The sequence below is a fragment of the Schistocerca gregaria genome, unplaced genomic scaffold (genome assembly GCF_023897955.1).
Source record: "Schistocerca gregaria isolate iqSchGreg1 unplaced genomic scaffold, iqSchGreg1.2 ptg000333l, whole genome shotgun sequence".
NCBI classification, from domain to species: Eukaryota; Metazoa; Arthropoda; class Insecta; order Orthoptera; family Acrididae; genus Schistocerca; species Schistocerca gregaria.
Genome location: NW_026061799.1, coordinates 5,955,032 through 6,073,371, shown reverse-complemented (window position 1 = coordinate 6,073,371; position 118,340 = coordinate 5,955,032). Strand labels below are relative to the sequence as shown.

Below are 118,340 nucleotides of genomic sequence, written 5' to 3'. Positions count from 1 at the left end.
TATGTAGATTTTTTCTACAAATAGTATTGATACTTTATGATTTATTTATATTTATTTTGAATTTTCTTTTATTGGTTATTTGTGTTTTAATTAGTGTTGCCTTTTTAACTTTATTAGAGCGTAAGGTTTTAGGTTATATTCAGATTCGAAAGGGTCCAAATAAGGTAGGTTTTGTTGGAATTCCTCAGCCATTTAGAGATGCTATTAAGTTAATTTGTAAGGAGCAGCCAATTCCTATTATATCTAATTACCTACTTTATTATTTTTTCCCTGTTTTTAATTTAATGATTTCTTTAGCCGTTTGAGTAATTTTTCCTTATTTAACTTATATGTGTTCTTTTTCTTATGGATTTTTATTTTTTTATGTTGTACTAGATTAGGTGTTTATACTGTTATAATTGCTGGTTGATCTTCTAATTCAAATTATTCATTATTAGGTTCTCTTCGTTCTGTTGCTCAAACAATTTCTTATGAAGTTAGTTTAGCTTTAATTTTATTGTCTTTAATTATTTTAATTGGTAGTTTTAATATGTTTGATTTTATAAACTATCAGCTTTATTGTTGATTTATTATTATTTCTTTTCCTTTAGCTTTAGCTTGTTTTGCTTCTTGCTTAGCTGAAACTAATCGTACTCCTTTTGATTTTGCTGAAGGGGAATCTGAGTTAGTTTCAGGATTTAATATTGAGTATGGTGCGGGTGGTTTTACTTTAATTTTTTTAGCTGAATATACTAGAATTGTCTTCATAAGAATGTTATTGGCTTTAATTTTTTTGGGCGGTGATTTTTATTCTTTTATATTTTTTATTAAGCTTGCTATTATATCTTTTGGTTTTATTTGGGTTCGTGGAACATTACCACGGTTCCGTTATGATAAATTAATGTACTTAGCTTGAAAAAGTTTTTTACCTTTATCTTTGAATTTTTTTATTTTCTTTGTTGGTTTAAAGATTTTATTTATCTCATTTGTTTAGTGAAATTTTTTGAGAAAAGTTAATGGAAGAGTTAAACTTCTAATTTTATGTTTTCAAAACATATGCTTTTCCTAAGCTAATTAACTTTATTCCTTAATTAATTTATCTCATGCGTTTGCGACATGGACATTAATTAAGAAATATGTGAAGTAAATAATTGTTAAGATTTGACCTGTTATAATATAAGGTTCTTCAACAGGTCGTTTACCAATTCACGTTAGTAAGCATACAACAACTACTATAATTCAGAATAAAATTTGATTAATAGGGTAAAATTGAATGCCTCGGAATGGTGTTTTATTATAAAATGGTAAAATTATTAAGATTGTAATTGATAAAAATAATGCAATAACACCTCCTAACTTATTACGGATAGATCGTAGAATTGCATATGCAAATAGGAAATATCATTCTGGTTGAATGTGAACTGGTGTTACTAATGGGTTGGCAGGTACAAAGTTATCTGGATCTCCTAATAGGTAAGGATTAATTAAACATAGTATAATTAATAATGATGTTATTATTACAAATGTAATAGAATCCTTAAAGGTAAAGTATGGATGGAATGGAATTTTTTCAATATCTCCATTTAGTCCAAGAGGATTATTAGATCCTGTTTGGTGAAGAAAAAATAAATGAATTGCTGCTATAGCAGCAATAATAAATGGTAATACAAAATGGAATGTGAAGAATCGATTTAATGTTGCATTATCAACAGCGAATCCTCCTCATACTCATTGGACTAAATCTGTTCCTAAGTATGGGATTGCTGATAATAAATTAGTAATTACTGTTGCACCTCAAAAAGATATTTGGCCTCAGGGTAAGACATATCCTATAAATGCAGTTGCTATAACTAAAAATAAAATCACTGTACCAATTATTCAGGTATGTATATATATATATATATATATAAGATCCATAGTAAATTCCCTGTCCTACATGTAAGTAAATACAAATAAAAAATATAGATGCTCCATTTGCGTGTAAGGTTCGGATAATTCAACCATTATTTACGTCTCGGCAGATGTGTACTACACTACTGAATGCTATTTCAATATTTGATGTATAATGTATAGCTAAAAATATTCCAGTTACGATTTGAATTACCAAACATAACCCTAATAGGGATCCAAAATTTCATCAAAATGAAATATTTGTTGGGGCAGGTAAGTCAATTAAAGAGTTATTAATAATTTTAATTAAAGGATGTCTTAATCGTAAGGGTTTATTCATTAGTAATTATCTTATTTTACGAATAGGTCCCTGATTAATATTGGTGATTTTAACAACTGCTAGTAGTGCTAAAAATAAATAAATTATTATTATTATTGTAATAATGAATGTTAGTCTATTATATAATTTTTCTAAAGATATTGTTATTTCTTGATAATTGATTGAAATATCAATATTTATAGTTTCGGTGTTTTTGAAAAAGTCTATAAATATAGATATATCTAGAATAATTAATATTAATATGATAAATACTCACATTATTAATGTAATAATTATAGTGATTGATTTAGGCTGAAATATTTCGTTTGATGCAATTCTTGTAATGTAAATAAATAATACTAGTATACCACCAAGAAATGTTAAAAATAAAATATATGATAATCAATATCTTTCTATTATTGTTCCTGTTATTAATCCAACTAGGAAGGTTTGAAGGATAATAAAAAGCATTATTGATATTGGGTGTCTTAATTTAATAAAATTAATATTTATTACATTTGATAATGATATAATTATTATTTTGATCATTTCAGGGGTTAGTTTATTTAAAATACCGGTTTTGGGGACCGATGATGGAAGCTTTTCCACCTCTGAAGTTTTAAAAGTGGGGGCTGGACTTATTTCCGGTTTACAAGACCGGCGTTTTTTTTTAAACTATTAACACTAATGTTTGTATTCTCTATTTTTACTTCTTTATTGATTTATTTTGCTGGTGTTTATGTTTTTTCTTCTAAACGTAAACATTTATTAATGGTTCTTTTGAGATTAGAATATATTGTTCTTTCTTTATTTATGTTAGTTATTGTTTTTCTTATTGAGTTTGATTATGATTATTTTTTTCCTGTTATTTTTTTAGTTTTTTCTGTTTGTGAGGGTGCTTTAGGTCTTTCTATTTTAGTTTCAATAATTCGTTCTCATGGTAATGATTTTTTTAATTCTTTTGGTTTATCTTTATGTTAAAGTATTTATTTATAACTATTTTTTGATCCCTCTTTGTTTATTAAATAATTGTTGATGGTTGGTTCATTCTTTAATGTTTCTGTTGGGTTTTGTTTTTATAATTTGTGTTTATTCATATGCTGATTTGAATATAATTAGATATTATTTTGGTATTGATTATTTTTCTTTTAGTTTAATTTTACTTAGTTTTTGGATTTGTTCTTTAATAATCACTGCTAGAGGTTCAGTTTATTTAAGTTCATATCATTCTAATTTTTTTGTTTTTATGGTTTTGATTTTAATAATTATGCTTTATTGTTCATTTGCTAGATTAAGTCTTCTTTCTTTTTATATTTTTTTTGAGGCTAGATTAGTTCCTACTTTACTTTTAATTTTGGGTTGGGGTTATCAACCTGAGCGTTTGCAGGCTGGTGTTTATTTAATTTTTTATACTTTGGTTGCTAGATTACCTTTATTATTAGTTTTATTTAAGGTTTATGATTTTTCTAATACTTTATATTTTCCTTTATTGGTTGATTCTGGTTCTTATTATTTTATGTTTTATGTATTTATAATTTTGGCTTTTTTAGTTAAGATACCTATGTTTTTGGTTCATTTATGACTTCCTAAGGCTCATGTAGAGGCCCCTATTTCAGGTAGAATAATTCTTGCTGGTGTTTTATTAAAGTTAGGTGGTTATGGTATTTTTCGTGTTATAAAGGTTATTTCTTATTTGGGTTTAAGGTTTAATTATTTTTGATTGTCTTTAGGTTTATCTGGGGGTGTTATTGTAAGATTTATTTGTTTTCGTCAGGTTGATTTAAAGTCTTTAATTGCATATTCTTCTGTTGCTCATATAAGAATGGTTATTGGTGGATTGATGACTATGAATTGATGAGGTTGTGTAGGTTCTCTTTCTCTAATGGTTGGTCATGGTTTATGTTCTTCTGGTTTATTTTGTTTATCTAATATTATTTATGAACGTTTAGGTAGACGAAGATTATTAATTAACAAGGGTATAATTAATTTGATGCCAAGAATGGCTTTATGATGATTTCTTTTAAGATCATCAAATATGGCTGCTCCTCCTTCTTTAAATTTGGTAGGTGAAATTAGATTATTAAATAGAATTATATCTTGATCTTCTTTTAGATTCTTTGCTTTGATTTTTTTATCTTTTTCTAGAGCTGTTTATACTTTGTATATATATTCTTATTCTCAGCATGGAAATTATTATTCTGGTGTTTATACTTGTTCTCTTGGTTATTTTCGTGAATATCATCTTTTACTTGTACATTGATTGCCTTTAAATATTCTCTGTTTAAAGGGTGAATATTTCTTTGTTTAGTTTGCTTAAGTATTTTAATTAAAAATATTGTTTTGTGGAATCAATGATATGAAGTTTTTCATCTTAGGCCGTGAATTTATTTTCTATTTGTTCTTTGAGTTTTTTTTCTTTGTTTATTTCGAGAACTATAATTTTTATTTTAGGTATTTATTATTTAATAATTGATTATAGAGTTTTTGTTGAGTGAGAGCTTTTCAATTTAAATGGTTCTATAGTTGTTATAACTTTAATTTTGGATTGAATATCTCTTATTTTTATATCTTTTGTTATATATATTTCTTCTTTGGTTATTTATTATAGAGAGGATTATATATCTGGTGAAAAGAATATAAATCGTTTTATTATTATTGTTTTAATATTTATTCTTTCTATAGGTTTTTTAATTATTAGTCCTAATTTAATTAGAATTTTATTAGGTTGAGATGGTTTAGGTTTAGTTTCTTATTGTTTAGTTATTTATTATCAAAATGTAAAATCTTATAGTGCTGGTATATTAACTGCACTTTCTAATCGTATTGGTGATGTTGCTATTTTAATTTCTATTGCATGAATGTTAAATTTTGGTGGTTGAAATTATATTTATTATTATGATTTTATTTCTAATTCTTTTGAAATAAAGCTCATTACTATATTAATTGTTTTAGCAGCTATATCTAAGAGAGCTCAGATTCCTTTCTCTTCATGACTTCCTGCTGCTATAGCAGCTCCTACTCCTGTTTCTGCTTTAGTTCATTCTTCTACTCTTGTTACTGCTGGTGTTTAATTATTAATTCGTTTTAGACCAATATTGGATACTTATAATTGTGGTTGATTTTTACTTTTAATTGGTTGTATAACTATATTTATGGCTGGATTGGGCGCTAATTTTGAGTTTGATTTAAAGAAGATTATTGCTCTTTCTACTTTAAGACAACTTGGTTTAATAATAAGAATTTTGGCTATAGGTTATCCAAAGCTTGCATTTTTTCATTTATTGGCTCATGCTTTATTTAAGGCATTATTATTTATATGTGCAGGTTCAATAATTCATAATTTGAAGGATTCTCAGGATATTCGTTTTATAGGATCAATTGTTAATTTCATACCTTTAACTTCAGTTTGTTTTAATGTTTCTAGTTTATCTTTGTGTGGAATACCTTTTTTAGCGGGATTTTATTCCAAGGATTTAATTCTTGAGATGGTTTGTTAAGATGAATTAATTGTTTAATTTTTTTCTTTTATTTTTTTTCTACTGGTTTAACTGCTTCTTATTCTTTTCGTTTGTTTTATTATTCAATATCTGGTGATAATAATTTTTATTCTAGATTTTCTTTTGATGATAAGGGTTATTATATTTCATTTGGAATAATTGGTCTATTGTTTGTTGCTGTTTTTGGTGGTAGTCTTTTATCTTGATTAATTTTTCCTATTCCTCATGTGATTGCTTTACCTTATTATTTAAAGTTTTTAACTATTACAGTTGTTATTTTAGGTGCTTATTTAGGTTATCTTATTTCTAATTTTGATTTTTCTCATAATTTATTTTCTGTAAGTATACTTTCTTTTGTTAGATTTGCTGGTTCTATATGATTTATACCTTTTCTTTCAACTAAGTTTATTAGATATATTCCTTTAAAAATAGGTTATTATTCATCTAAGTCATTTGATTATGGTTGAGGTGAATTACTTGGTGGTCAAGGTTTATATAGATTATTTATTTATTTAATTGGTTATATTCAAGGTTGATATGATTCTAATTTCAAGATTTATCTTTTAACTATTATTTTTTGAATATTTATTTTGGTAATATTGTTTTTCGTTTACTTAAATAGCTTATAATTAGAGCGTGACACTGAAGATGTTAAGGAAGTATTTTTACTTTTAAGTATTTATAAATATAGATATATTATTTTTACAGTGAAAATGTAATGTTTTATTTAAACTATATAAATTTTAGAAATGTTAACGGAGTTTAACCGCTAATATAAAAAGTTAGCAGCTTTCATATTGGCTTTACATTTCCTTAATTGGAACTATTATAGGTCAATTATATTATTAACAGTAATACGCCTCTTTTTGGCTTCAATTAATAAGAATAAGGGTAGTACATACCAATCTTCCAGGTTCGAAACTGACTGCAATATTTCGCTTCTTATTCTATTTAAGGTTGATTGATAATATCAATACTTTTTGAATGCAACCCAAATGTTATATTTAACTACAACCCTTTATTCTGCTCATTGTAATGCTCCTTGGTTTCATTCATGGTATAGTCCTCCTAGTAGAACTAGAATAAAAAATATTGTTGATACTGTTCAGATTATAATGTCTGAAGTTTTAAAAATAATTACAATTGGTAGAATTAGTGCAATTTCTACATCAAAAATTAAAAAGATTACTGCGATTAGGAAGAATCGTATTGAGAATGGTATTCGTGCTGATCTTTTTGGATCAAACCCACATTCAAATGGTGATCTTTTTTCTCGATCATTAATTAATTTTTTTGATAGTGTTGTTGCCAGGATTATAACAATTATTGGAATAATAAATCTAATGAAAACTCTTGTTGATAGAATTAGAATTGTTTTTCTTGATTTATATCAAGCTTTCTGATTGGAAGTCAAGTGTACTATTTATACTAGAAAAACAATTATCTACCTCATCAATAAATAGAGATATATAAGAATAATCATACTACATCTACGAAGTGTCAGTATCATGCTGCTGCTTCAAATCCAAAGTGATGTCTTGGTGAAAATTGATTTATTGAGTGTCGAAGTAGACATGTTGATAAAAAGATTGTTCCAATAATTACGTGTAAACCATGGAATCCTGTTGCAACAAAGAATGTTGATCCATAAACTGCATCTGCAATGGTAAAAGGTGCTTATCAATATTCATATGCTTGAAGAATTGTAAAGTATAGTCCTAATAACACTGTGAAGAGTAATCCTTGTAGTGCTTGAGTATGATTAGATTCCATTAAACTATGATGTGCTCATGTTACTGTTACTCCTGATGCTAAAAGAATAGCTGTATTAAGTAATGGAATTTGTATAGGGTTAAAGAGTTGAATTCCTATTGGATATAAATAATTATATTAATTACAATATTTTATATTTAAATTAATAATTTTATTTATTATATCCAATTATAATAATATTAAATATTAAATTACATATTAATATATATATTATATTATAATAACCTATTTTAAGCTAAAAACATAAGTAGCTATAATCCTAGGTAAATAATTGCATTAAAATAATCAATTGATAATGGTAAGATGAACTTATAATACTTTAATTTCAATTAAATGTAATATATTAATATAAATTATTTATTATATATATATATATATATATATATATATATATATATATATATATATATATATATATATATATATATATATATATATAAAAATGAGCATGATAAATTAATCCTAATTAAACAAAATAATACATAAAAGAATTTCAAAAAAAAAACTTTCGATTTATATATTAAATAAATGAAGTGCCTGATTAAAGGGTTACCTTGATAGGGTAAATAAAGTAAATAAAATTACCTTCATTAAAATTACATAAGATAGAATTAAACTACCTCCTTTAGTATCAAAAACTAACGTGCATCATACACCTTAATGTAAAAAGGTAAGCTAAACAAGCTAATGGGTTCATACCCCATTTATAGAGGTATCAATCCTCTCCTTTTTAATGACCAACAACTCTACAAAACTTCTCTTCCTATCAACATTAATGATAGGAACGATCCTGTCCATTTCATCAAATTCCTGATTTGGGGTTTGAATAGGACTTGAGATCAACTTACTTTCATTTATTCCGCTCCTAACAAGAAATAAAAATATAATAATAAATGAATCATCAATTCAATATTTTATTGTCCAAGCAATAGCATCGACAATATTATTATTTTCAATTTTGCTGATTCAAATACAATATCCCATGGGATGGGAAACAGAATTTATCCCATCAATAATAATTAGATCTAGACTATTATTAAAGATTGGAGCTGCACCTTTCCATTTCTGATTTCCAGAAGTTATAGGAGCATCAAGACGAAATAATTGTTTAACATTAATAACATGACAAAAAATCGCCCCAATAATGGTCTTATCTTATTGTATTCAATTAAGAACTTTTATTTGAACAATTATTATCTTAAGAATTATTATTGGGGCAATAGGAGGTTTAAATCAAACATCCTTACGACAACTTTTAGCATATTCATCAATCAGCCATCTAGGTTGAATAATTAGATCATTAACAGTCAGAGAAAACATCTGAGAACTATACTTCATTATTTACTCACTATTAAGATTAATTATAGTTTTATTATTTAAGCAAATAAATTTATTTTTCATAAATCAAATTTATTCAGCCAGAAATATAAAAACCGAAATTAAATTCATAATATTCTTATCTTTATTATCTTTAGGTGGACTACCACCATTCCTTGGATTCTTACCAAAATTAATTGTAATACAATCATTAATAGAAAACAATATAACAACTATTATAACTATTATAGTTGTATTAAGTACAATTACACTCTACTACTATATACGTATTAGATTCTCAGCTCTAATTATATCATACACAGAAAATTTGTGATCTATAAAGATAAAGTCCCAAAAATCAAGAATCATTCTTCCTATAACAGTAATAATTTCAACAATATTATTGATTTCAACATCAACCTTAATTTCATTATACTAAGGACTTAAGTTAATCAAACTAATAACCTTCAAAGTTATAATTAAAAGAATAATCTTTTAGGCCTTAGTAAAATTTTACACCTCTAGAATTGCAGTCTAGAATCATAATTGAATATAAGACCTAAATATGATAAGAGAGAAAACATCTCATAAGTAGATTTACAGTCTACCACCTAAAATTCAGCCATCTTACCGCAAAAATGATTATTCTCAACAAACCATAAGGACATTGGTACTTTATACTTCATATTTGGAGAATGAGCAGGAATAGTAGGAACATCAATAAGAATACTTATTAGTGCTGAACTTGGCCAACCCGGATCTCTAATTGGGGATGACCAGATTTATAATGTTATTATTACAGCTCACGCATTCATAATAATTTTCTTTATAGTAATACCTATTATAATTGGTGGATTTGGTAATTGACTTGTTCCACTAATAATTGGTGCACCAGATATAGCATTTCCACGAATAAATAATATAAGTTTTTGATTACTACCACCTTCACTAACCCTTCTTCTTACATCTTCTATAGTAGATAATGGTGCTGGTACAGGATGAACAGTTTACCCTCCTGTAGCAGGAGCTATTGCACACGGGGGTGCATCTGTAGATCTAGCTATTTTTTCACTGCACTTAGCAGGTGTATCATCTATTCTTGGTGCAGTGAATTTCATTACAACAGCAATTAATATACGATCAGAAAGTATAACTTTAGATCAAACACCTTTATTTGTATGATCTGTAGCTATTACAGCATTACTTCTCCTTCTTTCACTTCCAGTTTTAGCAGGAGCTATTACTATATTATTAACAGATCGAAATTTAAATACATCATTCTTTGACCCTGCAGGAGGGGGTGACCCAATTCTATATCAACATCTATTTTGATTCTTTGGACACCCAGAAGTTTATATTTTAATTCTACCGGGGTTCGGAATTATTTCACATATTGTATGTCAAGAAAGAGGAAAAATTGAATCATTTGGAACATTAGGTATAATTTATGCTATACTATCAATTGGACTAATAGGATTTATTGTATGAGCACATCATATATTTACAGTAGGAATGGATGTTGACACACGAGCATATTTTACATCAGCAACAATAATTATTGCTGTACCTACAGGAATTAAGGTATTTAGATGATTAGCTACATTATATGGAACTAAATTCAAGTTCAATCCACCATTATTATGAGCTCTAGGATTTATTTTCCTATTTACAATTGGTGGATTAACAGGATTAGTATTAGCAAATTCATCACTTGATATTGTATTACATGATACATATTATGTAGTAGCCCACTTTCATTATGTATTATCTATAGGAGCAGTATTTGCAATTATAGGAGGTGTCATTCAATGATATCCACTATTTACAGGATTAACTATAAATAATACATGATTAAAAATCCAATTTACAATTATATTCATTGGAGTAAATTTAACATTCTTTCCTCAACACTTCCTAGGATTAGCAGGAATACCTCGACGATACTCTGACTACCCAGACGCATATACATCATGAAACGTAGTATCAAGAATTGGGTCTACAATTTCTATTGTAGGAATCATTATATTCATTGTAATTATATGAGAAAGAATGATTACAAACCGAGCAATTATATTTAGAGCTAACATAAGAAGATCAACAGAATGACTACAAAATAACCCTCCTGCAGAACATAGTTACTCAGAATTACCATTAATCTCTAGATTCTAATATGGCAGATTAGTGCAGTAGATTTAAGCTCTACAAATAAAGGTTTGACCTTTTATTAGAAAATATTTATTAATGGCAACATGATCAAATTTATCTCTTCAAGATAGAGCTTCACCATTAATGGAGCTATTATCATTCTTTCATGATCATACTATGGTCGTATTATTATTAATTACAGTAATTGTAGGTTATGCCCTAAGTTATATATTATTTATTGCCTATACTAACCGTAATATACTTCATGGACATTTAATTGAAACAATCTGAACAGCTTTACCAGCAATTACATTAATTTTTATTGCCCTTCCATCATTACGACTATTATATTTACTTGATGATTCAGTAGATGCAATAATTACAATTAAAACCATTGGACGACAATGATATTGAAGATATGAATATTCAGACTTCATAGACGTAGAATTTGACACTTACATAACACCAGAACAAGACCTAGAAAATGATGGATTCCGACTACTAGATGTAGATAACCGAACAATCCTACCAATAAATACAGAAGTACGAGTATTAACAAGAGCATCAGATGTTCTACACTCATGAGCAGTTCCTGCATTAGGGGTTAAAATTGATGCAACGCCTGGTCGGTTAAATCAAGGAACATTCACAATAAATCGACCTGGATTATTCTTTGGACAATGCTCAGAAATCTGTGGAGCAAACCACAGATTTATACCAATTGTAATTGAAACAACTTCAGTAAATTTATTTATTAAGTGATTATCTAAGATAATTTAAGGAGTTAGTTAAAATAAATAACATTAGAGTGTCAATCTAAAGTAACTAAAAAAAAATTAGTACACCTTGAAATTTACTATGGATCTTATATATATATACATACCTGATTAATTGGTACAGTGATTTTATTTTTAGTTATAGCAACTGCATTTATAGGATATGTCTTACCCTGAGGCCAAATATCTTTTTGAGGTGCAACAGTAATTACTAATTTATTATCAGCAATCCCATACTTAGGAACAGATTTAGTCCAATGAGTATGAGGAGGATTCGCTGTTGATAATGCAACATTAAATCGATTCTTCACATTCCATTTTGTATTACCATTTATTATTGCTGCTATAGCAGCAATTCATTTATTTTTTCTTCACCAAACAGGATCTAATAATCCTCTTGGACTAAATGGAGATATTGAAAAAATTCCATTCCATCCATACTTTACCTTTAAGGATTCTATTACATTTGTAATAATAACATCATTATTAATTATACTATGTTTAATTAATCCTTACCTATTAGGAGATCCAGATAACTTTGTACCTGCCAACCCATTAGTAACACCAGTTCACATTCAACCAGAATGATATTTCCTATTTGCATATGCAATTCTACGATCTATCCCTAATAAGTTAGGAGGTGTTATTGCATTATTTTTATCAATTAGAATCTTAATAATTTTACCATTTTATAATAAAACACCATTCCGAGGCATTCAATTTTACCCTATTAATCAAATTTTATTCTGAATTATAGTAGTTGTTGTATGCTTACTAACGTGAATTGGTAAACGACCTGTTGAAGAACCTTATATTATAACAGGTCAAATCTTAACAATTATTTACTTCACATATTTCTTAATTAATGTCCATGTCGCAAACGCATGAGATAAATTAATTAAGGAATAAAGTTAATTAGCTTAGGAAAAGCATATGTTTTGAAAACATAAAATTAGAAGTTTAACTCTTCTATTAGCTTTTCTCAAAAAATTTCACTAAACAAATGAGATAAATAAAATCTTTAAACCAACAAAGAAAATAAAAAAATTCAAAGATAAAGGTAAAAAACTTTTTCAAGCTAAGTACATTAATTTATCATAACGGAACCGTGGTAATGTTCCACGAACCCAAATAAAACCAAAAGATATAATAGCAAGCTTAATAAAAAATATAAAAGAATAAAAATCACCGCCCAAAAAAATTAAAGCCAATAACATTCTTATGAAGACAATTCTAGTATATTCAGCTAAAAAAATTAAAGTAAAACCACCCGCACCATACTCAATATTAAATCCTGAAACTAACTCAGATTCCCCTTCAGCAAAATCAAAAGGAGTACGATTAGTTTCAGCTAAGCAAGAAGCAAAACAAGCTAAAGCTAAAGGAAAAGAAATAATAATAAATCAACAATAAAGCTGATAGTTTATAAAATCAAACATATTAAAACTACCAATTAAAATAATTAAAGACAATAAAATTAAAGCTAAACTAACTTCATAAGAAATTGTTTGAGCAACAGAACGAAGAGAACCTAATAATGAATAATTTGAATTAGAAGATCAACCAGCAATTATAACAGTATAAACACCTAATCTAGTACAACATAAAAAAAATAAAAATCCATAAGAAAAAGAACACATATAAGTTAAATAAGGAAAAATTACTCAAACGGCTAAAGAAATCATTAAATTAAAAACTGGGGGAAAATAATAAAGTAGGTAATTAGATATAATAGGAATTGGCTTCTCCTTACAAATTAACTTAATAGCATCTCTAAATGGCTGAGGAATTCCAACAAAACCTACCTTATTTGGACCCTTTCGAATCTGAATATAACCTAAAACCTTACGCTCTAATAAAGTTAAAAAGGCAACACTAATTAAAACACAAATAACCAATAAAAGAAAATTCAAAATAAATATAAATAAATCATAAAGTATCAATACTATTTGTAGAAAAAATCTACATAAATGAATTCTAAATTCAACACATTAATCTGTCAAAATAGTAAATAAATTAATATTAATCAATATAACAAAAAATATTTTAACCATATGGTCCTTTCGTACTAATATGGATTAACAATCTTAGGATAGAAACCGACCTGGCTCACGCCGGTCTGAACTCAGATCATGTAAGAATTTAAAGGTCGAACAGACCTAATCATTGGGCTCCTGCACCCAAAATTTTTCTTAATCCAACATCGAGGTCGCAATCTGCTATGTCGATATGAGCTCTCAAAAACAATTACGCTGTTATCCCTAAGGTAACTTAATCTTATGATCATAAATTATGGATCAAAATAACAAACATAAATAAATGATTTAATAATGAAGAGTTTATCTATTCTTCATGTCACCCCAACAAAACATCATCATTAAATATAGAAAGACAAACAAAAAACTATATAAAAGTAAAATGTCAAGCTCTATAGGGTCTTCTCGTCCTAAAGAAGAATTTAAGCCTTTTGACTCAAAAGTTAAATTCAAAAATTTATTAAGAGACAGTTGATTTCTCGTCAAGCCATTCATTCCAGCCACTAATTAAGAGACTAATGATTATGCTACCTTTGCACGGTCAAAATACCGCGGCTCTTTAAAAATACGCTCAGTGAGCAGGCCAGACCTCAAAATATAAACAAGAGGACATGTTTTTGATAAACAGGCGGAAATCAATTTTGCCTAGTTCCTTATAATAAGTTCACAAGGTAAAAATTTCATACAAATAAATATACTAATTCTGTCATTATTACAAAAATTTTAAAATTAAATTAATAATCTTAATAAAAAACCTAAAATATTTATAAAATCAAAATAAAAAATAATGAACTAAAACGTAATCTTAAAGATAGCTGGTTTAAAGCTTACTATTATATTTCTATAAAATAAATTATAGGTTATTAACTTCAAAGCTTATCCCTTAAAGAATAAATAAGTTAATATTTTTACTTAAAAAATTAAATAAAAACAAATAACTTTAAAAAATTAAATGTTTTCTTAAGAAACTAGATATCTTGGGAAACGATTAACATCTCATTTCTATAAATAATTTAATAATAATTATGATACATTAACTATAAATTATTTATAAATCAACCCAAATCGAGACAAGTAAAATAAATACTAAAATTTTGATAAACCCTGATACAAAAGGTACAATAAATAAAATCTACTTAAAAAAATTTAAAATAATATTTCATAAAACACTTACATTACCAATAAACTATAATTTAAAAAATCAATTCTATAAAATATACTAAGACAAAAATACAATAAAATTATTTATATTAAATAATTAAATAAACAAAAAATAAATATAATAAAATAAATAATCAAGGTATCCTGATTTGCACAGAAAAATTTTCAGTCTAAATGAAACACTTTACTAATAAGTTATATCTTGAAACTCTTCCTAGATACACTTTCCAGTACATCTACTATGTTACGACTTATCTCATCTAAATTGAAGCTACTTTAAAATAAAATAGAATAATCAATAATGAGAGCGACGGGCAATGTGTACACATCTCAGAGCGAATATCAGTTAAATTAAATAAATTAAATTACTATCAAATCCACCTTCATTAACAGTATTTCACTATCAAATCCGTTATAAACAAAAATCTATTGTAACCCACCTCCTCTTAACTATAAGCTGCACCTTGACCTGAAATATTTTATAATTATAAATCTTGAGAATTATAACTCTAAAAAGATTCTCTGATAACGGAGATATACAAACAAATAAATTAAGTAGAGTAAATCATGTATTATCAATCATGGGATAGGTTCCTCTGAATGGAATGAGATACCGCCAAATTCTTTGGGTTTAAAGACCTTAACTAATAGTACCCTGGTAAATATAATTAACATTTAAAATAATAGGGTATCTAATCCTAGTTTATTATTTAAATTTCACAGATTCATAAAAAGGGCCACAAATAAATTTTAACATTTCACCTTACAAATTTATATTTCAACCCTAATAATATAAACAACTGTTTTAACCAATAATATTCACTTGTATCAATCGTATAACCGCGGCTGCTGGCACGAATTATGCCGATACTAAATCAATTGCTAAATCCAAAATCACTTTATAATTAAATCAAATTACTGCAAAAAGAACATTTAGTCTAACAAAACTTACATATAATACAAAGAAAAAGTGAATAACAAGCAAGAATAAAACTTTTAAAAATAAAAAATAAGAAAATTTTAAATCTATTAATTCAGGAAAAAATAAAAGATTCAAATATTTAAAGAAAAAAAAAGAAAAAAACCACAAACATTAACAAAAAAAAAGAAACGCCCCTATGTATGACCACAACAACTTCTCTATTATATATAATTAAAGATTAATATGGAACATGTATAGCAATAAATGTATTATATTCTTTCTTATTTAATCTTTCTTTTCACTAATAAATAAGGAAAGATTAAATAATATAATAAATATATTTTATACAATTATGTAATTTAATATAATATGTTATTAATATGAATTCTTTTTTTTATATTAAGTTAACTTTCATATATATTAGTTAAATAATCTAATTATAGATAATTTACATAATTATATTATTATAATTAATATAATTATTTATATTAATTATAATATTTTATATGTAAATTAATAATTTTATTTATTATATCCAATTATAATAATATTAAATATTAAATTACATATTATTATATATATTATATTATAATAACCTATTTTAAGCTAAAAACATAAGTAGCTATAATCCTAGGTAAATAATTGCATTAAAATAATCAATTGATAATGGTAAGATGAACTTATAATACTTTAATTTCAATTAAATGTAATATATTAATATAAATTATTTATTATATATATATATATATATATAAAATAAAATGAGTAGGATAAATTAATCCTAATTAAACAAAATAATACATAAAAGAATTTTAAAAAAAACTTTCGATTTATATATTAAATAAATGAAGTGCCTGATTAAAGGGTTACCTTGATAGGGTAAATAAAGTAAATAAAATTACCTTCATTATAATTACATAAGATAGAATTAAACTACCTCCTTTAGTATCAAAAACTAACTTGCATCATACACCTTAATGTAAAAAGGTAAGCTAAAGAAGCTAATGGGTTCATACCCCATTTATAGAGGTATCAATCCTCTCCTTTTTAATGACCAACAACTCTACAAAACTTCTCTTCCTATCAACATTAATGATAGGAACGATCCTGTCCATTTCATCAAATTCCTGATTTGGGGTTTGAATAGGACTTGAGATCAACTTACTTTCATTTATTCCGCTCCTAACAAGAAATAAAAATATAATAATAAATGAATCATCAATTAAATATTTTATTGTCCAAGCAATAGCATCGACAATATTATTATTTTCAATTTTGCTGATTCAAATAAAATATCCCATGGGATGGGAAACAGAATTTATCCCATCAATAATAATTAGATCTAGACTATTATTAAAGATTGGAGCTGCACCTTTCCATTTCTGATTTCCAGAAGTTATAGGAGCATCAAGATGAAATAATTGTTTAACATTAATAACATGACAAAAAATCGCCCCAATAATGGTCTTATCTTATTGTATTCAATTAAGAACTTTTATTTGAACAATTATTATCTTAAGAATTATTATTGGGGCAAGAAGAGGTTTAAATCAAACATCCTTACGACAACTTTTAGCATATTCATCAATCAGACATCTAGGTTGAATAATTAGATCATTAACAGTCAGAGAAAACATCTGAGAACTATACTTCATTATTTACTCACTATTAAGATTAATTATAGTTTTATTATTTAAGCAAATAAATTTATTTTTCATAAATCAAATTTATTCAGCCAGAAATATAAAAACCGAAATTAAATTCATAATATTCTTATCTTTATTATCTTTAGGTGGACTACCACCATTCCTTGGATTCTTACCAAAATTAATTGTAATACAATCATTAATAGATAACAATATAACAACTATTATAACTATTATAGTAGTATTTACTACAATTACACTCTACTACTATATACGTATTAGATTCTCAGCTCTAATTATATCATACACAGAAAATTCGTGATCTATAAAGATAAAGTCCCAAAAATCAAGAATCATTCTTCCTATAACAGTAATAATTTCAACAATAGGATTGATTTCAACATCAACCTTAATTTCATTATACTAAGGACTTAAGTTAATCAAACTAATAACCTTCAAAGTTATAATTAAAAGAATAATCTTTTAGGCCTTAGTAAAATTTTACACCTCTAGAAGTGCAGTCTAGAATCATAATTGAATATAAGACCTAAATATGATAAGAGAGAAAACATCTCATAAGTAGATTTACAGTCTACCACCTAAAATTCAGCCATCTTACCGCAAAAATGATTATTCTCAACAAACCATAAGGACATTGGTACTTTATACTTCATATTTGGAGCATGAGCAGGAATAGTAGGAACATCAATAAGAATACTTATTCGTGCTGAACTTGGCCAACCCGGATCTCTAATTGGGGATGACCAGATTTATAATGTTATTATTACAGCTCACGCATTCGTAATAATTTTCTTTATAGTAATACCTATTATAATTGGTGGATTTGGTAATTGACTTGTTCCACTAATAATTGGTGCACCAGATATAGCATTTCCACGAATAAATAATATAAGTTTTTGATTACTACCACCTTCACTAACCCTTCTTCTTACATCTTCTATAGTAGATAATGGTGCTGGTACAGGATGAACAGTTTACCCTCCTGTAGCAGGAGCTATTGCACACGGGGGTGCATCTGTAGATCTAGCTATTTTTTCACTGCACTTAGCAGGTGTATCATCTATTCTTGGTGCAGTGAATTTCATTACAACAGCAATTAATATACGATCAGAAAGTATAACTTTAGATCAAACACCTTTATTTGTATGATCTGTAGCTATTACAGCATTACTTCTCCTTCTTTCACTTCCAGTTTTAGCAGGAGCTATTACTATATTATTAACAGATCGAAATTTAAATACATCATTCTTTGACCCTGCAGGAGGGGGTGACCCAATTCTATATCAACATCTATTTTGATTCTTTGGACACCCAGAAGTTTATATTTTAATTCTACCGGGGTTCGGAATTATTTCACATATTGTATGTCAAGAAAGAGGAAAAATTGAATCATTTGGAACATTAGGTATAATTTATGCTATACTATCAATTGGACTAATAGGATTTATTGTATGAGCACATCATATATTTACAGTAGGAATGGATGTTGACACACGAGCATATTTTACATCAGCAACAATAATTATTGCTGTACCTACAGGAATTAAGGTATTTAGATGATTAGCTACATTATATGGAACTAAATTCAAGTTCAATCCACCATTATTATGAGCTCTAGGATTTATTTTCCTATTTACAATTGGTGGATTAACAGGATTAGTATTAGCAAATTCATCACTTGATATTGTATTACATGATACATATTATGTAGTAGCCCACTTTCATTATGTATTATCTATAGGAGCAGTATTTGCAATTATAGGAGGTGTCATTCAATGATATCCACTATTTACAGGATTAACTATAAATAATACATGATTAAAAATCCAATTTACAATTATATTCATTGGAGTAAATTTAACATTCTTTCCTCAACACTTCCTAGGATTAGCAGGAATACCTCGACGATACTCTGACTACCCAGACGCATATACATCATGAAACGTAGTATCAAGAATTGGGTCTACAATTTCTATTGTAGGAATCATTATATTCATTGTAATTATATGAGAAAGAATGATTACAAACCGAGCAATTATATTTAGAGCTAACATAAGAAGATCAACAGAATGACTACAAAATAACCCTCCTGCAGAACATAGTTACTCAGAATTACCATTAATCTCTAGATTCTAATATGGCAGATTAGTGCAGTAGATTTAAGCTCTACAAATAAAGGTTTGACCTTTTATTAGAAAATATTTATTAATGGCAACATGATCAAATTTATCTCTTCAAGATGGAGCTTCACCATTAATGGAGCAATTATCATTCTTTCATGATCATACTATGGTCGTATTATTATTAATTACAGTAATTGTAGGTTATGCCCTAAGTTATATATTATTTATTGCCTATACTAACCGTAATATACTTCATGGACATTTAATTGAAACAATCTGAACAGCTTTACCAGCAATTACATTAATTTTTATTGCCCTTCCATCATTACGACTATTATATTTACTTGATGATTCAGTAGATGTAATAATTACAATTAAAACCATTGGACGACAATGATATTGAAGATATGAATATTCAGACTTCATAGACGTAGAATTTGACACTTATATAACACCAGAACAAGACCTAGAAAATGATGGATTCCGACTACTAGATGTAGATAACCGAACAATCCTACCAATAAATACAGAAGTACGAGTATTAACAAGAGCATCAGATGTTCTACACTCATGAGCAGTTCCTGCATTAGGGGTTAAAATTGATGCAACGCCAGGTCGGTTAAATCAAGGAACATTCACAATAAATCGACCTGGATTATTCTTTGGACAATGCTCAGAAATCTGTGGAGCAAACCACAGATTTATACCAATTGTAAATGAAAGAACATCAGTAAATTTATTTATTAAGTGATTATCGAAGATAATTTAAGGAGTTAGTTAAAATAAATAACATTAGAGTGTCAATCTAAAGTAACTAAAAAAAAATAGTACACCTTGAAATTCATCAGATGACTGAAAGTAAGTAATGGTCTCTTAAACCAAATAATAGTAAATTAACGACTACTTCTGATGGGGAAATTATATCCAAATCCCTCAAATATCCCCTCTTATATGATTCTCACTATTCATTATATTTTCAGCTACATTAATCTTGTTTAATCAAATAAACTTCTTCTCATTTAAACCTAACCTTATTAAAAGAGCAGAAAAAGGAACAATTGAAATAAAAAACTTAAATTGAAAATGATAACAAATCTATTCTCAACAATTGACCCATCAACTAACATCTTTCATTTATCATTAAATTGAACTAGAACATTTCTAGGACTATTATTAATCCCATCACTATTTTGACTTACACCATCACGAATTAACATTATCTGAAATAAACTAAATTTAACCTTACATAATGAATTTAAAACACTTCTTGGACCAAAATCATTTAATGGAACAACATTCATTTTCATCTCAATTTTTATTATAATATTATTTAACAATTTCATAGGATTATTCCCTTATATTTTTACTAGAACAAGACATTTAGCATTAACATTTGCAATTGCCCTACCTATATGGCTAAGATTTATATTATTTGGATGAATTAACCATACTAATCATATATTTACACACCTTGTACCACAAGGTACACCGCCTGCATTAATATCATTTATAGTACTAATTGAAACAATTAGTAATGTTATTCGACCAGGTACATTAGCAGTACGGTTGGCAGCAAATATAATTGAAGGACACTTATTATTAACCTTATTAGGAAACACAGGACCATCTATAGCAATAAACTTAATCTCATTACTAATTATTGGACAAATACTTCTATTAATTCTAGAATCAGCAGTAGCAATAATTCAAGCCTATGTTTTCTCAATTCTAAGAACTCTATATTCTAGAGAAGTATATTAAACCTATGTTAACAACTCACTCAAACCACCCATTCCACTTAGTAGACTATAGACCTTGACCATTAACAGGAGCAATTGGAGCAATAGTCCTAGTATCAGGACTAGCAAAATGATTCCACCTATTTAATATTAACTTATTCATAATTGGATTTGGAATTACCCTACTAACTATAATTCAATGATGACGAGATGTAGTACGAGAAGGAACATATCAAGGATTACATACAGGATTTGTATCAATTGGATTACGATGAGGAATAATTTTATTTATTGCATCAGAGGTATTATTTTTCGTTTCTTTTTTTTGAGCATTCTTTAGAAGAAGATTAGCACCAACAATTGAACTAGGAATACTATGACCTCCAATAGGAATTCAACCCTTTAACCCTATACATATTCCATTACTTAATACAGCTATTCTTTTAGCATCAGGAGTAACAGTAACATGAGCACATCATAGTTTAATGGAATCTAATCATACTCAAGCACTACAAGGATTATTCTTCACAGTGTTATTAGGACTATACTTTACAATACTTCAAGCATATGAATATTGAGAAGCACCTTTTACCATTGCAGATGCAGTTTATGGATCAACATTCTTTGTTGCAACAGGATTCCATGGTTTACACGTAATTATTGGAACAATCTTTTTATCAACATGTCTACTTCGACACTCAATAAATCAATTTTCACCAAGACATCAATTTGGATTTGAAGCAGCAGCATGATACTGACACTTCGTAGACGTAGTATGATTATTCTTATATATCTCTATTTATTGATGAGGTAGATAATTGTTTTTCTAGTATAAATAGTACATTTGACTTCCAACCAGAAAGCTTGATATAAATCAAGAAAAACAATTCTAATTCTATCAACAAGAGTTTTCATTAGATTTATTATTCCAATAATTGTTATAATCCTGGCAACAACACTATCAAAAAAATTAATTAATGATCGAGAAAAAAGATCACCATTTGAATGTGGGTTTGATCCAAAAAGATCAGCACGAATACCATTCTCAATACGATTCTTCCTAATCGCAGTAATCTTTTTAATTTTTGATGTAGAAATTGCACTAATTCTACCAATTGTAATTATTTTTAAAACTTCAGACATTATAATCTGAACAGTATCAACAATATTTTTTATTCTAGTTCTATTAGGAGGACTATACCATGAATGAAACCAAGGAGCATTACAATGAGCAGAATAAAGGGTTGTAGTTTAATATAACATTTGGGTTGCATTCAAAAAGTATTGATATTATCAATCAACCTTAAATAGAATAAGAAGCGAAATATTGCAGTCAGTTTCGACCTGGAAGATTGGTATGTACTACCCTTATTCTTATTAATTGAAGCCAAAAAGAGGCGTATTACTGTTAATAATATAATTGAACTATAATAGTTCCAATTAAGGAAATGTAAAGCCAGTATGAAAGCTGCTAACTTTTTATATTAGCGGTTAAAATCCGTTAACATTTCTAAAATTTATATAGTTTAAATAAAACATTACATTTTCACTGTAAAAATAATATATCTATATTTATAAATACTTAAAAGTAAAAATACTTCCTTAACATCTTCAGTGTCACGCTCTAATTATAAGCTATTTAAGTAAACGAAAAACAATATTACCAAAATAAATATTCAAAAAATAAAAGTTAAAAGATAAATCTTGAAATGAGAATCATATCAACCTTGAATATAACCAATTAAATAAATAAATAATCTATATAAACCTTGACCACCAAGTAATTCACCTCAACCATAATCAAATGACGTAGATGAATAATAACCTATTTTTAAAGGAATATATCTAATAAACTAAGTTGAAAGAAAAGGTATAAGTCATATAGAACCAGCAAATCTAACAAAAGAAAGTATACTTAAAGAAAATAAATTATGAGAAAAATCAAAATTAGAAATAAGATAACCTAAATAAGCACCTAAAATAACAACTGTAATAGTTAAAAACTTTAAATAATAAGGTAAAGCAATCACATGAGGAATAGGAAAAATTAATCATGATAAAAGACTACCACCAAAAACAGCAACAAACAATAGACCAATTATTCCAAATGAAATATAATAACCCTTATCATCAAAAGAAAATCAAAATAAAAATTATTATCACCAGATATTGAATAATAAAACAAACGAAAAGAATAAGAAGCAGTTAAACCAGTAGAAAAAAAATAAAGAAAAAAAATTAAACAATTAATTCATCTTAAACAAACCATCTCAAGAATTAAATCCTTTGAATAAAATCCCGCTAAAAAAGGTATTCCACACAAAGATAAACTAGAAACATTAAAACAAACTGAAGTTAAAGGTATGAAATTAACAATTGATCCTATAAAACGAATATCCTGAGAATCCTTCAAATTATGAATTATTGAACCTGCACATAAAAATAATAATGCCTTAAATAAAGCATGAGCCAATAAATGAAAAAATGCAAGCTTTGGATAACCTATAGCCAAAATTCTTATTATTAAACCAAGTTGTCTTAAAGTAGAAAGAGCAATAATCTTCTTTAAATCAAACTCAAAATTAGCGCCCAATCCAGCCATAAATATAGTTATACAACCAATTAAAAGTAAAAATCAACCACAATTATAAGTATCCAATATTGGTCTAAAACGAATTAATAAATAAACACCAGCAGTAACAAGAGTAGAAGAATGAACTAAAGCAGAAACAGGAGTAGGAGCTGCTATAGCAGCAGGAAGTCATGAAGAGAAAGGAATCTGAGCTCTCTTAGTTATAGCTGCTAAAACAATTAATATAGTAATGAGCTTTATTTCAAAAGAATTAGAAATAAAATCATTATAATAAATATAATTTCAACCACCAAAATTTAACATTCATGCAATAGAAATTAAAATAGCAACATCACCAATACGATTAGAAAGTGCAGTTAATATACCAGCACTATAAGATTTTACATTTTGATAATAAATAACTTAACAATAAGAAACTAAACCTAAACCATCTCAACCTAATAAAATTCTAATTAAATTAGGACTAATAATTAAAAAACCTATAGAAAGAATAAATATTAAAACAATAATAATAGAACGATTTATATTCTTTTCACCAGATATATAATCCTCTCTATAATAAATAACCAAAGAAGAAATATATATAACAAAAGATATAAAAATAAGAGATATTCAATCCAAAATTAAAGTTATAACAACTATAGAACCATTTAAATTGAAAAGCTCTCACTCAACAAAAACTCTATAATCAATTATTAAATAAGAAATACCTAAAATAAAAATTATAGTTCTCGAAATAAACAAAGAAAAAAAACTCAAAGAACAAATAGAAAATAAATTCACGGCCTAAGATGAAAAACTTCATATCATTGATTCCACAAAACAATATTTTTAATTAAAATACTTAAGCAAACTAAACAAAGAAATATTCACCCTTTAAACAGAGAATATTTAAAGGCAATCAATGTAAAAGTAAAAGATGATATTCACGAAAATAACCAAGAGAACAAGTATAAACACCAGAATAATAATTCCCATGCTGAGAATAAGAATATATATACAAAGTATAAACAGCTCTAAAAAAAGATAAAAAAATCAAAGCAAAGAATCTAAAAGAAGATCAAGATATAATTCTATTTAATAATCTAATTTCACCTACCAAATTTAAAGAAGGAGGAGCAGCCATATTTGATGATCTTAAAAGAAATCATCATAAAGCCATTCTTGGCATCAAATTAATTATACCCTTGTTAATTAATAATCTTCGTCTACCTAAACGTTCATAAATAATATTAGATAAACAAAATAAACCAGAAGAACATAAACCATGACCAACCATTAGAGAAAGAGAACCTACACAACCTCATCAATTCATAGTCATCAATCCACCAATAACCATTCTTATATGAGCAACAGAAGAATATGCAATTAAAGACTTTAAATCAACCTGACGAAAACAAATAAATCTTACAATAACACCCCCAGATAAACCTAAAGACAATCAAAAATAATTAAACTTTAAACCCAAATAAGAAATAACCTGTATAACACGAAAAATACCATAACCACCTAACTTTAATAAAACACCAGCAAGAATTATTCTACCTGAAATAGGGGCCTCTACATGAGCCTTAGGAAGTCATAAATGAACCAAAAACATAGGTATCTTAACTAAAAAAGCCAAAATTATAAATACATAAAACATAAAATAATAAGAACCAAAATCAACCAATAAAGGAAAATATAAAGTATTAGAAAAATCATAAACCTTAAATAAAACTAATAATAAAGGTAATCTAGCAAACAAAGTATAAAAAATTAAATAAACACCAGCCTGCAAACGCTCAGGTTGATAACCCCAACCCAAAATTAAAAGTAAAGTAGGAACTAATCTAGCCTCAAAAAAAATATAAAAAGAAAGAAGACTTAATCTAGCAAATGAACAATAAAGCATAATTATTAAAATCAAAACCATAAACACAAAAAAATTAGAATGATATGAACTTAAATAAACTGAACCTCTAGCAGTGATTATTAAAGAACAAATCCAAAAACTAAGTAAAATTAAACTAAAAGAAAAATAATCAATACGAAAATAATATCTAATTATATTCAAATCAGCATATGAATAAACACAAATTATAAAAACAAAACCCGACAGAAACATTAAAGAATGAACCAACCATCAACAATTATTTAATAAACAAAGAGGGATCAAAAAATAGTTATAAATTAATACTTTAACTTAAAGATAAACCAAAAGAATTAAAAAAATCATTACCATGAGAACGAATTATTGAAACTAAAATAGAAAGACCTAAAGCACCCTCACAAACAGAAAAAACTAAAAAAATAACAGGAAAAAAATAATCATAATCAAACTCAATAAGAAAAACAATAACTAACATAAATAAAGAAAGAACAATATATTCTAATCTCAAAAGAACCATTAATAAATGTTTACGTTTAGAAGAAAAAACATAAACACCAGCAAAATAAATCAATAAAGAAGTAAAAATAGAGAATATAAACATTAGTTTTAATAGTTTAAAAAAAAACGCCGGTCTTGTAAACCGGAAATAAGTCCAGCCCCCACTTTTAAAACTTCAGAGGTGGAAAAGCTTCCATCATCGGTCCCCAAAACCGGTATTTTAAATAAACTAACCCCTGAAATGATCAAAATAATAATTATATCATTATCAAATGTAATAAATATTAATTTTATTAAATTAAGACACCCAATATCAATAATGCTTTTTATTATCCTTCAAACCTTCCTAGTTGGATTAATAACAGGAACAATAATAGAAAGATATTGATTATCATATATTTTATTTTTAACATTTTTTGGTGGTGTACTAGTATTATTTATTTACATTACAAGAATTGCATCAAACGAAATATTTCAGCCTAAATCAATCACTATAATTATTACATTAATAATGTGAGTATTTATCATATTAATATTAATTATTCTAGATATATCTATTTTTATAGACTTTTTCAAAAACACCGAAACTATAAATATTGATAATTCAATCAATTATCAAGAAATAACAATATCTTTAGAAAAATTATATAATAGACCAACATTCATTATTACAATAATAATAATAATTTATTTATTTTTAGCACTACTAGCAGTTGTTAAAATCACCAATATTAATCAGGGCCCTATTCGTAAAATAAGATAATTACTAATGAATAAACCCTTACGATTAAGACATCCTTTAATTAAAATTATTAATAACTCTTTAATTGACTTACCTGCCCAACAAATATTTCATTTTGATGAAATTTTGGATCCCTATTAGGGTTATGTTTGGTAATTCAAATCGTAACTGGACTATTTTTAGCTATACATTATACATCAAATATTGAAATAGCATTCAGTAGTGTAGTACACATCTGCCGAGACGTAAATAATGGTTGAATTATCCGAACCTTACACGCAAATGGAGCATCTATATTTTTTATTTGTATTTACTTACATGTAGGACGGGGAATTTACTATGGATCTTATATATATATACATACCTGAATAATTGGTACAGTGATTTTATTTTTAGTTATAGCAACTGCATGTATAGGATATGTCTTACCCTGAGGCCAAATATCTTTTTGAGGTGCAACAGTAATTACTAATTTATTATCAGCAATCCCATACTTAGGAACAGATTTAGTCCAATGAGTATGAGGAGGATTCGCTGTTGATAATGCAACATTAAATCGATTCTTCACATTCCATTTTGTATTACCATTTATTATTGCTGCTATAGCAGCAATTCATTTATTTTTTCTTCACCAAACAGGATCTATAACCCTCTTGGACTAAATGGAGATATTGAAAAAATTCCATTCCATCCATACTTTACCTTTAAGGATTCTATTACATTTGTAATAATAACATCATTATTAATTATACTATGTTTAATTAATCCTTACCTATTAGGAGATCCAGATAACTTTGTACCTGCCAACCCATTAGTAACACCAGTTCACATTCAACCAGAATGATATTTCCTATTTGCATATGCAATTCTACGATCTATCCCTAATAAGTTAGGAGGTGTTATTGCATTATTTTTATCAATTAGAATCTTAATAATTTTACCATTTTATAATAAAACACCATTCCGAGGCATTCAACTTTACCCTATTAATCAAATTTTATTCTGAATTATAGTAGTTGTTGTATGCTTACTAACGTGAATTGGTAAACGACCGGTTGAAGAACCTTATATTATAACAGGTCAAATCTTAACAATTATTTACTTCACATATTTCTTAATTAATGTCCATGTCGCAAACGCATGAGATAAATTAATTAAGGAATAAAGTTAATTAGCTTAGGAAAAGCATATGTTTTGAAAACATAAAATTAGAAGTTTAACTCTTCTATTAACTTTTCTCAAAAAATTTCACTAAACAACTGAGATAAATAAAATCTTTAAACCAACAAAGAAAATAAAAAAATTCAAAGATAAAGGTAAAAAACTTTTTCAAGCTAAGTACATTAATTTATCATAACGGAACCGTGGTAATGTTCCACGAACCCAAATAAAACCAAAAGATATAATAGCAAGCTTAATAAAAAATATAAAAGAATAAAAATCACCGCCCAAAAAAATTAAAGCCAATAACATTCTTATGAAGACAATTCTAGTATATTCAGCTAAAAAAATTAAAGTAAAACCACCCGCACCATACTCAATATTAAATCCTGAAACTAACTCAGATTCCCCTTCAGCAAAATCAAAAGGAGTACGATTAGTTTCAGCTAAGCAAGAAGCAAAACAAGCTAAAGCTAAAGGAAAAGAAATAATAATAAATCAACAATAAAGCTGATAGTTTATAAAATCAAACATATTAAAACTACCAATTAAAATAATTAAAGACAATAAAATTAAAGCTAAACTAACTTCATAAGAAATTGTTTGAGCAACAGAACGAAGAGAACCTAATAATGAATAATTTGAATTAGAAGATCAACCAGCAATTATAACAGTATAAACACCTAATCTAGTACAACATAAAAAAAATAAAAATCCATAAGAAAAAGAACACATATAAGTTAAATAAGGAAAAATTACTCAAACGGCTAAAGAAATCATTAAATTAAAAACAGGGGAAAAATAATAAAGTAGGTAATTAGATATAATAGGAATTGGCTGCTCCTTACAAATTAACTTGATAGCATCTCTAAATGGCTGAGGAATTCCAACAAAACCTACCTTATTTGGACCCTTTCGAATCTGAATATAACCTAAAACCTTACGCTGTAATTAAGTTAAAAAGGCAACACTAATTAAAACACAAATAACCAATAAAAGAAAATTCAAAATAAATATAAATAAATCATAAAGTATCAATACTATTTGTAGAAAAAATCTACATAAATGAATTCTAAATTCAATACATTAATCTGTCAAAATAGTAAATAAATTAATATTAATCAATATAACAAAAAATATTTTAACCATATGGTCCTTTCGTACTAATATGGATTAACAATCTTAGGATAGAAACCGACCTGGCTCACGCCGGTCTGAACTCAGATCATGTAAGAATTTAAAGGTCGAACAGACCTAATCATTGGGCTCCTGCACCCAAAATTTTTCTTAATCCAACATCGAGGTCGCAATCTGCTTTGTCGATATGAGCTCTCAAAAACAATTACGCTGTTATCCCTAAGGTAACTTAATCTTATGATCATAAATTATGGATCAAAATAACAAACATAAATAAATGATATAATAATGAAGAGTTTATCTATTCTTCATGTCACCCCAACAAAACATCATCATTAAATATAGAAAGACAAGCAAAAAACTATATAAAAGTAAAATGTCAAGCTCTATAGGGCCTTCTCGTCCTAAAGAAGAATTTAAGCCTTTTGACTCAAAAGTTAAATTCAAAAATTTATTAAGAGACAGTTGATTTCTCGTCAAGCCATTCATTCCAGCCACTAATTAAGAGACTAATGATTATGCCACCTTTGCACGGTCAAAATACCGCGGCTCTTTAAAAATACGCTCAGTGAGCAGGCCAGACCTCAATATATAAACAAGAGGACATGTTTTTGATAAACAGGCGGAAATCAATTTTGCCTAGTTCCTTATAATAAGTTCACAAGGTAAAAATTTCATACAAATAAATATACTAATTCTATCATTATTACAAAAATTTTAAAATTAAATTAATAATCTTAATAAAAAACCTAAAATATTTATAAAATCAAAATAAAAAATAATGAACTAAAACGTAATCTTAAAGATAGCTGGTTTAAAGCTTACTATTATATTTCTATAAAATAAATTATAGGTTATTAACTTCAAAGCTTATCCCTTAAAGAATAAATAAGTTAATATTTTTACTTAAAAAATTAAATAAAAACAAATAACTTTAAAAAATTAAATGTTTTCTTAAGAAACTAGATATCTTGGGAAACGATTAACATCTCATTTCTATAAATAATTTAATAATAATTATGATACATTAACTATAAATTATTTATAAATCAACCCAAATCGAGACAAGTAAAATAAATACTAAAATTTTGATAAACCCTGATACAAAAGGTACAATAAATAAAATCTACTTAAAAAAATTTAAAATAATATTTCATAAAACACTTACATTACCAATAAACTATAATTTAAAAAATCAATTCTATAAAATATACTAAGACAAAAATACAATAAAATTATTTATATTAAATAATTAAATAAACAAAAAATAAATATAATAAAATAAATAATCAAGATATCCTGATTTGCACAGAAAAATTTTCAGTGTAAATGAAACACTTTACTAATAAGTTATATCTTGAAACTCTTCCTAGATACACTTTCCAGTACATCTACTATGTTACGACTTATCTCATCTAAATTGAAGCTACTTTAAAATAAAACAGAATAATCAATAATGAGAGCGACGGGCGATGTGTACACATCTCAGAGCCAATATCAGTTAAATTAAATAAATTAAATTACTATCAAATCCACCTTCATTAACAGTATTTCACTATCAAATCCGTTATAAACAAAAATCTATTGTTACCCACCTCCTCTTAACTATAAGCTGCACCTTGACCTGAAATATTTTATAATTATAAATCTTGAGAATTATAACTCTAAAAAGATTCTCTGATAACAGAGATATACAAACAAATAAATTAAGTAGAGTAAATCGTGTATTATCAATCATGGGGTAGGTTCCTCTGAATGGAATGAGATACCGCCAAATTCTTTGGGTTTAAAGACCTTAACTAATAGTACCCTGGTAAATATAATTAACATTTAAAATAATAGGGTATCTAATCCTAGTTTATTATTTAAATTTCACAGATTCATAAAAAGGGCCACAAATAAATTTTAACATTTCACCTTACAAATTTATATTTCAACCCTAATAATATAAACAACTGTTTTAACCAATAATATTCACTTGTATCAATCGTATAACCGCGGCTGCTGGCACGAATTATGCCGATACTAAATCAATTGCTAAATCCAAAATCACTTGATAATTAAATCAAATTACTGCAAAAAGAACATTTAGTCTAACAAAACCTACATATAATACAAAGAAAAAGTGAATAAACAAGCAAGAATAAAACTTTTAAAAATAAAAAATAAGAAAATTTTAAATCTATTAATTCAGGAAAAAATAAAAGATTCAAAAATTTAAAGAAAAAAAAGAAAAAACCACAAACATTAACAAAAAAAAAGAAACGCCCCTATGTATGACCACAACAACTTCTCTATTATATATAATTAATGATTAATATGGAACATGTATAGCAATAAATGTATTATATTCTTTCTTATTTAATCTTTCTTTTCACTAATAAATAATCGTAATCCAATTGATACAAATTATAATTATATACCTATTATATACCTATTATAATTGGTGGATTTGGTAATTGACTTGTTCCACTAATAATTGGTGCACCTGATATAGCATTTCCACGAATAAATAATATAAGTTTTTGATTACTACCACCTTCACTAACCCTTCTTCTTACATCTTCTATAGTAGATAATGGTGCTGGTACAGGATGAACAGTTTACCCTCCTCTAGCAGGAGCTATTGCACACGGGGGTGCATCTGTAGATCTAGCTATTTTTTCACTGCACTTAGCAGGTGTATCATCTATTCTTGGTGCAGTGAATTTCATTACAACAGCAATTAATATACGATCAGAAAGTATAACTTTAGATCAAACACCTTTATTTGTATGATCTGTAGCTATTACAGCATTACTTCTCCATCTTTCACTTCCAGTTTTAGCAGGAGCTATTACTATATTATTAACAGATCGAAATTTAAATACATCATTCTTTGACCCTGCAGGAGGGGGTGACCCAATTCTATATCAACATCTATTTTGATTCTTTGGACACCCAGAAGTTTATATTTTAATTCTACCGGGGTTCGGAATTATTTCACATATTGTATGTCAAGAAAGAGGAAAAATTGAATCATTTGGAACATTAGGTATAATTTATGCTATACTATCAATTGGACTAATAGGATTTATTGTATGAGCACATCATATATTTACAGTAGGAATGGATGTTGACACACGAGCATATTTTACATCAGCAACAATAATTATTGCTGTACCTACACGAATTAAGGTATTTAGATGATTAGCTACATTATATGGAACTAAATTCAAGTTCAATCCACCATTATTATGAGCTCTAGGATTTATTTTCCTATTTACAATTGGTGGATTAACAGGATAAGTATTAGCAAATTCATCACTTGATATTGTATTACATGATACATATTATGTAGTAGCCCACTTTCATTATGTATTATCTATAGGAGCAGTATTTGCAATTATAGGAGGTGTCATTCAATGATATCCACTATTTACAGGATTAACTATAAATAATACATGATTAAAAATCCAATTTACAATTATATTCATTGGAGTAAATTTAACATTCTTTCCTCAACACTTCCTAGGATTAGCAGGAATACCTCGACGATACTCTGACTACCCAGACGCATATACATCATGAAACGTAGTATCAAGAATTGGGTCTACAATTTCTATTGTAGGAATCATTATATTCATTGTAATTATATGAGAAAGAATGATTACAAACCGAGCAATTATATTTAGAGCTAACATAAGAAGATCAACAGAATGACTACAAAATAACCCTCCTGCAGAACATAGTTACTCAGAATTACCATTAATCTCTAGATTCTAATATGGCAGATTAGTGCAGTAGATTTAAGCTCTACAAATAAAGGTTTGACCTTTTATTAGAAAATATTTATTAATGGCAACATGATCAAATTTATCTCTTCAAGATGGAGCTTCACCATTAATGGAGCAATTATCATTCTTTCATGATCATACTATGGTCGTATTATTATTAATTACAGTAATTGTAGGTTATGCCCTAAGTTATATATTATTTATTGCCTATACTAACCGTAATATACTTCATGGACATTTAATTGAAACAATCTGAACAGCTTTACCAGCAATTACATTAATTTTTATTGCCCTTCCATCATTACGACTATTATATTTACTTGATGATTCAGTAGATGCAATAATTACAATTAAAACCATTGGACGACAATGATATTGAAGATATGAATATTCAGACTTCATAGACGTAGAATTTGACACTTATATAACACCAGAACAAGACCTAGAAAATGATGGATTCCGACTACTAGATGTAGATAACCGAACAATCCTACCAATAAATACATAAGTACGAGTATTAACAAGAGCATCAGATGTTCTACACTCATGAGCAGTTCCTGCATTAGGGGTTAAAATTGATGCAACGCCAGGTCGGTTAAATCAAGGAACATTCACAATAAATCGACCTGGATTATTCTTTGGACAATGCCTAGAAATCTGTGGAGCAAACCAATGATTTATACCAATTGTAATTGAAAGAACTTCAGTAAATTTATTTATTAAGTGATTATCTAAGATAATTTAAGGAGTTAGTTAAAATAAATAACATTAGAGTGTCAATATAAAGTAACTAAAAAAAATTAGTACACCTTGAAATTCATCAGATGACTGAAAGTAAGTAATGGTCTCTTAAACCAAATAATAGTAAATTAACGACTACTTCTGATGGGGAAATTATATCCAAATCCCTCAAATATCCCCTCTTATATGATTCTCACTATTCATTATATTTTCAGCTACATTAATCTTGTTTAATCAAATAAACTTCTTCTCATTTAAACCTAACCTTATTAAAAGAGCAGAAAAAGGAACAATTGAAATAAAAAACTTAAATTGAAAATGATAACAAATCTATTCTCAACATTTGACCCATCAACTAACATCTTTAATTTATCATTAAATTGAACTAGAACATTTCTAGGACTATTATTAATCCCATCACTATTTTGACTTACACCATCACGAATTAACATTATCTGAAATAAACTAAATTTAACCTTACATAATGAATTTAAAACACTTCTTGGACCAAAATCATTTAATGGAACAACATTCATTTTCATCTCAATTTTTATTATAATATTATTTAACAATTTCATAGGATTATTCCCTTATATTTTTACTAGAACAAGACATTTAGCATTAACATTTGCAATTGCCCTACCTATATGGCTAAGATTTATATTATTTGGATGAATTAACCATACTAATCATATATTTACACACCTTGTACCACAAGGTACACCGCCTGCATTAATATCATTTATAGTACTAATTGAAACAATTAGTAATGTTATTCGACCAGGTACATTAGCAGTACGGTTGGCAGCAAATATAATTGCAGGACACTTATTATTAACCTTATTAGGAAACACAGGACCATCTATAGCAATAAACTTAATCTCATTACTAATTATTGGACAAATACTTCTATTAATTCTAGAATCAGCAGTAGCAATAATTCAAGCCTATGTTTTCTCAATTCTAAGAACTCTATATTCTAGAGAAGTATATTAAACCTATGTTAACAACTCACTCAAACCACCCATTCCACTTAGTAGACTATAGACCTTGACCATTAACAGGAGCAATTGGAGCAATAGTCCTAGTATCAGGACTAGCAAAATGATTCCACCTATTTAATATTAACTTATTCATAATTGGATTTGGAATTACCCTACTAACTATAATTCAATGATGACGAGATGTAGTACGAGAAGGAACATATCAAGGATTACATACAGGATTTGTATCAATTGGATTACGATGAGGAATAATTTTATTTATTGCATCAGAGGTATTATTTTTCGTTTCTTTTTTTTGAGCATTCTTTAGAAGAAGATTAGCACCAACAATTGAACTAGGAATACTATGACCTCCAATAGGAATTCAACCCTTTAACCCTATACAAATTCCATTACTTAATACAGCTATTCTTTTAGCATCAGGAGTAACAGTAACATGAGCACATCATAGTTTAATGGAATCTAATCATACTCAAGCACTACAAGGATTATTCTTCACAGTGTTATTAGGACTATACTTTACAATACTTCAAGCATATGAATATTGAGAAGCACCTTTTACCATTGCAGATGCAGTTTATGGATCAACATTCTTTGTTGCAACAGGATTCCATGGTTTACACGTAATTATTGGAACAATCTTTTTATCAACATGTCTACTTCGACACTCAATAAATCAATTTTCACCAGGACATCAGTTTGGATTTGAAGCAGCAGCATGATACTGACACTTCGTAGACGTAGTATGATTATTCTTATATATCTCTATTTATTGATAAGGTAGATAATTGTTTTTCTAGTATAAATAGTACATTTGACTTCCAATCAGAAAGCTTGATATAAATCAAGAAAAACAATTCTAATTCTATCAACAAGAGTTTTCATTAGATTTATTATTCCAATAATTGTTATAATCCTGGCAACAACACTATCAAAAAAATTAATTAATGATCGAGAAAAAAGATCACCATTTGAATGTGGGTTTGATCCAAAAAGATCAGCACGAATACCATTCTCAATACGATTCTTCCTAATCGCAGTAATCTTTTTAATTTTTGATGTAGAAATTGCACTAATTCTACCAATTGTAATTATTTTTAAAACTTCAGACATTATAATCTGAACAGTATCAACAATATTTTTTATTCTAGTTCTATTAGGAGGACTATACCATGAATGAAACCAAGGAGCATTACAATGAGCAGAATAAAGGGTTGTAGTTAAATATAACATTTGGGTTGCATTCAAAAAGTATTGATATTATCAATCAACCTTAAATAGAATAAGAAGCGAAATATTGCAGTCAGTTTCGACCTGGAAGATTGGTATGTACTACCCTTATTCTTATTAATTGAAGCCAAAAAGAGGCGTATTACTGTTAATAATATAATTGAACTATAATAGTTCCAATTAAGGAAATGTAAAGCCAATATGAAAGCTGCTAACTTTTTATATTAGCGGTTAAACTCCGTTAACATTTCTAAAATCTATATAGTTTAAATAAAACATTACATTTTCACTGTAAAAATAATATATCTATATTTATAAATACTTAAAAGTAAAAATACTTCCTTAACATCTTCAGTGTCACGCTCTAATTATAAGCTATTTAAGTAAACGAAAAACAATATTACCAAAATAAATATTCAAAAAATAAAAGTTAAAAGATAAATCTTGAAATTAGAATCATATCAACCTTGAATATAACCAATTAAATAAATAAATAATCTATATAAACCTTGACCACCAAGTAATTCACCTCAACCATAATCAAATGACTTAGATGAATAATAACCTATTTTTAAAGGAATATATCTAATAAACTTAGTTGAAAGAAAAGGTATAAATCATATAGAACCAGCAAATCTAACAAAAGAAAGTATACTTAAAGAAAATAAATTATGAGAAAAATCAAAATTAGAAATAAGATAACCTAAATAAGCACCTAAAATAACAACTGTAATAGTTAAAAACTTTAAATAATAAGGTAAAGCAATCACATGAGGAATAGGAAAAATTAATCAAGATAAAAGACTACCACCAAAAACAGCAACAAACAATAGACCAATTATTCCAAATGAAATATAATAACCCTTATCATCAAAAGAAAATCTAGAATAAAAATTATTATCACCAGATATTGAATAATAAAACAAACGAAAAGAATAAGAAGCAGTTAAACCAGTAGAAAAAAAATAAAGAAAAAAAATTAAACAATTAATTCATCTTAAACAAACCATCTCAAGAATTAAATCCTTTGAATAAAATCCCGCTAAAAAAGGTATTCCACACAAAGATAAACTAGAAACATTAAAACAAACTGAAGTTAAAGGTATGAAATTAACAATTGATCCTATAAAACGAATATCCTGAGAATCCTTCAAATTATGAATTATTGAACCTGCACATATAAATAATAATGCCTTAAATAAAGCATGAGCCAATAAATGAAAAAATGCAAGCTTTGGATAACCTATAGCCAAAATTCTTATTATTAAACCAAGTTGTCTTAAAGTAGAAAGAGCAATAATCTTCTTCAAATCAAACTCAAAATTAGCGCCCAATCCAGCCATAAATATAGTTATACAACCAATTAAAAGTAAAAATCAACCACAATTATAAGTATCCAATATTGGTCTAAAACGAATTAATAAATAAACACCAGCAGTAACAAGAGTAGAAGAATGAACTAAAGCAGAAACAGGAGTAGGAGCTGCTATAGCAGCAGGAAGTCATGAAGAGAAAGGAATCTGAGCTCTCTTAGTTATAGCTGCTAAAACAATTAATATAGTAATGAGCTTTATTTCAAAAGAATTCGAAATAAAATCATAATAATAAATATAATTTCAACCACCAAAATTTAACATTCATGCAATAGAAATTAAAATAGCAACATCACCAATACGATTAGAAAGTGCAGTTAATATACCAGCACTATAAGATTTTACATTTTGATAATAAATAACTAAACAATAAGAAACTAAACCTAAACCATCTCAACCTAATAAAATTCTAATTAAATTAGGACTAATAATTAAAAAACCTATAGAAAGAATAAATATTAAAACAATAATAATAAAACGATTTATATTCTTTTCACCAGATATATAATCCTCTCTATAATAAATAACCAAAGAAGAAATATATATAACAAAAGATATAAAAATAAGAGATATTCAATCCAAAATTAAAGTTATAACAACTATAGAACCATTTAAATTGAAAAGCTCTCACTCAACAAAAACTCTATAATCAATTATTAAATAATAAATACCTAAAATAAAAATTATAGTTCTCGAAATAAACAAAGATAAAAATTCAAAGAACAAATAGAAAATAAATTCACGGCCTAAGATGAAAAACACGCGATCTAGTGTTCCACAAAACAATATTTTTAATTAAAATACTTAAGCAAACTAAACAAAGAAATATTCACCCTTTAAACAGAGAATATTTAAAGGCTATCAATGTAAAAGTAAAAGATGATATTCACGAAAATAGCCAAGAGAACAAGTATAAACACCAGAATAATAATTCCCATGCTGAGAATAAGAATATATATACAAAGTATAAACAGCTCTAAAAAAAGATAAAAAAATCAAAGCAAAGAATCTAAAAGAAGATCAAGATATAATTCTATTTAATAATCTAATTTCACCTACCAAATTTAAAGAAGGAGGAGCAGCCATATTTGATGATCTTAAAAGAAATCATCATAAAGCCATTCTTGGCATTAAATTAATTATACCCTTGTTAATTAATAATCTTCGTCTACCTAAACGTTCATAAATAATATTAGATAAACAAAATAAACCAGAAGAACATAAACCATGACCAACCATTAGAGAAAGAGAACCTACACAACCTCATCAATTCATAGTCATCAATCCACCAATAACCATTCTTATATGAGCAACAGAAGAATATGCAATTAAAGACTTTAAATCAACCTGACGAAAACAAATAAATCTTACAATAACACCCCCAGATAAACCTAAAGACAATCAAAAATAATTAAACTTTAAACCCAAATTAGAAATAACCTTTATAACACGAAAAATACCATAACCACCTAACTTTAATAAAACACCAGCAAGAATTATTATTATTATTATTTAATAAACAAAGAGGGATCAAAAAAATAGTTATAAATAAATACTTTAACATAAAGATAAACCAAAAGAATTAAAAAAATCATTACTATGAGAACGAATTATTGAAACTAAAATAGAAAGACCTAAAGCACCCTCACAAACAGAAAAAACTAAAAAAATAACAGGAAAAAAATAATCATAATCAAACTCAATAAGAAAAACAATAACTAACATAAATAAAGAAAGAACAATATATTCTAATCTCAAAAGAACCATTAATAAATGTTTACGTTTAGAAGAAAAAACATAAACACCAGCAAAATAAATCAATAAAGAAGTAAAAATAGAGAATATAAACATTAGTTTTAATAGTTTAAAAAAAACGCCGGTCTTGTAAACCGGAAATAAGTCCAGCCCCCACTTTTAAAACTTCAGAGGTGATAAAAGCTTCCATCATCAGTCCCCAAAACCGGTATTTTAAATAAACTAACCCCTGAAATGATCAAAATAATAATTATATCATTATCAAATGTAATAAATATTAATTTTATTAAATTAAGACACCCAATATCAATAATGCTTTTTATTATCCTTCAAACCTTCCTAGTTGGATTAATAACAGGAACAATAATAGAAAGATATTGATTATCATATCCTAGGTAAATAATTGCATTAAAATAATCAATTGTAATGGTAAGACCTCGATGTTGGATTAAGAAAAATTTTGGGTGCAGGAGCCCAATGATTAGGTCTGTTCGACCTTTAAATTCTTACATGATCTGAGTTTAGAACGGCGTGAGCCAGGTCGGTTTCTATCCTAAGATTGTTATCCATATTAGTACGAAAGGACCTGTTTTTAATTTAATGATTTCTTTAGCCGTTTGAGTAATTTTTCCTTATTTAACTTATATGTGTTCTTTTTCTTATGGATTGTTATTTTTTTTATGTTGTACTAGATTAGGTGTTTATACTGTTATAATTGCTGGTTGATCTTCTAATTCAAATTATTCATTATTAGGTTCTCTTCGTTCTGTTGCTCAAACAATTTCTTATGAAGTTAGTTTAGCTTTAATTTTATTGTCTTTAATTATTTTAATTGGTAGTTTTAATATGTTTGATTTTATAAACTATCAGCTTTATTGTTGATTTATTATTATTTCTTTTCATTTAGCTTTAGCTTGTTTTGCTTCTTGCTTAGCTGAAACTAATCGTACTCCTTTTGATTTTGCTGAAGGGGAATCTGAGTTAGTTTCAGGATTTAATATTGAGTATGGTGCGGGTGGTTTTACTTTAATTTTTTTAGCTGAATATAGTAGAATTGTCTTCATAAGAATGTTATTGGCTTTAATTTTTTTGTGCGGTGATTTTTATTCTTTTATATTTTTTATTAAGCTTGCTATTATATCTTTTGGTTTTATTTGGGTTCGTGGAACATTACCACGGTTCCGTTATGATAAATTAATGTACTTAGCTTGAAAAAGTTTTTTACCTTTATCTTTGAATTTTTTTATTTTCTTTGTTGGTTTAAAGATTTTATTTATCTCAGTTGTTTAGTGAAATTTTTTGAGAAAAGTTAATAGAAGAGTTAAACTTCTAATTTTATGTTTTCAAAACATATGCTTTTCCTAAGCTAATTAACTTTATTCCTTAATTAATTTATCTCATGCGTTTGCGACATGGACATTAATTAAGAAATATGTGAAGTAAATAATTGTTAAGATTTGACCTGTTATAATATAAGGTTCTTCAACAGGTCGTTTACCAATTCACGTTAGTAAGCATACAACAACTACTATAATTCAGAATAAAATTTGATTAATAGGGTAAAATTGAATGCCTCGGAATGGTGTTTTATTATAAAATGGTAAAATTATTAAGATTCTAATTGATAAAAATAATGCAATAACACCTCCTAACTTATTAGGGATAGATCGTAGAATTGCATATGCAAATAGGAAATATCATTCTGGTTGAATGTGAACTGGTGTTACTAATGGGTTGGCAGGTACAAAGTTATCTGGATCTCCTAATAGGTAAGGATTAATTAAACATAGTATAATTAATAATGATGTTATTATTACAAATGTAATAGAATCCTTAAAGGTAAAGTATGGATGGAATGGAATTTTTTCAATATCTCCATTTAGTCCAAGAGGATTATTAGATCCTGTTTGGTGAAGAAAAAATAAATGAATTGCTGCTATAGCAGCAATAATAAATGGTAATACAAAATGGAATGTGAAGAATCGATTTAATGTTGCATTATCAACAGCGAATCCTCCTCATACTCATTGGACTAAATCTGTTCCTAAGTATGGGATTGCTGATAATAAATTAGTAATTACTGTTGCACCTCAAAAAGATATTTGGCCTCAGGGTAAGACATATCCTATAAATGCAGTTACTATAACTAAAAATAAAATCACTGTACCAATTATTCAGGTATGTATATATATATAAGATCCATAGTAAATTCCCCGTCCTACATGTAAGTAAATACAAATAAAAAATATAGATGCTCCATTTGCGTGTAAGGTTCGGATAATTCAACCATTATTTACGTCTCGGCAGATGTGTACTACACTACTGAATGCTATTTCAATATTTGATGTATAATGTATAGCTAAAAATAGTCCAGTTACGATTTGAATTACCAAACATAACCCTAATAGGGATCCAAAATTTCATCAAAATGAAATATTTGTTGGGGCAGGTAAGTCAATTAAAGAGTTATTAATAATTTTAATTAAAGGATGTCTTAATCGTAAGGGTTTATTCATTAGTAATTATCTTATTTTACGAATAGGTCCCTGATTAATATTGGTGATTTTAACAACTGCTAGTAGTGCTAAAAATAAATAAATTATTATTATTATTGTAATAATGAATGTTGGTCTATTATATAATTTTTCTAAAGATATTGTTATTTCTTGATAATTGATTGAATTATCAATATTTATAGTTTCGGTGTTTTTGAAAAAGTCTATAAATATAGATATATCTAGAATAATTAATATTAATATGATAAATACACACATTATTAATGTAATAATTATAGTGATTGATTTAGGCTGAAATATTTCGTTTGATGCAATTCTTGTAATGTAAATAAATAATACTAGTATACCACCAAGAAATGTTAAAAATAAAATATATGATAATCAATATCTTTCTATTATTGTTCCTGTTATTAATCCAACTAGGAAGGTTTGAAGGATAATAAAAAGCATTATTGATATTGGGTGTCTTAATTTAATAAAATTAATATTTATTACATTTGATAATGATATAATTATTATTTTGATCATTTCAGGGGTTAGTTTATTTAAAATACCGGTTTTGGGGACCGATGATGGAAGCTTTTCCACCTCTGAAGTTTTAAAAGTGGGGGCTGGACTTATTTCCGGTTTACAAGACCGGCGTTTTTTTTAAACTATTAAAACTAATGTTTATATTCTCTATTTTTACTTCTTTATTGATTTATTTTGCTGGTGTTTATGATTTTTCTTCTAAACGTAAACATTTATTAATGGTTCTTTTGAGATTAGAATATATTGTTCTTTCTTTATTTATGTTAGTTATAGTTTTTCTTATTGAGTTTGATTATGATTATTTTTTTCCTGTTATTTTTTTAGTTTTTTCTGTTTGTGAGGGTGCTTTAGGTCTTTCTATTTTAGTTTCAATAATTCGTTCTCATGGTAATGATTTTTTTAATTCTTTTGGTTTATCTTTATGTTAAAGTATTTATTTATAACTATTTTTTTTGATCCCTCTTTGTTTATTAAATAATTGTTGTTGGTTGGTTCATTCTTTAATGTTTCTGTCGGGTTTTGTTTTTATAATTTGTGTTTATTCATATGCTGATTTGAATATAATTAGATATTATTTTGGTATTGATTATTTTTCTTTTAGTTTAATTTTACTTAGTTTTTGGATTTGTTCTTTAATAATCACTGCTAGAGGTTCAGTTTATTTAAGTTCATATCATTCTAATTTTTTTGTTTTTATGGTTTTGATTTTAATAATTATGCTTTATTGTTCATTTGCTAGATTAAGTCTTCTTTCTTTTTATATTTTTTTTGAGGCTAGATTAGGTCCTACTTTACTTTTAATTTTGTGTTGGGGTTATCAACCTGAGCGTTTGCAGGCTGGTGTTTATTTAATTTTTTATACTTTGGTTGCTAGATTACCTTTATTATTAGTTTTATTTAAGGTTTATGATTTTTCTAATACTTTATATTTTCCTTTATTGGTTGATTTTGGTTCTTATTATTTTATGTTTTATGTATTTATAATTTTGGCTTTTTTAGTTAAGATACCTATGTTTTTGGTTCATTTATGACTTCCTAAGGCTCATGTAGAGGCCCCTATTTCAGGTAGAATAATTCTTGCTGGTGTTTTATTAAAGTTAGGTGGTTATGGTATTATTCGTGTTATAAAGGTTATTTCTTATTTGGGTTTAAAGTTTAATTATTTTTGATTGTCTTTAGGTTTATCTGGGGGTGTTATTGTATGATTTATTTGTTTTCGTCAGGTTGATTTAAAGTCTTTAATTGCATATTCTTCTGTTGCTCATATAAGAATGGTTATTGGTGGATTGATGACTATGAATTGATGAGGTTGTGTAGGTTCTCTTTCTCTAATGGTTGGTCATGGTTTATGTTCTTCTGGTTTATTTTGTTTATCTAATATTATTTATGAACGTTTAGGTAGACGAAGATTATTAATTAACAAGGGTATAATTAATTTGATGCCAAGAATGGCTTTATGATGATTTCTTTTAAGATCATCAAATATGGCTGCTCCTCCTTCTTTAAATTTGGTAGGTGAAATTAGATTATTAAATAGAATTATATCTTGATCTTCTTTTAGATTCTTTGCTTTGATTTTTTTATCTATTTTTAGAGCTGTTTATACTTTGTATATATATTCTTATTCTCAGCATGGGAATTATTATTCTGGTGATTATACTTGTTCTCTTGGTTATTTTCGTGAATATCATCTTTTACTTTTACATTGATTGCCTTTAAATATTCTCTGTTTAAAGGGTGAATATTTCTTTGTTTAGTTTGCTTAAGTATTTTAATTAAAAATATTGTTTTGTGGAATCAATGATATGAAGTTTTTCATCTTAGGCCATGAATTTATTTTCTATTTGTTCTTTGAGTTTTTTTTCTTTGTTCATTTCGAGAACTATAATTTTTATTTTAGGTATTTATTATTTAATAATTGATTATAGAGTTTTTGTTGAGTGAGAGCTTTTCAATTTAAATGATTCTATAGTTGTTGTAACTTTAATTTTGGATTGAATATCTCTTATTTTTATATCTTTTGTTATATATATTTCTTCTTTGGTTATTTATTATAGAGAGGATTATATATCTGGTGAAAAGAATATAAATCGTTTTATTATTATTGTTTTAATATTTATTCTTTCTATAGGTTTTTTAATTATTAGTCCTAACTTAATTAGAATTTTATTAGGTTGAGATGGTTTAGGTTTAGTTTCTTATTGTTTAGTTATTTATTATCAAAATGTAAAATCTTATAGTGCTGGTATATTAACTGCACTTTCTAATCGTATTGGTGATGTTGCTATTTTAATTTCTATTGCATGAATGTTAAATTTTGGTGGTTGCAATTATATTTATTATTATGATTTTATTTCTAATTCTTTTGAAATAAAGCTCATTACTATATTAATTGTTTTAGCAGCTATAACTAAGAGAGCTCAGATTCCTTTCTCTTCATGACTTCCTGCTGCTATAGCAGCTCCTACTCCTGTTTCTGCTTTAGTTCATTCTTCTACTCTTGTTACTGCTGGTGTTTATTTATTAATTCGTTTTAGACCAATATTGGATACTTATAATTGTGGTTGATTTTTACTTTTAATTGGTTGTATAACTATATTTATGGCTGGATTGGGCGCTAATTTTGAGTTTGATTTAAAGAAGATTATTGCTCTTTCTACTTTAAGACAACTTGGTTTAATAATAAGAATTTTGGCTATAGGTTATCCAAAGCTTGCATTTTTTCATTTATTGGCTCATGCTTTATTTAAGGCATTATTATTTATATGTGCAGGTTCAATAATTCATAATTTGAAGGATTCTCAGGATATTCGTTTTATAGGATCAATTGTTAATTTCATACCTTTAACTTCAGTTTGTTTTAATGTTTCTAGTTTATCTTTGTGTGGAATACCTTTTTTAGCGGGATTTTATTCAAAGGATTTAATTCTTGAGATGGTTTGTTTAAGATGAATTAATTGTTTAATTTTTTTTCTTTATTTTTTTCTACTGGTTTAACTGCTTCTTATTCTTTTCGTTTGTTTTATTATTCAATATCTGGTGATAATAATTTTTATTCTAGATATTCTTTTGATGATAAGGGTTATTATATTTCATTTGGAATAATTAGTCTATTGTTTGTTGCTGTTTTTGGTGGTAGTCTTTTATCTTGATTAATTTTTCCTATTCCTCATGTGATTGCTTTACCTTATTATTTAAAGTTTTTAACTATTACAGTTGTTATTTTAGGTGCTTATTTAGGTTATCTTATTTCTAATTTTGATTTTTCTCATAATTTATTTTCTTTAAGTATACTTTCTTTTGTTAGATTTGCTGGTTCTATATGATTTATACCTTTTCTTTCAACTAAGTTTATTAGATATATTCCTTTAAAAATAGGTTATTATTCATCTAAGTCATTGAATATTTATTTTGGTAATATTGTTTTTCGTTTACTTAAATAGCTTATAATTAGAGCGTGACACTGAAGATGTTAAGGAAGTATTTTTACTTTTAAGTATTTATAAATATAGATATATTATTTTTACAGTGAAAATGTAATGTTTTATTTAAACTATATAAATTTTAGAAATGTTAACGGAGTTTAACCGCTAATATAAAAAGTTAGCAGCTTTCATATTGGCTTTACATTTCCTTAATTGGAACTATTATAGTTCAATTATATTATTAGCAGTAATACGCCTCTTTTTGGCTTCAATTAATAAGAATAAGGGTAGTACATACCAATCTTCCAGGTCGAAACTGACTGCAATATTTCGCTTCTTATTCTATTTAAGGTTGATTGATAATATCAATACTTTTTGAATGCAACCCAAATGTTATATTTAACTACAACCCTTTATTCTGCTCATTGTAATGCTCCTTGGTTTCATTCATGGTATAGTCCTCCTAATAGAACTAGAATAAAAAATATTGTTGATACTGTTCAGATTATAATGTCTGAAGTTTTAAAAATAATTACAATTGGTAGAATTAGTGCAATTTCTACATCAAAAATTAAAAAGATTACTGCGATTAGGAAGAATCGTATTGAGAATGGTATTCGTGCTGATCTTTTTGGATCAAACCCACATTCAAATGGTGATCTTTTTTCTCGATCATTAATTAATTTTTTTGATAGTGTTGTTGCCAGGATTATAACAATTATTGGAATAATAAATCTAATGAAAACTCTTGTTGATAGAATTAGAATTGTTTTTCTTGATTTATATCAAGCTTTCTGATTGGAATTCAAATGTACTATTTATACTAGAAAAACAATTATCTACCTCATCAATAAATAGAGATATATAAGAATAATCATACTACGTCTACGAAGTGTCAGTATCATGCTGCTGCTTCAAATCCAAACTGATGTCTTGGTGAAAATTGATTTATTGAGTGTCGAAGTAGACATGTTGATAAAAAGATTGTTCCAATAATTACGTGTAAACCATGGAATCCTGTTGCAACAAAGAATGTTGATCCATAAACTGCATCTGCAATGGTAAAAGGTGCTTCTCAATATTCATATGCTTGAAGTATTGTAAAGTATAGTCCTAATAACACTGTGAAGAATAATCCTTGTAGTGCTTGAGTATGATTAGATTCCATTAAACTATGATGTGCTCATGTTACTGTTACTCCTGATGCTAAAAGAATAGCTGTATTAAGTAATGGAATTTGTATAGGGTTAAAGGGTTGAATTCCTATTGGAGGTCATAGTATTCCTAGTTCAATTGTTGGTGCTAATCTTCTTCTAAAGAATGCTCAAAAAAAAGAAACGAAAAATAATACCTCTGATGCAATAAATAAAATTATTCCTCATCCTAATCCAATTGATACAAATCCTGTATGTAATCCTTGATATGTTCCTTCTCGTACTACATCTCGTCATCATTGAATTATAGTTAGTAGGGTAATTCCAAATCCAATTATGAATAAGTTAATATTAAATAGGTGGAATCATTTTGCTAGTCCTGATACTAGGACTATTGCTCCAATTGCTCCTGTTAATGGTCAAGGTCTATAGTCTACTAAGTGGAATGGGTGGTTTGAGTGAGTTGTTAACATAGGTTTAATATACTTCTCTAGAATATAGAGTTCTTAGAATTGAGAAAACATAGGCTTGAATTATTGCTACTGCTGATTCTAGAATTAATAGAAGTATTTGTCCAATAATTAGTAATGAGATTAAGTTTATTGCTATAGATGGTCCTGTGTTTCCTAATAAGGTTAATAATAAGTGTCCTGCAATTATATTTGCTGCCAACCGTACTGCTAATGTACCTGGTCGAATAACATTACTAATTGTTTCAATTAGTACTATAAATGATATTAATGCAGGCGGTGTACCTTGTGGTACAAGGTGTGTAAATATATGATTAGTATGGTTAATTCATCCAAATAATATAAATCTTAGCCATATAGGTAGGGCAATTGCAAATGTTAATGCTAAATGTCTTGTTCTAGTAAAAATATAAGGGAATAATCCTATGAAATTGTTAAATAATATTATAATAAAAATTGAGATGAAAATGAATGTTGTTCCATTAAATGATTTTGGTCCAAGAAGTGTTTTAAATTCATTATGTAAGGTTAAATTTAGTTTATTTCAGATAATGTTAATTCGTGATGGTGTAAGTCAAAATAGTGATGGGATTAATAATAGTCCTAGAAATGTTCTAGTTCAATTTAATGATAAATTAAAGATGTTAGTTGATGGGTCAAATGTTGAGAATAGATTTGTTATCATTTTCAATTTAAGTTTTTTATTTCAATTGTTCCTTTTTCTGCTCTTTTAATAAGGTTAGGTTTAAATGAGAAGAAGTTTATTTGATTAAACAAGATTAATGTAGCTGAAAATATAATGAATAGTGAGAATCATATAAGAGGGGATATTTGAGGGATTTGGATATAATTTCCCCATCAGAAGTAGTCGTTAATTTACTATTATTTGGTTTAAGAGACCATTACTTACTTTCAGTCATCTGATGAATTTCAAGGTGTACTAATTTTTTTTAGTTACTTTAGATTGACACTCTAATGTTATTTATTTTAACTAACTCCTTAAATTATCTTAGATAATCACTTAATAAATAAATTTACTGAAGTTCTTTCAATTACAATTGGTATAAATCTGTGGTTTGCTCCACAGATTTCTGAGCATTGTCCAAAGAATAATCCAGGTCGATTTATTGTGAATGTTCCTTGATTTAACCGACCTGGCGTTGCATCAATTTTAACCCCTAATGCAGGAACTACTCATGAGTGTAGAACATCTGATGCTCTTGTTAATACTCGTACTTCTGTATTTATTGGTAGGATTGTTCAGTTATCTACATCTAGTAGTCAGAATCCATCATTTTCTAGGTCTTGTTCTGGTGTTATATAGGTGTCAAATTCTACGTCTATGAAGTCTGAATATTCATATCTTCAATATCATTGTCGTCCAATGGTTTTAATTGTAATTATTGCATCTACTGAATCATCAAGTAAATATAATAGTCGTAATGATGGAAGGGCAATAAAAATTAATGTAATTGCTGGTAAAGCTGTTCAGATTGTTTCAATTAAATGTCCATGAAGTATATTACGGTTAGTATAGGCAATAAATAATATACAACTTAGGGCATAACCTACAATTACTGTAATTAATAATAATACGACCATAGTATGATCATGAAAGAATGATAATTGCTCCATTAATGGTGAAGCTCCATCTTGAAGAGATAAATTTGATCATGTTGCCATTAATAAATATTTTCTAATAAAAGGTCAAACCTTTATTTGTAGAGCTTAAATCTACTGCACTAATCTGCCATATTAGAATCTAGAGATTAATGGTAATTCTGAGTAACTATGTTCTGCAGGAGGGTTATTTTGTAGTCATTCTGTTGATCTTCTTATGTTAGCTCTAAATATAATTGCTCGGTTTGTAATCATTCTTTCTCATATAATTACAATGAATATAATGATTCCTACAATAGAAATTGTAGACCCAATTCTTGATACTACGTTTCATGATGTATATGCGTCTGGGTAGTCAGAGTATCGTCGAGGTATTCCTGCTAATCCTAGGAAGTGTTGAGGAAAGAATGTTAAATTTACTCCAATGAATATAATTGTAAATTGGAATTTTAATCATGTATTATTTATAGTTAATCCTGTAAATAGTGGATATCATTGAATGACACCTCCTATAATTGCAAATACTGCTCCTATAGATAATACATAATGAAAGTGGGCTACTACATAATATGTATCATGTAATACAATATCAAGTGATGAATTTGCTAATACTAATCCTGTTAATCCACCAATTGTAAATAGGAAAATAAATCCTAGAGCTCATAATAATGGTGGATTGAACTTGAATTTAGTTCCATATAATGTAGCTAATCATCTAAATACCTTAATTCCTGTAGGTACAGCAATAATTATTGTTGCTGATGTAAAATATGCTCGTGTGTCAACATCCATTCCTACTGTAAATATATGATGTGCTCATACAATAAATCCTATTAGTCCAATTGATAGTATAGCATAAATTATACCTAATGTTCCAAATGATTCAATTTTTCCTCTTTCTTGACATACAATATGTGAAATAATTCCGAACCCCGGTAGAATTAAAATATAAACTTCTGGGTGTCCAAAGAATCAAAATAGATGTTGATATAGAATTGGGTCACCCCCTCCTGCAGGGTCAAAGAATGATGTATTTAAATTTCGATCTGTTAATAAAATAGTAATAGCTCCTGCTAAAACTGGAAGTGAAAGAAGGAGAAGTAATGCTGTAATAGCTACAGATCATACAAATAAAGGTGTTTGATCTAAAGTTATACTTTCTGATCGTATATTAATTGCTGTTGTAATGAAATTCACTGCACCAAGAATAGATGATACACCTGCTAAGTGCAGTGAAAAAATAGCTAGATCTACAGATGCACCCCCATGTGCAATAGCTCCTGCTAGAGGAGGGTAAACTGTTCATCCTGTACCAGCACCATTATCTACTATAGAAGATGTAAGAAGAAGGGTTAGTGAAGGTGGTAGTAATCAAAAACTTATATTATTTATTCGTGGAAATGCTATATCTGGTGCACCAATTATTAGTGGAACAAGTCAATTACCAAATCCACCAATTATAATAGGTATTACTATAAAGAAAATTATTACGAATGCGTGAGCTGTAATAATAACATTATAAATATGGTCGTCCCCAATTAGAGATCCGGGTTGGCCAAGTTCAGCACGAATAAGTATTCTTATTGATGTTCCTACTATTCCTGCTCATGCTCCAAATATGAAGTGTAAAGTACCAATGTCCTTATGGTTTGTTGAGAATAATCATTTTTGCGGTAAGATGGCTGAATTTTAGGTGGTAGACTGTAAATCTACTTATGAGATGTTTTCTCTCTTATCATATTTAGGTCTTATATTCAATTATGATTCTAGACTGCAATTCTAGAGGTGTAAAATTTTACTAAGGCCTAAAAGATTATTCTTTTAATTATAACTTTGAAGGTTATTAGTTTGATTAACTTAAGTCCTTAGTATAATGAAATTAAGGTTGATGTTGAAATCAATCCTATTGTTGAAATTATTACTGTTGTAGGAAGAATGATTCTTGATTTTTGGGACTTTATCTTTATAGATCACGAATTTTCTGTGTATGATATAATTAGAGCTGAGAATCTAATACGTATATAGTAGTAGAGTGTAATTGTAGTTAATACAACTATAATAGTTATAATAGTTGTTATATTGTTTTCTATTAATGATTGTATTACAATTCATTTTGGTAAGAATCCAAGGAATGGTGGTAGTCCACCTAAAGATAATAAAGATAAGAATATTATTAATTTAATTTCGGTTTTTATATTTTTGGCTGATTAAATTTGATTTATGAAAAATAAATTTATTTGCTTAAATAATAAAACTATAATTAATCTTAATAGTCAGTAAATAATGAAGTATAGTTCTCAGATGTTTTCTCTGACTGTTAATGATCTAATTATTCAACCTAGATGTCTGTTTGATGAATATGCTAAAAGTTGTCGTAAGGATGTTTGATTTAAACCTCCTATTGCCCCAATAATAATTCTTAAGATAATAATTGTTCAAATAAAAGTTCTTAATTGAATACAATAAGATAAGACGATTATTGGGGCGATTTTTTGTCATGTTATTAATGTTAAACAACTATTTCATCTTGATGCTCCTATAACTTCTGGAAATCAGAAATGGAAAGGTGCAGCTCCAATCTTTAATAATAGTCTAGATCTAATTATTATTGATGGGATAAATTCTGTTTCCCATCCCATGGGATATTTTATTTGAATCAGCAAAATTGAAAATAATAATATTGTCGATGCTATTGCTTGGACAATAAAATATTTAATTGATGATTCATTTATTATTATATTTTTATTTCTTGTTAGGAGCGGAATAAATGAAAGTAAGTTGATCTCAAGTCCTATTCAAACCCCAAATCAGGAATTTGATGAAATGGACAGGATCGTTCCTATCATTAATGTTGATAGGAAGAGAAGTTTTGTAGAGTTGTTGGTCATTAAAAAGGAGAGGATTGATACCTCTATAAATGGGGTATGAACCCATTAGCTTGTTTAGCTTACCTTTTTACATTAAGGTGTATGATGCACGTTAGTTTTTGATACTAAAGGAGGTAGTTTAATTCTATCTTATGTAATTTTAATGAAGGTAATTTTATTTACTTTATTTACCCTATCAAGGTAACCCTTTAATCAGGCACTTCATTTATTTAATATATAAATCGAAAGTTTTTTTTTGAAATTCTTTTATGTATTATTTTGTTTAATTAGGATTAATTTATCCTGCTCATTTTATTTTTATATATATATATATATATAATAAATAATTTAAATTAATATATTACATTTAATTGAAATTAAAGTATTATAAGTTCATCTTACCATTATCAATTGATTATTTTAATGCAATTATTTACCTAGGATTATAGCTACTTATGTTTTTAGCTTAAAATAGGTTATTATAATATAATATATATAATAATATGTAATTTAATATTTAATATTATTATAATTGGATATAATAAATAAAATTATTAATTTAAATATAAAATATTCTAATTAATATAAATAATTATATTAATTATAATAATATAATTATGTAAATTATCTATAATTAGATTATTTCACTAATATATATGAAAGTTAACTTAATATAAAAAAAATAATTCATATTAATAACGTATTATATTAAATTACATAATTGTATAAAATATATTTATTATATTATTTAATCTTTCTTTATTTATTAGTGAAAAGGAAGATTAAATAAGAAAGAATATAATACATTTATTGCTATACATGTTCCATATTAATCTTTAATTATATATAATAGAGAAGTTGTTGTGGTCATACATAGGGGCGTTTCTTTTTTTTTTTGTTAATGTTTGTGGTTTTTTTCTTTTTTTTTCTTTAAATATTTGAATCTTTTATTTTTTCCTGAATTAATAGATTTAAAATTTTCTTATTTTTTATTTTTAAAAGTTTTATTCTTGCTTGTTTATTCACTTTTTCTTTGTATTATATGTAAGTTTTGTTAGACTAAATGTTCTTTTTGCAGTAATTTGATTTAATTATCAAGTGATTTTGGATTTAGCAATTGATTTAGTATCGGCATAATTCGTGCCAGCAGCCGCGGTTATACGATTGATACAAGTGAATATTATTGGTTAAAACAGTTGTTTATATTATTAGGGTTGAAATATAAATTTGTAAGGTGAAATGTTAAAATTTATTTGTGGCCCTTTTTATGAATCTGTGAAATTTAAATAATAAACTAGGATTAGATACCCTATTATTTTAAATGTTTATTATATTTACCAGGGTACTATTAGTTAAGGTCTTTAAACCCAAAGAATTTGGCGGTATCTCATTCCATTCAGAGGAACCTACCCCATGATTGATAATACACGATTTACTCTACTTAATTTATTTGTTTGTATATCTCCGTTATCAGAGAATCTTTTTAGAGTTATAATTCTCAAGATTTATAATTATAAAATATTTCAGGTCAAGGTGCAGCTTATAGTTAAGAGGAGGTGGGTTACAATAGATATTTGTTTATAACGGATTTGATAGTGAAATACTGTTAATGAAGGTGGATTTGATAGTAATTTAATTTATTTAATTTAACTGATATTGGCTCTGAGATGTGTACACATCGCCCGTCGCTCTCATTATTGATTATTCTATTTTATTTTAAAGTAGCTTCAATTTAGATGAGATAAGTCGTAACATAGTAGATGTACTGGAAAGTGTATCTAGGAAGAGTTTCAAGATATAACTTATTAGTAAAGTGTTTCATTTACACTGAAAATTTTTCTGTGCAAATCAGGATAGCTAGGTTATTTATTTTATTATATTTATTTTTTGTTTATTTAATTATTTAATATAAATAATTTTATTGTATTTTTGTCTTAGTATATTTTATAGAATTGATTTTTTAAATTATAGTTTATTGGTAATGTAAGTGTTTTATGAAATATTATTTTAAATTTTTTTAAGTAGATTTTATTTATTGTACCGTTTGTATCAGGGTTTATCAAAATTTTAGTATTTATTTTACTTGTCTCGATTTGGGTTGATTTGTAATAATTTATAGTTAATGTATCATAATTATTATTAAATTATTTATAGAAATGAGATGTTAATCGTTTCCCAAGATATCTAGTTTCTTAAGAAAAAATTTAATTTTTTAAAGTTATTTGTTTTTATTTAATTTTTTAAGTAAAAATATTAACTTATTTATTCTTTAAGGGATAAGCTTTGAAGTTAATAACCTATAATTTATTTTATAGAAATATAATAGTAAGCTTTAAACCAGCTATCTTTAAGATTACGTTTTAGTTCATTATTTTTTATTTTGATTTTATAAATATTTTAGGTTTTTTATTAAGATTATTAATTTAATTTTAAAATTTTTGTAATAATGATAGAATTAGTATATTTATTTGTATGAAATTTTTACCTTGTGAACTTATTATAAGGAACTAGGCAAAATTGATTTCCGCCTGTTTATCAAAAACATGTCCTCTTGTTTATATTTTGAGGTCTGGCCTGCTCACTGAGCGTATTTTTAAAGAGCCGCGGTATTTTGACCGTGCAAAGGTAGCATAATCATTAGTCTCTTAATTAGTGGCTGGAATGAATGGCTTGACGAGAAATCAACTGTCTCTTAATAAATTTTTGAATTTAACTTTTGAGTCAAAAGGCTTAAATTCTTCTTTAGGACGAGAAGACCCTATAGAGCTTGACATTTTACTTTTATATAGTTTTTTGTTTGTCTTTCTATATTTAATGATGATGTTTTGTTGGGGTGACATGAAGAATAGATAAACTCTTCATTATTATATCATTTATTTATATTTGTTATTTTGATCCATAATTTATGATCATAAGATTAAGTTACCTTAGGGATAACAGCGTAATTGTTTTTGAGAGCTCATATCGACAAAGCAGATTGCGACCTCGATGTTGGATTAAGAAAAATTTTGGGTGCAGGAGCCCAATGATTAGGTCTGTTCGACCTTTAAATTCTTACATGATCTGAGTTCAGACCGGCGTGAGCCAGGTCGGTTTCTATCCTAAGATTGTTAATCCATATTAGTACGAAAGGACCATATGGTTAAAATATTTTTTGTTAAATTGATTAATATTGATTTATTTACTATTTTGACAGATTAATGTGTTGAATTTAGAATTCATTTATGTAGATTTTTTCTACAAATAGTATTGATACTTTATGATTTATTTATATTTATTTTGAATTTTCTTTTATTGGTTATTTGTGTTTAAATTAGTGTTGCCTTTTTAACTTTATTAGAGCGTAAGGTTTTAGGTTATATTCAGATTCGAAAGGGTCCAAATAAGGTAGGTTTTGTTGGAATTCCTCAGCCATTTAGAGACGCTATTAAGTTAATTTGTAAGGAGCAGCCAATTCCTATTATATCTAATTACCTACTTTATTATTTTTCCCCTGTTTTTAATTTAATGATTTCTTTAGCCGTTTGAGTAATTTTTCCTTATTTAACTTTATGTGTTCTTTTTCTTATGGATTTTTATTTTTTTTATGTTGTACTAGATTAGGTGTTTATACTGTTATAATTGCTGGTTGATCTTCTAATTCAAATTATTCATTATTAGGTTCTCTTCGTTCTGTTGCTCAAACAATTTCTTATGAAGTTAGTTTAGCTTTAATTTTATTGTCTTTAATTATTTTAATTGGTAGTTTTAATATGTTTGATTTTATAAACTATCAGCTTTATTGTTGATTTATTATTATTTCTTTTCCTTTAGCTTTAGCTTGTTTTGCTTCTTGCTTAGCTGAAACTAATCGTACTCCTTTTGATTTTGCTGAAGGGCAATCTGAGTTAGTTTCAGGATTTAATATTGAGTATGGTGCGGGTGGTTTTACTTTAATTTTTTTAGCTGAATATACTAGAATTGTCTTCATAAGAATGTTATTGGCTTTAATTTTTTGGGGCGGTGATTTTTATTCTTTTATATTTTTTATTAAGCTTGCTATTATATCTTTTGGTTTTATTTGGGTTCGTGGAACATTACCACGGTTCCGTTATGATAAATTAATGTACTTAGCTTGAAAAAGTTTTTTACCTTTATCTTTGAATTTTTTTATTTTCTTTGTTGGTTTAAAGATTTTATTTATCTCATTTGTTTAGTGAAATTTTTTGAGAAAAGTTAATAGAAGAGTTAAACTTCTAATTTTATGTTTTCAAAACATATGCTTTTCCTAAGCTAATTAACTTTATTCCTTAATTAATTTATCTCATGCGTTTGCGACATGGACATTAATTAAGAAATATGTGAAGTAAATAATTGTTAAGATTTGACCTGTTATAATATAAGGTTCTTCAACAGGTCGTTTACCAATTCACGTTAGTAAGCATACAACAACTACTATAATTCAGAATAAAATTTGATTAATAGGGTAAAATTGAATGCCTCGGAATGGTGTTTTATTATAAAATGGTAAAATTATTAAGATTCTAATTGATAAAAATAATGCAATAACACCTCCTAACTTATTAGGGATAGATCGTAGAATTGCATATGCAAATAGGAAATATCATTCTGGTTGAATGTGAACTGGTGTTACTAATGGGTTGGCAGGTACAAAGTTATCTGGATCTCCTAATAGGTAAGGATTAATTAAACATAGTATAATTAATAATGATGTTATTATTACAAATGTAATAGAATCCTTAAGGGTAAAGTATGGATGGAATGGAATTTATTCAATATCTCCATTTAGTCCAAGAGGATTATTAGATCCTGTTTGGTGAAAAAAAATAAATGAATTGCTGCTATAGCAGCAATAATAAATGGTAATACAAAATGGAATGTGAAGAATCGATTTAATGTTGCATTATCAACAGCGAATCCTCCTCATACTCATTGGACACAATCTGTTCCTAAGTATGGGATTGCTGATAATAAATTAGTAATTACTGTTGCACCTCAAAAAGATATTTGGCATCAGGGTAAGACATATCCTATAAATGCAGTTGCTATAACTAAAAATAAAATCACTGTACCAATTATTCAGGTATGTATATATATATAAGATCCATAGTAAATTCCCCGTCCTACATGTAAGTAAATACAAATAAAAAATATAGATGCTCCATTTGCGTGTAAGGTTCGGATAATTCAACCATTACTTACGTCTCGGCAGATGTGTACTACACTACTGAATGCTATTTCAATATTTGATGTATAATGTATAGCTAAAAATAGTCCAGTTACGATTTGAATTACCAAACATAACCCTAATAGGGATCCAAAATTTCATCAAAATGAAATATTTGTTGGGGCAGGTAAGTCAATTAAAGAGTTATTAATAATTTTAATTAAAGGATGTCTTAATTGTAAGGGTTTATTCATTAGTAATTATCTTATTTTACGAATAGGTCCCTGATTAATATTGGTGATTTTAACAACTGCTAGTAGTGCTAAAAATAAATAAATTATTATTATTATTGTAATAATGAATGTTGGTCTATTATATAATTTTTCTAAAGATATTGTTATTTCTTGATAATTGATAGAATTATCAATATTTATAGTTTCGGTGTTTTTGAAAAAGTCTATAAATATTGATATATCTAGAATAATGATAATCAATATCTTTCTATTATTGTTCCTGTTATTAATCCAACTAGGAAGGTTTGAAGGATAATAAAAAGCATTATTGATATTGGGTGTCTTAATTTAATAAAATTAATATTTATTACATTTGATAATGTTATAATTATTATTTTGATCATTTCAGGGGTTAGTTTATTTAAAATACCGGTTTTGGGGACCGATGATGGAAGCTTTTCCACCTCTGAAGTTTTAAAAGTGGGGGCTGGACTTATTTCCGGTTTACAAGACCGGCGTTTTTTTTAAACTATTAAAACTAATGTTTATATTCTCTATTTTTACTTCTTTATTGATTTATTTTGCTGGTGTTTATGTTTTTTCTTCTAAACGTAAACATTTATTAATGGTTCTTTTGAGATTAGAATATATTGTTCTTTCTTTATTTATGTTAGTTATTGTTTTTCTTATTGAGTTTGATTATGATTATTTTTTTCCTGTTATTTTTTTAGTTTTTTCTGTTTGTGAGGGTGCTTTAGGTCTTTCTATTTTAGTTTCAATAATTCGTTCTCATGGTAATGATTTTTTTAATTCTTTTGGTTTATCTTTATGTTAAAGTATTTATTTATAACTATTTTTTTGATCCCTCTTTGTTTATTAAATAATTGTTGATGGTTGGTTCATTCTTTAATGTTTCTGTCGGGTTTTGCTTTTATAATTTGTGTTTATTCATATGCTGATTTGAATATAATTAGATATTATTTTGGTATTGATTATTTTTCTTTTAGTTTAATATTACTTAGTTTTTGGATTTGTTCTTTAATAATCACTGCTAGAGGTTCAGTTTATTTAAGTTCATATCATTCTAATTTTTTTGTTTTTATGGTTTTGATTTTAATAATTATGCTTTATTGTTCATTTGCTAGATTAAGTCTTCTTTCTTTTTATAATTTTTTTGAGGCTAGATTAGTTCCTACTTTACTTTTAATTTTGGGTTGGGGTTATCAACCTGAGCGTTTGCAGGCTGGTGTTTATTTAATTTTTTATACTTTGGTTGCTAGATTACCTTTATTATTAGTTTTATTTAAGGTTTATGATTTTTCTAATACTTTATATTTTCCTTTATTGGTTGATTTTGGTTCTTATTATTTTATGTTTTATGTATTTATAATTTTGGCTTTTTTAGTTAAGATACCTATGTTTTTGGTTCATTTATGACTTCCTAAGGCTCATGTAGAGGCCCCTATTTCAGGTAGAATAATTCTTGCTGGTGTTTTATTAATGTTAGGTGGTTATGGTATTTTTCGTGTTATAAAGGTTATTTCTTATTTGGGTTTAAAGTTTAATTATTTTTGATTGTCTTTAGGTTTATCTGGGGGTGTTATTGTAAGATTTATTTGTTTTCGTCAGGTTGATTTAAAGTCTTTAATTGCATATTCTTCTGTTGCTCATATAAGAATGGTTATTGGTTGATTGATGACTATGAATTGATGAGGTTGTGTAGGTTCTCTTTCTCTAATGGTTGGTCATGGTTTATGTTCTTCTGGTTTCTTTTGTTTATCTAATATTATTTATGAACGTTCAGGTAGACGAAGATTATTAATTAACAAGGGTATAATTAATTTGATGCCAAGAATGGCTTTATGATGATTTCTTTTAAGATCATCAAATATGGCTGCTCCTCCTTCTTTAAATTTGGTAGGTGAAATTAGATTATTAAATAGAATTATATCTTGATCTTCTTTTAGATTCTTTGCTTTGATTTTTTTATCTTTTTTTAGAGCTGTTTATACTTTGTATATATATTCTTATTCTCAGCATGGGAATTATTATTCTGGTGTTTATACTTGTTCTCTTGGTTATTTTCGTGAATATCATCTTTTACTTTTACATTGATTGCCTTTAAATATTCTCTGTTTAAAGGGTGAATATTTCTTTGTTTAGTTTGCTTAAGTATTTTAATTAAAAATATTGTTTTGTGGAATCAATGATATGAAGTTTTTCATCTTAGGCCGTGAATTTATTTTCTATTTGTTCTTTGAGTTTTTTTTCTTTGTTTATTTCGAGAACTATAATTTTTATTTTAGGTATTTATTATTTAATAATTGATTATAGAGTTTTTGTTGAGTGAGAGCTTTTCAATTTAAATGGTTCTATAGTTGTTATAACTTTAATTTTGGATTGAATATCTCTTATTTTTATATCTTTTGTTATATATATTTCTTCTTTGGTTATTTATTATAGAGAGGATTATATATCTGGTGAAAAGAATATAAATCGTTTTATTATTATTGTTTTAATATTTATTCTTTCTATAGGTTTTTTAATTATTAGTCCTAACTTAATTAGAATTTTATTAGGTTGAGATGGTTTAGGTTTAGTTTCTTATTGTTTAGTTATTTATTATCAAAATGTAAAATCTTATAGTGCTGGTATATTAACTGCACTTTCTAATCGTATTGGTGATGTTGCTATTTTAATTTCTATTGCATGAATGTTAAATTTTGGTGGTTGAAATTATATTTATTATTATGATTTTATTTCTAATTCTTTTGAAATAAAGCTCATTACTATATTAATTGTTTTAGCAGCTATAACTAAGAGAGCTCAGATTCCTTTCTCTTCATGACTTCCTGCTGCTATAGCAGCTCCTACTCCTGTTTCTGCTTTAGTTCATTCTTCTACTCTTGTTACTGCTGGTGTTTATTTATTAATTCGTTTTAGACCAATATTGGATACTTACAATTGTGGTTGATTTTTACTTTTAATTGGTTGTATAACTATATTTATGGCTGGATTGGGCGCTAATTTTGAGTTTGATTTAAAGAAGATTATTGCTCTTTCTACTTTAAGACAACTTGGTTTAATAATAAGAATTTTGGCTATAGGTTATCCAAAGCTTGCATTTTTTCATTTATTGGCTCATGCTTTATTTAAGGCATTATTATTTATATGTGCAGGTTCAATAATTCATAATTTGAAGGATTCTCAGGATATTCGTTTTATAGGATCAATTGTTAATTTCATACCTTTAACTTCAGTTTGTTTTAATGTTTCTAGTTTATCTTTGTGTGGAATACCTTTTTTAGCGGGATTTTATTCAAAGGATTTAATTCTTGAGATGGTTTGTTTAAGATGAATTAATTGTTTAATTTTTTTTCTTTATTTTTTTTCTACTGGTTTAACTGCTTCTTATTCTTTTCGTTTGTTTTATTATTCAATATCTGGTGATAATAATTTTTATTCTAGATTTTCTTTTGATGATAAGGGTTATTATATTTCATTTGGAATAATTGGTCTATTGTTTGTTGCTGTTTTTGGTGGTAGTCTTTTATCTTGATTAATTTTTCCTATTCCTCATGTGATTGCTTTACCTTATTATTTAAAGTTTTTAACTAGTACAGTTGTTATTTTAGGTGCTTATTTAGGTTATCTTATTTCTAATTTTGATTTTTCTCATAATTTATTTTCTTTAAGTATACTTTCTTTTGTTAGATTTGCTGGTTCTATATGATTTATACCTTTTCTTTCAACTAAGTTTATTAGATATATTCCTTTAAAAATAGGTTATTATTCATCTAAGTCATTTGATTATGGTTGAGGTGAATTACTTTGTGGTCAAGGTTTATATCGATTATTTATTTATTTAATTGGTTATATTCAAGGTTGATATGATTCTAATTTCAAGATTTATCTTTTAACTATTATTTTTTGAATATTTATTTTGGTAATATTGTTTTTCGTTTACTTAAATAGCTTATAATTAGAGCGTGACACTGAAGATGTTAAGGAAGTATTTTTACTTTTAAGTATTTATAAATATAGATATATTATTTTTACAGTGAAAATGTAATGTTTTATTTAAACTATATAAATTTTAGAAATGTTAACGGAGTTTAACCGCTAATATAAAAAGTTAGCAGCTTTCATATTGGCTTTACATTTCCTTAATTGGAACTATTATAGTTCAATTATATTATTAACAGTAATACGCCTCTTTTTGGCTTCAATTAATAAGAATAAGGGTAGTACATACCAATCTTCCAGGTCGAAACTGACTGCAATATTTCGCTTCTTATTCTATTTAAGGTTGATTGATAATATCAATACTTTTTGAATGCAACCCAAATGTTATATTTAACTACAACCCTTTATTCTGCTCATTGTAATGCTCCTTGGTTTCATTCATGGTATAGTCCTCCTAATAGAACTAGAATAAAAAATATATTGATACTGTTCAGATTATAATGTCTGAAGTTTTAAAAATAATTACAATTGGTAGAATTAGTGCAATTTCTACATCAAAAATTAAAAAGATTACTGCGATTAGGAAGAATCGTATTGAGAATGGTATTCGTGCTGATCTTTTTGGATCAAACCCACATTCAAATGGTGATCTTTTTTCTCGATCATTAATTAATTTTTTTGATAGTGTTGTTGCCAGGATTATAACAATTATTGGAATAATAAATCTAATGAAAACTCTTGTTGATAGAATTAGAATTGTTTTTCTTGATTTATATCAAGCTTTCTGATTGGAAGTCAAATGTACTATTTATACTAGAAAAACAATTATCTACCTCATCAATAAATAGAGATATATAAGAATAATCATACTACGTCTACGAAGTGTCAGTATCATGCTGCTGCTTCAAATCCAAAGTGATGTCTTGGTGAAAATTGATTTATTGAGTGTCGAAGTAGACATGTTGATAAAAAGATTGTTCCAATAATTACGTGTAAACCATGGAATCCTGTTGCAACAAAGAATGTTGATCCATAAACTGCATCTGCAATGGTAAAAGGTGCTTCTCAATATTCATATGCTTGAAGTATTGTAAAGTATAGTCCTAATAACACTGTGAAGAATAATCCTTGTAGTGCTTGAGTATGATTAGATTCCATTAAACTATGATGTGCTCATGTTACTGTTACTCCTGATGCTAAAAGAATAGCTGTATTAAGTAATGGAATTTGTATAAGGTTAAAGGGTTGAATTCCTATTGGAGGTCATAGTATTCCTAGTTCAATTGTTGGTGCTAATCTTCTTCTAAAGAATGCTCAAAAAAAAGAAACGAAAAATAATACCTCTGATGCAATAAATAAAATTATTCCTCATCGTAATCCAATTGATACAAATCCTGTATGTAATCCTTGATATGTTCCTTCTCGTACTACATCTCGTCATCATTGAATTATAGTTAGTAGGGTAATTCCAAATCCAATTATGAATAAGTTAATATTAAATAGGTGGAATCATTTTGCTAGTCCTGATACTAGGACTATTGCTCCAATTGCTCCTGTTAATGGTCAAGGTCTATAGTCTACTAAGTGGAATGGGTGGTTTGAGTGAGTTGTTAACATAGGTTTAATATACTTCTCTAGAATATAGTGTTCTTAGAATTGAGAAAACATAGGCTTGAATTATTGCTACTGCTGATTCTAGAATTAATAGAAGTATTTGTCCAATAATTAGTAATGAGATTAAGTTTATTGCTATAGATGGTCCTGTGTTTCCTAATAAGGTTAATAATAAGTGTCCTGCAATTATATTTGCTGCCAACCGTACTGCTAATGTACCTGGTCGAATAACATTACTAATTGTTTCAATTAGTACTATAAATGATATTAATGCAGGCGGTGTACCTTGTGGTACAAGGTGTGTAAATATATGATTAGTATGGTTAATTCATCCAAATAATATAAATCTTAGCCATATAGGTAGGGCAATTGCAAATGTTAATGCTAAATGTCTTGTTCTAGTAAAAATATAAGGGAATAATCCTATGAAATTGTTAAATAATATTATAATAAAAATTGAGATGAAAATGAATGTTGTTCCATTAAATGATTTTGGTCCAAGAAGTGTTTTAAATTCATTATGTAAGGTTAAATTTAGTTTATTTCAGATAATGTTAATTCGTGATGGTGTAAGTCAAAATAGTGATGGGATTAATAATAGTCCTAGAAATGTTCTAGTTCAATTTAATGATAAATTAAAGATGTTAGTTGATGGGTCAAATGTTGAGAATAGATTTGTTATCATTTTCAATTTAAGTTTTTTATTTCAATTGTTCCTTTTTCTGCTCTTTTAATAAGGTTAGGTTTAAATGAGAAGAAGTTTATTTGATTAAACAAGATTAATGTAGCTGAAAATATAATGAATAGTGAGAATCATATAAGAGGGGATATTTGAGGGATTTGGATATAATTTCCCCATCAGAAGTAGTCGTTAATTTACTATTATTTGGTTTAAGAGACCATTACTTACTTTCAGTCATCTGATGAATTTCAAGGTGTACTAATTTTTATTAGTTACTTTAGATTGACACTCTAATGTTATTTATTTTAACTAACTCCTTAAATTATCTTAGATAATCACTTAATAAATAAATTTACTGAAGTTCTTTCAATTACAATTGGTATAAATCTGTGGTTTGCTCCACAGATTTCTGAGCATTGTCCAAAGAATAATCCAGGTCGATTTATTGTGAATGTTCCTTGATTTAACCGACCTGGCGTTGCATCAATTTTAACCCCTAATGCAGGAACTGCTCATGAGTGTAGAACATCTGATGCTCTTGTTAATACTCGTACATCTGTATTTATTGGTAGGATTGTTCGGTTATCTACATCTAGTAGTCGGAATCCATCATTTTCTAGGTCTTGTTCTGGTGTTATATAAGTGTCAAATTCTACGTCTATGAAGTCTGAATATTCATATCTTCAATATCATTGTCGTCCAATGGTTTTAATTGTAATTATTGCATCTACTGAATCATCAAGTAAATATAATAGTCGTAATGATGGAAGGGCAATAAAAATTAATGTAATTGCTGGTAAAGCTGTTCAGATTGTTTCAATTAAATGTCCATGAAGTATATTACGGTTAGTATAGGCAATAAATAATATATAACTTAGGGCATAACCTACAATTACTGTAATTAATAATAATACGACCATAGTATGATCATGAAAGAATGATAATTGCTCCATTAATGGTGAAGCTCCATCTTGAAGAGATAAATTTGATCATGTTGCCATTAATAAATATTTTCTAATAAAAGGTCAAACCTTTATTTGTAGAGCTTAAATCTACTGCACTAATCTGCCATATTAGAATCTAGAGATTAATGGTAATTCTGAGTAACTATGTTCTGCAGGAGGGTTATTTTGTAGTCATTCTGTTGATCTTCTTATGTTAGCTCTAAATATAATTGCTCGGTTTGTAATCATTCTTTCTCATATAATTACAATGAATATAATGATTCCTACAATGGAAATTGTAGACCCAATTCTTGATACTACGTTTCATGATGTATATGCGTCTGGGTAGTCAGAGTATCGTCGAGGTATTCCTGCTAATCCTAGGAAGTGTTGAGGAAAGAATGTTAAATTTACTCCAATGAATATAATTGTAAATTGGATTTTTAATCATGTATCTTTATAGTTAATCCTGTAAATAGTGGATATCATTGAATGACACCTCCTATAACTGCAAATACTGCTCCTATAGATAATACATAATGAAAGTGGGCTACTACATAATATGTATCATGTAATACAATATCAAGTGATGAATTTGCTAATACTAATCCTGTTAATCCACCAATTGTAAATAGGAAAATAAATCCTAGAGCTCATAATAATGGTGGATTGAACTTGAATTTAGTTCCATATAATGTAGCTAATCATCTAAATACCTTAATTCCTGTAGGTACAGCAATAATTATTGTTGCTGATGTAAAATATGCTCGTGTGTCAACATCCATTCCTACTGTAAATATATGGTGTGCTCATACAATAAATCCTATTAGTCCAATTGATAGTATAGCATAAATTATACCTAATGTTCCAAATGATTCAATTTTTCCTCTTTCTTGACATACAATATGTGAAATAATTCCGAACCCCGGTAGAATTAAAATATAAACTTCTGGGTGTCCAAAGAATCAAAATAGATGTTGATATAGAATTGGGTCACCCCCTCCTGCAGGGTCAAAGAATGATGTATTTAAATTTCGATCTGTTAATAATATAGTAATAGCTCCTGCTAAAACTGGAAGTGAAAGAAGGAGAAGTAATGCTGTAATAGCTACAGATCATACAAATAAAGGTGTTTGATCTAAAGTTATACTTTCTGATCGTATATTAATTGCTGTTGTAATGAAATTCACTGCACCAAGAATAGATGATACACCTGCTAAGTGCAGTGAAAAAATAGCTAGATCTACAGATGCACCCCCGTGTGCAATAGCTCCTGCTAGAGGAGGGTAAACTGTTCATCCTGTACCAGCACCATTATCTACTATAGAAGATGTAAGAAGAAGGGTTAGTGAAGGTGGTAGTAATCAAAAACTTATATTATTTATTCGTGGAAATGCTATATCTGGTGCACCAATTATTAGTGGAACAAGTCAATTACCAAATCCACCAATTATAATAGGTATTACTATAAAGAAAATTATTACGAATGCGTGAGCTGTAATAATAACATTATAAATCTGGTCATCCCCAATTAGAGATCCGGGTTAGCCAAGTTCAGCACGAATAAGTATTCTTATTGATGTTCCTACTACTCCTGCTCATGCTCCAAATATGAAGTATAAAGTACCAATGTCCTTATGGTTTGTTGAGAATAATCATTTTTGCGGTAAGATGGCTGAATTTTAGGTGGTAGACTGTAAATCTACTTATGAGATGTTTTCTCTCTTATCATATTTAGGTCTTATATTCAATTATGATTCTAGACTGCAATTCTAGAGGTGTAAAATTTTACTAAGGCCTAAAAGATTATTCTTTTAATTATAACTTTGAAGGTTATTAGTTTGATTAACTTAAGTCCTTAGTATAATGAAATTAAGGTTGATGTTGAAATCAATCCTATTGTTGAAATTATTACTGTTATAGGAAGAATGATTCTTGATTTTTGGGACTTTATCTTTATAGATCACGAATTTTCTGTGTATGATATAATTAGAGCTGAGAATCTAATACGTATATAGTAGTAGAGTGTAATTGTAGTTAATACAACTATAATAGTTATAATAGTTGTTATATTGTTTTCTATTAATGATTGCATTACAATTCATTTTGGTAAGAATCCAAGGAATGGTGGTAGTCCACCTAAAGATAATAAAGATAAGAATATTATGAATTTAATTTCGGTTTTTATATTTGTGGCTGAATAAATTTGATTTATGAAAAATAAATTTATTTGCTTAAATAATAAAACTATAATTAATCTTAATAGTGAGTAAATAATGAAGTATAGTTCTCAGATGTTTTCTCTGACTGTTAATGATCTAATTATTCAACCTAGATGTCTGATTGATGAATAAGCTAAAAGTTGTCGTAAGGATGTTTGATTTAAACCTCCTATTGCCCCAATAATAATTCTTAAGATAATAATTGTTCAAATAAAAGTTCTTAATTGAATACAATAAGATAAGACCATTATTGGGGCGATTTTTTGTCATGTTATTAATGTTAAACAATTATTTCATCTTGATGCTCCTATAACTTCTGGAAATCAGAAATGGAAAGGTGCAGCTCCAATCTTTAATAATAGTCTAGATCTAATTATTATTGATGGGATAAATTCTGTTTCCCATCCCATGGGATATTTTATTTGAATCAGCAAAATTGAAAATAATAATATTGTCGATGCTATTGCTTGGACAATAAAATATTTAATTGATGATTCATTTATTATTATATTTTTATTTCTTGTTAGGAGCGGAATAAATGAAAGTAAGTTGATCTCAAGTCCTATTCAAACCCCAAATCAGGAATTTGATGAAATGGACAGGATCGTTCCTATCATTAATGTTGATAGGAAGAGAAGTTTTGTAGAGTTGTTGGTCATTAAAAAGGAGAGGATTGATACCTCTATAAATGGGGTATGAACCCATTAGCTTGTTTAGCTTACCTTTTTACATTAAGGTGTATGATGCACGTTAGTTTTTGATACTAAAGGAGGTAGTTTAATTCTATCTTATGTAATTTTAATGAAGGTAATTTTATTTACTTTATTTACCCTATCAAGGTAACCCTTTAATCAGGCACTTCATTTATTTAATATATAAATCGAAAGTTTTTTTTTGAAATTCTTTTATGTATTATTTTGTTTAATTACGATTAATTTAACCTGCTCATTTTATTTATTTTATATATATATATAATAAATAATTTATATTAATATATTACATTTAATTGAAATTAAAGTATTATAAGTTCATCTTACCATTATCAATTGATTATTTTAATGCAATTATTTACCTAGGATTATAGCTACTTATGTTTTTAGCTTAAAATAGGTTATTATAATATAATATATATAATAATATGTAATTTAATATTTAATATTATTATAATTGGATATAATAAATAAAATTATTAATTTAAATATAAAATATTATAATTAATATAAGTAATTATATTAATTATAATAATATAATTATGTAAATTATCTATAATTAGATTATTTAACTAATATATATGAAAGTTAACTTAATATAAAAAAAAGAATTCATATTAATAACATATTATATTAAATTACATAATTGTATAAAATATATTTATTATATTATTTAATCTTTCTTTATTTATTAGTGAAAAGAAAGATTAAATAAGAAAGAATATAATACATTTATTGCTATACATGTTCCATATTAATCTTTAATTATATATAATAGAGAAGTTGTTGTGGTCATACATAGGGGCGTTTCTTTTTTTTTGTTAATGTTTGTGGTTTTTTTCTTTTTTTTTCTTTAAATATTTGAATCCTTTATTTTTTCCTGAATTAATAGATTTAAAATTTTCTTATTTTTTATTTTTAAAAGTTTTATTCTTGCTTGTTTATTCACTTATTCTTTGTATTATATGTAAGTTTTGTTAGACTAAATGTTCTTTTTGCAGTAATTTGATTTAATTATCAAGTGATTTTGGATTTAGCAATTGATTTAGTATCGGCATAATTCGTGCCAGCAGCCGCGGTTATACGATTGATACAAGTGAATATTATTGGTTAAAACAGTTGTTTATATTATTAGGGTTGAAATATAAATTTGTAAGGTGAAATGTTAAAATTTATTTGTGGCCCTTTTTATGAATCTGTGAAATTTAAATAATAAACTAGGATTAGATGACCTATTATTTTAAATGTTAATTATATTTACCAGGGTACTATTAGTTAAGGTCTTTAAACCCAAAGAATTTGGCGGTATCTCATTCCATTCAGAGGAACCTACCCCATGATTGATAATACACGATTTACTCTACTTAATTTATTTGTTTGTATATCTCCGTTATCAGAGAATCTTTTTAGAGTTATAATTCTCAAGATTTATAATTATAAAATATTTCAGGTCAAGGTGCAGCTTATAGTTAAGAGGAGGTGGGTTACAATAGATTTTTGTTTATAACGGATTTGATAGTGAAATACTGTTAATCAAGGTGGATTTGATAGTAATTTAATTTATTTAATTTAACTGATATTGGCTCTGAGATGTGTACACATCGCCCGTCGCTCTCATTATTGATTATTCTATTTTATTTTAAAGTAGCTTCAATTTAGATGAGATAAGTCGTAACATAGTAGATGGACTGGAAAGTGTATCTAGGAAGAGTTTCAAGATATAACTTATTAGTAAAGTGTTTCATTTACACTGAAAATTTTTCTGTGCAAATCAGGATATCTTGATTATTTATTTTATTATATTTATTTTTTGTTTATTTAATTATTTAATATAAATAATTTATTGTATTTTTGTCTTAGTATATTTTATAGAATTGATTTTTTAAATTATAGTTTATTGGTAATGTAAGTGTTTTATGAAATATTATTTTAAATTTTTTTAAGTAGATTTTATTTATTGTACCTTTTGTATCAGGGTTTATCAAAATTTTAGTATTTATTTTACTTGTCTCGATTTGGGTTGATTTATAAATAATTTATAGTTAATGTATCATAATTATTATTAAATTATTTATAGAAATGAGATGTTAATCGTTTCCCAAGATATCTAGTTTCTTAAGAAAAAATTTAATTTTTTAAAGTTATTTGTTTTTATTTAATTTTTTAAGTAAAAATATTAACTTATTTATTCTTTAAGGGATAAACTTTGAAGTTAATAACCTATAATTTATTTTATAGAAATATAATAGTAAGCTTTAAACCAGCTATCTTTAAGATTACGTTTTAGTTCATTATTTTTTATTTTGATTTTATAAATATTTTAGGTTTTTTATTAAGATTATTAATTTAATTTTAAAATTTTTGTAATAATGATAGAATTAGTATATTTATTTGTATGAAATTTTTACCTTGTGAACTTATTATAAGGAACTAGGCAAAATTGATTTCCGCCTGTTTATCAAAAACATGTCCTCTTGTTTATATTTTGAGGTCTGGCCTGCTCACTGAGCGTATTTTTAAAGAGCCGCGGTATTTTGACCGTGCAAAGGTAGCATAATCATTAGTCTCTTAATTAGTGGCTGGAATGAATGGCTTGACGAGAAATCAACTGTCTCTTAATAAATTTTTGAATTTAACTTTTGAGTCAAAAGGCTTAAATTCTTCTTTAGGACGAGAAGACCCTATAGAGCTTGACATTTTACTTTTATATAGTTTTTTGTTTGTCTTTCTATATTTAATGATGATGTTTTGTTGGGGTGACATGAAGAATAGATAAACTCTTCATTATTATATCATTTATTTATGTTTGTTATTTTGATCCATAATTTATGATCATAAGATTAAGTTACCTTAGGGATAACAGCGTAATTGTTTTTGAGAGCTCATATCGACAAAGCAGATTGCGACCTCGATGTTGGATTAAGAAAAATTTTGGGTGCAGGAGCCCAATGATTAGGTCTGTTCGACCTTTAAATTCTTACATGATCTGAGTTCTGACCGGCGTGAGCCAGGTCGGTTTCTATCCTAAGATTGTTAATCCATATTAGTACAAAAGGACCATATGGTTAAAATATTTTTGTTATATTGATTAATATTAATTTATTTACTATTTTGACAGATTAATGTGTTGAATTTAGAATTCATTTATGTAGATTTTTTCTACAAATAGTATTGATACTTTATGATTTATTTATATTTATTTTGAATTTTCTTTTATTGGTTATTTGTGTTTTAATTAGTGTTGCCTTTTTAACTTTATTAGAGCGTAAGGTTTTAGGTTATATTCAGATTCGAAAGGGTCCAAATAAGGTAGGTTTTGTTGGAATTCCTCAGCCATTTAGAGATGCTATTAAGTTAATTTGTAAGGAGAAGCCAATTCCTATTATATCTAATTACCTACTTTATTATTTTCCCCCTGTTTTTAATTTAATGATTTCTTTAGCCGTTTGAGTAATTTTTCCTAATTTAACTTATATGTGTTCTTTTTCTTATGGATTTTTATTTTTTTTATGTTGTACTAGATTAGGTGTTTATACTGTTATAATTGCTGGTTGATCTTCTAATTCAAATTATTCATTATTAGGTTCTCTTCGTTCTGTTGCTCAAACAATTTCTTATGAAGTTAGTTTAGCTTTAATTTTATTGTCTTTAATTATTTTAATTGGTAGTTTTAATATGTTTGATTTTATAAACTATCAGCTTTATTGTTGATTTATTATTATTTCTTTTCCTTTAGCTTTAGCTTGTTTTGCTTCTTGCTTAGCTGAAACTAATCGTACTCCTTTTGATTTTGCTGAAGGGGAATCTGAGTTAGTTTCAGGATTTAATATTGAGTATGGTGCGGGTGGTTTTACTTTAATTTTTTTAGCTGAATATACTAGAATTGTCTTCATAAGAATGTTATTGGCTTTAATTTTTTTGGGCAGTGATTTTTATTCTTTTATATTTTTTATTAGCTTGCTATTATATCTTTTGGTTTTATTTGGGTTCGTGGAACATTACCACGGTTCCGTTATGATAAATTAATGTACTTAGCTTGAAAAAGTTTTTTACCTTTATCTTTGAATTTTTTTATTTTCTTTGTTGGTTTAAAGATTTAATTCTTGAGATGGTTTGTTTCAGATGAATTAATTGTTTAATTTTTTTTCTTTATTTTTTTTCTACTGGTTTAACTGCTTCTTATTCTTTTCGTTTGTTTTATTATTCAATATCTGGTGATAATAATTTTTATTCTAGATTTTCTTTTGATGATAAGGGTTATTATATTTCATTTGGAAAAATTGGTCTATTGTTTGTTGCTGTTTTTGGTGGTAGTCTTTTATCTTGATTAATTTTTCCTATTCCTCATGTGATTGCTTTACCTTATTATTTAAAGTTTTTAGCTATTACAGTTGTTATTTTAGGTGCTTATTTAGGTTATCTTATTTCTAATTTTGATTTTTCTCATAATTTATTTTCTTTAAGTATACTTTCTTTTGTTAGATTTGCTGGTTCTATATGATTTATACCTCTTCTTTCAACTAAGTTTATTAGATATATTCCTTTAAAAATAGGTTATTATTCATCTAAGTCATTTGATTATGGTTGAGGTGAATTACTTGGTGGTCAAGGTTTATATAGATTATTTATTTATTTAATTGGTTATATTCAAGGTTGATATGATTCTAATTTCAAGATTTATCTTTTAACTATTATTTTTTGAATATTTATTTTGGTAATATTGTTTTTCGTTTACTTAAATAGCTTATAATTAGAGTGTGACACTGAAGATGTTAAGGAAGTATTTTTACTTTTAAGTATTTATAAATATAGATATATTATTTTTACAGTGAAAATGTAATGTTTTATTTAAACTATATAAATTTTAGAAATTTTAACGGAGTTTAACCGCTAATATAAAAAGTTAGCAGCTTTCATATTGGCTTTACATTTCCTTAATTGGAACTATTATAGTTCAATTATATTATTAACAGTAATACGCCTCTTTTTGGCTTCAATTAATAAGAATAAGAGTAGTACATACCAATCTTCCAGGTCGAAACTGACTGCAATATTTCGCTTCTTATTCTATTTAAGGTTGATTGATAATATCAATACTTTTTGAATGCAACCCAAATGTTATATTTAACTACAACCCTTTATTCTGCTCATTGTAATGCTCCTTGGTTTCATTCATGGTATAGTCCTCCTAATAGAACTAGAATAAAAATTATTGTTGATACTGTTCAGATTATAATGTCTGAAGTTTTAAAAATAATTACAATTGGTAGAATTAGTGCAATTTCTACATCAAAAATTAAAAAGATTACTGCGATTAGGAAGAATCGTATTGAGAATGGTATTCGTGCTGATCTTTTTGGATCAAACCCACATTCAAATGGTGATCTTTTTTCTCGATCATTAATTAATTTTTTTGATAGTGTTGTTGCCAGGATTATAACAATTATTGGAATAATAAATCTAATGAAAACTCTTGTTGATAGAATTAGAATTGTTTTTCTTGATTTATATCAAGCTTTCTGATTGGAAGTCAAATGTACTATTTATACTAGAAAAACAATTATCTACCTCATCAATAAATAGAGATATATAAGAATAATCATACTACGTCTACGAAGTGTCAGTATCATGCTGCTGCTTCAAATCCAAAGTGATGTCTTGGTGAAAATTGATTTATTGAGTGTCGAAGTAGACATGTTGATAAAAAGATTGTTCCAATAATTACGTGTAAACCATGGAATCCTGTTGCAACAAAGAATGTTGATCCATAAACTGCATCTGCAATGGTAAAAGGTGCTTCTCAATATTCATATGCTTGAAGTATTGTAAAGTATAGTCCTAATAACACTGTGAAGAATAATCCTTGTAGTGCTTGAGTATGATTAGATTCCATTAAACTATGATGTGCTCATGTTACTGTTACTCCTGATGCTAAAAGAATAGCTGTATTAAGTAATGGAATTTGTATAGGGTTAAAGGGTTGAATTCCTATTGGAGGTCATAGTATTCCTAGTTCAATTGTTGGTGCTAATCTTCTTCTAAAGAATGCTCAAAAAAAAGAAACGAAAAATAATACCTCTGATGCAATAAATAAAATTATTCCTCATCGTAATCCAATTGATACAAATCCTGTATGTAATCCTTGATATGTTCCTTCTCGTACTACATCTCGTCATCATTGAATTATAGTTAGTAGGGTAATTCCAAATCCAATTATGAATAAGTTAATATTAAATAGGTGGAATCATTTTGCTAGTCCTGATACTAGGACTATTGCTCCAATTGCTCCTGTTAATGGTCAAGGTCTATAGTCTACTAAGTGGAATGGGTGGTTTGAGTGAGTTGTTAACATAGGTTTAATATACTTCTCTAGAATATAGAGTTCTTAGAATTGAGAAAACATAGGCTTGAATTATTGCTACTGCTGATTCTAGAATTAATAGAAGTATTTGTCCAATAATTAGTAATGGGATTAAGTTTATTGCTATAGATGGTCCTGTGTTTCCTAATAAGGTTAATAATAAGTGTCCTGCAATTATATTTGCTGCCAACCGTACTGCTAATGTACCTGGTCGAATAACATTACTAATTGTTTCAATTAGTACAATAAATGATATTAATGCAGGCGGTGTACCTTGTGGTACAAGGTGTGTAAATATATGATTAGTATGGTTAATTCATCCAAATAATATAAATCTTATCATATAGGTAGGGCAATTGCAAATGTTAATGCTAAATGTCTTGTTCTAGTAAAAATATGAGGGAATAATCCTATGAAATTGTTAAATAATATTATAATAAAAATTGAGATGAAAATGAATGTTGTTCCATTAAATGATTTTGGTCCAAGAAATGTGTTAAATTCATTATGTAGGGTTAAATTTAGTTTATTTCAGATAATGTTAATTCGTGATGGTGTAAGTCAAAATAGTGATGGGATTAATAATAGTCCTAGAAATGTTCTAGTTCAATTTAATGATAAATTAAAGATGTTAGTTGATGGGTCAAATGTTGAGAATAGATTTGTTATCATTTTCAATTTAAGTTTTTTATTTCAATTGTTCCTTTTTCTGCTCTTTTAATAAGGTTAGGTTTAAATGAGAAGAAGTTTATTTGATTAAACAAGATTAATGTAGCTGAAAATATAATGAATAGTGAGAATCATATAAGAGGGGATATTTGAGGGATTTGGATATAATTTGCCCATCAGAAGTAGTCGTTAATTTACTATTATTTGGTTTAAGAGACCATTACTTACTTTCAGTCATCTGATGAATTTCAAGGTGTACTAATTTTTTTTAGTTACTTTAGATTGACACTCTAATGTTATTTATTTTAACTAACTCCTTAAATTATCTTAGATAATCACTTAATAAATAAATTTACTGAAGTTCTTTCAATTACAATTGGTATAAATCTGTGGTTTGCTCCACAGATTTCTGAGCATTGTCCAAAGAATAATCCAGGTCGATTTATTGTGAATGTTCCTTGATTTAACCGACCTGGCGTTGCATCAATTTTAACCCCTAATGCAGGAACTGCTCATGAGTGTAGAACATCTGATGCTCTTGTTAATACTCGTACTTCTGTATTTATTGGTAGGATTGTTCGGTTATCTACATCTAGTAGTCGGAATCCATCATTTTCTAGGTCTTGTTCTGGTGTTATATAAGTGTCAAATTCTACGTCTATGAAGTCTGAATATTCATATCTTCAATATCATTATCGTCCAATGGTTTTAATTGTAATTATTGCATCTACTGAATCATCAAGTAAATATAATAGTCGTAATGATGGAAGGGCAATAAAAATTAATGTAATTGCTGGTAAAGCTGTTCAGATTGTTTCAATTAAATGTCCATGAAGTATATTACGGTTAGTATAGGCAATTGTAGACCCAATTCTTGATACTACGTTTCATGATGTATATGCGTCTGGGTAGTCAGAGTATCGTCGAGGTATTCCTGCTAATCCTAGGAAGTGTTGAGGAAAGAATGTTAAATTTACTCCAATGAATATAATTGTAAATTGGATTTTTAATCATGTATTATTTATAGTTAATCCTGTAAATAGTGGATATCATTGAATGACACCTCCTATAATTGCAAATACTGCTCCTATAGATAATACATAATGAAAGTGGGCTACTACATAATATGTATCATGTAATACAATATCAAGTGATGAATTTGCTAATACTAATCCTGTTAATCCACCAATTGTAAATAGGAAAATAAATCCTAGAGCTCATAATAATGGTGGATTGAACTTGAATTTAGTTCCATATAATGTAGCTAATCATCTAAATACCTTAATTCCTGTAGGTACAGCAATAATTATTGTTGCTGATGTAAAATATGCTCGTGTGTCAACATCCATTCCTACTGTAAATATATGATGTGCTCATACAATAAATCCTATTAGTCCAATTGATAGTATAGCATAAATTATACCTAATGTTCCAAATGATTCAATTTTTCCTCTTTCTTGACATACAATATGTGAAATAATTCCGAACCCCGGTAGAATTAAAATATAAACTTCTGGGTGTCCAAAGAATCAAAATAGATGTTGATATAGAATTGGGTCACCCCCTCCTGCAGGGTCAAAGAATGATGTATTTAAATTTCGATCTGTTAATAATATAGTAATAGCTCCTGCTAAAACTGGAAGTGAAAGAAGGAGAAGTAATGCTGTAATAGCTACAGATCATACAAATAAAGGTGTTTGATCTAAAGTTATACTTTCTGATCGTATATTAATTGCTGTTGTAATGAAATTCACTGCACCAAGAATAGATGATACACCTGCTAAGTGCAGTGAAAAAATAGCTAGATCTACAGATGCACCCCCGTGTGCAATAGCTCCTGCTAGAGGAGGGTAAACTGTTCATCCTGTACCAGCACCATTATCTACTATAGAAGATGTAAGAAGAAGGGTTAGTGAAGGTGGTAGTAATCAAAAACTTATATTATTTATTCGTGGAAATGCTATATCTGGTGCACCAATTATTAGTGGAACAAGTCAATTACCAAATCCACCAATTATAATAGGTATTACTATAAAGAAAATTATTACGAATGCGTGAGCTGTAATAATAACATTATAAATCTGGTCATCCCCAATTAGAGATCTGGGTTGGCCAAGTTCAGCACGAATAAGTATTCTTATTGATGTTCCTACTATTCCTGCTCATGCTCCAAATATGAAGTATAAAGTACCAATGTCCTTATGGTTTGTTGAGAATAATCATTTTTGCGGTAAGATGGCTGAATTTTAGGTGGTAGACTGTAAATCTACTTATGAGATGTTTTCTCTCTTATCATATTTAGGTCTTATATTCAATTATGATTCTAGACTGCAATTCTAGAGGTGTAAAATTTTAGTAAGGCCTAAAAGATTATTCTTTTAATTATAACTTTGAAGGTTATTAGTTTGATTAACTTAAGTCCTTAGTATAATGAAATTAAGGTTGATGTTGAAATCAATCCTATTGTTGAAATTATTACTGTTATAGGAAGAATGATTCTTGATTTTTGGGACTTTATCTTTATAGATCACGAATTTTCTGTGTATGATATAATTAGAGCTGAGAATCTAATACGTATATAGTAGTAGAGTGTAATTGTAGTTAATACAACTATAATAGTTATAATAGTTGTTATATTGTTTTCTATTAATGATTGTATTACAATTCATTTTGGTAAGAATCCAAGGAATGGTGGTAGTCCACCTAAAGATAATAAAGATAAGAATATTATGAATTTAATATCGGTTTTTATATTTCTGGCTGAATAAATTTGATTTATGAAAAATAAATTTATTTGCTTAAATAATAAAACTATAATTAATCTTAATAGTGAGTAAATAATGAAGTATAGTTCTCAGATGTTTTCTCTGACTGTTAATGATCTAATTATTCAACCTAGATGTCTGATTGATGATTATGCTAAAAGTTGTCGTAAGGATGTTTGATTTAAACCTCCTATTGCCCCAATAATAATTCTTAAGATAATAATTGTTCAAATAAAAGTTCTTAATTGAATACAATAAGATAAGACCATTATTGGGGCGATTTTTTGTCATGTTATTAAATTAAACAACTATTTCATCTTGAAGCTCCTATAACTTCTGGAAATCAGAAATGGAAAGGTGCAGCTCCAATCTTTAATAATAGTCTAGATCTAATTATTATTGATGGGATAAATTCTGTTTCCCATCCCATGGGATATTTTATTTGAATCAGCAAAATTGAAAATAATAATATTGTCGATGCTATTGCTTGGACAATAAAATATTTAATTGATGATTCATTTATTATTATATTTTTATTTCTTGTTAGGAGCGGAATAAATGAAAGTAAGTTGATCTCAAGTCCTATTCAAACCCCAAATCAGGAATTTGATGAAATGGACAGGATCGTTCCTATCATTAATGTTGATAGGAAGAGAAGTTTTGTAGAGTTGTTGGTCATTAAAAAGGAGAGGATTGATACCTCTATAAATGGGGTATGAACCCATTAGCTTGTTTAGCTTACCTTTTTACATTAAGGTGTATGATGCACGTTAGTTTTTGATACTAAAGGAGGTAGTTTAATTCTATCTTATGTAATTTTAATGAAGGTAATTTTATTTACTTTATTTACCCTATCAAGGTAACCCTTTAATCAGGCACTTCATTTATTTAATATAAAAATCGAAAGATTTTTTTTGAAATTCTTTTATGTATTATTTTGTTTAATTAGGATTAATTTATCCTGCTCATTTTATTTTTTTTTATATATATATATAATAAATAATTTATATTAATATATTACATTTAATTGAAATTAAAGTATTATAAGTTCATCTTACCATTATCAATTGATTATTTTAATGCAATTATTTACCTAGGATTATAGCTACTTATGTTTTTAGCTTAAAATAGGTTATTATAATATAATATATATATAATATGTAATTTAATATTTAATATAATTATAATTGGATATAATAAATAAAATTATTAATTTAAATATAAAATATTATAATTAATATAAATAATTATTTTAATTATAATAATATAATTATGTAAATTATCTATAATTAGATTATTTAACTAATATATATGAAAGTTAACTTAATATAAAAACAGAATTCATATTAATAACATATTATATTAAATTACATAATTATATAAAATATATTTATTATATTATTTAATCTTTATTTATTTATTAGTGAAAAGAAAGATTAAATAAGAAAGAATATAATACATTTATTGCTATACATGTTCCATATTAATCTTTAATTATATATAATAGAGAAGTTGTTGTGGTCATACATAGGGGCGTTTCTTTTTTTTTTAATGTATGTGGTTTTTTTCTTTTTTTTTCTTTAAATATTTGAATCTTTTATTTTTTCCTGAATTAATAGATTTAAAATTTTCTTATTTTTTATTTTTAAAAGTTTTATTCTTGCTTGTTTATTCACTTTATCTTTGTATTATATGTAAGTTTTGTTAGACTAAATGTTCTTTTTGCAGTAATTTGATTTAATTATCAAGTGATTTTGGATTTAGCAATTGATTTAGTATCGGCATAATTCGTGCCAGCAGCCGCGGTTATACGATTGATACAAGTGAATATTATTGGTTAAAACAGTTGTTTATATTATTAGGGTTGAAATATAAATTTGTAAGGTGAAATGTTAAAATTTATTTGTGGCCCTTTTTATGAATCTGTGAAATTTAAATAATAAACTAGGATTAGATACCCTATTATTTTAAATGTTAATTATATTTACCAGGGTACTATTAGTTAAGGTCTTTAAACCCAAAGAATTTGGCGGTATCTCATTCCATTCAGAGGAACCTACCCCATGATTGATAATACACGATTTACTCTACTTAATTTATTTGTTTGTATATCTCCGTTATCAGAGAATCTTTTTAGAGTTATAATTCTCAAGATTTATAATTATAAAATATTTCAGGTCAAGGTGCAGCTTATAGTTAAGAGGAGGTGGGTTACAATAGATTTTTGTTTATAACGGATTTGATAGTGAAATACTGTTAATGAAGGTGGATTTGATAGTAATTTAATTTATTTAATTTAACTGATATTGGCTATGAGATGTGTACACATCGCCCGTCGCTCTCATTATTGATTATTCTATTTTATTTTAAAGTAGCTTCAATTTAGATGAGATAAGTCGTAACATAGTAGATGTACTGGAAAGTGTATCTAGGAAGAGTTTCAAGATATAACTTATTAGTAAAGTGTTTCATTTACACTGCAAATCAGGATATCTTGATTATTTATTTTATTATATTTATTTTTTGTTTATTTAATTATTTAATATAAATAATTTTATTGTATTTTTGTCTTAGTATATTTTATAGAATTGATTTTTTAAATTTTAGTTTATTGGTAATGTAAGTGTTTTATGAAATATTATTTTAAATTTTTTTAAGTAGATTTTATTTATTGTACCTTTTGTATCAGGGTTTATCAAAATTTTAGTATTTATTTTACTTGTCTCGATTTGGGTTGATTTATAAATAATTTACAGTTAATGTATCATAATTATTATTAAATTATTTATAGAAATGAGATGTTAATCGTTTCCCATGATATCTAGTTTCTTAAGAAAAAATTTAATTTTTTAAAGTTATTTGTTTTTATTTAATTTTTTAAGTAAAAATATTAACTTATTTATTCTTTAAGGGATAAGCTTTGAAGTTAATAACCTATAATTTATTTTATAGAAATATAATAGTAAGCTTTAAACCAGCTATCTTTAAGATTACGTTTTAGTTCATTATTTTTTATTTTGATTTTATAAATATTTTAGGTTTTTTATTAAGATAATTAATTTAATTTTAAAATTTTTGTAATAATGATAGAATTAGTATATTTATTTGTATGAAATTTTTACCTTGTGAACCTATTATAAGGAACTAGGCAAAATTGATTTCCGCCTGTTTATCAAAAACACGTCCTCTTGTTTATATTTTGAGGTCTGGCCTGCTCACTGAGCGTATTTTTAAAGAGCCGCGGTATTTTGACCGTGCAAAGGTAGCATAATCATTAGTCTCTTAATTAGTGGCTGGAATGAATGGCTTGACGAGAAATCAACTGTCTCTTAATAAATTTTTGAATTTAACTTTTGAGTCAAAAGGCTTAAATTCTTCTTTAGGACGAGAAGACCCTATAGAGCTTGACATTTTACTTTTATATAGTTTTTTGTTTGTCTTTCTATATTTAATGATGATGTTTTGTTGGGGTGACATGAAGAATAGATAAACTCTTCATTATTATATCATTTATTTATGTTTGTTATTTTGATCCATAATTTATGATCATAATATTAAGTTACCTTAGGGATAACAGCGTAATTGTTTTTGAGAGCTCATATCGACAAAGCAGATTGCGACCTCGATGTTGGATTAAGAAAAATTTTGGGTGCAGGAGCCCAATGATTAGGTCTGTTCGACCTTTAAATTCTTACATGATCTGAGTTCAGACCGGCGTGAGCCAGGTCGGTTTCTATCCTAAGATTGTTAATCGATATTAGTACGAAAGGACCATATGGTTAAAATATTTTTTGTTATATTGATTAATATTAATTTATTTACTATTTTGACAGATTAATGTGTTGAATTTAGAATTCATTTATGTAGATTTTTTCTACAAATAGTATTGATACTTTATGATTTATTTATATTTATTTTGAATTTTCTTTTATTGGTTATTTGTGTTTTAATTAGTGTTGCCTTTTTAACTTTATTAGAGCGTAAGGTTTTAGGTTATATTCAGATTCGAAAGGGTCCAGATAAGGTAGGTTTTGTTGGAATTCCTCAGCCATTTAGAGATGCTATTAAGTTAATTTGTAAGGAGCAGCCAATTCCTATTATATCTAATTACCTACTTTATTATTTTTCCCCTGTTTTTAATTTAATGATTTCTTTAGCTGTTTGAGTAATTTTTCCTTATTTAACTTATATGTGTTCTTTTTCTTATGGATTTTTATTTTTTTTATGTTGTACTAGATTAGGTGTTTATACTGTTATAATTGCTGGTTGATCTTCTAATTCAAATTATTCATTATTAGGTTCTCTTCGTTCTGTTGCTCAAACAATTTCTTATGAAGTTAGTTTAGCTTTAATTTTATTGTCTTTAATTATTTTAATTGGTAGTTTTAATATGTTTGATTTTATAAACTATCAGCTTTATTGTTGATTTATTATTATTTCTTTTCCTTTAGCTTTAGCTTGTTTTGCTTCTTGCTTAGCTGAAACTAATCGTACTCCTTTTGATTTTGCTGAAGGGGAATCTGAGTTAGTTTCAGGATTTAATATTGAGTATGGTGCGGGTGGTTTTACTTTAATTTTTTTAGCTGAATATACTAGAATTGTCTTCATAAGAATGTTATTGGCTTTAATTTTTTTGGGCGGTGATTTTTATTCTTTTATATTTTTTATTAAGTTTGCTATTATATCTTTTGGTTTTATTTGGGTTCGTGGAACATTACCACGGTTCCGTTATGATAAATTAATGTACTTAGCTTGAAAAAGTTTTTTACCTTTATCTTTGAATTTTTTTATTTTCTTTGTTGATTTAAAGATTTTATTTATCTCATTTGTTTAGTGACATTTTTTGAGAAAAGTTAATAGAAGAGTTAAACTTCTAATTTTATGTTTTCAAAACAGATGCTTTTCCTAAGCTAATTAACTTTATTCCTTAATTAATTTATCTCATGCGTTTGCGACATGGACATTAATTAAGAAATATGTGAAGTAAATAATTGTTAAGATTTGACCTGTTATAATATAAGGTTCTTCAACAGGTCGTTTACCAATTCACGTTAGTAAGCATACAACAACTACTATAATTCAGAATAAAATTTGATTAATAGGGTAAAATTGAATGCCTCGGAATGGTGTTTTATTATAAAATGGTAAAATTATTAAGATTCTAATTGATAAAAATAATGCAATAACACCTCCTAACTTATTAGGGATAGATCGTAGAATTGCATATGCAAATAGGAAATATCATTCTGGTTGAATGTGAACTGGTGTTACTAATGGGTTGGCAGGTACAAAGTTATCTGGATCTCCTAATAGGTAAGGATTAATTAAACATAGTATAATTAATAATGATGTTATTATTACAAATGTAATAGAATCCTTAAAGGTAAAGTATGGATGGAATGGAATTTTTTCAATATCTCCATTTAGTCCAAGAGGATTATTAGATCCTGTTTGGTGAAGAAAAAATAAATGAATTGCTGCTATAGCAGCAATAATAAATGGTAATACAAAATGGAATGTGAAGAATCGATTTAATGTTGCATTATCAACAGCGAATCCTCCTCATACTCATTGGACTAAATCTGTTCCTAAGTATGGGATTGCTGATAATAAATTAGTAATTACTGTTGCACCTCAAAAAGATACCTTGATAGGGTAAATAAAGTAAATAAAATTACCTTCATTAAAATTACATAAGATAGAATTACTGCTCCTATAGATAATACATAATGAAAGTGGGCTACTACATAATATGTATCATGTAATACAATATCAAGTGATGAATTTGCTAATACTAATCCTGTTAATCCACCAATTGTAAATAGGAAAATAAATCCTAGAGCTCATAATAATGGTGGATTGAACTTGAATTTAGTTCCATATAATGTAGCTAATCATCTAAATACCTTAATTCCTGTAGGTACAGCATTAATTATTGTTGCTGATGTAAAATATGCTCGTGTGTCAACATCCATTCCTACTGTAAATATATGATGTGCTCATACAATAAATCCTATTAGTCCAATTGATAGTATAGCATAAATTATACCTAATGTTCCAAATGATTCAATTTTTCCTCTTTCTTGACATACAATATGTGAAATAATTCCGAACCCCGGTAGAATTAAATGAAATTAAAGTATTATAAGTTCATCTTACCATTATCAATTGATTATTTTAATGCAATTATTTACCTAGGATTATAGCTACTTATGTTTTTAGCTTAAAATAGGTTATTATAATATAATATATATAATAATATGTAATTTAATATTTAATATTATTATAATTGGATATAATAAATAAAATTATTAATTTAAATATCAAATATTATAATTAATATAAAAATAATATTAATTATAATAATATAATTATCAGCAGTAGCAATAATTCAAGCCTATGTTTTCTCAATTCTAAGAACTCTATATTCTAGAGAAGTATATTAAACCTATGTTAACAACTCACTCAAACCACCCATTCCACTTAGTAGACTATAGACCTTGACCATTAACAGGAGCAATTGGAGCAATAGTCCTAGTATCAGGACTAGCAAAATGATTCCACCTATTTAATATTAACTTATTCATAATTGGATTTGGAATTACCCTACTAACTATAATTCAATGATGACGAGATGTAGTATGAGAAGGAACATATCAAGGATTACATACAGGATTTGTATCAATTGGATTACGATGAGGAATAATTTTATTTATTGCATCAGAGGTATTATTTTTCGTTTCTTTTTTTTGAGCATTCTTTAGAAGAAGATTAGCACCAACAATTGAACTAGGAATACTATGACCTCCAATAGGAATTCAACCCTTTAACCCTATACAAATTCCATTACTTAATACAGCTATTCTTTTAGCATCAGGAGTAACAGTAACATGAGCACATCATAGTTTAATGGAATCTAATCATACTCAAGCACTACAAGGATTATTCTTCACAGTGTTATTAGGACTATACTTTACAATACTTCAAGCATATGAATATTGAGAAGCACCTTTTACCATTGCAGATGCAGTTTATGGATCAACATTCTTTGTTGCAACAGGATTCCATGGTTTACACGTAATTATTGGAACAATCTTTTTATCAACATGTCTACTTCGACACTCAATAAATCAATTTTCACCAAGACATCACTTTGGATTTGAAGCAGCAGCATGATACTGACACTTCGTAGACGTAGTATGATTATTCTTATATATCTCTATTTATTGATGAGGTAGATAATTGTTTTTCTAGTATAAATAGTACATTTGACTTCCAATCAGAAAGCTTGATATAAATCAAGAAAAACAATTCTAATTCTATCAACAAGAGTTTTCATTAGATTTATTATTCCAATAATTGTTATAATCCTGGCAACAACACTATCAAAAAAATTAATTAATGATCGAGAAAAAAGATCACCATTTGAATGTGGGTTTGATCCAAAAAGATCAGCACGAATACCATTCTCAATACGATTCTTCCTAATCGCAGTAATCTTTTTAATTTTTGATGTAGAAATTGCACTAATTCTACCAATTGTAATTATTTTTAAAACTTCAGACATTATAATCTGAACAGTATCAACAATAATTTTTATTCTAGTTCTATTAGGAGGACTATACCATGAATGAAACCAAGGAGCATTACAATGAGCAGAATAAAGGGTTGTAGTTAAATATAACATTTGGGTTGCATTCAAAAAGTATTGATATTATCAATCAACCTTAAATAGAATAAGAAGCGAAATATTGCAGTCAGTTTCGACCTGGAAGATTGGTATGTACTACCCTTATTCTTATTAATTGAAGCCAAAGAGAGGCGTATTACTGTTAATAATATAATTGAACTATAATAGTTCCAATTAAGGAAATGTAAAGCCAATATGAAAGCTGCTAACTTTTTATATTAGCGGTTAAACTCTGTTAACATTTCTAAAATCTATATAGTTTAAATAAAACATTACATTTTCACTGTAAAAATAATATATCTATATTTATAAATACTTAAAAGTAAAAATACTTCCTTAACATCTTCAGTGTCACGCTCTAATTATATAAAATAAATTATGAGAAAAATCAAAATTAGAAATAAGATAACCTAAATAAGCACCTAAAATAACAACTGTAATAGTTAAAAACTTTAAATAATAAGGTAAAGCAATCACATGAGGAATAGGAAAAATTAATCAAGATAAAAGACTACCACCAAAAACAGCAACAAACAATAGACCAATTATTCCAAATGAAATATAATAACCCTTATCATCAAAAGAAAATCTAGAATAAAAATTATTATCACCAGATATTGAATAATAAAACAAACGAAAAGAATAAGAAGCAGTTAAACCAGTAGAAAAAAAATAAAGAAAAAAAATTAAACAATTAATTCATCTTAAACAAACCATCTCAAGAATTAAATCCTTTGAATAAAATCCCGCTAAAAAAGGTATTCCACACAAAGATAAACTAGAAACATTAAAACAAACTGAAGTTAAAGGTATGAAATTAACAATTGATCCTATAAAACGAATATCCTGAGAATCCTTCAAATTATGAATTATTGAACCTGCACATATAAATAATAATGCCTTAAATAAAGCATGAGACAATAAATGAAAAAATGCAAGCTTTGGATAACCTATAGCCAAAATTCTTATTATTAAACCAAGTTGTCTTAAAGTAGAAAGAGCAATAATCTTCTTCAAATCAAACTCAAAATTAGCGCCCAATCCAGCCATAAATATAGTTATACAACCAATTAAAAGTAAAAATCAACCACAATTATAAGTATCCAATATTGGTCTAAAACGAATTAATAAATAAACACCAGCAGTAACAAGAGTAGAAGAATGAACTAAAGCAGAAACAGGAGTAGGAGCTGCTATAGCAGCAGGAAGTCATGAAGAGAAAGGAATCTGAGCTCTCTTAGTTATAGCTGCTAAAACAATTAATATAGTAATGAGCTTTATTTCAAAAGAATTAGAAATAAAATCATAATAATAAATATAATTTCAACCACCAAAATTTAACATTCATGCAATAGAAATTAAAATAGCAACATCACCAATACGATTAGAAAGTGCAGTTAATATACCAGCACTATAAGATTTTACATTTTGATAATAAATAGCTAAACAATAAGAAACTAAACCTAAACCATCTCAACCTAATAAAATTCTAATTAAATTAGGACTAATAATTAAAAAACCTATAGAAAGAATAAATATTAAAACAATAATAATAAAACGATTTATATTCTTCTCACCAGATATATAATCCTCTCTATAATAAATAACCAAAGAAGAAATATATATAACAAAAGATATAAAAATAAGAGATATTCAATCCAAAATTAAAGTTATAACAACTATAGAACCATTTAAATTGAAAAGCTCTCACTCAACAAAAACTCTATAATCAATTATTAAATAATAAATACCTAAAATAAAATTATAGTTCTCGAAATAAACAAAGAAAAAAAACTCAAAGAACAAATAGAAAATAAATTCACGGCCTAAGATGAAAAACTTCATATCATTGATTCCACAAAACAATATTTTTAATTAAAATACTTAAGCAAACTAAACAAAGAAATATTCACCCTTTAAACAGAGAATATTTAAAGGCAATCAATGTAAAAGTAAAAGATGATATTCACGAAAATAACCAAGAGAACAAGTATAAACACCAGAATAATAATTCCCATGCTGAGAATAAGAATATATATACAAAGTATAAACAGCTCTAAAAAAAGATAAAAAAATCAAAGCAAAGAATCTAAAAGAAGATCAAGATATAATTCTATTTAATAATCTAATTTCACCTACCAAATTTAAAGAAGGAGGAGCAGCCATATTTGATGATCTTAAAAGAAATTATCATAAAGCCATTCCTGGCATCAAATTAATTATACCCTTGTTAATTAATAATCTTCGTCTACCTAAACGTTCATAAATAATATTAGATAAACAAAATAAACCAGAAGAACATAAACCATGACCAACCATTAGAGAAAGAGAACCTACACAACCTCATCAATTCATAGTAATCAATCCACCAATAACCATTCTTATATGAGCAACAGAAGAATATGCAATTAAAGACTTTAAATCAACCTGACGAAAACAAATAAATCTTACAATAACACCCCCAGATAAACCTAAAGACAATCAAAAATAATTAAACTTTAAACCCAAATAAGAAATAACCTTTATAACACGAAAAATACCATAACCACCTAACTTTAATAAAACACCAGCAAGAATTATTCTACCTGAAATAGGGGCCTCTACATGAGCCTTAGGAAGTCATAAATGAACCAAAAACATAGGTATCTTAACTAAAAAAGCCAAAATTATAAATACATAAAACATAAAATAATAAGAACCAAAATCAACCAATAAAGGAAAATATAAAGTATTAGAAAAATCATAAACCTTAAATAAAACTAATAATAAAGGTAATCTAGCAACCAAAGTACAAAAAATTAAATAAACACCAGCCTGCAAACGCTCAGGTTGATAACCCCAACCCAAAATTAAAAGTAAAGTAGGAACTAATCTAGCCTCAAAAAAAAATTATAAAAAGAAAGAAGACTTAATCTAGCAAATGAACAATAAAGCATAATTATTAAAATCAAAACCATAAAAACAAAAAAATTAGAATGATATGAACTTAAATAAACTGAACCTCTAGCAGTGATTATTAAAGAACAAATCCAAAAACTAAGTAAAATTAAACTAAAAGAAAAATAATCAATACCAAAATAATATCTAATTATATTCAAATCAGCATATGAATAAACACAAATTATAAAAACAAAACCCGACAGAAACATTAAAGTATGAACCAACCATCAACAATTATTTAATAAACAAAGAGGGATCAAAAAAATAGTTATAAATAAATACTTTAACATAAAGATAAACCAAAAGAATTAAAAAAATCATTACCATGAGAACGAATTATTGAAACTAAAATAGAAAGACCTAAAGCACCCTCACAAACAGAAAAAACTAAAAAAATAACAGGAAAAAAATAATCATAATCAAACTCAATAAGAAAAACAATAACTAACATAAATAAAGAAAGAACAATATATTCTAATCTCAAAAGAACCATTAATAAATGTTTACGTTTAGAAGAAAAAACGTAAACACCAGCAAAATAAATCAATAAAGAAGTAAAAATAGAGAATATAAACATTAGTTTTAATAGTTTAAAAAAAACGCCGGTCTTGTAAACCGGAAATAAGTCCAGCCCCCACTTTTAAAACTTCAGAGGTGGAAAAGCTTCCATCATCGGTCCCCAAAACCGGTATTTTAAATAAACTAACCCCTGAAATGATCAAAATAATAATTATATCATTATCAAATGTAATAAATATTAATTTTATTAAATTAAAAACACCCAATATCAATAATGCTTTTTATTATCCTTCAAACCTGCCTAGTTGGATTAATAACAGGAACAATAATAGAAAGATATTGATTATCATATATTTTATTTTTAACATTTCTTGGTGGTATACTAGTATTATTTATTTACATTACAAGAATTGCATCAAACGAAATATTTCAGCCTAAATCAATCACTATAATTATTACATTAATAATGTGAGTATTTATCATATTAATATTAATTATTCTAGATATATCTATATTTATAGACTTTTTCAAAAACACCGAAACTATAAATATTGATAATTCAATCAATTATCAAGAAATAACAATATCTTTAGAAAAGTTATATAATAGACCAACATTCATTATTACAATAATAATAATAATTTATTTATTTTTAGCACTACTAGCAGTTGTTAAAATCACCAATATTAATCAGGGACCTATTCGTAAAATAAGATAATTACTAATGAATAAACCCTTACGATTAAGACATCCTTTAATTAAAATTATTAATAACTCTTTAATTGACTTACCTGCCCCAACAAATATTTCATTTTGATGAAATTTTGGATCCCTATTAGGGTTATGTTTGGTAATTCAAATCGTAACTGGACTATTTTTAGCTATACATTATACATCAAATATTGAAATAGCATTCAGTAGTGTAGTACACATCTGCCGAGACGTAAATAATGGTTGAATTATCCGAACCTTACACGCAAATGGAGCATCTATATTTTTTATTTGTATTTACTTACATGTAGGACGGGGAATTTACTATGGATCTTATATATATATACATACCTGAATAATTGGTACAGTGATTTTATTTTTAGTTATAGCAACTGCATTTATAGGATATGTCTTACCCTGAGGCCAAATATCTTTTTGAGGTGCAACAGTAATTACTAATTTATTATCAGCAATCCCATACTTAGGAACAGATTTAGTCCAATGAGTATGAGGAGGATTCGCTGTTGATAATGCAACATTAAATCGATTCTTCACATTCCATTTTGTATTACCATTTATTATTGCTGCTATAGCAGCAATTCATTTATTTTTTCTTCACCAAACAGGATCTAATAATCCTCTTGGACTAAATGGAGATATTGAAAAAATTCCATTCCATCCATACTTTACCTTTAAGGATTCTATTACATTTGTAATAATAACATCATTATTAATTATACTATGTTTAATTAATCCTTACCTATTAGGAGATCCAGATAACTTTGTACCTGCCAACCCATTAGTAACACCAGTTCACATTCAACCAGAATGATATTTCCTATTTGCATATGCAATTCTACGATCTATCCCTAATAAGTTAGGAGGTGTTATTGCATTATTTTTATCAATTAGAATCTTAATAATTTTACCATTTTATAATAAAACACCATGCCGAGGCATTCAATTTTACCCTATTAATCAAATTTTATTCTGAATTATAGTAGTTGTTGTATGCTTACTAACGTGAATTGGTAAACGACCTGTTGAAGAACCTTATATTATAACAGGTCAAATCTTAACAATTATTTACTTCACATATTTCTTAATTAATGTCCATGTCGCAAACGCATGAGATAAATTAATTAAGGAATAAAGTTAATTAGCTTAGGAAAAGCATATGTTTTGAAAACATAAAATTAGAAGTTTAACTCTTCTATTAACTTTTCTCAAAAAATTTCACTAAACAACTGAGATAAATAAAATCTTTAAACCAACAAAGAAAATAAAAAAATTCAAAGATAAAGGTAAAAAACTTTTTCAAGCTAAGTACATTAATTTATCATAACGGAACCGTGGTAATGTTCCACGAACCCAAATAAAACCAAAAGAAATAATAGCAAGCTTAATAAAAAATATAAAAGAATAAAAATCACCGCCCAAAAAAATTAAAGCCAATAACATTCTTATGAAGACAATTCTACTATATTCAGCTAAAAAAATTAAAGTAAAACCACCCGCACCATACTCAATATTAAATCCTGAAACTAACTCAGATTCCCCTTCAGCAAAATCAAAAGGAGTACGATTAGTTTCAGCTAAGCAAGAAGCAAAACAAGCTAAAGCTAAAGGAAAAGAAATAATAATAAATCAACAATAAAGCTGATAGTTTATAAAATCAAACATATTAAAACTACCAATTAAAATAATTAAAGACAATAAAATTAAAGCTAAACTAACTTCATAAGAAATTGTTTGAGCAACAGAACGAAGAGAACCTAATAATGAATAATTTGAATTAGAAGATCAACCAGCAATTATAACAGTATAAACACCTAATCTAGTACAACATAAAAAAAATAAAAATCCATAAGAAAAAGAACACATATAAGTTAAATAAGGAAAAATTACTCAAACGGCTAAAGAAATCATTAAATTAAAAACAGGGGGAAAATAATAAAGTAGGTAATTAGATATAATAGGAATTCAACACATTAATCTGTCAAAATAGTAAATAAATTAATATTAATCAATATAACAAAAAATATTTTAACCATATGGTCCTTTCGTACTAATTTGGATTAACAATCTTAGGATAGAAACCGACCTGGCTCACGCCGGTCTAAACTCAGATCATGTAAGAATTTAAAGGTCGAACAGACCTAATCATTGGGCTCCTGCACCCAAAATTTTTCTTAATCCAACATCGAGGTCTTACCATTATCACTTGATTATTTTAATGCAATTATTTACCTAGGATTATAGCTACTTATGTTTTTAGCTTAAAATAGGTTATTATAATATAATATATATAATAATATGTAATTTAATATCTAATATTATTATAATTGGATATAATAAATAAAATTATTAATTTAAATATAAAATATTATAATTAATATAAATAATTATATTAATTATAATAATATAATTATGTAAATTATCTATAATTAGATTATTTAACTAATATTATGAAAGTTTACTTATTATAAAAAAAAGAATTCATATTAATAACATATTATATTAAATTACATAATTGTATAAAATATATTTATTATATTATTTAATCTTTCTTTATTTATTAGTGAAAAGAAAGATTAAATAAGAAAGAATATAATACATTTATTGTTATACATGTTCCATATTAATCTTTAATTATATATAATAGAGAAGTTGTTGTGGTCATACATAGGGGCGTTTCTTTTTTTTTTGTTAATGTTTGTGGTTTTTTTCTTTTTTTTTCTTTAAATATTTGAATCTTTTATTTTTTCCTGAATTAATAGATTTAAAATTTTCTTATTTTTTATTTTTAAAAGTTTTATTCTTGCTTGTTTATTCACTATTTCTTTGTATTATATGTAAGTTTTGTTAGACTAAATGTTCTTTTTGCAGTAATTTGATTTAATTATCAAGTGATTTTGGATTTAGCAATTGATTTAGTATCGGCATAATTCGTGCCAGCAGCTGCGGTTATACGATTGATACAAGTGAATATTATTGGTTAAAACAGTTGTTTATATTATTAGGGTTGAAATATAAATTTGTAAGGTGAAATGTTAAAATCTATTTGTGGCCCTTTTTATGAATCTGTGAAATTTAAATAATAAACTAGGATTAGATACCCTATTATTTTAAATGTTAATTATATTTACCAGGGTACTATTAGTTAAGGTCTTTAAACCCAAAGAATTTGGCGGTATCTCATTCCATTCAGAGGAACCTACCCCATGATTGATAATACACGATTTACTCTACTTAATTTATTTGTTTGTATATCTCCGTTATCAGAGAATCTTTTTAGAGTTATAATTCTCAAGATTTATAATTATAATATATTTCAGGTCAAGGTGCAGCTTATAGTTAAGAGGAGGTGGGTTACAATAGATTTTTGTTTATAACGGATTTGATAGTGAAATACTGTTAATGAAGGTGGATTTGATAGTAATTTAATTTATTTAATTTAACTGATATTGGCTCTGAGATGTGTACACATCGCCCGTCGCTCTCATTATTGATTATTCTATTTTATTTTAAAGTAGCTTCAATTTAGATGAGATAAGTCGTAACGTAATAGATGTACTGGAAAGTGTATCTAGGAAGAGTTTCAAGATATAACTTATTAGTAAAGTGTTTCATTTACACTGAAAATTTTTCTGTTTTTGTTTTTATTTAATTTTTTAAGTAAAAATATTAACTTATTTATTCTTTAAGGGATAAGCTTTGAAGTTAATAACCTATAATTTATTTTATAGAAATATAATAGTGAACTTATTATAAGGAACTAGGCAAAATTGATTTCCGCCTGTTTATCAAAAACATGTCCTCTTGTTTATATTTTGAGGTCTGGCCTGCTCACTGAGCGTATTTTTAAAGAGCCGCGGTATTTTGACCGTGCAAAGGCAGCATAATCATTAGTCTCTTAATTAGTGGCTGGAATGAATGGCTTGACGAGAAATCAACTGTCTCTTAATAAATTTTTGAATTTAACTTTTGAGTCAAAAGGCTTAAATTCTTCTTTAGGACGAGAAGACCCTATAGAGCTTGACATTTTACTTTTATATAGTTTTTTGTTTGTCTTTCTATATTTAATGATGATGTTTTGTTGGGGTGACATGAAGAATAGATAAACTCTTCATTATTATATCATTTATTTATGTTTGTTATTTTGATCCATAATTTATGATCATAAGATTAAGTTACCTTAGGGATAACAGCGTAATTGTTTTTGAGAGCTCATATCGACAAAGCAGATTGCGACCTCGATGTTGGATTAAGAAAAATTTTGGGTGCAGGAGCCCAATGATTAGGTCTGTTCGACCTTTAAATTCTTACATGATCTGAGTTATTTATATTTATTTTGAATTTTCTTTTATTGGTTATTTGTGTTTTAATTAGTGTTGCCTTTTTAACTTTATTAGAGCGTAAGGTTTTAGGTTATATTCAGATTCGAAAGGGTCCAAATAAGGTAGGTTTTGTTGGAATTCCTCAGCCATTTAGAGATGCTATTAAGTTAATTTGTAAGGAGCAGCCAATTCCTATTATATCTAATTACCTACTTTATTATTTTCCCCCTGTTTTTAATTTAATGATTTCTTTAGCCGTTTGAGTAATTTTTCCTTATTTAACTTATATGTGTCCTTTTTCTTATGGATTTTTATTTTTTTTATGTTGTACTAGATTAGGTGTTTATACTGTTATAATTGCTGGTTGATCTTCTAATTCAAATTATTCATTATTAGGTTCTCTTCGTTCTGTTGCTCAAACAATTTCTTATGAAGTTAGTTTAGCTTTAATTTTATTGTCTTTAATTATTTTAATTGGTAGTTTTAATATGTTTGATTTTATAAACTATCAGCTTTATTGTTGATTCATTATTATTTCTTTTCCTTTAGCTTTAGCTTGTTTAGCTTCTTGCTTAGCTGAAACTAATCGTACTCCTTTTGATTTTGCTGAAGGGGAATCTGAGTTAGTTTCAGGATTTAATATTGAGTATGGTGCGGGTGGTTTTACTTTAATTTTTTTAGCTGAATATACTAGAATTGTCTTCATAAGAATGTTATTGGCTTTAATTTTTTTGGGCGGTGATTTTTATTCTTTTATATTTTTTATTAAGCTTGCTATTATATCTTTTGGTTTTATTTGGGTTCGTGGAACATTACCACGGTTCCGTTATGATAAATTAATGTACTTAGCTTGAAAAAGTTTTTTACCTTTATCTTTGAATTTTTTTATTTTCTTTGTTGGTTTAAAGATTTTATTTATCTCATTTGTTTAGTGAAATTTTTTGAGAAAAGTTAATAGAAGAGTTAAACTTCTAATTTTATGTTTTCAAAACATATGCTTTTCCTAAGCTAATTAACTTTATTCCTTAATTAATTTATCTCATGCGTTTGCGACATGGACATTAATTAAGAAATATGTGAAGTAAATAATTGTTAAGATTTGACCTGTTATAATATAAGGTTCTTCAACAGGTCGTTTTCCAATTCACGTTAGTAAGCATACAACAACTACTATAATTCAGAATAAAATTTGATTAATAGGGTAAAATTGAATGCCTCGGAATGGTGTTTTATTATAAAATGGTAAAATTATTAAGATTCTAATTGATAAAAATAATGCAATAACACCTCCTACCTTATTAGGGATAGATCGTAGAATTGCATATGCAAATAGGAAATATCATTCTGGTTGAATGTGAACTGATGTTACTAATGGGTTGGCAGGTACAAAGTTATCTGGATCTCCTAATAGGTAAGGATTAATTAAACATAGTATAATTAATAATGATGTTATTATTACAAATGTAATAGAATCCTTAAAGGTAAAGTATGGATGGAATGGAATTTTTTCAATATCTCCATTTAGTCCAAGAGGATTATTAGATCCTGTTTGGTGAAGAAAAAATAAATGAATTGCTGCTATAGCAGCAATAATAAATGGTAATACAAAATGGAATGTGAAGAATCGATTTAATGTTGCATTATCAACAGCGAATCCTCCTCATACTCATTGGACTAAATCTGTTCCTAAGTATGGGATTGCTGATAATAAATTAGTAATTACTGTTGCACCTCAAAAAGATATTTGGCCTCAGGGTAAGACATATCCTATAAATGCAGTTGCTATAACTAAAAATAAAATCACTGTACCAATTATTCAGGTATGTATATATATATAAGATCCATAGTAAATTCCCCGTCCTACATGTAAGTAAATACAAATAAAAAATATAGATGCTCCATTTGCGTGTAAGGTTCGGATAATTCAACCATTATTTACGTCTCGGCAGATGTGTACTATACTACTGAATGCTATTTCAATATTTGATGTATAATGTATAGCTAAAAATAGTCCAGTTACGATTTGAATTACCAAACATAACCCTAATAGGGATTCAAAATTTCATCAAAATGAAATATTTGTTGGGGCAGGTAAGTCAATTAAAGAGTTATTAATAATTTTAATTAAAGGATGTCTTAATCGTAAGGGTTTATTCATTAGTAATTATCTTATTTTACGAATAGGTCCCTGATTAATATTGGTGATTTTAACAACTGCTAGTAGTGCTAAAAATAAATAAATTATTATTATTATTGTAATAATGAATGTTGGTCTATTATATAATTTTTCTAAAGATATTGTTATTTCTTGATAATTGATTGAATTATCAATATTTATAGTTTCGGTGTTTTTGAAAAAGTCTATAAATATAGATATATCTAGAATAATTAATATTAATATGATAAATACTCACATTATTAATGTAATAATTATAGTGATTGATTTAGGCTGAAATATTTCGTTTGATGCAATTCTTGTAATGTAAATAAATAATACTAGTTTTTTCTGTTTGTGAGGGTGCTTTAGGTCTTTCTATTTTAGTTTCAATAATTCGTTCTCATGGTAATGATTTTTTTAATTCTTTTGGTTTATCTTTATGTTAAAGTATTTATTTATAACTATTTTTTTGATCCCTCTTTGTTTATTAAATAATTGTTGATGGTTGGTTCATTCTTTAATGTTTCTGTCGGGTTTTGTTTTTATAATTTGTGTTTATTCATATGCTGATTTGAATATAATTAGATATTATTTTGGTATTGATTATTTTTCTTTTAGTTTAATTTTACTTAGTTTTTGGATTTGTTCTTTAATAATCACTGCTAGAGGTTCAGTTTATTTAAGTTCATATCATTCTAATTTTTTTGTTTTTATGGTTTTGATTTTAATAATTATGCTTTATTGTTCATTTGCTAGATTAAGTCTTCTTTCTTTTTATATTTTTTTTGAGGCTAGATTAGATCCTACTTTACTTTTAATTTTGGGTTGGGGTTATCAACCTGAGCGTTTGCAGGCTGGTGTTTATTTAATTTTTTATACTTTGGTTGCTAGATTACCTTTATTATTAGTTTTATTTAAGGTTTATGATTTTTCTAATACTTTATATTTTCCTTTATTGGTTGATTTTGGTTCTTATTATATTATGTTTTATGTATTTATAATTTTGGCTTTTTTAGTTAAGATACCTATGTTTTTGGTTCATTTATGACTTCCTAAGGCTCATGTAGAGGCCCCTATTTCAGGTAGAATAATTCTTGCTGGTGTTTTATTAAAGTTAGGTGGTTATGGTATTTTTCGTGTTATAAAGGTTATTTCTTATTTGGGTTTAAAGTTTAATTATTTTTGATTGTCTTTAGGTTTATCTGGGGGTGTTATTGTAGGATTTATTTGTTTTCGTCAGGTTGATTTAAAGTCTTTAATTGCATATTCTTCTGTTGCTCATATAAGAATGGTTATTGGTGGATTGATGACTATGAATTGATGAGGTTGTGTAGGTTCTCTTTCTCTAATGGTTGGTCATGGTTTATGTTCTTCTGGTTTATTTTGTTTATCTAATATTATTTATGAACGTTTAGGTAGATGAAGATTATTAATTAACAAGGGTATAATTAATTTGATGCCAAGAATGGCTTTATGATGATTTCTTTTAAGATCATCAAATATGGCTGCTCCTCCTTCTTTAAATTTGGTAGGTAAAATTAGATTATTAAATAGAATTATATCTTGATCTTCTTTTAGATTCTTTGCTTTGATTTTTTTATCTTTTTTTAGAGCTGTTTATACTTTGTATATATATTCTTATTCTCAGCATGGGAATTATTATTCTGGTGTTTATACTTGTTCTCTTGGTTATTTTCGTGAATATCATCTTTTACTTTTACATTGATTGCCTTTAAATATTCTCTGTTTAAAGGGTGAATATTTCTTTGTTTAGTTTGCTTAAGTATTTTAATTAAAAATATTGTTTTGTGGAATCAATGATATGAAGTTTTTCATCTTAGGCCGTGAATTTATTTTCTATTTGTTCTTTGAGTTTTTTTTCTTTGTTTATTTCGAGAACTATAATTTTTATTTTAGGTATTTATTATTTAATAATTGATTATAGAGTTTTTGTTGAGTGAGAGCTTTTCAATTTAAATGGTTCTATAGTTGTTATAACTTTAATTTTGGATTGAATATCTCTTATTTTTATATCTTTTGTTATATATATTTCTTCTTTGGTTATTTATTATAGAGAGGATTATATATCTGGTGAAAAGAATATAAATCGTTTTATTATTATTGTTTTAATATTTATTCTTTCTATAGGTTTTTTAATTATTAGTCCTAATTTAATTAGAATTTTATTAGGTTGAGATGGTTTAGGTTTAGTTTCTTATTGTTTAGTTATTTATTATCAAAATGTAAAATCTTATAGTGCTGGTATATTAACTGCACTTTCTAATCGTATTGGTGATGTTGCTATTTTAATTTCTATTGCATGAATGTTAAATTTTGGTGGTTGAAATTATATTTATTATTATGATTTTATTTCGAATTCTTTTGAAATAAAGCTCATTACTATATTAATTGTTTTAGCAGCTATAACTAAGAGAGCTCAGATTCCTTTCTCTTCATGACTTCCTGCTGCTATAGCAGCTCCTACTCCTGTTTCTGCTTTAGTTCATTCTTCTACTCTTGTTACTGCTGGTGTTTATTTATTAATTCGTTTTAGACCAATATTGGATACTTATAATTGTGGTTGATTTTTACTTTTAATTGGTTGTATAACTATATTTATGGCTGGATTGGGCGCTAATTTTGAGTTTGATTTAAAGAAGATTATTGCTCTTTCTACTTTAAGACAACTTGGTTTAATAATAAGAATTTTGGCTATAGGTTATCCAAAGCTTGCATTTTTTCATTTATTGGCTCATGCTTTATTTAAGGCATTATTATTTATATGTGCAGGTACAATAATTCATAATTTGAAGGATTCTCAGGATATTCGTTTTATAGGATCAATTGTTAATTTCATACCTTTAACTTCAGTTTGTTTTAATGTTTCTAGTTTATCTTTTTGTGGAATACCTTTTTTAGCGGGATTTTATTCAAAGGATTTAATTCTTGAGATGGTTTGTTTAAGATGAATTAATTGTTTAATTTTTTTTCTTTATTTTTTTTTCTACTGGTTTAACTGCTTCTTATTCTTTTCGTTTGTTTTATTATTCAATATCTGGTGATAATAATTTTTATTCTAGATTTTCTTTTGATGATAAGGGTTATTATATTTCATTTGGAATAATTGGTCTATTGGTTGTTGCTGTTTTTGGTGGTAGTCTTTTATCTTGATTAATTTTTCCTATTCCTCATGTGATTGCTTTACCTTATTATTTAAAGTTTTTAACTATTACAGTTGTTATTTTAGGTGCTTATTTAGGTTATCTTATTTCTAATTTTGATTTTTCTCATAATTTATTTTCTTTAAGTATACTTTCTTTTGTTAGATTTGCTGGTTCTATATGATTTATACCTTTTCTTTAAACTAAGTTTATTAGATATATTCCTTTAAAAATAGGTTATTATTCATCTAAGTCATTTGATTATGGTTGAGGTGAATTACTTGGTGGTCAAGGTTTATATAGATTATTTATTTATTTAATTGGTTATATTCAAGGTTGATATGATTCTAATTTCAAGATTTATCTTTTAACTTTTATTTTTTGAATATTTATTTTGGTAATATTGTTTTTCGTTTACTTAAATAGCTTATAATTAGAGCGTGACACTGAAGATGTTAAGGAAGTATTTTTACTTTTAAGTATTTATAAATATAGATATATTATTTTTACAGTGAAAATGTAATGTTTTATTTAAACTATATAAATTTTAGAAATGTTAACGGAGTTTCCGCTAATATAAAAAGTTAGCAGCTTTCATATTGGCTTTACATTTCCTTAATTGGAACTATTATAGTTCAATTATATTATTAACAGTAATACGCCTCTTTTTGGCTTCAATTAATAAGAATAAGGGTAGTACATACCAATCTTCCAGGTCGAAACTGACTGCAATATTTCGCTTCTTATTCTATTTAAGGTTGATTGATAATATCAATACTTTTTGAATGCAACCCAAATGTTATATTTAACTACAACCCTTTATTCTGCTCATTGTAATGCTCCTTGGTTTCATTCATGGTATAGTCCTCCTAATAGAACTAGAATAAAAAATATTGTTGATACTGTTCAGATTATAATGTCTGAAGTTTTAAAAATAATTACAATTGGTAGAATTAGTGCAATTTCTACATCAAAAATTAAAAAGATTACTGCGATTAGGAAGAATCGTATTGAGAATGGTATTCGTGCTGATCTTTTTGGATCAAACCCACATTCAAATGGTGATCTTTTTTCTCGATCATTAATTAATTTTTTTGATAGTGTTGTTGCCAGGATTATAACAATTATTGGAATAATAAATATAATGAAAACTCTTGTTGATAGAATTAGAATTGTTTTTCTTGATTTATATCAAGCTTTCTGATTGGAAGTCAAATGTACTATTTATACTAGAAAAACAATTATCTACCTCATCAATAAATAGAGATATATAAGAATAATCATACTACGTCTACGAAGTGTCAGTATCATGCTGCTGCTTCAAATCCAAAGTGATGTCTTGGTGAAAATTGATTTATTGAGTGTCGAAGTAGACATGTTGATAAAAAGATTGTTCCAATAATTACGTGTAAACCATGGAATCCTGTTGCAACAAAGAATGTTGATCCATAAACTGCATCTGCAATGGTAAAAGGTGCTTCTCAATATTCATATGCTTGAAGTATTGTAAAGTATAGTCCTAATAACACTGTGAAGAATAATCCTTGTAGTGCTTGAGTATGATTAGATTCCATTAAACTATGATGTGCTCATGTTACTGTTACTCCTGATGCTAAAAGAATAGCTGTATTAAGTAATGGAATTTGTATAGGGTTAAAGGGTTGAATTCCTATTGGAGGTCATAGTATTCCTAGTTCAATTGTTGGTGCTAATCTTCTTCTAAAGAATGCTCAAAAAAAAGAAACGAAAAATAATACCTCTGATGCAATAAATAAAATTATTCCTCATCGTAATCCAATTGATACAAATCCTGTATGTAATCCTTGATATGTTCCTTCTCGTACTACATCTCGTCATCATTGAATTATAGTTAGTAGGGTAATTCCAAATCCAATTATGAATAAGTTAATATTAAATAGGTGGAATCATTTTGCTAGTCCTGATACTAGGACTATTGCTCCAATTGCTCCTGTTAATGGTCAAGGCCTATAGTCTACTAAGTGGAATGGGTGGTTTGAGTGAGTTGTTAACATAGGTTTAATATACTTCTCTAGAATATAGAGTTCTTAGAATTGAGAAAACATAGGCTTGAATTATTGCTACTGCTGATTCTAGAATTAATAGAAGTATTTGTCCAATAATTAGTAATGAGATTAAGTTTATTGCTATAGATGGTCCTGTGTTTCCTAATAAGGTTAATAATAAGTGTCCTGCAATTATATTTGCTGCCAACCGTACTGCTAATGTACCTGGTCGAATAACATTACTAATTGTTTCAATTAGTACTATAAATGATATTAATGCAGGCGGTGTACCTTGTGGTACAAGGTGTGTAAATATATGATTAGTATGGTTAATTCATCCAAATAATATAAATCCTAGCCATATAGGTAGGGCAATTGCAAATGTTAATGCTAAATGTCTTGTTCTAGTAAAAATATAAGGGAATAATCCTATGATATTGTTAAATAATATTATAATAAAAATTGAGATGAAAATGAATGTTGTTCCATTAAATGATTTTGGTCCAAGAAGTGTTTTAAATTCATTATGTAAGGTTAAATTTAGTTTATTTCAGATAATGTTAATTCGTGATGGTGTAAGTCAAAATAGTGATGGGATTAATAATAGTCCTAGAAATGTTCTAGTTCAATTTAATGATAAATTAAATATGTTAGTTGAGGGGTCAAATGTTGAGAATAGATTTGTTATCATTTTCAATTTAAGTTTTTTATTTCAATTGTTCCTTTTTCTGCTCTTTTAATAAGGTTAGGTTTAAATGAGAAGAAGTTTATTTGATTAAACAAGATTAATGTAGCTGAAAATATAATGAATAGTGAGAATCATATAAGAGGGGATATTTGAGGGATTTGGATATAATTTCCCCATCAGAAGTAGTCGTTAATTTACTATTATTTGGTTTAAGAGACCATTACTTACTTTCAGTCATCTGATGAATTTCAAGGTGTACTAATTTTTTTTAGTTACTTTAGATTGACACTCTAATGTTATTTATTTTAACTAACTCCTTAAATTATCTTAGATAATCACTTAATAAATAAATTTACTGAAGTTCTTTCAATTACAATTGGTATAAATCTGTGGTTTGCTCCACAGATTTCTGAGCATTGTCCAAAGAATAATCCAGGTCGATTTATTGTGAATGTTCCTTGATTTAACCGACCTGGCGTTGCATCAATTTTAACCCCTAATGCAGGAACTGCTCATGAGTGTAGAACATCTGATGCTCTTGTTAATACTCGTACTTCTGTATTTATTGGTAGGATTGTTCGGTTATCTACATCTAGTAGTCGGAATCCATCATTTTCTAGGTCTTGTTCTGGTGTTATATAAGTGTCAAATTCTACGTCTATGAAGTCTGAATATTCATATCTTCAATATCATTGTCGTCCAATGGTTTTAATTGTAATTATTGCATCTACTGAATCATTAAGTAAATATAATAGTCGTAATGATGGAAGGGCAATAAAAATTAATGTAATTGCTGGTAAAGCTGTTCAGATTGTTTCAATTAAATGTCCATGAAGTATATTACGGTTAGTATAGGCAATAAATAATATATAACTTAGGGCATAACCTACAATTACTGTAATTAATAATAATACGACCATAGTATGATCATGAAAGAATGATAATTGCTCCATTAATGGTGAAGCTCCATCTTGAAGAGATAAATTTGATCATGTTGCCATTAATAAATATTTTCTAATAAAAGGTCAAACCTTTATTTGTAGAGCTTAAATCTACTGCACTAATCTGCCATATTAGAATCTAGAGATTAATGGTAATTCTGAGTAACTATGTTCTGCAGGAGGGTTATTTTGTAGTCATTCTGTTGATCTTCTTATGTTAGCTCTAAATATAATTGCTCGGTTTGTAATCATTCTTTCTCATATAATTACAATGAATATAATGATTCCTACAATAGAAATTGTAGACCCAATTCTTGATACTACGTTTCATGATGTATATGCGTCTGGGTAGTCAGAGTATCGTCGAGGTATTCCTGCTAATCCTAGGAAGTGTTGAGGAAAGAATGTTAAATTTACTCCAATGAATATAATTGTAAATTGGATTTTTAATCATGTATTATTTATAGTTAATCCTGTAAATAGTGGATATCATTGAATGACACCTCCTATAATTGCAAATACTGCTCCTATAGATAATACATAATGAAAGTGGGCTACTACATAATATGTATCATGTAATACAATATCAAGTGATGAATTTGCTAATACTAATCCTGTTAATCCACCAATTGTAAATAGGAAAATAAATCCTAGAGCTCATAATAATGGTGGATTGAACTTGAATTTAGTTCCATATAATGTAGCTAATCATCTAAATACCTGAATTCCTGTAAGTACAGCAATAATTATTGTTGCTGATGTAAAATATGCTCGTGTGTTAACATCCATTCCTACTGTAAATATATGATGTGCTCATACAATAAATCCTATTAGTCCAATTGATAGTATAGCATAAATTATACCTAATGTTCCAAATGATTCAATTTTTCCTCTTTCTTGACATACAATATGTGAAATAATTCCGAACCCCGGTAGAATTAAAATATAAATTTCTGGGTGTCCAAAGAATCAAAATAGATGTTGATATAGAATTGGGTCACCCCCTCCTGCAGGGTCAAAGAATGATGTATTTAAATTTCGATCTGTTAATAATATAGTAATAGCTCCTGCTAAAACTGGAAGTGAAAGAAGGAGAAGTAATGCTGTAATAGCTACAGATCATACAAATAAAGGTGTTTGATCTAAAGTTATACTTTCTGATCGTATATTAATTGCTGTTGTAATGAAATTCACTGCACCAAGAATAGATGATACACCTGCTAAGTGCAGTGAAAAAATAGCTAGATCTACAGATGCACCCCCGTGTGCAATAGCTCCTGCTAGAGGAGGGTAAACTGTTCATCCTGTACCAGCACCATTATCTACTATAGAAGATGTAAGAAGAAGGGTTAGTGAAGGTGGTAGTAATCAAAAACTTATATTATTTATTCGTGGAAATGCTATATCTGGTGCACCAATTATTAGTGGAACAAGTCAATTACCAAATCCACCAATTATAATAGGTATTACTATAAAGAAAATTATTACGAATGCGTGAGCTGTAATAATAACATTATAAATCTGGTCATCCCCAATTAGAGATCCAGGTTGGCCAAGTTCAGCACGAATAAGTATTCTTATTGATGTTCCTACTATTCCTGCTCATGCTCCAAATATGAAGTATAAAGTACCAATGTCCTTATGGTTTGTTGAGAATAATCATTTTTGCGGTAAGATGGCTGAATTTTAGGTGGTAGACTGTAAATCTACTTATGAGATGTTTTCTCTCTTATCATATTTAGGTCTTATATTCAATTATGAATCTAGACTGCAATTCTAGAGGTGTAAAATTTTACTAAGGCCTAAAAGATTATTCTTTTAATTATAACTTTGAAGGTTATTAGTTTGATTAACTTAAGTCCTTAGTATAATGAAATTAAGGTTGATGTTGAAATCAATCCTATTGTTGAAATTATTACTGTTATAGGAAGAATGATTCTTGATTTTTGGGACTTTATCTTTATAGATCACGAATTTTCTGTGTATGATATAATTAGAGCTGAGAATCTAATACGTATATAGTAGTAGAGTGTAATTGTAGTTAATACAACTATAATAGTTATAATAGTTGTTATATTGTTTTCTATTAATGATTGCATTACAATTCATTTTGGTAAGAATCCAAGGAATGGTGGTAGTCCACCTAAAGATAATAAAGATAAGAATATTATGAATTTAATTTCGGTTTTTATATTTGTGGCTGAATAAATTTGATTTATGAAAAATAAATTTATTTGCTTAAATAATAAAACTATAATTAATCTTAATAGTGAGGAAATAATGAAGTATAGTTCTCAGATGTTTTCTCTGACTGTTAATGATCTAATTATTCAACCTAGATGTCTGATTGATGAATATGCTAAAAGTTGTCGTAAGGATGTTTGATTTAAACCTCCTATTGCCCCTATAATAATTCTTAAGATAATAATTGTTCAAATAAAAGTTCTTAATTGAATACAATAAGATAAGACCATTATTGGGGCGATTTTTTGTCATGTTATTAATGTTAAACAATTATTTCATCTTGATGCTCCTATAACTTCTGGAAATCAGAAATGGAAAGGTGCAGCTCCAATCTTTAATAATAGTCTAGATCTAATTATTATTGATGGGATAAATTCTGTTTCCCATCCCATGGGATATTTTATTCGAATCAGCAAAACTGAAAATAATATTATTGTCGATGCTATTGCTTGGACAATAAAATATTTAATTGATGATTCATTTATTATTATATTTTTATTTCTTGTTAGGAGCGGAATAAATGAAAGTAAGTTGATCTCAAGTCCTATTCAAACCCCAAATCAGGAATTTGATGAAATGGACAGGATCGTTCCTATCATTAATGTTGATAGGAAGAGAAGTTTTGTAGAGTTGTTGGTCATTAAAAAGGAGAGGATTGATACCTCTATAAATGGGGTATGAACCCATTAGCTTGTTTAGCTTACCTTTTTACATTAAGGTGTATGATGCACGTTAGTTTTTGATACTAAAGGAGGTAGTTTAATTCCATCTTATGTAATTTTAATGAAGGTAATTTTATTTACTTTATTTACCCTATCAAGGTAACCCTTTAATCAGGCACTTCATTTATTTAATATATAAATCGAAAGTTTTTTTTTGAAATTCTTTTATGTATTATTTTGTTTAATTAGGATTAATTTATCCTGCTCATTTTATTTTTTTATATATATATATAATAAATAATTTATATTAATATATTACATTTAATTGAAATTAAAGTATTATAAGTTCATCTTACCATTATCAATTGATTATTTTAATGCAATTATTTACCTAGGATTATAGCTACTTATGTTTTTAGCTTAAAATAATAATATGTAATTTAATATTTAATATTATTATAATTGGATATAATAAATAAAATTATTAATTTAAATATAAAATATTATAATTAATATAATTATTTATATCCAATAGGAATTCAACCCTTTAACCCTATACAAATTCCATTACTTAATACAGCTATTCTTTTAGCATCAGGAGTAACAGTAACATGAGCACATCATAGTTTAATGGAATCTAATCATACTCAAGCACTACAAGGATTATTCTTCACAGTGTTATTAGGACTATACTTTACAATACTTCAAGCATATGAATATTGAGAAGCACCTCTTACCATTGCAGCTGCAGTTTATGGATCAACATTCTTTGTTGCAACAGGATTCCATGGTTTACACGTAATTATTGGAACAATCTTTTTATCAACATGTCTACTTCGACACTCAATAAATCAATTTTCACCAAGACATCACTTTGGATTTGAAGCAGCAGCATGATACTGACACTTCGTAGACGTAGTATGATTATTCTTATATATTATATATGATTATTCTTATATATTTTTGATGTAGAAATTGCACTAATTCTACCAATTGTAATTATTTTTAAAACTTCAGACATTATAATCTGAACAGTATCAACAATATTTTTTATTCTAGTTCTATTAGGAGGACTATACCATGAATGAAACCAAGGAGCATTACAATGAGCAGAATAAAGGGTTGTAGTTAAATATAACATTTGGGTTGCATTCAAAAAGTATTGATATTATCAATCAACCTTAAATAGAATAAGAAGCGAAATATTGCAGTCAGTTTCGACCTGGAAGATTGGTATGTACTACCCTTATTCTTATTAATTGAAGCCAAAAAGAGGCGTATTACTGTTAGTAATATAATTGAACTATAATAGTTCCAATTAAGGAAATGTAAAGCCAATATGAAAGCTGCTAACTTTTTATATTAGCGGTTAAACTCCGTTAACATTTCTAAAATTTATATAGTTTAAATAAAACATTACATTTTCACTGTAAAAATAATATATCTATATTTATAAATACTTAAAAGTAAAAATACTTCCTTAACATCTTCAGTGTCACGCTCTAATTATAAGCTATTTAAGTAAACGAAAAACAATATTACCAAAATAAATATTCAAAAAATAAAAGTTAAAAGATAAATCTTGAAATTAGAATCATATCAACCTTGAATATAACCAATTAAATAAATAAATAATCTATATAAACCTTGACCACCAAGTAATTCACCTCAACCATAATCAAATGACTTAGATGAATAATAACCTATTTTTAAAGGAATATATCTAATAAACTTAGTTGAAAGAAAAGGTATAAATCATATAGAACCAGCAAATCTAACAAAAGAAAGTATACTTAAAGAAAATAAATTATGAGAAAAATCAAAATTAGAAATAAGATAACCTAAATAAGCACCTAAAATAACAACTGTAATAGTTAAAAACTTTAAATAATAAGGTAAAGCAATCACATGAGGAATAGGAAAAATTAATCAAGATAAAAGACTACCACCAAAAACAGCAACAACCAATAGACCAATTATTCCAAATGAAATATAATAACCCTTATCATCAAAAGAAAATCTAGAATAAAAATTATTATCACCAGATATTGAATAATAAAACAAACGAAAAGAATAAGAAGCAGTTAAACCAGTAGAAAAAAAATAAAGAAAAAAAATTAAACAATTAATTCATCTTAAACAAACCATCTCAAGAATTAAATCCTTTGAATAAAATCCCGCTAAAAAAGGTATTCCACAAAAAGATAAACTAGAAACATTAAAACAAACTGAAGTTAAAGGTATGAAATTAACAATTGATCCTATAAAACGAATATCCTGAGAATCCTTCAAATTATGAATTATTGTACCTGCACATATAAATAATAATGCCTTAAATAAAGCATGAGCCAATAAATGAAAAAATGCAAGCTTTGGATAACCTATAGCCAAAATTCTTATTATTAAACCAAGTTGTCTTAAAGTAGAAAGAGCAATAATCTTCTTTAAATCAAACTCAAAATTAGCGCCCAATCCAGCCATAAATATAGTTATACAACCAATTAAAAGTAAAAATCAACCACAATTATAAGTATCCAATATTGGTCTAAAACGAATTAATAAATAAACACCAGCAGTAACAAGAGTAGAAGAATGAACTAAAGCAGAAACAGGAGTAGGAGCTGCTATAGCAGCAGGAAGTCATGAAGAGAAAGGAATCTGAGCTCTCTTAGTTATAGCTGCTAAAACAATTAATATAGTAATGAGCTTTATTTCAAAAGAATTCGAAATAAAATCATAATAATAAATATAATTTCAACCACCAAAATTTAACATTCATGCAATAGAAATTAAAATAGCAACATCACCAATACGATTAGAAAGTGCAGTTAATATACCAGCACTATAAGATTTTACATTTTGATAATAAATAACTAAACAATAAGAAACTAAACCTAAACCATCTCAACCTAATAAAATTCTAATTAAATTAGGACTAATAATTAAAAAACCTATAGAAAGAATAAATATTAAAACAATAATAATAAAACGATTTATATTCTTTTCACCAGATATATAATCCTCTCTATAATAAATAACCAAAGAAGAAATATATATAACAAAAGATATAAAAATAAGAGATATTCAATCCAAAATTAAAGTTATAACAACTATAGAACCATTTAAATTGAAAAGCTCTCACTCAACAAAAACTCTATAATCAATTATTAAATAATAAATACCTAAAATAAAAATTATAGTTCTCGAAATAAACAAAGAAAAAAAACTCAAAGAACAAATAGAAAATAAATTCACGGCCTAAGATGAAAAACTTCATATCATTGATTCCACAAAACAATATTTTTAATTAAAATACTTAAGCAAACTAAACAAAGAAATATTCACCCTTTAAACAGAGAATATTTAAAGGCAATCAATGTAAAAGTAAAAGATGATATTCACGAAAATAACCAAGAGAACAAGTATAAACACCAGAATAATAATTCCCATGCTGAGAATAAGAATATATATACAAAGTATAAACAGCTCTAAAAAAAGATAAAAAAATCAAAGCAAAGAATCTAAAAGAAGATCAAGATATAATTCTATTTAATAATCTAATTTCACCTACCAAATTTAAAGAAGGAGGAGCAGCCATATTTGATGATCTTAAAAGAAATCATCATAAAGCCATTCTTGGCATCAAATGAATTATACCCTTGTTAATTAATAATCTTCGTCTACCTAAACGTTCATAAATAATATTAGATAAACAAAATAAACCAGAAGAACATAAACCATGACCAACCATTAGAGAAAGAGAACCTACACAACCTCATCAATTCATAGTCATCAATCCACCAATAACCATTCTTATATGAGCAACAGAAGAATATGCAATTAAAGACTTTAAATCAACCTGACGAAAACAAATAAATCTTACAATAACACCCCCAGATAAACCTAAAGACAATCAAAAATAATTAAACTCTTCGTTCTGTTGCTTCCTAGGATTAGCAGGAATACCTCGACGATACTCTGACTACCCAGACGCATATACATCATGAAACGTAGTATCAAGAATTGGGTCTACAATTTCTATTGTAGGAATCATTATATTCATTGTAATTATATGAGAAAGAATGATTACAAACCGAGCAATTATATTTAGAGCTAACATAAGAAGATCAACAGAATGACTACAAAATAACCCTCCTGCAGAACATAGTTACTCAGAATTACCATTAATCTCTAGATTCTAATATGGCAGATTAGTGCAGTAGATTTAAGCTCTACAAATAAAGGTTTGACCTTTTATTAGAAAATATTTATTAATGGCAACATGATCAAATTTATCTCTTCAAGATGGAGCTTCACCATTAATGGAGCAATTATCATTCTTTCATGATCATACTATGGTCGTATTATTATTAATTACAGTAATTGTAGGTTATGCCCTAAGTTGTATATTATTTATTGCCTATACTAACCGTAATATACTTCATGGACATTTAATTGAAACAATCTGAACAGCTTTACCAGCAATTACATTAATTTTTATTGCCCTTCCATCATTACGACTATTATATTTACTTGATGATTCAGTAGATGCAATAATTACAATTAAAACCATTGGACGACAATGATATTGAAGATATGAATATTCAGACTTCATAGACGTAGAATTTGACACCTATATAACACCAGAACAAGACCTAGAAAATGATGGATTCTGACTACTAGATGTAGATAACTGAACAATCCTACCAATAAATACAGAAGTACGAGTATTAACAAGAGCATCAGATGTTCTACACTCATGAGTAGTTCCTGCATTAGGGGTTAAAATTGATGCAACGCCAGGTCGGTTAAATCAAGGAACATTCACAATAAATCGACCTGGATTATTCTTTGGACAATGCTCAGAAATCTGTGGAGCAAACCACAGATTTATAACAATTGTAATTGAAAGAACTTCAGTAAATTTATTTATTAAGTGATTATCTAAGATAATTTAAGGAGTTAGTTAAAATAAATAACATTAGAGTGTCAATCTAAAGTAACTAAAAAAAATTAGTACACCTTGAAATTCATCAGATGACTGAAAGTAAGTAATGGTCTCTTAAACCAAATAATAGTAAATTAACGACTACTTCTGATGGGGAAATTATATCCAAATCCCTCAAATATCCCCTCTTATATGATTCTCACTATTCATTATATTTTCAGCTACATTAATCTTGTTTAATCAAATAAACTTCTTCTCATTTAAACCTAACCTTATTAAAAGAGCAGAAAAAGGAACAATTGAAATAAAAAACTTAAATTGAAAATGATAACAAATCTATTCTCAACATTTGACCCATCAACTAACATCTTTAATTTATCATTAAATTGAACTAGAACATTTCTAGGACTATTATTAATCCCATCACGAATTAACATTATCTGAAATAAACTAAATTTAACCCTACATAATGAATTTAACACATTTCTTGGACCAAAATCATTTAATGGAACAACATTCATTTTCATCTCAATTTTTATTATAATATTATTTAACAATTTCATAGGATTATTCCCTTATATTTTTACTAGAACAAGACATTTAGCATTAACATTTGCAATTGCCCTACCTATATGGCTAAGATTTATATTATTTGGATGAATTAACCATACTAATCATATATTTACACACCTTGTACCACAAGGTACACCGCCTGCATTAATATCATTTATAGTACTAATTGAAACAATTAGTAATGTTATTCGACCAGGTACATTAGCAGTACGGTTGGCAGCAAATATAATTGCAGGACACTTATTATTAACCTTATTAGGAAACACAGGACCATCTATAGCAATAAACTTAATCTCATTACTAATTATTGGACAAATACTTCTATTAATTCTAGAATCAGCAGTAGCAATAATTCAAGCCTATGTTTTCTCAATTCTAAGAACTCTATATTCTAGAGAAGTATATTAAACCTATGTTAACAACTCACTCAAACCACCCATTCCACTTAGTAGACTATAGACCTTGACCATTAACAGGAGCAATTGGAGCAATAGTCCTAGTATCAGGACTAGCAAAATGATTCCACCTATTTAATATTAACTTATTCATAATTGGATTTGGAATTACCCTACTAACTATAATTCAATGATGACGAGATGTAGTACGAGAAGGAACATATCAAGGATTACATACAGGATTTGTATCAATTGGATTAGGATGAGGAATAATTTTATTTATTGCATCAGAGGTATTATTTTTCGTTTCTTTTTTTTGAGCATTCTTTAGAAGAAGATTAGCACCAACAATTGAACTAGGAATACTATGACCTCCAATAGGAATTCAACCCTTTAACCCTATACAAATTCCATTACTTAATACAGCTATTCTTTTAGCATCAGGAGTAACAGTAACATGAGCACATCATAGTTTAATGGAATCTAATCATACTCAAGCACTACAAGGATTATTCTTCACAGTGTTATTAGGACTATACTTTACAATACTTCAAGCATATGAATATTGAGAAGCACCTTTTACCATTGCAGATGCAGTTTATGGATCAACATTCTTTGTTGCAACAGGATTCCATGGTTTACACGTAATTATTGGAACAATCTTTTTATCAACATGTCTACTTCGACACTCAATAAATCAATTTTCACCAAGACATCAGTTTGGATTTGAAGCAGCAGCATGATACTGACACTTCGTAGACGTAGTATGATTATTCTTATATATCTCTATTTATTGATGAGGTAGATAATTGTTTTTCTAGTATAAATAGTACATTTGAATTCCAATCAGAAAGCTTGATATAAATCAAGAAAAACAATTCTAATTCTATCAACAAGAGTTTTCATTAGATTTATTATTCCAATAATTGTTATAATCCTGGCAACAACACTATCAAAAAAATTAATTAATGATCGAGAAAAAAGATCACCATTTGAATGTGGGTTTGATCCAAAAAGATCAGCACGAATACCATTCTCAATACGATTCTTCCTAATCGCAGTAATCTTTTTAATTTTTGATGTAGAAATTGCACTAATTCTACCAATTGTAATTATTTTTAAAACTTCAGACATTATAATCTGAACAGTATCAACAATATTTTTTATTCTAGTTCTATTAGGAGGACTATACCATGAATGAAACCAAGGAGCATTACAATGAGCAGAATAAAGGGTTGTAGTTAAATATAACATTTGGGTTGCATTCAAAAAGTATTGATATTATCAATCAACCTTAAATAGAATAAGAAGCGAAATATTGCAGTCAGTTTCGACCTGGAAGATTGGTATGTACTACCCTTATTCTTATTAATTGAAGCCAAAAAGAGGCGTATTACTGCTAATAATATAATTGAACTATAATAGTTCCAATTAAGGAAATGTAAAGCCAATATGAAAGCTGCTAACTTTTTATATTAGCGGTTAAACTCCGTTAACATTTCTAAAATTTATATAGTTTAAATAAAACATTACATTTTCACTGTAAAAATAATATATCTATATTTATAAATACTTAAAAGTAAAAATACTTCCTTAACATCTTCAGTGTCACGCTCTAATTATAAGCTATTTAAGTAAACGAAAAACAATATTACCAAAATAAATATTCAATGACTTAGATGAATAATAACCTATTTTTAAAGGAATATATCTAATAAACTTAGTTGAAAGAAAAGGTATAAATCATATAGAACCAGCAAATCTAACAAAAGAAAGTATACTTAAAGAAAATAAATTATGAGAAAAATCAAAATTAGAAATAAGATAACCTAAATAAGCACCTAAAATAACAACTGTAATAGTTAAAAACTTTAAATAATAAGGTAAAGCAATCACATGAGGAATAGGAAAAATTAATCAAGATAAAAGACTACCACCAAAAACAGCAACAAACAATAGACTAATTATTCCAAATGAAATATAATAACCCTTATCATCAAAAGAATATCTAGAATAAAAATTATTATCACCAGATATTGAATAATAAAACAAACGAAAAGAATAAGAAGCAGTTAAACCAGTAGAAAAAAATAAAGAAAAAAAATTAAACAATTAATTCATCTTAAACAAACCATCTCAAGAATTAAATCCTTTGAATAAAATCCCGCTAAAAAAGGTATTCCACACAAAGATAAACTAGAAACATTACAACAAACTGAAGTTAAAGGTATGAAATTAACAATTGATCCTATAAAACGAATATCCTGAGAATCCTTCAAATTATGAATTATTGAACCTGCACATATAAATAATAATGCCTTAAATAAAGCATGAGCCAATAAATGAAAAAATGCAAGCTTTGGATAACCTATAGCCAAAATTCTTATTATTAAACCAAGTTGTCTTAAAGTAGAAAGAGCAATAATCTTCTTTAAATCAAACTCAAAATTAGCGCCCAATCCAGCCATAAATATAGTTATACAACCAATTAAAAGTAAAAATCAACCACAATTATAAGTATCCAATATTGGTCTAAAACGAATTAATAAATAAACACCAGCAGTAACAAGAGTAGAAGAATGAACTAAAGCAGAAACAGGAGTAGGAGCTGCTATAGCAGCAGGAAGTCATGAAGAGAAAGGAATCTGAGCTCTCTTAGTTATAGCTGCTAAAACAATTAATATAGTAATGAGCTTTATTTCAAAAGAATTAGAAATAAAATCATAATAATAAATATAATTGCAACCACCAAAATTTAACATTCATGCAATAGAAATTAAAATAGCAACATCACCAATACGATTAGAAAGTGCAGTTAATATACCAGCACTATAAGATTTTACATTTTGATAATAAATAACTAAACAATAAGAAACTAAACCTAAACCATCTCAACCTAATAAAATTCTAATTAAGTTAGGACTAATAATTAAAAAACCTATAGAAAGAATAAATATTAAAACAATAATAATAAAACGATTTATATTCTTTTCACCAGATATATAATCCTCTCTATAATAAATAACCAAAGAAGAAATATATATAACAAAAGATATAAAAATAAGAGATATTCAATCCAAAATTAAAGTTACAACAACTATAGAATCATTTAAATTGAAAAGCTCTCACTCAACAAAAACTCTATAATCAATTATTAAATAATAAATACCTAAAATAAAAATTATAGTTCTCGAAATGAACAAAGAAAAAAAACTCAAAGAACAAATAGAAAATAAATTCATGGCCTAAGATGAAAAACTTCATATCATTGATTCCACAAAACAATATTTTTAATTAAAATACTTAAGCAAACTAAACAAAGAAATATTCACCCTTTAAACAGAGAATATTTAAAGGCAATCAATGTAAAAGTAAAAGATGATATTCACGAAAATAACCAAGAGAACAAGTATAATCACCAGAATAATAATTCCCATGCTGAGAATAAGAATATATATACAAAGTATAAACAGCTCTAAAAATAGATAAAAAAATCAAAGCAAAGAATCTAAAAGAAGATCAAGATATAATTCTATTTAATAATCTAATTTCACCTACCAAATTTAAAGAAGGAGGAGCAGCCATATTTGATGATCTTAAAAGAAATCATCATAAAGCCATTCTTGGCATCAAATTAATTATACCCTTGTTAATTAATAATCTTCGTCTACCTAAACGTTCATAAATAATATTAGATAAACAAAATAAACCAGAAGAACATAAACCATGACCAACCATTAGAGAAAGAGAACCTACACAACCTCATCAATTCATAGTCATCAATCCACCAATAACCATTCTTATATGAGCAACAGAAGAATATGCAATTAAAGACTTTAAATCAACCTGACGAAAACAAATAAATCATACAATAACACCCCCAGATAAACCTAAAGACAATCAAAAATAATTAAACTTTAAACCCAAATAAGAAATAACCTTTATAACACGAATAATACCATAACCACCTAACTTTAATAAAACACCAGCAAGAATTATTCTACCTGAAATAGGGGCCTCTACATGAGCCTTAGGAAGTCATAAATGAACCAAAAACATAGGTATCTTAACTAAAAAAGCCAAAATTATAAATACATAAAACATAAAATAATAAGAACCAAAATCAACCAATAAAGGAAAATATAAAGTATTAGAAAAATCATAAACCTTAAATAAAACTAATAATAAAGGTAATCTAGCAACCAAAGTATAAAAAATTAAATAAACACCAGCCTGCAAACGCTCAGGTTGATAACCCCAACACAAAATTAAAAGTAAAGTAGGAACTAATCTAGCCTCAAAAAAAATATAAAAAGAAAGAAGACTTAATCTAGCAAATGAACAATAAAGCATAATTATTAAAATCAAAACCATAAAAACAAAAAAATTAGAATGATATGAACTTAAATAAACTGAACCTCTAGCAGTGATTATTAAAGAACAAATCCAAAAACTAAGTAAAATTAAACTAAAAGAAAAATAATCAATACCAAAATAATATCTAATTATATTCAAATCAGCATATGAATAAACACAAATTATAAAAACAAAACCTGACAGAAACATTAAAGAATGAACCAACCATCAACAATTATTTAATAAACAAAGAGGGATCAAAAAAATAGTTATAAATAAATACTTTAACATAAAGATAAACCAAAAGAATTAAAAAAATCATTACCATGAGAACGAATTATTGAAACTAAAATAGAAAGACCTAAAGCACCCTCACAAACAGAAAAAACTAAAAAAATAACAGGAAAAAAATAATCATAATCAAACTCAATAAGAAAAACAATAACTAACATAAATAAAGAAAGAACAATATATTCTAATCTCAAAAGAACCATTAATAAATGTTTACGTTTAGAAGAAAAAACATAAACACCAGCAAAATAAATCAATAAAGAAGTAAAAATAGAGAATATAAACATTAGTTTTAATAGTTTTAAAAAAACGCCGGTCTTGTAAACCGGAAATAAGTCCAGCCCCCACTTTTAAAACTTCAGAGGTGGAAAAGCTTCCATCATCGGTCCCCAAAACCGGTATTTTAAATAAACTAACCCCTGAAATGATCAAAATAATAATTATATCATTATCAAATGTAATAAATATTAATTTTATTAAATTAAGACACCCAATATCAATAATGCTTTTTATTATCCTTCAAACCTTCCTAGTTGGATTAATAACAGGAACAATAATAGAAAGATATTGATTATCATATATTTTATTTTTAACATTTCTTGGTGGTATACTAGTATTATTTATTTACATTACAAGAATTGCATCAAACGAAATATTTCAGCCTAAATCAATCACTATAATTATTACATTAATAATGTGTGTATTTATCATATTAATATTAATTATTCTAGATATATCTATATTTATAGACTTTTTCAAAAACACCGAAACTATAAATATTGATAATTCAATCAATTATCAAGAAATAACAATATCTTTAGAAAAATTATATAATAGACCAACATTCATTATTACAATAATAATAATAATTTATTTATTTTTAGCACTACTAGCAGTTGTTAAAATCACCAATATTAATCAGGGACCTATTCGTAAAATAAGATAATTACTAATGAATAAACCCTTACGATTAAGACATCCTTTAATTAAAATTATTAATAACTCTTTAATTGACTTACCTGCCCCAACAAATATTTCATTTTGATGAAATTTTGGATCCCTATTAGGGTTATGTTTGGTAATTCAAATCGTAACTGGACTATTTTTAGCTATACATTATACATCAAATATTGAAATAGCATTCAGTAGTGTAGTACACATCTGCCGAGACGTAAATAATGGTTGAATTATCCGAACCTTACACGCAAATGGAGCATCTATATTTTTTATTTGTATTTACTTACATGTAGGACGGGGAATTTACTATGGATCTTATATATATATACATACCTGAATAATTGGTACAGTGATTTTATTTTTAGTTATAGTAACTGCATTTATAGGATATGTCTTACCCTGAGGCCAAATATCTTTTTGAGGTGCAACAGTAATTACTAATTTATTATCAGCAATCCCATACTTAGGAACAGATTTAGTCCAATGAGTATGAGGAGGATTCGCTGTTGATAATGCAACATTAAATCGATTCTTCACATTCCATTTTGTATTACCATTTATTATTGCTGCTATAGCAGCAATTCATTTATTTTTTCTTCACCAAACAGGATCTAATAATCCTCTTGGACTAAATGGAGATATTGAAAAAATTCCATTCCATCCATACTTTACCCTTAAGGATTCTATTACATTTGTAATAATAACATCATTATTAATTATACTATGTTTAATTAATCCTTACCTATTAGGAGATCCAGATAACTTTGTACCTGCCAACCCATTAGTAACACCAGTTCACATTCAACCAGAATGATATTTCCTATTTGCATATGCAATTCTACGATCTATCCCTAATAAGTTAGGAGGTGTTATTGCATTATTTTTATCAATTAGAATCTTAATAATTTTACCATTTTATAATAAAACACCATTCCAAGGCATTCAATTTTACCCTATTAATCAAATTTTATTCTGAATTATAGTAGTTGTTGTATGCTTACTAACGTGAATTGGTAAACGACCTGTTGAAGAACCTTATATTATAACAGGTCAAATCTTAACAATTATTTACTTCACATATTTCTTAATTAATGTCCATGTCGCAAACGCATGAGATAAATTAATTAAGGAATAAAGTTAATTAGCTTAGGAAAAGCATATGTTTTGAAAACATAAAATTAGAAGTTTAACTCTTCTATTAACTTTTCTCAAAAAATTTCACTAAACAACTGAGATAAAAAAAATCTTTAAACCAACAAAGAAAATAAAAAAATTCAAAGATAAAGTTAAAAAACTTTTTCAAGCTAAGTACATTAATTTATCATAACGGAACCGTGGTAATGATCCACGAACCCAAATAAAACCAAAAGATATAATAGCAAGCTTAATAAAAAATATAAAAGAATAAAAATCACCGCCCAAAAAAATTAAAGCCAATAACATTCTTATGAAGACAATTCTACTATATTCAGCTAAAAAAATTAAAGTAAAACCACCCGCACCATACTCAATATTAAATCCTGAAACTAACTCAGATTCCCCTTCAGCAAAATCAAAAGGAGTACGATTAGTTTCAGCTAAGCAAGAAGCAAAACAAGC

The 118,340-nt window shown here is 27.0% G+C and overlaps 2 protein-coding genes, 1 long non-coding RNA gene and 2 pseudogenes across 4 annotated transcripts; 3 read left to right on the top strand and 2 right to left on the bottom strand.

Annotated features, from left to right (window-relative positions):
• Positions 1 to 4,906: 4,906 nt before the first annotated feature.
• On the top strand, positions 4,907 to 6,166 carry LOC126306469 (NADH-ubiquinone oxidoreductase chain 5-like). Its single transcript, XM_049992063.1, has one exon. It carries the CDS (start codon positions 5,341 to 5,343, stop codon positions 5,683 to 5,685), a length of 345 nt encoding a protein of 114 aa, XP_049848020.1. The 5' UTR covers positions 4,907 to 5,340; the 3' UTR covers positions 5,686 to 6,166.
• Positions 6,167 to 23,226: 17,060 nt separating this feature from the next.
• LOC126306464 (NADH-ubiquinone oxidoreductase chain 5-like) lies at positions 23,227 to 108,205 on the bottom strand. 2 transcript variants are annotated; one of them, XM_049992058.1, is made up of 2 exons: positions 107,531 to 108,205; positions 23,227 to 23,774 (listed from the first exon to the last, which is right to left on the bottom strand). In XM_049992058.1, exons 1-2 carry the CDS (start codon positions 107,700 to 107,702, stop codon positions 23,596 to 23,598), a joined length of 351 nt encoding a protein of 116 aa, XP_049848015.1. In that variant the 5' UTR covers positions 107,703 to 108,205; the 3' UTR covers positions 23,227 to 23,595. The 2 variants fall into 2 exon arrangements, with proteins under 2 accessions (XP_049848015.1, XP_049848014.1); XM_049992057.1 differs by lacking the exon at positions 23,227 to 23,774 and adding an exon at positions 85,252 to 85,711.
• Positions 36,717 to 37,960, bottom strand: LOC126306458 (NADH-ubiquinone oxidoreductase chain 5-like; annotated as a pseudogene).
• LOC126306451 (NADH-ubiquinone oxidoreductase chain 5-like) lies at positions 60,005 to 61,126 on the top strand (annotated as a pseudogene).
• LOC126306488 (uncharacterized) lies at positions 65,614 to 103,983 on the top strand. Its single transcript, XR_007553559.1, has 2 exons — positions 65,614 to 65,959; positions 103,863 to 103,983. It is a non-coding gene; the product is annotated as an uncharacterized LOC126306488 (long non-coding RNA).
• Positions 108,206 to 118,340: the final 10,135 nt, after the last annotated feature.

What these genes read in the sequence shown, in the direction of transcription:
- LOC126306464 (XM_049992058.1), bottom strand. Translation starts at nt 107,702, where the DNA reads ATGGCTGGATTGGGCGCTAATTTTGAGTTTGATTTAAAGAAGATTATT. An exon ending in ATTATTATTTATATGTGCAG is followed by an intron (nt 23,775 to 107,530) that starts GTACAATAATTC and finishes TTTTATGTGCAG; the next exon opens with GTTCAATAATTCATAATTTG.
- LOC126306469 (XM_049992063.1), top strand. Translation starts at nt 5,341, where the DNA reads ATGGCTGGATTGGGCGCTAATTTTGAGTTTGATTTAAAGAAGATTATT.